Genomic DNA, 144,179 nt, shown 5'->3' with positions numbered 1-144,179 from the left:
TCCTCTGTCACTCAGACAGGAGGACACTGCGGAGCTCCCAAACACCAAACGGCTGAATACAGAGTCCCACAAGGAATAGCAAACCGCTCACCAGCCACGCAGTCTCTCCTTGAATCAATAGCTCCACTCCACAGGTGTCAGAGAGGAAGAATTTAAGTGGATGTATATAAACCTGATAGATAATTTTTCCAGAATGGCGTGCCTCCAGGTAGATAAACAGCAGGAAGGGATCCAAATTGGGAAACAAGAGCACAGCCTCACCAATGTGACATGTGACACGAGGAGTATTTTTCAAAGATTTATTAAATTAAAAGGACATGAAAACAAGGTCCTGACAAGCACTCTGACATATTTCACGCACAAGGCACTTTATCATGTCAGAGTATTGTCAGGACCTTGTTTTATGTCCTTTTAATTTAATAAATCTTTGAAAAATACTCCTTGAGTCCCATGTCACATTGGTGAGGCTGTGCTCCAGTTCCAGATTTGGATCCCTTTCTGCATATAAGATTGTGTCATCCACATACATGTGTATTGAGGCTTCCGTACAAGCTGTAGGAAAATCATTAATGAACATTAAGAAGAGTAGAAGCCCCAGAACAGAGCCTTCCGGGACACTGCAGGTGATATCCAAGGGGTTGACGTTTGTCACGATCGTGCTCGCCACAAACCGGGACCGGGCTGCGGGGCTGAGGTGGGAATATGAAAACACTGATCTTAGACCATGAAGCCGGTTCAGGGTTGCGCAGTCCATAGTCAAACATAGCCAGGTCAGGGTTGGAGAATGCAGGATAATCAGGAGACAAGCCGGGGTCAGGGCAGGCAGTATAGGAGCGATGGTCACGGTCACGAGCTGAGGTCATCATTAGGCAATCTTTGGTGAAGCTGCTTCAGTGTCGAAGGCAAGAACTTGGAGTGAAGCCACTTCAGCGGAAACGCTACAGCGTAGATGCTGCAGCACGAAAGGGAAAAGACAGGAGTCACAGGAACATGAAGCTTCAGTACAGGGACTACAGCACAGGAACAATATCCACTAGGAGGAAGCAGGAACCAGAAGCCACAGTGCTGGGAATCCAACCCTTCAGCACGGGAAGGCAGGAAAAGTTCAGTGAAGCCGCTTCAGCGTCGCAGGGTTTCTGGAAGGAGGGATCAGGAACAGAGAAGGGCGAAGGCCACAGGAACCAGGGGTGCAGACACGCCACAGGAACCACTAGGGAAACCAGCGTAGGTGCTTCAGTGCGGCGAAGGTGAAGTCTGCCAGGAACAAGGGAAGCAGCGCCGGGGCTGCTATGCAAGAAGGCCTTGGGAAGCAGGGGACTAGGAGCAGGAGACAAGGCACAAGGAGGCCTAGCAGGCTAAACAGAGAGTTTGTGACAAGCACAGTTACTTGTAACAAAGATTGCAAAGTCTATGTCCAGCAACTTCCTGAGGGCGGGGCAGTATCTAAATAGCACAGGAGGCCAATCAGACCAGAGCTGCACAGGAGGAAGCAAAAGGCAGGTGATTGCAGAAGCAGGGAAAGTTTGTCTGGAACCTGCAAAGCGCCAGATGGATGGGTTCCAGACAAACCCAGGAGCGGATTCCTCACAACGTTAGTGCTTGAGATAGACACATGTTGGGATCTACCTGATAGGTAGGAATAAACCCAATTTAAAGCATGCTTCCCTTTCAAGAGCACTGGAGTTTGTTTAGCAAAATTACATGATAACAGTATCAAAAACCTTTACAAAATCTAGGAATATTGCACAGTAAGTTGTCCAGTTCAATTTCACACTGGATCTCATTGCAAACTTTTAGGAGGGTAGTAACTGTAGAGTGTTTGGGGCAAAAGCCAGATTGGCTTTGGCTAGGGAAATTTGTCTTGTATAGTAATCGCTTAATTGGGAGTGAGCATATTTTTCATAACTTTGGATAGTATTGGGAGAAGAGAGATTGGCCTGTAGTTTGAGATAGTGTTTTTGTCCCCATTTTTGAAGATTGGGACAACTCTGGCAGTTTTCCAGGTCTTAGGGATATGGCCTGAAGACAAGATAGAGTTGATTAGTGAAGCAAGCGGTTTGGCAATGGCTGGCGCACAAAGTCATAGGGACTTAGATTGCAGTAGGTCAGGTCCACATTGGCTGCTTAGTTTTAATTTGAGGAGCGCTTGTGTAATCCCCTCTTCAGATACTGGGACAAATTGAAAACTGTGGGCAGTGTTGGGAGAGGGTGGGGCTATAGAGGTACTCCCAGAATGAGGTTCATGTATGTAGTTTGTGTTGCGTTTCGCTAATAAATTAGTAGCACACCTCACAAAGTATTCATTAAATGAATTTGCAATGTCAGTGGGATTTTCCAGGTTAATATCCTCCTTAATGATAGTACATGGTTGTTGATGGCTAGAATTCAGGTTATTGTTGATAACCTTCCAGACTTTAGCTGGATGTGATGATTCTGATGAAGATTTTCAGAGTAATATTGTGTTGTTGCGCACCTTGTTTGCCTTGTGCACATATTCCGCAGGCATCTGTAGTTATTAAGATCCTAAGTAGTGCCAGTTACTTTGTAGCTTTTCCACAAGGCATCCCTAAAATAGTAGAGCACTATAAGGTCGGTTGTAATCCATGGAAGATGGGCCCCTCATACTCTTATTCTATGTAGTCAAGCATGGGTGTCACAGAGTTTTAAGAACTCGGATTGGAAATAGTCGATTGCAGAATCGGGGTCGGGAATTAAGTCGATTATGTACCAAGGGCAGCTGGTAAGATCAGTCAGAAACTGTTGTGGGTTAAAGTTCCTAAATGCTCTAGTGAGTAGAACTTTAGGGCTTGATTGGGGTGATCTGATTTTCCTTACACAGTACACTACTGCATGGTCACTGAAAATGTCATGTAGGATGCCAGAGGATGGGATTCTGCTGGGAATAGAGGAGAGAAGTAATGACAAATGTTGCACACAATAAATACAAAAAACGATACAGTTACCGGTGCTCTTGTGTTCAGAGATACTGTAGCCTGCAAGTAATCCAATGAACATGGTAAAGAGAAGAAACACAATGCACTTCAGATTTGTTTAATCTTATTTATAAAAGACAATAGCTGTACGACGTTTCAACCTATAGGTCTTTTTCAAGTGAATGGCATATAGTGAGTGTCCCAAAATGTCTCTTTACAATATATAGTCCACACCATCCCACAATGCCCTCTTTTGATAATGAATGATCTTCCGAACCTACACTGATGTAGCTCTCTGTCCTTCAGCTTGAAATCTGTGTCCATTGCTTCCATGCTGACTGAGATCCACTGCCACCCAGGTCTTCCATTTTTTAGCTCAATTGATTGGCCCTCGCGATAACGTTATCGCGCAATCTCCGCGTTGTTGTTATCCGGTTGTCCTGGTTACCACTTTTTCTCCTTGTTGTGCATCTGACGTTCACATGTTGCTTCTGTTGGATAATATACAAAGCAAGAGCTGGGGTAGAGAAATATGTTGTATTACTACAGAGAAAGGCGTACTTGATCTACACTTTAAACACAGTACAACTGAAAGGTCTTAATAACAATCTATCCCATAACTGTTTTCTTACAGGAAGGTAAATGTAATATGCTTTTTTGTACGATTCATCCACAAAGATTCCAGTTGCTACCACTGTTTGCTGACATTTGGCTTAAAAGAATGAGGTTAGTTGCACTCTGGTATATGGCTAACAAATTAGTAGACAAATATTGTCTGACTGCTAACAAGAAAAACAACAAGACTTCTTTTTAAAGTTCAATTTTAATATTAAAAATTATTTCACTGAACACAGTTTGTAAATAGATGCCTGACAAGGACTGTTGATATACACACTGCTGATTTAGCTCTTTTTATGTTTTTATGCACCTGTAAAAGAATGATTCAATTAAACCCACGATGCAGAGAGAAACTGTGGCTGCCAACGTAAAGTAGAAGTGAGGAATGCGCTGCCCACGAGCAAGACAGGACCCTGGTACTGAGGTGGGGAAGTAGTAAACCACGCACCCACAGCAGCGGAAGTATGGCTGGCAGGCAGATTGTAAAAAGTAGCCGGGTCTGGGTTGGAGCGCGTGGGTTAGTTGATACTTGCCAAGGTCTTGGAATGGAGAGTTCAGAATAGTCAAGTCAGTATAGACGTGGTCTGGGTTTGGAGAGGTTAGAATCTTAGAGGTCCGTATAGCCATGGTCTGGGTTGGAGATATCCGCAGAGTCGAGGGAAAGCCGGGGTCAGTATCCAGAGTGGTTCCAAAAGTCAAGCCGAGTCAGTACACGAAGAGTTAACTGCAAGAGAACACAGGACAGGGAGCAAGGCACAACAGACGCAAAAGCTCAAGGCTACAACAAGTTATGCTCAGCAATGTGGGAAAGGAACTGCAGGGTATTTAACAGCAACAGGAACCAGTGCAAAGGAGGCAGAGTGGAGGCACGGCCTCCGCGGAGGCAAGGGTTGGCTGCAGGAAAAAGTGGGCTAAACGAGTACTTGCCACACCGCTGGGAAGCGGTGCACATCGTCACGTGTGCGCACCGCGTGTGAGAGAAGCGCGGCGCATCCGAGGGTGCAGAGCTAATCTCCAAGGCACACTAGAAGAGCTGCACATGTGTGCGCGCTCTGTTAGCAGAGCGGGGGTGCGCGCATGCGCTGGTGCCAGAGCGGAAGTCTGAGATATGAAAGGTAAGGAGAGAACACGTCACAAAGGACGTGTTCCCCGATTCCTTATGGTACCCCGCCTTTAGGATCGGCCTCAGGACGATTCCCATAAGGCTTGTGCGGGAACCTGGCATGGAATCGCTTTAACAAGCCGGGAGCATGGATCTGACGAAGAGGTATCCATGATCGTTCTTCTGATCCATAGCCTTTCCAGTGTACAAGGAATTGAACACCTCCTCTGGAGTATCTGGAATCGATTATGGATTGAATTTCAAATTCTTCTTGACCCTTTACAGTACAATGTAGAGGTTTAGGTGAGATGTCAGGAAACTGCGAACTTCGAACAACAGGTTTTAACAATGAGACGTGAAAGACTGTCGGGATTCTCATAGATTGAGGCAGTTGTAAGCGCTACGCCACAGGATTGACCTGTTTGAGAATGGTGAATGGGCCCAGGAATCTTGGAGCCAGTTTGAGTGTAGGTGTCTTCAATCTTATGTTCTTAGAAGAAAGCCACACTTTGTCTCCTGGCCTAAATTTGGGGGCCTCACGGCTATGGCGATCCGCTTGTATCTTTGTCTGAGTACTGCCTCCTGCAAAGTCCTTTGAATCCTCTTCCAAGAGTTCACCCTGGAATCTGCTGCTGGAACTCCGGAAGGATTGGAAGGGATGGGAAGGCGCGCTGGATGAAACACATAATTTATAAAAAAACGGTGACTCGAGTAGACTCATTTCTTATGAGTTATGAGCGAATTCGGCCCATGGGAGTAATTCCACCCAGTTATCCTGTGCATCAGAAATAAAGCATTGCAGGTATTACTCTAGTGATCCTCCAAAAAATCAGGGGAGCTCGTCTCGTAGTTATGAAATAAAGAAACATTACATACAATAATGTTATAAAATAATTGGTGTGAAAAAAGGTCAAAAGTGACTACTCACAATAAAGCAGTCAAATTCGTGCAATCATCCAACTTAAGGGGTGGATGTTCCCTGTGTATACAGCAGCCACCAGCCCCCAACCTCCAAGGAAAAAACAAGAAAAGAGACCATACACTGGCGACACACTTTATTCGAGCTCGGCTAGTCCCACGAATTCGGGTATACCCGGGTGTATTGAGGTTTGTGACTGTTTTCTGCCCGGGTGCATTGGGTTATTTTCCAGGCAGGGATTGAAGCATTTTATTCCCTCTGGCTGCAATACTGCACAGTACATATATATATACTGCATTACAATTCATGAATTTATGCCATCTGGTAGACACGCGAAGCATTGCAGCCTATTAAATCCTAATCATTATCATTTAACAGATCAGCCGCCCGTCAGCCAGGCATGAACCCAGGCTGGGAAGGCAAACGCAACGGGGCTTGTCAGAGGTGAGGAGCGGCACATTCCAGGTATCTGCCAGGTACAAACTGGGTATTTACTCGAATAAAGTGTGTCGGTGCAGTATAGTGCAGATGGTATTTGTATTAAAGGGGGATTCAAAAAATGCAGGCTTACACTTCATATGATCGAGGTAGGCAGAATGACATTATAGGTAGTGGGTGCTCATCTGGTCGCGATCCTTCTGAGTTCCTCACTGTCCTCTGCTCCACCGCAATAAACTCGCGTCCACGCCGGGTACTCCCGTTACGTCACTTCCTGTTGTTTGGGAACTTCCGGGTCTGATGGTAAGGGTGGACCTCCGTTGTTCTTCCTCTTTGGTATGGGCTGAAATGGACGAATGGTAGCAACGGCGAAACGCGTAAAGTGTTTCAGCCCATACCAAAGAGGAAGAACAACGGAGGTCCACCCTTACCATCAGACTCGGAAGTTCCCGATCCTTTTTTCACACCAATTATTTTATAACATTATTGCATTATTGCACTATGTAATGTTTCTTTATTTCATAACTACGAGACGAGCTCCCCTGATTTTTTGGAGGATCACCTGATGCAAGACGAGTGGAACAGTCTTTGTCAAGGGTTGTAGTTTGTTTCAAAGGTTCTTATTTATATATTCTTTTCACTTAATTGTTATTTTATCACTATATTTTCATTTATACACAACTATCACATTTATTTACACATGTGTGGTTATATTGTTTATTGTCACATTTAGGGTGTGTTAGAGCGCTATTGTTAGCTTTTTTTCACTAGGTATTACTCTAGTGACTGGTTTGTTCTTTCGGTTTGTCCGTTGGTTTGGGAATGATACCCAGAAGAAAAAAGAAGAGAGATCTCCAACTTTTGAGCGAAGGCACGTCAAAATTTCGAGATGAACTATGACCCCCGATCAGACACTATAGGGAATGGGGCTCCATGAATATAAAATATTCCTTGATATAAATATCTGCCAAGGTGGCAGAGTTAGGAATACCCTTGAGAGGAATTAAATGGGCCTGTTTGGAAAACGTATCCACAATAACGAGAATAGTATTCATCCCACAAGAAACAGGGAGCTCAACTATAAAGTCCATTGAGAGGTGGGTCCACGGTCGGTCCGGAATAGGTAAGGGACGAAGCAGACCAGACAACTTGTTGCGTGCGGACTTATTTCGAGCACAGATAAACAGGAGTTGATTAATTCCTTGATATCCTTAGACATATTAGGCCACCAAAAGGTGCGTCTGATCAAATCGGAAGTCCTCTTTGTACCCGGGTGACCGGCCGACTTAGAGGAATGACCCCACTCAAGGATTTTCTGGTGAAATTGAGGTGCAGCATACAAACAACCCTCCGGCACTTCCATACCCTCGGGATTGAGTGTCTGAGTTTCCAATATCTTGTCCAGTATATCAAAAGAGTTAGCCTAAATAACATATTTGGCAGAAATGATGGTCTCAGGAATGTCTTCGGACTTGTCTTCACTGACGAATTGACGGGATAAGGCATTAGCTTTAGATTCTTAGTACCAGGAATGTAGGAAATTATATTATTGAATCTGGAAAAGAACAATGCCCAGCAGTCCTGACGGGAGCCATGGCTATGGGCACCCTCAATATATAATACATTTTATGGTCCGTAAAAATTGATATAGGATTTTCAGTACCCTCCAGGAGGTGTCTCCACTCTTGCAGTGCAAGTTTGATAGCCAAGAGTTACCTGTTGCCAACATTGTAGTTTTGTTCTGCGGGGGAAATTTTTTTTGGGAAGAACTCGAAAGGGTGTAGCTTATCCTGAGGGGACTGTCCCTGTGAGAGTACGGCTCTTGCTCCAATATCCAAAGCATCTACTTCCAACATGAAGGGAAGTTTAGGGTCCGGATGGCATAAGATAGGAGCAGAGACGAACGCTTTCTTATGGGTTTCAAAGGCCTGGCATGCCTCAGGAGACCAGGAGGAAGTGTCTGAATCTTTCTTTGTCAGGGCGGTGATAGGAGCCACTGTGGAGGAAAAATTACAGATACATTTACGATAATAATTGGCGAAGCCAAGAAACCGCTGAATCGCCTTAAGAGAAGTGGGTTGGGGCCAATCTACCACTGCCTTAAGTTTATCAGGATCCATAGAGAAACCGTTATCAGAGATTATGCATCCCAAGAAACAAGTGGATGTTTGGTGAAAAAGACATTTCTCCATCTTGGCATAGAGATGATTCTCACGTAGACGGGTGAGAAGTAGCTTAGTGTGCTGGATATGCTCGGATATAGATTTAGAAAAATAAGAATATCGTCTTTATAGACAATTACAAAAATGTTGAGGACTTCTCGAAAAATATCATTCACGAATTCTTGAAAGACAGCTGGGGCATTACAGAGCCCAAAAGGCATGACCAAATATTCGTAATGGCCATCTCTCATAGTGAAGGCCGTTTTCCATTTGTCCCCTTGTCTAATGCGTATGAGATTGTAGGCCCCACTGTCGATGAGATTGTAGGCCCAACTGTCACGATGGACACAAACTTATCAACACTTTTTATATTTCTGGGTATTGGATTGAACACAACAAGGAGCAAAATAAATTGTGATTTATTTTCTGGATTGACAAACACACGACAACGTCAGAATACACTTAAAACAACACTTACTGGGATAGGGAAACAAAATAGATTATCCTTTTCATGCAAGCGCAAGAAATGCAGTATTGGTTTAAAGGTCCCGTGGCTAGATCACAACTTGCCGATCTGATATCTTGGCCAAATCAAAGTATTTCGTTGTAGTTTGTAGGAATTCGTTCGGGAGTCCCCAGGGCTAATGAATTCCGTAGTTTGTGGTAAATTCTTAGTTTCAATGTATTAACCACTTGCGCACAGAAACCGCTACCGCTGTGTTGCTTGAACGAAGTCCGGCGTGAACGTAGTTACATCATATGCGGTCTCTTGATTTCTCTTGACAACCCTGGGGATAGTCCGGTGGGCACAGTTATAGGCTGTTTGAGGGTACCTTTAACATGTGCACCCAATCCCCGCTGTGGGAACATTTTCCCCACCAATGGCCGCTTTGTCCGCAGTTTGAAAAACCGGGCAAAAAGGCTTTCCGGTTTGCAAAGCGCATGTGTCAGCTTGACACCCATGCAACTTAGCATACCTTGGATACACCCTCTTGTTGGCGCCCCTGAATCTGGGGTTTGGCCCAAAGGTGTCAATGGTCCGGGATCTGCCACTTATCAGGAGTCCGGCCATGTATATATTATGGTGCTCTGAGGTCTTTCATCCCTGTCACTTCATTAGGCTGAGGGTCGCCGGCTCAGCGGGACCCCTTTGAAGTGCCAGGAAGAAAATAAATACCCTCAGCTCATTCACCCCTGGTCCATTTACATGCCAGATGATTTTTTCCCGGGCTTACAGAAAAAACAGTTCCTGCCTGTATATTTTAAAATCACAGATTTATACACTTTATCCAAACTTCGTGTTCTGGGTGTACTATCACTTTAATTCTTATATGTATCTTCGTGGTTTATTTATTTACACTTGCACACCAAAAACCAGGGTTCTGGGTGCCTCCATTCTTGAGTTAGTCCCCCTAATTAAAATGCCAGCTTGTGGAAGCCAAGTTCACCTAATTCTCAGGTCAATTGACAGTTCCCACGGCAATTGACTTTCCGCCTTTCAAGTTACGGGGCTAACAAGGCACGGATACATTATATCGGTAAAACCCTTCAGAATTTAACCGCAAGCCAAATATTCAATTGACTTGTGATTACAGGGTCAAACTGATAGCAATGGATACCCATTCTACAAACGGCTCTTTAAACTTTTGCCATGCTTCTTCAATCAGCGCTGGCTTTGGTGCTCACTACTCCATCTTGTGTCTCAGAAGGATGTAGCAGGCAATGCATTTGCTTTCAATACAGCAGGCAGGCAATAGCCTGCCAATGGGGGTTAAAAAGGCTGGGACAGGATAAATACAGTAGTGTAGTACAAAGACTTTTAACCCCTTCATTCCCAATGCGAGTTAGGATTAATTAGCCGGGTATAACCTTTATTTTAGGCCTGATTAATCCTTTGCTCGTCACACCCACGAAGATCGAGATTGGAAAAAATGGAAGAATCTTGTAGCTGATGAAATAATTCTGAAATGAGTGGCAAGGGGTAACGATTCTTCAGGGTTATTTTGTTACGACCCCTATAGTCTATGCATGGATGGAGTGAACCATCTTTCTTCTTAACAAAAAAGAACCCAGCCCTGGCTGGGGAGGAAGAAGCTCTAATGAACCCTCTCTTTAAGTTCTCCTAAATATATTCAGACATAGCCTTAGTCTCAGGAAGGGAAAAAGGATAGGATCTGTCTTTAGGAAGGATGGCACCGGGCAGAAGCTCTATAGGGCAAACATAAGGGCGGTGCAGAGGTAGAGTTTCAGAGCGAACTTTATCAAAAACATCAATGAACTCTGCATATACTTCAGGAAGTGCAGGTTTGGCAGGAGTACTGGTCTCTACGCCAGCGATAAGTTGTACCGAGGATACAGGAGCAATCTCCAAGGCAACACCCCATTGAATAGGTCTCTTGTCTGTCCAGTCTATAAGTGGATTGTGCTGTTGGAGCCAAGGAAGGCCTAGAATTACCTGTACAGGGGTGAATGAATAACATCCAGTGATATTTTTTCCTTGTGACCGTCACTAGTGGAGAGAGTAAGAGTAGGACTCTCCAATGGCTGGCTGGAGAGGACGTCTGTCGATAGCCTCTAGACCCACCGGTATTTATTTCTTGATCAGAGGAATCTTATGTTTGGTATCGAAATCTTGATCCACAAATTTCCCCCAGACCCGGAGTCGATGAAGGCAGAGGCAGGAACTAGGAAGCCAGGACCCTCAAGGAAGATAGCCAGCATGACACTGGTAGGTAGACCTCTCTTACCAAGAGGGGAAGAACAAATGGCACCCAATGAGATACCCTTATAGCTCATTGGGTGTTGGCATTTCCCGGCTTCATGGGACAGTGAAGCACCAGGTGACCCGGCAGTCCGTAGTAAAGGCATAATCCTCCAGTTCTCTGACGTTGTTTCTCTAAGGGGAGAGTTGGTGACTTCCTAACTGCATTGGTTCTGGAGCCTCAAGAGCTGGGAAAGTAGCAGGAGAAACTGGGAACAAGAGCGGTTGGTGTGAGAGAACGTGAGTGATGGCGTTCAAGCCTCCTTTCTTGAAGGCGTTGATCCACCCTAATACAAATGGCAATAAGATCCTTGAGCACTGTAGGTCTTTCTTGAGCAGCTAATTCATTCTTTAATGTCTCGGAGAGATCTTGCCAGAAAGCTGCAGATAACGCCTCATCATTCCAGCCCGTCTCTGCCGCGATGGTCCGAAATTCCAGAGCGTATTTTGCAACCGATCTGTGGCCCTGAGAAATGTGAAATAAAAATGAAGCAGCAGTAATCTTATGGCCAGGGGTATCAAAGACTTGCTTAAATTCTTTCTTGAAGCTTGGGAACTGGGTAGGTAAGAAAAATTAGGGTGCTCAAACCCCAGACAACTTCATCCAGTATATAACACAATATAGCACTATGCATGGAGACACCAGTGGGAGTGGGGATAAGCAATAGACCTGTGAGTTACTAAAATACATTTGTAGCAGTACTCAACTATAGCAGTCTTAAAACATGAAACCCACTCACGTCATCTCCAGGAGTGATTGCTGGCGTGCCAGCCACAGTGGAGTCCAAAGGCAGCAAGAAGAAAAAATGAATGGCGCACAGCCAGGGAGCCAGGTGGTTACAAAAAGTTACCTTTATTCAGTGCACGTTTGAAGACATATTCACCCCTTGGGGGACAAAAACAAGCACCTCCTACGTGTTTCGGACCGGTAGGTCCTTTATCAAGGAGTCCATGATAAAGGACCTACCGGTCCGAAACGCGTAGGAGGTGCTTTTTTGTAACGACCTGGCTCCCTGGCTGTGCGCCATTTGTTTTTTCTTCTTGAAGCTTGGGAAGTCTTGGATAAGCTCCGGTCTATGCTCCACGATGGTGGATGCCCATGCTAATACGTCTCCAGTTAATAAAGCGATAATATACGCCACCTTAGATCTATCAGAAAAGAAGCGGGAAGGGGTTAACTCTAACTTTATGTCACATTGGTTGAGGAAACCTCGTCATCCATGGGGATCTCCCGCATATCGATTGGGAATGGGGAGACGTGGCTCGAGGGAGAGAGAAGCTTCAGGGAAAGAAACAGACAAAGTAGCAGGTCTAATAATTCTTGATTGTGATTGGTTAAGAGAAACCGTGGCCAGGTTTTGAGTAAGGGAAGCAATCGGATTATCCAGGTATTGGAAATGCTCAGAAATCGAGGGGCGGAGCTATGTTCTGTGGCACTCTAAAAGAGCTGCGCGTGCGCGCTCTATAAACAGAGCGGGGGTGCGAACACGCCCTGGTGCCAGAGCGGAGGTCTGAGATATGACAGGTAAGGAGGGAACACGTCGCAAAGGACGTGTTCCCCGATTCCATACAATGCCATTCACTTGAGAAAGACCTATAGGTCGAAGCGTTTTACAGCTATTGGCTTTAATACATTTGATCAAACAAATCCAAAGTTCCTTGTGTTGCTTCTCTTTACTAGAGGAGAGAATCCAGTCTAGTAAGGAATGGTTGTGAGATTTCAGGATTGTCCGCATAGGTTGGGAAATTAGTTTCTTTAATTGAAGCAAATTGTAAGCCAAAAGAATTGACTTCTGATCTTTTTTTTGTACACAAACAGATACAGCCACCAGTATCCGATCACTCCCAGGGGTAAAAAGGAAGGCATCTCACAGTAAATGCCTCAACATTTCTGTGAGATTCCTAATGGCCCATCGGATTAACACAGCAGGGGTCCCTGCAGTCCCATTCAGTTTGAATGGAACTGCAGGGACCCCTCGCTGTGTTAATCTGATAGGCCATTATGAATCTCACAGAAATGTTGAGGCATTTACAGTGAGATTGCCCCAGATTTTCCATGGCAAGTGATCCAATACTGGTGGCTGCGTCTGTAAACAATCTAAAAAATTGAGGCCCAGAGATGCAGTTTAATATATTTCATTCTAATGTGGGAGACATGGAACTCTTCCCTAATAGAGATGTGTGAAACTTTCACAGAAATTGGATAATGCAAAATGTGCCTTTTTTTTTACATGGCAAGAAATTCAACAACCATTAAATCAACGTGCATAGCAATTTCTCTTAATAGGCAAATGTGTTCAATTCTCTAAACCCACTAGATTTGCTTACTGCTGGTACTATAACAATGGCACATAAACCATGTTTCGTTAACTGTTTGGTGATATTTCACTGAAAGTTTACGAAATTATAAAATCTAAGACTGATTTTGCTACATTATTTGCCCTTAATAAAGAAACACTAACTAATACATATACTAAGCGCTCAACCTATTTCAGAAATGGTGATTGTTCTACCAATGAAAACCTAAGTGATAATTGAGTGCAATCAAAGGAATAACAAACATGCATGTGAAACAATAAAATAACCCCCACATTTAATGTGATATAAGTTAAGGGATGGCTGCCTTAGGACAAGGAAACAACCAGTCTATCCATGGAGGCTTGTATCAAAAACGTGAAATGTATGAGGACAGTCCTTGGCGCACTACCAGGTATACGGAATCCTGGATATTAAACAATACAATCCTGAATCCTGAGTCCCAGAGATGGAAACAGTCCGTTTGCTGCACAGATGGACTTTCTGAGATGTCTTGGAGATAGATCGAATTCTAAAACCAAACAGAAAAGACCACTGCGCAGTAATCTCTTAATTTAGAGAACTCATACACTTAGCAACTAACTACTTACATTTATGCAAATAGTATAGGACCTTGAAAGGTATCTTTGTTTTGAAATTCAGTGTATGGGACTGGATAGCAGTTGGTCTCAGATTCTTCTGAACTTCTGCCTTCTCCAGAACTTCATAAGTTTTCAGTCACAGTGTTGATGTGTAATCATGTAATGATAATACACATAGTGTGGTACCGTAACAAATGTATTAAAAACAATTAAGATCTCGTCGGAGGCACGCGCAGACTCAGGGCGTATGCCGCCACTGCTCCTGGACCGGCGGGGGCGTGCACATGCATGCGCCACCGCGGCGAACCTTCGCAAGTGCCAGCAAGTCAGCTGGTCAGCGCAGGTGCAGCTGTGTGTCCCCGTCGAGGTCGCGCATCGCGGGCGCGCGCATCAACACACCAGACCCCATGCAATTACAATGATGCCTGCATACCAGCCCTGTATCCTGCATCCTCCTACCGGGGCCGACTTACCTCTGACCTCACTCCTGGGTAAGGTCTCCCATTGGCTCCCTCTAGTATATAGCTTCAGTCAGCCCTGGGCTGATTGCTGAGCATATTTTGTGTTGGCCGTGCTTGCTACAAGCTGCCTTGTTCTTTGAATCTTGACCCCCAGCCTTGTACCGGACTTCTGATCTCTGGCATCCTTGGACCTCGGCTTCGGAATTCGACTACTCTGCCCTCTCCTATCCTCGACCTCGGCTCTGGAATTCGACTACTCTCCACTCTCCAATCCTTACTAAGGCAAGTACCTTCTACGATCCTACACTCTCCTGCCCTGACCCTGCTAACCCACGACTACGAGCTACCCGGCTTCGCGGCCTAAGTTGGTGTTTTCACATCCCCACCTCAGCCCCGCATTCCGGCCCTGGTTTGTGGTGAGCACCCGTGACACCTCCTCAGCCTACTGGTCCACGCTGTTCTCGCTCAGTCCTAGATCCACCTTACGTGCGTTTCATGACTCGTGACGTCACTTCGTCAGGGGTATGGAGCACCAATAGATGTGTGTGCTATTTATAGCACATTCAGTTCAGTCCTGCAGCACCCACTGGATAATTATATCCTAAGGGAGCCTGTGAATATATTATCATTAAAAAACAACTCTGACATGCGGAATACAGCCTAATCATTCTAAGGTCAACATCACATATACAGACTTAACACTAAACATATTGAATACATAAAATATACATTCAATATCAAAAATACAAGTACTAATAATATCAAAAACCATAACTAGAAATCTTACCAATGAACCAATCTTGCACATATAAATTTGTTTAGATATGCAGACAAGCTAATATATTCATATAATAATAATGTGAAAAGAATCGAGGATATAAAGGATGTTATATGCAAAAAGACACCAAAGATATACAGAACCAGAGACCAAGAGTCATGAATGGATCTAGCTGTCTTTCAAAAAAGAGGCCAGACCAAAATCTATATTAAGACTTCCTGGGGTTAATGTTCTAAGGGTGTAGATCCAATAACTTTCTCGCCTGGATATTAAATTTATCTTATCTCCCCCTTTCCAATTTTGTTTGGGGCAATCAATACCCTTACATATCAACCCCTCTGGATTTTGATTGTGCTTTATTTTTAAATGATTGGAGACACTATGGGCCTCATTCAGAAAGCCTCGATAAGGCCCTTATCGAGCACTTATCGACCAAAATGGCTACTCGTATTCAGTAAGCCTCGATAAGTGCTCGATAACGGCCTGTATCGACGCAAAATTTTATGATCCAAAGAAATCGCCAATTGAGCGGCGATCAGCCGCTTATCGACCATTTTCGGAAGGATCATAAACTCGCGCGATTCAGATACCCGCGAGTCGGCTGTCGCGGCCTATCGCAGCCCTAAAAGGCGTTCTTCTCCCCAAATCCAATACACCACAAAATGTTGGTAGATTGGTGGGGAGATGCCTCGATGAGCTGCTATATGTCTGTACTTAGAAAAAATCATGCCCTTTTCCTGCCTCGGATTGATGCTGGGGGTCTCCGGAGCTGATAGCTATTAATAGCAGCACCAGAGCCCCCCGGCGTGCATCTGATGCAGGAAAAATGCATTTAACCCGTCGAGGTCGCGCATCGCGGGCGCGCGCATCAACACACCAGACCCCATGCAATTAAAATGATGCCTGCATACCAGCCCTGTATCCTGAATCCTCCTACCGGGGCCGACTTACCTCTGACCTCACTCCTGGGTAAGGTCTCCCATTGGCTCCCTCTAGTATATAGCTTCAGTCAGCCCTGGGCTGATTGCTGAGCATATTTTGTGTTGGCTGTGCTTGCTACAAGCTGCCTTGTTCTTTGAATCTTGACCCCCAGCCTTGTACCGGACTTCTGATCTCTGGCATGCTTGGACCTCGGCTTCGGAATTCGACTACTTTCCACTCTCCAATCCTTACTACGGCAAGTACCTTCTACGATCCTACACTCTCCTGCCCTGACCCTGCTAACCCACGACTATGAGCTACCCAACCCGGAACCGGCTTCGCGGCCTAAGTTGGTGTTTTCACATCCCCACCTCAGCCCCGCATTCCGGCCCTGGTTTGTGGTGAGCACCCTTGACACCTCCTCAGCCCACTGGTCCACGCTGTTCTCGCTCAGTCCTAGATCCACCTTACGTGCGTTTCGTGACTCGTGACGTCACTTCGTCAGGGTTATGGAGCACCAATAGATGTGTGTGCTATTTATAGCACATTCAGTTCAGTCCTGCAGCACCCATTGGATAATTATATCCTAAGGGAGCCTGTGAATATATTATCATTAAAAAACAACTCTGACATGCGGAATACAGCCTAATCATTCTAAGGTCAACATCACATATACAGACTTAACTCTAAACATATTGAATACATAAAATATACATTCAATATAAAAAATACAAGTACTAATAATATCAAAAACCATATCTAGAAATCTTACCAATTAACCAATCTTGCACATATAAATTTGTTTAGATATGCAGACACAAGCTAATATATGCATATAATAATAATGTGAAAAGAATCGAGGATATAAAGGAGGTTATATGCAAAAAGACACCAAAGATATACAGAACCAGAGACCAAGGGTCATGAATGGATCTAGCTGTCTTTAAAAAAAGAGGCCAGATCAAAATTTATATTAAGACTTCCTGGGGGTTAATGTTCTAAGGGTGTAGATCCAATAACTTTCTCGCCTGGATATTACATTTATCTTATCTCCCCCTCTTCAATTTTGTTTGGGGCAATCAATACCCTTACATACACTGGCGACACACTTTATTCAAGCTCGGCTAGTCCCACGAATTCGGGTATACCCGGGTGTATTGAGGTTTGTGACTGTTTTCTGCCCGAGTGCATTGAGTTATTTTCCGGCAGGGATTGAAGCATTTTATTCCCGTTGGCTGCAATACTGCACACTACATATATATATACTGCATTACAATTCATGAATTTATGCCATCTGGTAGACACGCGAAGCATTGCAGCCTATTAAATCCTAATCATTATCATTTAACAGATCAGCCGCCCATCAGCCAGGCATGAACCCAGGCTGGGAAGGCAAATGCAACGGGGCTTGTCAGAGGTGAGGAGCGGCGCATTCCAGGTATCTGCCAGGTACATACCGGGTATTTGCTCGAATAAAGTGTGTCGGTGCAGTATCAACCCCTCTGGATTTTGATTGTGCTTTATTTTTAAATGATTGGAGACACTATGGGCCTCATTCAGAAAGCCTCGATAAGGCCCATATCGACCAAAATGGCTACTCGTATTCAGTAAGCCTCGATAAGTGCTCGATAATGGCCTGTATCGACGCAAAATGTTATGATCCAAAGAAAATCGCCAATTGAGCGGCGATCAGCCGCTTATCGACCATTTTCGGAAGGATCATAAAGTCGCGCGATTCAGATACCCGCGAGTCGGCTGTTGCAGCCTATCGCAGCCCTAAAAGGCGTTCTTCTCCCCAAATCCAATACACCACAAAATGTTGGTAGATTGGTGGGGAGATGCCTCGATGAGCTGCGATATGTCTGTACTTAGAAAAAATCATGCCCTTTTCCTGCCTCGGATTGATGCTGGGGGTCTCCGGAGCTGATAGCTATTAATAGCAGCACCGGAGCCCCCCGGCGTGCATCTGATGCAGGAAAAATGCATTTACAGCAACTTCATTAACTTAGCGGCTAACCGCTAAGGCAATGAAGGGGTTAAACATTCTGATTAGCTGGCATCATTCCCTTTAAGATGACGTAACTAAATCCAAGATGGCTGGCGTCACATGGTATTTCAGCCAATCAGAGTGTGGAATTGGTTCCCACGATCTGATTGGCTGAAATACCATGTGACGCCGGCTTAGTGACATCATCTTAAAGGCAAATGAAGCACAGCCATTCTGATTGGCTGGCATCATTCCCTTTAAGTGACGTCATGTCAGAAAAAAAAAATTAAAGTCGGAACATGGTTTTAACAGCCAATCAGGTGGCTGTTAACCATTTTGAGGCTAAATGTGATGTCACAAGCCCTATTTAAGGCCGTGACGCCTCATTTGAGCCCAAGAAGACGACGAGACAACATCGGTTGGGATTTACCATGGGGTTTTTTTGGATTGACAGATGAAGATAGAAAATAAGAAGATCAAGAAATGGTGACAGATGAAGATAGAAAAAGGTGATTAAAGAAAGAAAAAAGAAGATTGGGGTTCCTGATCCGGATCTTCATGGCGGATGGCATCGGATGCTGTTGGAGGGCTTCAAGGTATGTGAGCTTCCTGTTACCCCGGGAGTCGGAGGGCCATCGCTTCTAATGGTAAGTAATATATTGAATGTTTGTAAATGTCTCTTTTTACAGGTTTATTCGTTCAATGTGTTTTTTGATTTTTTGGGGGAGGCACATTGACTGATAATATATTAATCTGTACCACTTTAGGGTACAGATTAATACATTATTATGACAATATTTGGGGGGCATTTCTGGCTTGGTATTGCTGTTGGTTGTTTTAATTTCTGTTTATTATGTGGATGTGATTGTTTGTTTTTTCATGCTTAATGGTAATTAAATGTTTGCGATTGGTGTTCGTTTTTAGTTAATGTTGTATTATGTTAGCTACTGCGTTTTATGGCTATTTCATATATTGTTAGAATTTCTTTCTTTCTATTTTAATTGTTTTGATTGGTTAGTGTTACTATTCATTTTGAGTTGCTTTAGGAATTAATTGGTTTGATTGGTTAATGGTTTAATTAATTCGTTGTTGATGTTGTTATTGCTTGTATTGATTGGATTAGCTGGCTTCTGTTTTTATTTAGTGAAGTGTGGTTTTTTGGAGTTTAGTTATGTATTATTATTGTGTGTCTTGTGTATTAATGGATTGTAATTAGGGTGCCCATTGAGTGCTATAGAGGCTTATCATGCCCATATTATTATTATATGGGTATGATGTACCACTATTCTACTCAATGGGTACAGGGTGGGTATAGTCAGTCAGGGGTGGGTACTTAGGCCTCCCGGGTTTGTATCGGGTCAGGGTGGGTTAACCCCTTAATGACTATAGCGGTTAGTAACCACTAATGTGATTAAGGGGTTAGGGCCATTAGAATGTCTTTATTATGTACTTTATACTGTATATGCTTTCTTGCTACGGAGGACAGAGGGACCTGCTGTTGTGGTAAGTATAACTGTATTTATTTACTTTATTTTTGTATGCTAATGCAGTGTTTAATAATGGGCAAATAATCTATTATCCATATCTGGATAATTTTGCCCATTACTGTACTGTATGGGTTTGGGCGGAGGGGGGTGGGGGGGAGAGGCGTGTATTGATGTTTTTTGAAATATTTATTAATATACATTTATTTCATAGTGTAGATGTGCAGGGGGTCTCCGGAGCTGAACCGCATTGGTTTCAGGTCCAGGGACCCCCTCCTTCCCAAGATACAGGCACCTTAATAAAAGACTTGATTGGAAATATTGCCCAATAATGTTAGATTTAAAATCTCTACATTTGGAGCTATATTTACAACCAATGCACTTGGTGCATGTAAAGAAACTATTCAGTTCCTTCAACCAAGTGGTATTAAGCTCTTTTCCTGCATTTAGAGGACAGCTAGGAGCTAACTTAAGTTTAAGATTATCAGCCTTTTTAAAGATTATTTGAGGATGCTTGGGGAGTATCATGCCAAGTGCTTTGTCACCTTGTAGAATTCTCCAAAGTTTGTTGATAATTTTAGTTATTTTAGGAGCCATATCATTGCATTTAGTAATAAATTGAATGAATTCAGAACCTGTAGATGATGCCCTGTTTTTCTTTTTATCACCATTCACAGAAACAAGGTCCTCTCTTTTTATTTTCCTTACTGTTTCTAATGCCTTAGTTACATTTGTTTGACTGTAGTCTCTATCTACAAATTTATTTCTTAAGTCATCAGTCTGTATTAAACACTTCAACTTGAGAGCAGTTACGTTTCTTTCTTAGAAACTGGCCCTGAGGTATATTATTGATCCATCTTGGATTATGATGACTAGACGACAAAAGGTATGTGTTTGCTTCTACCTTCTTATAGAAGGTTTTAGTTTCAATTACTCCCTTCTCTATGAAGATAGTGAGATCTAGGAGGTCGATAGATGTTGACTAGTATTGAATGTAAATGTGAGATTCCAGTCATTGGCGTTAAGATATTGCTGGAATTTTCCTAGATCCTCCTCACTCCCCCCCCCCAGATACACAGCACCTCATAAATATAACATTTCCATAGCACCAGGTCCACACCATATGAGTTGTGGGATAGAATATTATCTTCCTTTCACATACCCAAAAAGATATTCTCATAACTAGGGGCGAACCTGGACCCATGGCTGTGCCGCATATCTGGAGGAAATAGCTGTTGTCGTAGCTAAAGAAATTGTGAGTGAGGATATATCTTATTCCTTCCAATATAAAATTCTTAAAGTCTGATTTAAGGCTCTCATCTTTATTGAGTATCCTCTCGATAGCTCTGATACCCAACGCATGGTCTTTAATAGTATACAATGAGGTCATGTCACACGTGACCCATGTGTAGTGATCTTCCCATTTGATATATTTTATGATATTCAGAACATGCATTGTGTCGCGGAGATAGGAGGGTATTTGAGCAACATAATTCTGTAGAGTGAAATCTATAAATTGTGAAAGATTGGATGTCAGTGATTTAATCCCCGATATAATGGGGCGATCAGGTGGATTCCAAAGATCCTTGTGTATCTTTGGAATAAAATAGAAGATTGGGACCCTTGATTGTTGAACATCCAAGAATTCCAATTCTCCCTTGGAAATGACTCCATCTACAAAACCTTGTTGTAGATATTCATTCAATTTATTTTTGAAATCTACAAATGGATTGTGTTCTAATTTCCAATTTGTGTCTGTATCACCAAGGATCCTCATGGACTCGCTCCTATAATAGGACGTATCCATAATAATAATTCCACCACCTTTGTCTGCAGATTTTATTACGATCTTATTATTACTTTCCAATACTTTTATAGCTTCCTTCTCTAGTTTGCTCAAGTTGGGATTCTTGAATTTAAACTCGTTTGTTGCTTTCTCCATATACCTAATCACTAATTCTGTGAATGTATCTATGAAATTACTCCTAAAATGTTTGGGTAAAAAAGAGAAGGCACAAAAGGTAGAGGATCAAAAAAGGCAGCCGTTCCTTAAGGGCACAGTACTCACCAGTAGGTAAAAGAAAAAAACTTTATTAAACTACATAAAAACAGTTACGGTCCACAGACAGAACAAAAATAACTTCCTCCCACGCGTTTCGAACAGCTAGTGTTCTTTCTCAAGGAGTATTGTGTAGGGACAGAGGCAGGGTACTATTTAAACCTTCCCTGCCCATAATCTAATTGGTGCTTGTGACAGGGTGAAGTCAACCCCTATCAGTTATACCTGGGAAACATATGTCTGAGTGCTTCATCTAGCACTCATAAGGGTTAACTCAGGTGGAAGCTAGCTAATCATGATGTATGCTGACATCTGAGAGCCAGCAAGGTAGATAAGGATCTTGTTACCAGCAGTAGCTGCCTGTCTCAGATGAGAGCACATGGATAGATGTGCTGCTAGCCAGAAGGATACAGTACACTACTTACTGCAGCCAAAGTAAGATTTCTTTCATTTGTTTGCATGACTGCTTAAAAAGACTCTTACGGTTTGGGTATGGTTTAGCCAGCCAGCCTGCTAGCTAGGACTGCTGTGTTAGTCAGTTTTCTCCCAACGTGGAGCAGGATTTATTTGCTTAAAGGGACAGTGTACCCGCATGTTATGTTGCTGTGGAGAAATAAAGCCACTGAACGTTTTCATTTATCCTGAAACTACACGTGTGGACTGTTCCCTGACCTCGGCTACAGGCCGTCCTGCCACAGTGCTAAACACCTAAAGGTAATCAAAATAACAAAAAACAGAGTAATTGGGAACTGGGACCAGTACTATCACTCCCTATCTATCATTAGACATAACTCATTAACACAATGCAACATGGTAATTGAATCCTTGTTAGAAGAAATATGTTAATTACATATGATAACAATATTCCAATATATCTTATAAAACATAAGAAAGAGATATAGATACTTTAATTATTCTCTCTTTTGTATAGATGTCTGTTGTCCAAAAGGAATATATCAGCATAACAAATCAGACACCATGATTGATATAATCAATCAATGTAGACCATATATATCATAACCATTTATGGGAACCAATATCAAGTTGTATCTAAAAAATAATGTAATAGAGCCCAACCTGGCTTCTGTGTGTATTATCAAAGGTAGATGTAGAAACAATCTAGAATAGCCATATAGACATTACCTAACACGGAAACATGTCTATGGGCTATGTTAGAAAACTCAAATTGACTCTCATTGGAGAGAATAGCTGCTAATCCAAATGTTGTCTAATATGGTCCTGAAAAGAACATTTAGTATGCATATATGATAAAATTCACAGAAAATATTTTAAATCCCATTCAGTGTTGAGACCTTTTGGAATTAATGAATCTAAAGCAAAAATCCAAAAGGCCTCACGTTGATAAAGGATTTTGACTCTATCACCTCCCCGAATGTGTGGTTTAACATTTTCAATAATCATACATGTTAAATTCGTCAAACTTCCCTGCTGACACAACTTAAAATGATAGGAGACCGGACGGGTGATATCCATGCTGGAGATGTTTCTCATGTGCTCAATAATTCTGATTTTAAATTGTCTGGTTGTCAATCCTATATATCTCTTGTCACAACCGCAGGTGACCATGTATACCACATAGTCTGTTCAGCAGGTGACAAAGGACAAAATACGATATAGTTTAGGATTATCTTTATTGGAAGAGAAAGTTTCAGTTTTTTGAACATGTTTACAAACAGTTCTGGATACGGATCGTCTGTGCAACCAAGAGTGGAGGAATTTTGGCTGCACAGACGATCCGTATCCAGAACTGCCTGCTGTGTGACGTTACCATTGCACCCAAGCTGGCTGTGACTGTGCCAAGACTGTGAGACAGAGGGGAATTACGCTCTGCATAGAGAACTCCCCAGCTAATCCAAAAGTTCCGGCTGAGAACACAAAAGACGGGGGACATTCACAGTTGATGTGGGGAACCCCACACATTGCAAAAGGTGGTGAGAGATATCAGGATCGATCCTGCAGTTCACTATTATGTGATACATGCCTATTTTATTGGCACTATTGTAAGTGCGTTTTTTATTTTTTACTATAAAGTGTTCATTTATTTTATTGATCTGTGCTATGTAGTTCTTATCGCTCCTTATACTGTTGGAGCACTCAACTATCTCTGTGACATCGGAAGGAAGTAGTTTATCTGTATTTCGTGGGAATTAATCCCCTAACGCCTATTGAATTCCTTTATCCTGTGAGTAGGCTGGACATAGAGCCAAGATCACTATCTATTTACTCCCAGTGTGTTCCTACGTCTACACTTATATTTCCTGTGTTGCTGTTTTTCTTCTCTCCCTTATGCTCCCCCTGGATATCTTGAGAATTATCCTCGATTCTTTTTACATTATTATATGCATATATTAGCTTGTGTCTGCATATCTAAACAAATTTATATGTGCAAGATTGGTTCATTGGTAACATTTCTAGTTATAGTTTTTTTATATTATTAGTATTTTTATTTTTGATATTGAATGTATATTTTATGTATTCAATATGTTTGGTGTTAAGTCTGTACAGTATATGTGGTGTTGACCTTAGAATGATTAGGCTGTATTCCGCATGTCAGAGTTGTTTTTTAATGATAATATAGTCACAGGCTCCCTTAGGCTATAAGTATCCAATGGGGGCTGCAGGACTGAACTGAATGTGCAATAATTAGCATACACATCTATTGGTGCTCCATACCCCTGACGAAGTGATGTCACGAGTCACAAAACACACGTAGGGTGGAGCTAGGACTGAGCGAGAACAGCGTGGACCAGCGGGCTGAGGAGGGGAGTGGTGGCGCACTAGTGACGTCAACAGAGGTGGACTTGGGCTCCAAGTCGCGGCCGCGAGGAGGAGATAGACGCAGGATCCAGCCTCATCACATGCACCCTGCACCATATGCTCAAGCCTGCGGACGGCACGTTTGTAATCCGACTGCAAGATCCCTTAGCATGTGAGTGCATTCTTTTGTGATCTTAATTGTTTTTAATACTTTTGTTACGGTACCACACTATGAGTATTATCATTACATTTTATGAACACCGTGACTTATGAAGTTGTGGAGAAGGCAGAAGTTCAGAAGAATCTGAGACCAACTGCTATCTAGTCCCATACACTGAATTTCAAGACAAAGATACATTTCAAGGTCCCATACTATTTGCATAAAAGTAAGTAGTTAGTTGCTAAGTGTATGAGAACTCCAAATTAAGAGATTACTGCGCAATGATTTTTTCTGTCTGTTTGGTTTTAGAATTCGATCTACATCCAAGACATCTCAGAAAGTCCATCTGTGCGGCAAATGGACTGTTTCCATCTCCGGGATTCAGGATTGTATTGTTTAATATCCAGGAATAAGTATACCTGGTAGTGCGCCAAGGACTGTCTTCATTATTTGCCCTTAGCAAATTTTTTTGCATAAAGGCGACTATATTTTGGATATTTTTGCACATCTGTTGACTCTTCTCAAATGGTGCTATACTTAAAGCAAAGCCTTTCATGCATTGACGCAAAAAGATGCAAGATGAAAATGATGCAATTTGCATACATGTTGCTACAATTTTACTTGGATATATCTCCCCCAATATGTTTCCTTTGTTGTACATTATTATTCATGTTGGCCAATATCCCAAAAATATTATCAATTGGAATTGGTTGAAAAAGGTGGGAGATAACTTCATCTTTCATTGACACATGCTGCATTTTTTTGTGATTTAGTGTAGGAGGAGTCTCCTTATATAGGGAGCATTGGTCAGTATAAAATTATTACTTCAAGGATATGTAAACCTCCCTGACTGTCTCCTAGGGATTCTACATAATCGTGGCTACTCCAGTTGTAATTGCATCTCATACCCTGTGTTGAATACCTATTGCAAAGTAAATAAAGTGGTAGAGTCTGCTCAGCTAAATGGTTGTAAGTAATTGTTTGTGGGAGGGGTGCCTACTGGGATCGTAGATAATGATAGAAAAAAGGAAAGAATAATCCGTATAATGCATGCACTCAACCTCTTATTTTTACTTAAAGAGGTGAAAAAATTCACCTCCACTGATGTATCTTTTATTTTGCACAATTTGTCTTAAAACCTATATTCAAATAAGCGTATCAAATCAGTTCTATACTGTATGTAAATGGGACTGATTTGACAATAATGCCTAGGATAATTCATAAAATATATATCTTGGTTGCCACACACATAAGTGAAAGTAATAAACGTTAGTGTTAAAGAAATTGTGTAGTGTCTACCGTGAATCCCCAAATTTAATAAAGTGCACAATTAATGTGCAAACATATATATCATGATGTGCAAATAGTGATTAACAGTGAAAGATATTAAATAAAATAATAAAGATAGGGGTGTGTGTGGTTAATTATTCCTTTCTTTGCTTCCTAATAAAGTTTGTACAAAAGCAAACAGGATGTATTCTCTTGTTTTCAATCAAGTACCTATAGTAGCAAGCTGTACTTTTAGTAGTACTCAATATATTATTCAACTTCTAGTCGTCTAATATGTGCATACATAGTGATTGCATGCACATATATTGCTCCTAACTGAATGTTTACTATTAGCAAGTGCTTTCTCGTCTCCTCAAATTACATTACTCTATATTTTGTATTTAAGAGCACACAAATGTCCTATATATATTTAGCCTCTGTGGTATCCTATTTAGTCATAATTTATGACTTGGTTCCCACTTCCTGTTCATATACATATATTGTGCTACATATATTAAACATAGGATAGGAGCTGTTAATTGTGGGGGTAGTTGGAGCTCACAAAGTGCTGCATCAATCACTGTGTCCCTGCTGATCCTAGTGCCCTCCGTTTGATACCTTAATTGTAAGAGGAGTCTGTGCAGGAAACTAACTGCTAGTGGATTCCTTCACGGTCCACATCTTAGTTACACTTGCTATAAAGATACAATGATATTCCTAGGCAAATCTTTGCTCGCAACTTTTGTTGCGGTCTGGCTAAGAAAAGGGATGACTATGACGTCATCTTCACCCGACACGTGTTTCATTCACTACCGGAACTTCATCGGGGGTGGGAGTGACTCACTAGGCATCCCGGTTTTATGTCCTTGGGTTTCCATGTGACCCTGATTGAGGAGGACGAAAACGGGGATAGTGTGTCTGAGCAGTCAAAGTGGTAAGAATATGTTCTCCGTTTGACTACACTGACACCTAGTGGATGAATAATATAAAACTGAGAATTCTCATGGTTAAAAGATAGAGATGATTTACAGCAGGTTATATATGTAGCCCCGGTGCCCACCATGTCCCAGAGACCCCCCTCCCGAAGTGCTGAGCGGTCGCGGGTGCCGCCGGAGGCAGCGACGGACCCGCCGGCACAACACGAGGGTGGGGGCCAGTGCAGGGAGCGCTTCGAGCGCTCAGAGGCTCAGCGGCGTACCCGCCTAGTGGGGGGCGCCATGACGGGTTGCACGAGCGTGCGCGGGATCGCGCATGTGCAGATAGAGTCAGGTAGTTGTGGTGGCCAGTGGAGACTCGCGCATGTGCAGGGCAAGTGTGCACGCGGCCCCACTGCAGAGACATCCTCCCCGGGACTACAACTCCCATAGGCCATAGCGAGGCAGGCACCAGGTGCCTCATAGTGGCCAATGAGGGCCAACGATTCCCAGACAGGCAGATAGATACTTTTCGTGGGCTTAGAGCAATGGCAGTTGGAGCTGGGAGCAAGAAGGGGAAGGAAGGGTGTAGTGAGCAAGTGGCTCCTACACCAGGTAAGGTTCCCCAGGTCCCAGACAGGCCCCAACTCCCCACCAGGTTAGTGAATAATTAATAAGGGATGGCCCCTAGGTTAGGGACTCTGCCCTTAAGTGCGTGTGGGGTGCAATCTTGTCAGGTCATGGCTGTCAGTGCTGTGAGGGCTGACAAGAGAGCATCGTATATAGATTGCAGTGCATTGCTGCAGGGGCTGGGAGTGTCAGTGAGTGCCAGGAGAGCTAGGGGGACCGATTAGGCCAGTAAACCCCTAGGCCCCAGGTAGGTCTTCACTCCCCAGCTTGTGGTGCTACAGGGACAGGCCCTAGGTTAGGGACACTGTCATCGTAGCACTAGTGATAGATAGGGACACAGAAGACGCTGCGCTTCCTGAGAAGAGACTTGGGCTCAAGTCTGTGATAAAGATACAGAGACTATCTCCAGGGTTGGGCGCAGATCATCGGTGTTGCTGCAGAGGCCAACCGGGTGGGATCGCCCCGGACGGTAGTTCCTGTGTTAATCCGTCATCGGATCCTTTGCGAACCTCCGTTGCAGGCCCGAGCACTGGAATGCTCGGCAGGTAACCCTTATCAACAAGTGCACCAACGATCCTACCTATATTATTCACACGGGACCAGTGACTGCGCAGTCACACATATCTTCTCCCTTAAGGGTGCAGACATATTGTGTATGTGGTTACTGGACACAGGGTGGGATCACCTGGTGAAGGGGGTAGCGTCCTGCGAGACGCCTTAGTTAGTGTCTCCTCTAGAGAGGGACACCTGTTGATCTATTGATTGTTATGCATGCGTATGGTTACACTAGTAAAGGTATTGGTTGTTATACCTCCTGTGTGCTGAGTGATATATATTGTCCTGCGAGGAACCACTCCCCCTCTGGTGGGAGCCATCGCAGGTGGAGGTGCTGCACCGAGTACAGGGTTACTCATAATATACTTGCCCCAGGTTCCCCGTGGCGGAAGCTCAGCCCTCCTGTGAGCCTAACAGGTAAAGCACCACACCCGGTAACAGCAGGTTCTCCGCACTCACACTATATCTGCGATTGGGTGGGGGAATACCCGTTACATATACATGCTCCATAGTTTTTTAAAATGGATATATGTATAAGTGCCTATTATCCAGAATGTTGAGTGATGTATTCACATTGATACATCTATTTGTAAGGGATTTATTATTGGAGAACCAATAATGGTCAGATTATAAGTATAAATATGCAGATATGAGACAATGGAAGGGGAATTGGGGGAAATACATGTGTCCCATAGGTCTTGTTTTATTTAGATACTATACTAGGTCACCCTTCCTGATCCCCAAGGTGATATGATTAATTCCCTGAAAGGATAAACATGTTAGACTGTCTCCATGCATATTATTAATATGTCTGGCTACTCTCTAGAAGTTTTACCAACGTATTTAACCCTACAGGTACATGTTGCTAAATAGACAATTCTACTGTTTTGCAATGTATACATTTTTGAAACCTAAACTTTTTTGAATTGTTCCAATTTGAAAATTCTTTGGATGTCTTACTCAAGGAACAAGCCTTACAGGTACCAGAATGATAAGTACCTACTGTTTTTGGCTTCAGCCAGGTATTCTTGTGTGATTCCTGAAAGTGACTGTGTACTAACGTGTCATTCAAATTTTGAGACCGTCTATATGTTATTGAGGAGGTAGGTGAGATAGTTTTCCTCAAATCTGCATCATTTAATAAGATATGCCAATGAGTGTTAAACACGGTTCTTATTTCCCGCCATTTTCTGCTGGGGTTAATTAATTCCACATAGTCGTGCAATTCTGGATTTTTACCCTCCAATCCAAGTACCCGGGGGGCTTGAACGACTATGTGGAATTAACCCCTTTTTTGAGGTGAAACCATGCATACTGCGATTTAATACAAACATTGGTCTTATACTTTTTTATCTGTTTTTTATCTGTTTTTTTAGCTATTTCATCATTACAGTGGTTTTTATTCATTTTATAAACCTTTTTTCTACCTTTCTTCAATTCTTTCCCTCCCTCCACCCACCTTTCCATTTGTTTTATTTCCCATATTTTAAAAGTTATTTATATGTCATTTAATGTTATTAATGTTGATATCTAGTATGCACATATACTTTGTTTTTTATGCTATTATTATGCATATTTTATTGCACTTGACTATCTGGGACACATGACTTTGGCTCTCCTTTGGGGTCTGTTTGCCTTTTTATTTGCACTTATATATGTGCTTAATTGGTGTAGTTCATTGCTGAATCAAATACACTAACAGGGAGGTCTTCCTTGTGTGGCCCGCCCCCATCAGCATATGAGCCTGATTGGCCGTGCAGCCATTGGTATTAACCATTGACGCACAGAACTAGACCTATAAAGGACCCTAAACAGGTGTCCCAGATACTGCCTGAAGAAGTTTACTTAGGTAAACGAAACGCGTCGCGACTGTTGTGGCTGGCGGTTTTATTACCCACCATCAGTACACACTCAAGTGTACCGTTCCTGCTTTTTTCCGATCGTTTTTATGCTATCAAAAACGGACAGGCATCCTAAGGACACCTATTGAAGGCCCCGGTTCCTGCACATGTGTGCTACACTCTGCACCACGCTACCACACGTGGAGGACAGGAGAGGAAACAGAGACAGCCCCAGCGCGCGGGTCTGATCTCTTAGAACTGAGATTACCCTTCATATTTCCTATGTGATAGACACCAGATCGGGGATTATTAAAGAAATTTTATATGTAAGTTACTAATTTTATTATTTGTTGCTAATACAATATCTATCTCTCATCTTGGTGCGCTTTTGTGTTTTTTCTTGTTTTTCTTGTTCCTTGATTAACATATCCAAAGAATTTTCAAATTGGAACAATTCAAAAAAGTTTAGGTTTCAAAAATGTATACATTGCAAAACAGTAGGAATTATTTAGCAACATTTACCTGTGGGGTTAAATACGTTGGTAAAACTTCTAGAGAATTTAGAAGAAGAATATTGGAATATGTAAGTACTATTAGGAACCACAATGACACCCCAATAGCCAGACATATTAATAATATGCATGGAGACAGTCTAATATGGTTATCCTTTCAGGGAATTAATCATATCACCTTGGGGATCAGTAAAGTGACCTAGATAAGGTTCTTCTTAAATCAGAAGCTAAGTGGATATATACTTTGGGTACCATGGCCCCACAGGGTCTCAATGAAGGCTATACATATACTGCATTCCTATAATGAAATAATGGGAAGGCATATATATAGCTATCTACAGTACATATACCCTAGTATAGTATCTAAATAAAACAAGACCTATGGGACACATGTATTTCCCCCAATTCCCCTTCCATTGTCTCATATCTGCATATTTATACTTATAATCTGACCATTATTGGTTCTCCAATAATAAATCCCTTACAAATAGATAATTAACAATTGAATGATCACGTGATGAAGTCACAAGAGCATTCACAGAAGTATATTTGGGGTGCACATCACAATAAACATTTTTACATTTTCTAACAATGCTATAGTGAAAAAACCAAAGTGAAAAGTGAAAAAGTGAAACTTATATATACAATTAAAACACGTTGCGCTGATGATATAAACCCTTAGCAAGAGTGTTAAATGATAACATATATTTGCTGAGTACCTGGACCTATAAGCGTTAATCGCTGATTAGTCCTCCTGCCTATTAGTAACAGAGTAAAGTCCTAGGTATTGAACAGATTATTGCCCAGTGAAAGCCAGCTGGAGGAGCGTCATCAACCATATAATATGTACAGTGCTATGTATGACTGCAACCATAGACCATAAAGCAGAGGCAGCGTCCACAATGAGATAATATACAACGAATGGGAATTCCCTCACTCATAGACTATCATATGAACGCTACTTGCTTGCAAGTAGCAGAGCTCCAACATCGCTCTCAACAAGTACTGGGTGTCCCTATGTCTAGTGGCAATGATGGATAGGTAACAGTAGAACATAGGACCATATTATTACAATCTATGATAGGTTGCACAGGTGAATCAGGGGGAATCCCTATATAAAAACTGTCATATGAACGTTGCTTGCTTGCAAGCAACACAGCTCCAACATCGCTGTCAAGATTTACTGGGGGTCCCTGCACTGGTGTCAGACAATGGTAAGTACTCGTATACCACAATAGTAGTGTGATACTTAGCTGTATGAACTCTCTTCATCTGCTACTGCTACTGCTGGTGCATAGAGCCGTCACTGCTGCCGGAGCGCTCCTCCTAGCTGCTGCTTGCTCGGGATCAGCTAACCAACGTGAAGTGACGTCACTACGTCACGGTGCCCACGCCCTACGCGTTTCTCTCCAGGCGGAGCTTCGTCAGGGGCAGGTGGATGCCGGGACTCAGGACCTGCCACATTAAATAGCCCTAAAGCAGGTGTATTAAATCATGTATTAACCTCTTGCCACCTGTGAAGGCAGACAACAGAGCACATACTTCGCGGCGCAAATCCTCAGTACCTGACCATGGTTACACTATAACTGCTAGATATATCATGAAAAATAAAATAAGTTAAAAGAGATCACATTTATGGTAGTATAACATAATTGTATACAACTACAACGCAATAGTTTAATTGACAGTATAATACTGTGACTGAAGGCACACTGGCCAGCAATATGGTCAAATAGATGTATCAATGTGAATACATCACTCAATATTCTGGATAATAGGCACTTATCCATATATCCATTTAAAAAAACTATGGAGCATGTACACTGGCGACACACTTTATTCGAGCTCGGCTAGTCCCACGAATTCGGGTATACCCGGGTGTATTGAGGTTTGTGACTGTTTTCTGCCCGAGTGCATTGAGGTATTTTCCAGGCAGGGATTGAAGCATTTTATTCCTGCTGGCTGCAATACTGCACAGTATATATATATACTGCATTACAATTCATGAATTTATGCCATCTGGTAGACACGCGAAGCATTGCAGCCTATTAAATCCTAATCATTATCATTTAACAGATCAGCCGCCCATCAGCCAGGCATGAACCCAGGCTGGGAAGGCAAATGCAACGGGGCTTGTCAGAGGTGAGGAGCGGCGCATTCCAGGTATCTGCCAGGTACATACCGGGTATTTGCTCGAATAAAGTGTGTCGGTGCAGTATATAACCTGCTGTAATTCATCTCTATCTTTTAACCATGAGAATTCTCAGTTTTATATTATTCATCCACTAGGTGTCAGTGTAATCAAACGGAGAACATATTCTGACCACTTTGACTGCTCAGACACACTATCCCCTTTTGCGTCCTCCTCAATCAGGGTCACATGGAAACACATTGAAACACAAGGACATAAAACCGGGACACCTAGTGAATCACTCCCACCCCTGATGAAGTTCCGGTAGTGAATGAAACACTTGTCAGGTGAAGATGACGTCATAGTCATCCTTTTTCTAAGCCAGACAGCAACAAAAGTTGCGAGCAAAGATTTGCCTAGGAATATCATTGTATCTATATAGCAAGTGTAACTAAGATGTGGACCGTGAAGGAATCCACTAGCAGTTAGTTTCCTGCACAGACTCCTCTTACAATAAACGAAACAAACGAAGGGCACTAGGATCAGCAGGGATACAGCACTTTGTGAGCTCCAACTACCCCCACAATTAACAGTTCCTATATACCTATGTTTAATATATGTAGCACAATATATGTATATGAACAGGAAGTGGGAAACAAGTCATAAATTATGACTAAATAGGATACCACAGATGCTAAATATATATAGGACATTTGTGTGCTCTTAAATACAAAATATAGAGCAATGTAATTTGAGGAGAAGAGAAAGCACTTGCTAATAGTAAACATTCAGTTAGGTGCCTTATATGTGCATGTAATCACTATGTATGCACATATTAGACTACTAGAAGTTGAATAATATACTGTATTGAGTACTACTGAAAGAACAGCTTGCCACTATAGGTACTTGATTGAAAACAAGAGAATACATCCTGTTTGCGTTTTGTACAAACTTTATTAGGAAACAAAGAAAGGAATAATTAACAACACACACCACTATCTTTATTATTTTATTTAATATCTTTCACCGTTCATCACTATTTGCACATCATGATATATATGGTTGCACATTAATAGTGCACTTTATTACATTTGGGGATTCACGGTAGACACTACACAATTTCTTTAACACTAACGTTTATTACTTTCACTTATGTGTGTGGCAACCAAGATATATATTTTATGAATTATCCAAGGCATTATTGTCAAATCAGTCCCATTTACATATAGAACTGATTTGATACGCTTATTTGAATATAGGTTTCAAGACAAATTGTGCAAAATAAAAGATACATCAGTGGAGGTGATTTTTTTCACTTCATTTATTAAAAATAAGAGGTTGAGTGCAAGAATTATAGGGATTACTCTTTCCTTTTTTCTATGAATACCTATTGCAGACACACTACCCTATGTTTTTTCTTTCCCCCTCCTGGTCATCTGTGTGTGTGTGTGTATATATATATATATATATATATATATATATATATATATATATATATATATTGTGACAAACAGCTTACTCCGGGGCTCCGCTGCTTGTCCGGGACGGTTAGAACACGGTCTTTTGGGGTAGGTTAAATGAGGAGGCGTCACGTACTGTTCCTTTAAACAGGCTGTGCCTGGTTTATTCAGTCCCAGGCACTGAGACTACCACAGTGCATACAACAAAACACATCAAAACAAAAGCTGCTCACCTGAGCGATAACTTAACTTAGATTTCCCTAACTCAGGGTGGAAGTGGCTTTTCCACTTTCCAACAACAAAACAAGGTACTTTTGCAGAGTTAGCCAAATGAACAGAACAATTGAACCTGTGTGGGGAAGGGGCTTCTCCCCACTGTGTTCAGCAGCCTTCCAGGCTCTGGAGAAGAGACAAGAGCAAACAGGAAATCAGTCTTACATACCTGATTTCTAATTAGCATGACAGGTGACAGAAATCCCTCAGTTCCAGCGCTTGCCCAAAACTGTGGGATGGAGTGCATGTATTATAAGGCTGCACTCCCAGGCCAGACAGGATAGAAACTGTTCAGTATCCTGGGAGCCCTATATATGGAATTTATTACCATCCCCTGGTTTCTGTCACATATCCTCCCCCCCAGCTCAGACCCTGAGGGATGAGCGACCATGGATATTAGGGAGTGCATCCTTGACAACCCGTCAGCATTGCCATGTTTGTGCCCTGACCTGTGTTCCACAGAAAATTTAAAGGGTTGTAGGCTTAGGAACCACCTGGTCACTCTAGCATTCTTTTCCCTGTTTTGACACATCCAGGTAAGGGGTGCATGATCTGTGACCAACCGGAATTTTCTCCCCAACAGGTAGTATTTGAGCGTCTCTACAGCCCACTTTATTGCGAGACACTCTTTCTCTACTATGGAGTAATTTTTCTCCTGGGGATTTAGTTTCCTACTTAAATAAAGGATGGGGTGTTCCTCACCTTGAGACTCCTGGGAGAGTACCGCCCCCAGCCCTACCTCAGATTCGTCGGTTTGGACTACGAACTCTTTGGAGAAGTCAGGTGTGACCAACACTGGTTGGGCACAGAGAGCTTCTTTCAGGCTTCTAAAGGCCTGTTCGGTTTCGGGGGACCACTTTACCATAAGTGGTCCTCTTGCTTTTGTGAGGTCGGTTAGTGGGGTTGCCTTAGTCGCAAAATTGGGAATAAACCTTCTATAGTACCCAATTAACCCCAAAAAGGTCCTTACTTGTTTTTTTGTAACTGGCCTTGGCCAACCTTGTATCACCTCCACTTTGAGTGTTTGGGGTTTGAGTAAACCTCTGCCAATAGAATACCCCAGATACTTGGCCTCCTCCAGACCAATGGTGCATTTAGCGGGGTTAGCAGTTAGTCCAGCAGACCGAACTGCGTCGAGCACAGCTTGGACCTTTGGAAGGTGGGATTGCCAATCTTCACTATGGATTACCACATCATCCAGGTAGGCAGCAGCATACCGAGCATGTGGTTTTAAAATTTTATCCATCATTCTTTGGAATGTGGCGGGAGCTTCATGTAAGCCAAAAGGCAGCACCCTATACTGAAAGAGGCCGTCTGGGGTTGAGAAGGCTGTCTTTTCTTTTGCCCTTTCTGTGAGGGGAACCTGCCAGTACCCTTTTGTTAGGTCTAGGGTTGTGAGATATCGGGCTTTGCCCAGTCTCTCTACAAGTTCATCTACCCTGGGCATAGGGTAAGTATCAAATTTTGACACCGCGTTTAGTTTCCGGTAGTCATTACAAAACCTTGTTGTACCATCTGGCTTTGGGACTAAGACTATAGGGCTGTTCCACCCACTTTGGGATTCCTCAATTACGCCTAGTTTTAGCATTTTTTTAACCTCTAAACTTATAGCCTCTCTTTTGGCCTCTGGGATTCGGTACGGTTTAAGGTTAACTCGGACCCCCGGTTCAGAGACTAGGTCATGTTCAATTACGCTAGTTCTACCTGGCTGTGTAGAGAAGATTTCTTTGTTTCTGCTCACTAAATTCTGAACCTCTTGTTTCTGATGAACAGACAGGGTTTCAGCTATGCTAACCTCTGGGTCAGTTTCTTGACTCTCTGACGGACCTGGGGTTACTAGGGTTGACAAGACTTCTCTATCTTTCCAGGGCTTGAGTAGGTTTATATGGTAAATTTGCTCAGGTTTCCTCCTACCTGGCTGTCTTACCTTATAATTTACTTCTCCCACTCTTTCCAAGACCTCATATGGCCCATGCCATTTAGCAAGGAATTTACTTTCCACGGTGGGAACCAGAACTAGTACCCTATCACCTGGAAAAAAAATTCTGACCCTAGCACCCTTATTATACGTATTCCTCTGTGCTTCTTGAGCTTTCTCCATGTGTTCCCTCACTATGGGTAGGACTGCAGCAATGCGGTCCTGCATCTGGGCAACATGCTCTATTACACTTCTGTAAGGGGTAACCTCGTGTTCCCAAGTCTCTTTGGCTATATCCAGTAAGCCCCTTGGGTGTCGGCCATACAATAGTTCAAACGGGGAGAAGCCTGTGGATGATTGGGGAACTTCCCTAATGGCAAATAACAGGTACGGTAACAAACAATCCCAGTTTTTCCCATCTTTATCGACCGCCCGCCGTAACATGCTCTTTAAGGTTTTATTGAACCTTTCCACTAAACCATCTGTTTGTGGATGATAGACTGAGGTTCTGAGATGCTTGATTTTTAGGAGTTTACATAACTCTTTTGTTACTTGGGACATAAACGGTGTTCCCTTGTCAGATAGAATCTCTTTAGGAATTCCAACCCGGGAAAACAGAACTACTAACTCTTTTGCTATGTTTTTGGCCGAGGTGCTACGTAGGGGAACTGCCTCCGGATATCGGGTGGCATAATCTAATATTACCAATATATGCTGATGTCCCCTAGCAGACTTTATTAGGGGTCCTACTAGATCCATAGCAATCCGGTCAAATGGTACCTCTATTATGGGAAGGGGTACCAATGGGCTGCGGTACGCCTTGAACGGGGCGGTGATCTGACATGCTGGGCATGAGGAACAATAATTCGTAATTTCTGCCAGAACCCCAGGCCAATAGAAGCTTCGGAGAACCTTTTCTTTTGTCTTTTCCACCCCTAGGTGTCCCCCCAATGGATGACTATGTGCGAGGTGTAACACTACATTACGGAATGTCCGTGGTACCAACAATTGTTTAGTTGTAACTGATTTTCTTTTATCAACCCGATATACTAGGTCGTTCTCTACCTCGAAGTAGGGGTAAGCAAGCGACCTATCTGGTTGGCCAAGAGTACTATTCAGGTCCCGTATATTTCCCCTTGCTACCTCTAATGTGGGGTCCTCCCACTGGGCCTTCTTAAAACTCCCAGGACTGACCTCTAGGTCAGCGAGGGTCTTATCCGGTTCTGGGGTGGTAAGTGTCTGATCAACATCCTGATTTGGGGTATTCCCTACCAAAGTAGTGATGGGGAAGGGAATTTTACAGCACTCCTCCTTTTCCCCCTTCTTATTTGGGCCCTCGTCAACCTCCATTTCTGAAAACGGGAAAGGATTTATTTCTTCTAATACTTCGTTATGGTCCGCTATTGAACTCTGGGCGCTATTCTGAGCGGGGGACCACATTTTTAGAAAATGGGGAAAGTCGGTCCCTATTGACACATCATGTGCCAGTTTGGGTACAACACCCACCTTGAAATCTAAAGAACCAAACTCTGTTTCAAAAAAAACATCAACAGTGGAATATTCATGATTATCCCCATGTATACAACAAATTGCCATTCTTTGTGAACTGTTTCCCTGTTTCTTCTTAATGGGCAAGAGGTATTCGGACACTAGTGTGACCATGCTCCCAGAGTCCAGAAGTGCCCGAACCCTCCTACCATTAACCTTTACAAATGCCCACAGATGGTTATTTAAGGGGTCCTCTGGGCTAGGGCGCATACATTGGGACAACAGCGAATAAGGTTCCACGCTGTTGCATTGCATGGGCTCATCATTTAGTGGGCAGATTTTTGCTGTGTGGCCCCTCTCATGACAATTTACACATTTAGGTACATAGTCTGTGTCCCACTTAGAGCCTTTTCCCGGCTCCCCATGTTGGCTATTGCCCTTAGTGTGCGAACCACTGTTGCTGGTGCTGCGTGAAGGTGGTCGCCGCTCTTCAGCTCCCCTTAACCCCGGTACCCTTTTACCGTCTCTGGAAGAGTCCTGGAACCTCGGGTAGTGGGGTTGCTCCACGACTGGGGGTTGCGGGTGCTCTCCTGCTGCATTGTACCTTTCTACGAGGGCCACAAGCTCATCCGCATTGTGGGGGTCACTCCGACTGACCCAATGGCGTAAGGCAGAGGGAAGTTTCCTCAAGAACTGGTCCATGACCAACCGTTCCACGATGTGGCTTGCTGAGTTGATCTCGGGTTGTAGCCACTTCCGGGCGAGGTGGATGAGGTCATACATCTGGCTTCGGGTGGCTTTATCCATCGTGAAGGACCATGCGTGAAACCTTTGGGCGCGAACAGCCGTGGTTACGCCGAGGCGGGCGAGGATCTCGAACTTCAATTTTGCATAGACGTTAGCTTCGGCTGGCTCTAGATCAAAGTAAGCCTTCTGGGGTTCGCCGCTTAGGAAGGGTGCGATTAGACCAGCCCACTCAGCTTCTGGCCATCCCTCTCTCTGTGCCGTGCGTTCAAACGTGAGAAGATAGGCTTCCACATCATCCGAGGGTCCCATCTTCTGAAGGTAGTGGCTTGCCCTGGTCATTTTCGGAACTGGGGCTGCCGCTGCCAGTGGAAGGTTACTGATAGTCCCCCTCAGGATCTCGAGTTCCTGCTGTAAGCCCTGAGCGAACCGCTGTTGCTCCTCTCTCAGCAAGCGGTTTGTCTCTTGCTGGTTTGCATTCGCCTGTTGCAGGGCTTCATTCGCGTCTTTCTGGACAGCGACATTGCGTACCAGCGCACTCACCACGTCTTCCATCTTGTTTGGAGAGAGAGAAAAAAAACTTTTTTTTTTTTTTTTTTTAAAGTTCTTTAACCCCCAGACCTTTTAGTGTTCTGCCCGCATTCTCCACCATATGTGACAAACAGCTTACTCCGGGGCTCCGCTGCTTGTCCGGGACGGTTAGAACACGGTCTTTTGGGGTAGGTTAAATGAGGAGGCGTCACGTACTGTTCCTTTAAACAGGCTGTGCCTGGTTTATTCAGTCCCAGGCACTGAGACTACCACAGTGCATACAACAAAACACATCAAAACAAAAGCTGCTCACCTGAGCGATAACTTAACTTAGATTTCCCTAACTCAGGGTGGAAGTGGCTTTTCCACTTTCCAACAACAAAACAAGGTACTTTTGCAGAGTTAGCCAAATGAACAGAACAATTGAACCTGTGTGGGGAAGGGGCTTCTCCCCACTGTGTTCAGCAGCCTTCCAGGCTCTGGAGAAGAGACAAGAGCAAACAGGAAATCAGTCTTACATACCTGATTTCTAATTAGCATGACAGGTGACAGAAATCCCTCAGTTCCAGCGCTTGCCCAAAACTGTGGGATGGAGTGCATGTATTATAAGGCTGCACTCCCAGGCCAGACAGGATAGAAACTGTTCAGTATCCTGGGAGCCCTATATATGGAATTTATTACCATCCCCTGGTTTCTGTCACAATATATATATATATATATATATATATATACATACAGTCATGTGAAAAAAATGTACACCCTCTTTGAATTCCAAATTCCATGGTTTTACATATCAGGACATAATAACAATCATCTGTTCCTTGTTATTATGTTCTGATAAGTAAAACTATGGAATTCAAAGAGGGTGTACTTTCTTTTTCACATGACTCTGTGTGTGTGTGTGTGTGTGTATGTGTATGTGTATGTGTATGTGTATGTGTATGTGTATGTGTATGTGTATATATATATATATATATATAGTAACCAGGGAAATACAGGTAACAAATAGACAGCACACTACAACGTAATGAAGTAAATAAAGTGTATTAACAACACAGGGCAGCCAACGTTTCGGTCCTCAGAGTGGGACCTTCCTGAGGACCGAAACGTTGGCTGCCCTGTGTTGTTAATACACTTTATTTACTTCATTACATTGCGGTGTGCTGTCTCTTTGTTACCTGGATTTCCCTGGTTACCCTGTACATGTTTCTATATGGGACAAGCATCTGCCTTCATTTGAGAAACCGTGAGTGCAAACTATTTTTTCATTGACTAATATATATATATATATATATATATATATGTGTGTATATATATGTATGTATGTAGAGGTATGGGTAACCGTTTTAGCCGAGCTTCAATAATTTGCCAAATTTGCAGGAACTGCATTTGGCAATAGATAGTGAGGCATTTAAAGTGAGATTTTTAAGTGAGAATATATAGTTAGACTATAGTTAATACTTACTTTCTTCATGCAAGACCAATAACCTCAGCTGATATGACATGGAATCTAATTGCATTCTCTTCACAGGTATGTCCCTTGATGTGCAAGTTCTGTTTAAAAGATTTACTCAGCAGCCTTAAGCATTGATATAAGTATGTCCCTTGATGTGCAAGTCCTGTTTAAAAGATTTACTCAGCGGCCTTAAGCATTGATATAAGTATGTATGTTTGTATATCAAAAGGGGAATGTTTTTGTTTTTTTTCCCCCTCTTATCTCTGTGCTGTTAATTGACCAACTGGAACAAGCTGATTTATTGTGGAGGGGGAGGGTCATGTGACTGCTTTAGCTGTATAAAACTAATACCTCTCCTGCAATTTGCAGAAACTGCATTTGGCAATAGATAGTGAGGCATTTAAAGTGAGCTTTTTAAGTGAGAATATATAGTTAGACTATAGTTTGACTAAAGGTGACTGGGGACTGGATCTACTGCAAACTCTTCTACACATGGCAACAAACGGTGAGCTATTCTGACCAAACTATTATCCCTGCTGTTTAGTCTACGCATACACACTTGGCTCACAACAGCTCCATGCAGCATTACCTACCTCTGGCATAATGAACCTGCTTTTTACCTCCACTTTGTTCTTTCTCGTGGCCTCATTGAAATGTTATTCTCTCTATCCACTACACAATCCCCCTCCTGGCCCACGCCCAACATCACCATACACCCTGGACTACTCAAAAGCCTTGCACTATCTACTGAATGTTGGTGGAGAACCCTGAAAACCAGCACTCCAACCACCGCCCGCTCAATTGGCAAAAATCATAAAGTTACAACTTGCAAACAACTACTCAAATTTCTACTCATTCTATTACTCTCTTTAGCAGGTGATATTGAACCAAACCCAGGCCCTCCAATTTCAACTCTGTCCCATACCCCTGAGAATACCCCCTTCAAATTCCAAAAAGGCCTATCTCTCGCCCATATAAATATCCGGAGTCTGCTGCCCTAACTGGATGAACTAAGGGCATGGTGCCTTATGCATAAACCAAAAGCCATCGTTCTCACAGAAACATGGCTAACCCCTAAAACCCCTGATGCACATATTACCATTCAGGGATACTCCATTTTTAGGAGAGATAGGTCAAAGAGAGGAGGAGGGGTGTTATTTTATATTGAAAACACCTTACAATTTACACTGGTAAACTGCCCCCCAAGACCAACCTCTTTTGAAATCCTAGTTGACAGAATCTGCCTCCCCTTCTCTAAGCCCGTCCTGATTGCTGGCATCTACCGCCCCCCTAAAGACCCTCTACAATCTCTGACTGATAACACACAGTTTCTTGGCTCCATTTCCTCTCAGAATGAGAAGAGTGAGCTGCTAGTTCTTGGGGATTTCAACTTCAATTGGCTTGACCCTAAAAACCACAAAATCCACACACAAATCAAGTCGCTTAACCTATCGCAACTCATTTCCCAACCCACGCGAACAAACCTGAAATCGCACAACCATTCCCTGCTTGACTGGATTCTCTCCTCAAATCCCAGCAGAATCCAGTCCTCTGGCATCCTTCCTGACATTTTCATTGACCATGCAATAGTGTACTGTTTAAGGAAAATTAAACCGCCCCAATCAAGCCCTAAAGTTCTCATCGCTAGAACATTTAGAAACTTTAACCCACAACAATTTCTGTCTGACCTTGCCAACTGCCCTTGGCACAGAATCGATTTAATTCCTGACCCTGGTTCTGCGCTCGACTATTTCCAATCCGAGTTCTTAAAACTCTGTGATATCCATGCTCCACTACGCAGAATAAGGGTACGGGGTGCCCACCTTCCATGGGTTACACCTGACCTTATAACACTCTACCAGTTCAGGGATGCCTTGTGGAAAAGCCACAAAATAACTGGCACTACCAAGTATCTCAACCACTACAGATATCTGAGGAACGTGTGCACAAGGCAAACAAGGCACGCAAAAGCACAATATTACTCTGACAATCTCCTCCAGAACACATCAAACCCAGCTAACTTCTGGAAGGTTATAAACAACATATTCCAGCCTTCTAACCACCAACAGCCAAGTAATATCACTAAGGGCGATATTACTCTGACAAACTCCACCGACACTGCAAATGCATTCAATGTTTACTTTGTGGGGTGTGCTACTAACTTATTAGCAATACGCAACCCAAACCACAAACCTGAATCTCATCCTGGGAGTACCCCTATAGCCCCACCCCCTCCCAACATTGCCCACAATTTTCAATTTGGCCCAGTATCCGAAGAGGAGATTACACAAGCGCTTCTCAAATTAAAACTAAGCAGCCAATGTGGACCTGACTTACTACAATCTAGGTTCCTAAACTTGGTGCCCCAGCAATTGCCAAACCAATTGCTTCCATAGTCAATTCTATCCTGTCTGCTGGCCATATCCCTAAGACCTGGAAAACTGCCAGAGTTGTCCCAATCTTCAAAAGTGGGGACAAAAACACTGCCTCAAACTACAGACCAATCTCCCTTCTCCCAATCCTATCCAAAGTCATGGAAAAATGTGTCCACTCCCAATTAAGCGATTACTTTAACAAGACAAATTTCCCTAGCCAATTCCAATCTGGCTTTCGCCCCAAACACTCCACCGTAACTACCCTGCTAAAAGTTTGCAATGAAATCCAGTGTGGAATGGAACGGGGTCAACTCACTGGTGCAGTATTCCTAGATTTTGCAAAAGGCTTTTGATACTGTTGATCATGCTATCCTGCTCAACAATCTCCAGAGCTCTGGAATAGGCAAGCATGCTTTAAACTGGTTTCAGTCCTACCTATCAGGTAGATCCCAACATGTGTCCCTCTCTGGCACTAACTCTAACCCACTGGCTATCACCTGTGGCGTCCCGCAAGGCTCTGTTCTGGGGCCCCTACTCTTCTCAGTGTTCATCATTGATCTTCCCACAGCTTGTCAGGAAGCCTCAATACACATGTATGCAGATGACACAATCCTATATGCACATAGCCATAGCCTCTCTTACCTTCAACACCTACTTCAGTCTAACTTTTTGAGACTCGAAAACTGGATTTCCCAAAACAAACTGTTTTTAAACACTGACAAGACTGTAACAATGGTGTTTGGGACCAAGACTAAATTTTTAAAGCTTCCAGCGACTGAGCTCTAGATTACAACCAACACTAACACCACTCTAACTCCTGTTACTAGTTTTAAATACCTGGGCATATGGTTTGACTCCCACTTAACATTTGGGATGCACATTAATACCCTGACAACCAAGACCTATGCCAAACTAGGGGTACTTTACAGGAACAAATCCTCCCTAAGTCTCCTGGTCAGAAAACGTATCGCACAGTAGATGCTAATGCCAATTATTGACTATGGAGACATAGTATATGGCTCGGCACCTCAAACCCACCTTAGCAAACTTGACACCCTCTACAATTCAATTTGTCATTTTGTTCTCAAATGCAACTATAACACACATCACTGCGAAATGCTCAAAGAACTACATTGGTCATCACTCGAGTCTAGGTGCAAAGTTCACCTTTCCTGTCTTGCCTTCAAATTTTTTATGGGCAAGCTACCCAGCTACCTGAACAAGCTCCTCACCCCTACCACATGTAGCACCTATCACCTGAGATCAGACTCCAAAAAACTGTTCATGGTCCCAAGGCTCAACAAAGTATCCGGCCGCTCCTCCTTCTCTTACCGTGCACCCCAAAACTGGAACAACCTACCGGAGACTCTCACATCCACCACCAGTCTAAGTTCTTTCAAATCTAAGGCTGTCACACATTTTAATGTGGTCTGTAATTGTTTCATACGCCCATAATACAAATTATCTTTAACTGTGCATGCAATGTCTTGTATATAATGTATACCCTGCTCATTATGTAACTGTACTGCTGCGGCCAAGTTTATTCGAGCATTTGCCCATTCTTGGCCGCAGCAGTAGCCTGGCGCGCGCCCGAGGGTGACGGGCGCGCGCCGAAGCAGCGGAAGAGCGCCCTCCGATCGGGGCGCTCTCCCTACCGCTGCCGGGTCCGCCGGGTCCCCCGGAACCCCCTGCCGCCGTCCCCCACATCGCGGGACACCAGGGCTCCCTCGGGGAGCCCTGGACGCGCGTGCAGGGGGCGCAGGCTCCCGAAGATGCGTGACCGCGCGTCTATGACGCGCGGCACGCCGAGGGGCGGCCACTAGCAAGCCGGGAAATCTCCCGGCTTGTGGATCTGGCCGCACTGCAATTAAGTGTGTCGGCAGTGTATTTGTAAACATGTATTATGTGTCTTAACTCTGTGCCCAGGACATACTTGAAAACGAGAGGTAACTCTCAATGTATTACTTCCTGGTAAAATATTTTATAAATAAATAAATAAATAATCAAAAAATAAATAGACGATACCGTTCTGTGGCTAACGACATGCTTTTATTTGTGTGAGCTTTCGAGATACACTGATCTCTTCTTCCGACGATGTTACAATGAATGAAGCAAGCAAAGGTTATACTTAAAAACAGTGTCTCTTGGAATGTTATCTGTGCACGGGGGAGGGACAAGCACATATATACAAGTATATATATACACACACATATATATACATACACACGCTCACATATATATGTACACATATACATACTGTATATACATACATACACACACACACACACTTCCTCACATGCAGTAGGGGGAAAAGATGCTGGCAAAGTAGATTATTCACTCATCTGTAGGAGGTGAAAAAAAAACACCCTTCTCATTCTGGAACCAAGTACATATTTGTAAAGAAAGGAACACACAGAAGCATTGACCAGAGTCTATAAAATATCATGAATTGAGAGAAAAGGAGAACCTTGCAGAAAACCTGTGAAAGAACATTGATAACCCATGAATCTCATTGTTCTGCAATATGTCCTCTTTAAAGACCAACCAGTTTACCTTTCCTTTCCAATGTCAGATATGAGAGACATGTATCTGTTGCAGAAAATTAAAATAACTTTAATGGTCAAATTCAAAGTCCAATCATTAATAATCTAGTTTCAGGTGTTATGGTAAGCTGAGACAGTACATGTAATCTTTGCACTGTTTAATACATTTTTTTTTACTTGATTACTGTTGAAGAGTGAGCAAAACAGTACCAAAAATATAGTTAAGAATATGTGTATGTAAGCTTACATTAACACATGGGACTCCATTTTTTTGGTGGAAGGATGGTGACCAACTTATATTGATTTATCCTTTCAACTCGCCTACTCCCAGGTGATCTACTAATGGCAAAGTATAAAAGATATTTAAGGTTACAAGTCAGAATCCTCCTCCATTAAAACTAAAGAGAGAAGAAGGAGGAATTCAGCTCAGAGGACATGGTAAAAAAATAAATAAAACAAATACAGCAATTAAACTGGAAGTTAGGATTTGACTGACCTTTGCTTGGTGGGTAAGCTTATCATACATTTGACAAATGATGTAACGAAAACCCCAATCTAAAGGAAATACAGTATTAGAGAGAGAGAGCGTTAAAAATGTGCAGGCTTGTATGCAGTATGATAAAAGTAGTATGAACAGGTTAATTATAAACTGTTGTGTTTTTGTGAATTTGGAAAATGTAGTCACTATGATTTCACAGACAATTTGGAAACACTGGGAGTGATCCATACTGCCTTCTAATGAGCTAGGCATTCTCCAAATGACTGACAGTTGACAGACTTACATGCTTTTTTTAAGTTGTGTTACTCATACAGTAGTTACATTGACATTTTAAAGTTTCAATTTATATGCAGTTCAGCGTGTTAAATTTGCTGCTACGCTACTGAGTGGTTAATGATAATATAAATTAGATATAGAGCCCACAGCAAAAAAACTAAGGTGGTTAGCATGTCTGACCAGCCATTAATGTGTCACTTGCCAGAAATAAATGCCTCCATTAAAATGAAACTACGCTTTTACATATACAGTATATGTAACCTCAATCAGAAGGTCTTCTTCAATTCTCACCCTTAAGGTAATGTCACAGAAGTAATGGTATGGAGATGATATTGTTCCAGTACTGAAAAGCTTTATAAATTATTTACAACAGTCACAAGTAAAGTCATAAAGCAAGCTCCTAAAGTTAACTCTTATAAGCCTTAGGCCAAGTCTAGCTGTCAAGCCTCTAAATTCTCTAAATGTATTTATCTTGATGTTATGGGAACTTTTTGTAATTATATATAATACGCCTTGAAATGGACTTAGAAGATATAAAAGATAATAGACGATACATGCACTCAGCCCATACTGCATTTACACACTGCAGGTCATCAAGATGAAAGTGCAGTGTGTTTTGACCCTATTTCCAAGGTTGTTGTTTTTTTAATGAATCCTAATCCGGAAATCCTACAATAATATCATTGCCTGTATGCTAACCAGAATGTACTTCATGCAAATAATATGGTTACTTACAGTAGCATAATATTGTTTAATATTACATAGAAAGAAGCATTGTTCACTTTAGTGGCTTTTGATGGATTGGATAAAATGTCTATTTCTTCATCTGTGATGTGTACCTCGCTATGCCTATGATCCTTACTCAAAATGGCTACCACAGCTCCCACTCCCATCGAGTATGGAAGAAGGCACCCAACCCGGAACTACACCAAAAGCTGATGTGTCCACTAAACTACAATAACAAGACCATACAAGGACATGACCTAACAAAAACCAATGAGACACTGACGTGTATTTGCACACAACCCTTAGATAAGATAGCCCCTTTTTGCATACGATCTCTCCCCTGAGCCCCTATATAAGAGAATGCGGGCTGTAACAATAAAGGAAGCATTATCATTCTGAACTTAGTGTCAGTGTGATTCTTCTCGTGCATGCACTACCTACATAGGAAACAATTTGGACGGGGACAGATACTCTGCAGACGTTTGGTCTGATCCAACACAGCTGGCGCCCAACGTGGGACACCGGGCTGTGAACCAACAGACAGCCGTGGACAGAGGGACCAAGGTGGACCAAATACGGACGCGGCAGGAGATTGATCACCTCTGGAGTACGGTAAGATAACATTTATTATCTACCGATACGCACTGTCTCCGCTGTTGGTCTATTTCTGTGTCTCATATGGCTCTCCGAAGGTCACCTAAAGACAGGTAGATATCTTGCCCGGAGCCCGTTTTAACTCGAACCTGTTACCTAGACTATCTGTCACCCGGTATATGTTTATACGTGTTAGTCGGTGCCGCAAGTGGGAGCCTGAAGTGGAGTGGGATTTTTTCTGGCCGACTAGGGGTCTTGTCATTGTACGTTATAAACTTGGTGGAAGGAGGGGAATGGGGAAGTAAGGGAAAGTCGGACATAGAGGAACACGATTTTCCCGGTAGTGACAGCGCGGTGTGTGCGTTGCGGAGGGAGGAGTGTTGAGGTGCACGTTATGGTTGGTAACAGCGCGTTACTCTGCCGACTAATTCCTGAACAACCTATTCCTCTCTCTCGTAATCAAGTGGTATGTTATGTCCAAAATGTGTTTGTGGATTAATGTTGGGAATTCATGAGGACGGGGGGATTGTTGAGAGGAAAAGAGGAAGGATATAGCCCACAGGTACTTGGGCGACAACCCCTAGACGTTAAGCTGCCCGAACTCCTGGTTTTCCGCGTTAGCATACACTTTCCAGTAAAGAAGAAAGTGAGGGAAAGAGAGTGAAGAAGCTCGAATTCAAGTTGGGTGGCCCATAAAGTATAAAACATGGGAGCACAGGCGAGTAAGACAGAGAAAGGAGTTTTAGCCTGCCACCTAGTGGCAGAGAGAGAGGGAAAGGAGCATGTCAAGAAAGCAAGTAGGCTGTTTAAAGTATGTGGAATTAGCACAGGGAAAGGCAGATTGCAGCCAGAAGAGTGGCGAAAAATATTGAAAAAAAAGAGAGGAATTTTGAGTCATAACAACCTGCTGAAGACAGCGGAAGCCTGGTTTAATGTCGCCAAGGCTGTCCACAGAGAAAAATGGACCGAGCAGGAGATAGAAAAGGGAGGGAAGGTTGTGTTTCTCTATCACCCTTGCGGCGACTGTACAAGTAACCCCCCTGAAAAAGACCAACCCCCACCCTATGCTGGTGCTGACCCACCCCCCAGGAAATGTTTGAGGTGTGGCACCCAAAATCCCCAATGGCGAGAAGATTGTTATAATTGTGGTGCACAGCGCCCCCGTGTGACTGATTCACCCGTACTCACTCCTTTGTTACCTTCGCTCCCGGACCCGACAGCACCCCCGCCAATACAACCCACTACCCCGGCCACGGATGACAAACCAACCTCGACTGCCCATGTAGCACAACTATATCCTGTGCTGCAGGCGGATGGTTCCTATTACACCCCAACTGCGCCCCTAATGCCCCTGATGCCAGCCCTTTCACCCCAAACAACCACTGCCCCAGCGGGAGGGATTCAAGTCTACCCCGACACAACAATAGCACACAGACCCAGCAGCAGTGTCCACTACAGTGCGCCCGATAGTTTTGACTCAGATGTTGAGTCACAGGCTGCTGCGCAGGAGGCGAACATGACATGGAACACCAACCCCAGACCCCCCCCCCAGTACCCGACCGCGGCCCAAGTTTATATGGGCAGATGCCCAAGCATGTAGAAGGCGCCCAAATAATTTCACCTTCACCCCCCCCCCCCCCCCCAAGCCTCCTCCCTGGTAACCACCCTACCAGACCCGGAGAAACAACCTATGCCCTTTTATCGTAGAGTGGCCCAGATCCAAAAAACGTACTCGGCAGCTCGACGGGATTTGGTTAGCTTATGCGAAATTAAGGCGGGGGAAGCATACTGGCCCATAATGGAAAAAAGCCTGACGGACGCTATGGTGACAGGCGATGATACATATGCCTCCGGGGTGGACTTTTGTGACCAATTACGTGACTGGGCCAGGGAAAAGCTGGCTGACCAAGCCATCAATATACAGGATGTGACTCAGGAAAAAGGGGAATCAGTGGAGAAATTCCATATCAGACTATCCCAGGTTTTATCCGATTTAGGCTTTACCCCCTACAACAAAGCCCATAGTCATATGTTATCTGCTGCATTTGTAGCCGAACTCGAGGCACCCATTCGGAAAGGTTTAATTATGGCATGACCAGAATTCCGGGTACTCCCTCTAGATACCCGTTTGTTGGTAGCGAAGGGTCTTGAATCAAGTCAGTCCCTGAAGAAAACCACCCCTATTATGTTGGCGGAGAATGTCTCTTCCCCCACTTATGGCCAAGGTTACAATCATGTGCAGTATTAGCCACGACCACCTCCCACTTGTTTTAATTGCGGCCAGCCCGGCCATTTTAAAAGGAACTGCACGGCACCTAGACGCCCCCGCAGGAATCAATATATCCACGGAAACAGTATTTCCCAGTGGAATTAGGGCAGGGACAATCACTACCCCGATGACCAGCTACCTCCCCGTCAAATGCCCTTTCAGCCTACCAATCATGGTGGGGACCAGCCCCGCTAGGAATCCAGCAAGCCTGTGTCAACCCCCCTTCTAGCCGTAGCCGCCCGGGAAGAAGAAGGTCCCCTAGCCCAGGTTATAATACCCATAGAAGGTCACCTCACCCCCTTCCTGGTAGACACAGGTGCAGCCAGGAGCGTAATTAGAGCTGCAGACATACCCGACCCTTCCTATTTGTCTGATATTGATGTTTCATGTGTGGGGGTAGATGGCACTCCGCGTTCTCGCCCATTAACACGACCCCTGCAGATAGGTCCCTACCCTGAACTATTTGCACGATTTGTTGTTTCCTCTACCTGCCCACTTAATCTGCTTGGCGCTGATGTTTTGTTCAGGTTACAGGCCTCCATAATATTCTCAGAGGACGGCACCATTGATGTAACCTCCCCGCTTTGGGAGTCAGATGTCTCTGCCCTTTGTTCCCTTCCGATACTTTTGGCATTAGCGGACAAACCCTCAGCCGCCAGTATACCGGCCACTGTCATGGATAGGATCCCATCCAAATTATGGTCCACAGGCCCTGAGGATATTGGGCACCTAACGGTACCGCCCATTGTTGTACAGCTCAAACAAGGGGCTCCGCTTCCCCGTAAACCGCAATACCCACTAAAGATAGCACAAGCTGATGCTATCACGAAACATGTTAAGACTCTCCTTGCAAATGGTGCATTAATACCTTGCACCTCACCCTGCAATACCCCTCTTTTCCCTGTAAAGAAACGCACCGCGAAGGGTGAACCTGATATGTATAGAATGGTTCAAGATCTTCGAGCAGTAAATGATGCAACTGTTTTAGACACTCCCATTGTCCCCAACCCACACACACTCCTTGCAGGGGTTCCGCCCACAGCACGATACTTTACAGTGGTGGATTTGGCGAACGCATTTTTCAGCGTCCCGTTGCACCCTTCATGTATGTATCTTTTTGCATTCACTCATGAGGGCCAACAGTATACATGGACCGTAATGCCACAAGGGGCACAGAACTCTCCCAGCCAGTTTGCCAAGGCAATGACCACCATTTTAGACACATGGCAGAAAGAGAACGTTTCTGTAATCCTGTTACAATATGTTGATGATTTACTTCTATGTGCAGATGATCACAAGTCTGCCGAACAAGCCTCCGAAAGTCTACTATGTTATCTGGCGGATCAGGGATGCAAGGCGACACACCCCAAACTCCAGTGGTGCTCCACCTCTGTTGTATTCCTCGGTCATTGTCTCTCACACGGAACAAGATATCTCACTCGCGATTGATTCACAGCCATACTGGACATACCTTTGCCACAAGGCCAGAAACCGCTACACTCGTTCTTTGGACTAATTTCATACTGTCGCTCCTGGGTTCCAGAAGCCTCGCTGTTGATGCAACCATTGTACGATGTCTTAACAACAAATCCCTTCCAGATGACCCCAGAGGCTTCCAAGAATTTCACTGTTCTCAAACAGGCAATATCCTCGGCCCCTGCCTTGGGCCTCCCAGACTATGATTTACCCTTCAAGCTTTTCGTATCAGAACAAAATGGACATGCAACTGGAGTGTTAACACAGCCACACGCTGGCCGATGTCGACCTATTGGTTATTACTCCAGCCGTCTCGACGCTATGGCTCATGGTGGACCGTCCTGTCTTCGTGCTGTCTTTGCTGCTCAAGCACTGCTGGATAAAAATTTGGACATCGTTCTAGGGCATGACCTCATTGTCCTGGCACCACATGACATTGCTGCTATTCTCAATCAGACACAGCCAAAACATCTGTCCGCTGCCAGACACCTCAGGTTACAATGCTCGCTTCTCATTCCAGACAATGTCACACTTCTCCGGTGCCAAGTGCTTAACCCCTCCACTCTTCTTCCACTTCCCGAGGGGGGAGATGTGCAGGGACACGAACAAGAACAAAGCACAACTGGAGCCGACCCACCCCATGATTGCTTTGAACTCATGAAGCTAGAAACGGCTCATCTGCCCATGGTGAGTGGAACGCCGATACAGAACCCAGATCTAATCCTGTTTGTGGATGGATCTCGATATGCTGATCAACAAGGCACCTACCCTACGGGTTATGCTGTCACCACAGACTCTGTGGTCCTACTGGCAAGCACACTACCGTCAACAGCATCTGCACAAGAGGCCGAACTACAAGCTCTCACTGCAGCGTGTAAACTGGCAGTAGGACACTCAGCGAATATCTACACTGACTCTAGATATGCCTTTGGTGTAGTACACGATTTTGGTGTCATTTGGCAAACCAGGGGATTTCTGACAGCAGCAGGAACACCAGTGAAACACAGCTCAGCCATACAAGCTCTGATGGACGCCCTACTCCTTCCAAGCCATGTGGCCATCCTAAAGGTAAAAGCCCATGGGAAACTGAACACAGAAGAAGCCAGAGGAAACCATCTGGTGGATGCCGCGGCAAAACAAGCTGCCAGCGGGATACGAGAAGTGGAAGATCGAGTGGACACGACAAGGATGGTTCCGTTAATGCAGAACCTCCCAGTGAATCGAGAATATCTGAAGAAGTTGCAAGAATCTGCAACAAAGGAAGAAAAGGAAAGCTGAAAGAAAAGAGGTGCATCACCCCAAGAAGGAATTTACGAGTACAAAAAGAAACTTTGTCTGCCACGGGCACTGTATCCTGCTGTGGTACAATGGGCACATGGAGCAGCAAATCTCTCGAAGACTCTTATGAATGCACTGATCGACAAATACTATGTGGCACCTGGAATTACCCCAATGACTAGTAATTTCTGCAAATTATGTACAATTTGTGCAAAGTGTAACACAGGACATGTGGAAAAACCACCGCAGAAACACCTTGCAAGGCCCTTATACCCTTTCCAGCGTATCCAGATTGACCATATTCAGATGCCAAAGTCGGGCCGTTTTGAATATGCTTTAGTAATTGTAGATATGTTTTCAGGATGGCCAAAAGCCTATCCTGTCACCAATCTCACTGCAAAAACAACAGCAAAAAAACTCCTGACAGAGGTGGTTTGTAGATATGGGGTACCTGATGTAATAGAAAGCGACCAAGGCCCCGCTTTCACTGCTACGTTAGCTAAAGAAATTTGGTCCGCGCTAAGGACCACCCTTGCTTTCCACACCCCATACCATCCCCAGAGTAGCGGAAAGGTAGAAAGAATGAATGGCACACTGAAAACTAAAATGTTAAAAATGGCTCAGGAAACAAATATGCCCTGGCCAGATAGTCTACCCATTGCTTTGTTCAGTGTTCGATACACCCCACGAGGGGAACATGCTCTATCCCCATTTGAGATACTGTTTGGTACTGCCCCCAAACTTGGTTGTTACTACCCACAGCAGTTACAAATGCAGTCTGATGTTTTGACCAAATATGTAACTGCCCTAGCGCAAGAACTAATCAATATACATGGTCGAGTGTTTTCTTCTATTCCAGATCCAGATCTAGATACCGGGACTCATAGACTCGTGCCCGGAGACTGGGTACTTGTGAAGAAATTTGTAAGGAAACACTCCCTAGAGCCCAGATATAATGGTCCTTTCCAAGTTCTGTTGACCACAGCCACATCAGTCAAACTAGCTTGCAAGAACACCTGGATACACGCCTCTCATTGCAAGAAGGTTCCAGCTCCCAACGAGGACACCTCAGGAGGAAAATGATTCTATATACCCTTTGCTTGTTGGGTCTGGGGGGGGGCACAAGAGGTTGCTATCACCCAACATGAAGGGGCAGTCACGTTTTGGTATAATTCATCCAATACTCATGTAGCTACCTTCTCCTTTGATTATTGTAATATAGTCAGCTGCCCCTCAACACATTGGCAATGTAATCTATACAGCGATTCCGGTTCCAGGTCCACCTATGTATGTGTAACGGATTCCCACTTGGGACAGGAATGTGATTACTGGGGAGCAGTAGGATGGAACACGGGAACAGATTGGGGATACCGACCACAAAATGGTCTAGCAAGGAATGACAGGAATGGCAAGTCTCTAATTAGTCGGATGACCTTGCTAAAAAACGGTACATGTCTAGTTAGTGGTGAGACGGGTAAAATAATGAAACTCACACTAACTATAGAAAACCCTAGCCCCGGGGATGCTGGTGTATATGTTCTAGGGACTTGGACGAAAGGATGTACAAGGGGGGCCTACGGGAAATTCAAAATACAGGATATGTATAATTCCAAAGATTTGCAGATGTCAAACCCGAAAACCCCCGAGCCAGAGAAAAAACCCCTTAAACTACATTTCCATACATTGGAAAACATAGTGGCAATAGGTAAATCCACATTTGAGGATACTATGGCCACAGAAACTGGATTCTCTGACACCAATTTTTGGCTTCAATGGATGCGATATAGTGAAAACAGTCATAATAGATCCAATTGTTATGTCTGTGGTAGTGCTAGACCCCATTTGGGCACAGTGCCCCTCAATATCCCAGAGGACAGTGAAGACTGTTTCCTCAGTTTATTCACCAACACCTCCACTAACCACACCTCCTGTGAAGTCTGGAAAAAAGAATACCCTATAATCACAGAGGCACCCCGGCCTGGGGAAGGGATTACAATATACCAGGGGAACTAAACCTGTTATGCTAACCACGACCATAAAGGTAGATTTTTGGGTAATTTCACCTTTGGATATTGTTCTAAATATAGTAATCTCTCCGGAACACTGGTCCAGAACCAGGTCCAATCATTAGGCAATATCTATTGGATATGTGGGGATCTAAAGATTCGGACTAGAAGGGAACTGGACTGGAGAGTGCGCCCTAGCAAAAGTCCTGATGCCCTTACATATTCTCGCAGACCATTCCCCAGATAATAACGCCCCTACAACACACCACCGCACCAAACGCTCGACCCTCCCCGGTAGTTTTGACCCTCATGTTTATATCGATGCTATAGGGGTCCCAAGGGGGGTGCCCGACCAGTTTAAAGCCAGAGACCAGGTTAAAGCGGGATTTGAATCTCTGATTCCCATAGTTACCATCAATAAAAACGTTGATTGGATTAATTATGTGTATTACAACCAACAACGGTTTGTCAATTACACCAGAGATGCATTACAAGGTATTGCGGACCAATTAGCTCCAACATCTTATATGATCTTCAAGAATAGAATGGCTTTAGATATGATTCTTGCCGAGAAGGGAGGTGTTTGCAAGATGATTGAGGGTACTGGAACCTGTTGTACCTACATTCCCGATAACACCGGCCCCAATGGTAAAGTCACATTAGCCATTAAGAAATGAGAAGAACTGTCAGTTGAACTCAAGAGGAATTCCGGGATTACTGACCCATGGGACCAATATTTTGGTTGGCTAACAGGATGGCAAAAGATTCTCGCCCAAATAGGCATCGCAATAGTTATTATTTTTGTCTTGCTTGGGATTATTGTCTGCTGTGTTCTCCCATGTTTTAAAAAGTTCATCTCCAAAGCTGTTGATAGTAGCACTCCTACCTTTTTTCTGCAGTCAGACAATAATACTCCACTCTCGGAAGATGGTTCATTTACCCCGTTACAGTCCCTACCAGTTAAGTACAATAGTATAAACCTATAGAGACAGCATCTGACTTCCTTATGTGCAAAGTCTGTGGCAAGGGGGGTCATGGACAAGCCATTACTCGTCTAACGTACAGTACAAAAGAGTTCCCAGGCACATCCGGACAGATGAGTTAGTATACCTATAGGGACAGACTCAGAAATAGACATTTCAAGGGGGGACTGTGATGGATTGGATAAAATGCCTATTTCTTCATCTGTAATGTGTACCTCGCTATGCCTATGATCCTTACTCAAAATGGCTACCACAGCTCCCCCTCCCATCGAGTATGAAAGATGGCGCCCAACCCGGAACTACACCCAGAGCTGATGTGTCCACTAAACTACAATAACAAAACCATACAAGGACATGACCTAACAAAAATCAATGAGACACTGACATGTGTATTTGCACACAACCCTTAGATAAGATAGCCCCTTTTTGCATACAATCTCTCCCCTGAGCCCCTATATAAGAGAATGCGGGCTGTAACAATAAAGGATGCATTATCATTCTGAACTTAGTGTCAGTGTGATTCTTCTCGTGCATGCACTACCTACATAGGAAACAATTTGGACAGGGACAGACGTTTGGTCTGATCTAACACAGGCTTACCGATACATTTAACCCATTAATATGTTTTTGAATTGATTTGCATTTGAGATTTGTCTCCATTTTCAATACCAGGTCTGACAACTAGGGAAAAATATCTGCGCCAGCACAGTCTCTTCACACTCACTCCACCCATTGACATGCCTTGACTTGAAAATAGTGCTCAAGATGTCAAGCCCAAAACCTTATCAATAGCTAAATAAATTAAGCATTTCTAGCTGAGGAGGCAGAGATTATAGTACAACTTTATGTGTACTGTATATATATATATATATATAAAAAAAAAATGATTATAGCTAATGATGACCAATAGCAAACAAGATGTCTTTTAAAGCACAAAACAGCAATTTATTTATTTTTGTGAAAAACATACTAATGATTTGAGGATCATTGAAGACCTGTTGTTTGTTGCTTGCCGTCAGAAAGGATAATCAAATTAGAGCAAGAGCTAACTTGGCAACATTAGGTTAAATATGTTAAAAGTGGGAAACTGGGCGGAGCCTGGGAGCGGTGGTGCATGGATGCTTGATAACTGAGCTCCAGCCGGTCGGTGCAAACATTTAACTAAATACTGGCATTTGTTGCACAAAACTTTACAAGAAAGACAACCTCAGGTATCCGAACAGCGGGGGATGCCGCTGACCACAAGAATGGGCAAAAGGGTCACCTCGGTAGCAAGCTACTTTCACAAAACCCCTCGCAAGTCCCCTGCAGCAATGGCAACGGGCGGGAAAGGCAAGGAGAATAGGAACAGAGACAGACTTCCCCCCCAATCTCCCAACAGTGACGTTGGAGAGCCTGACACAGACACAGAATTGGGGACTAGCAGACCCCCCTCCGGAGCTGGGGACCAGGAATGGGCCAGAGTTAAGGACATCAAATAACTTTGTGGGGAGATGAGAAAAATTTTCAAGTCAGAACTCTGGCCCTGCGCAAAGACCTGGACGCCCTGGGATAGCGGACAAACACCCTGGCGATAAAATCTGATGAAACTGTAACAGCCCTGCAGCAAACCAACGTGGAGGTAGCCACTCTGTCAGCCCAGGTGAGAGAAATGGGGGACAGATTAGAAGATTCAGACAACATTGACAGGAGAAATAACCTCCGCTTCAGAGGGGTACCAGAGACTGTAACAGACCCTGAAGACTTCATCGTGCACTGGGTAGAACACCTACTACCAGACAGGTCTGACACAGACAGACATCTGGATAGATGTCATAGAGCTCTCCGCTCCCGCCCACAACCCGGGGACCCCACCAGGGATATAATTGTTAGATTCCATTACTTCAGGACAAAGGAATCCATATCCCAAAAGACCAGAAACCAAAAACACACTGAATTCGATGAGGTCTGGTTCTAAGTCTTCCAGGACTTGGCCCCAGCTACGCTGGCAAGGAGGAGGAATCTATGGCCAGTCACTAAAACACTACGTGATAACAATCTCAAATATCGCTGGTTGTTCCCCTTTGCGCTGCTAGTTATAAAAAATGGCGCTCCACATACCCTGCGCAGACAAGAAGATGGGGAGGCATTCCTTCGTAGGCTGTGCTTGGGTCACACATTGGGGCCCCCACAGACCCCCACCCGCACCTCTCCGGTGAGAGAGGAGGCTCCCTCGACCTCATGGAGAAGAGCTGGAGCTGCATCTGCCTCCTCCACCACTAAAGATTGATCCGCTCTGGATAAGCCCTCTACTACTGACCAGATGTAGCTCCTCGGAATAATGGCGCCCCTCCTGACTCACCCAGAAGCGCTGCCCCTTCGGATCCTGCTGCTGTGAAAATGATCCTTCCCAGAGGTATGATTCTGACAGCTTCGGAGCCCCCGCCGACCCGTCGCAGTTTCTGGATCAGCGGCCATCTTCCCTCCTTCCTTCCCCCAGGCTGAGCGGGAACCTCCAAGTAAAGGCGCGGATCCTATGCTCACGCCTCCGTCCGGATCGCTGGCAGCCTGCGGGATGGCGGCCTCTGCCCCTCTCCCGGGTCCCTCCCATTCCGGGTCCCTCCCCTTCTGGGTCCCTCCCCTTCCGGGTCCCTTCCAGATCCCTCCCCCTTACCTCCGGGGCTTCGCGGGGTTGCGGGCTTGGCCGGGGGATCAGGGGAGGGGGGCAAGCCTCCAAGAAAAGGTGCAGATCCTCTGGGCATGCCTCCGTTAGGCTCTATGGTAGCCCGTGGTGTGGCGGCCTCTCCCCCTCTCCCGGATCCCTCCCCTTCCAGGTCCCTCCCCTTCCGGATCCCTCCCCCTCGCCTCCGGGGCCTCGCGGAGATGCGGGCTGGGCCGGGTGCTTGATTAGGGGGGCCAGCTTCCAATAAATGTGCGGACCCTCTGGGCGCGCCTCCGTTCAGCTCTCTGGCGGCCCGCGAGGTGGCGGCCTCTCCCTCCACTTCCGGGTCCCTCCCCCTCGCCTCCAGGATATTGTGGGGTTGCGGGCTGGGCCAAGGGCTCAGGGGAGGGGGAGGATCAGTCACCAAACCTTCACCCTCCTACCAAGTGGCACCAATGCGTTAGTCACCAAGCCTTCACCCCCCTACCCAGCAGCACCATAGTGATCCATGCGATTCTAGCTCTATACATCCTCCCCCTCTCCCCCACCTCTCCCCCTCTCCCCCTCGCCCCCTCTCCCCTTCTCCCCCTCTCCTTCTCCCCCTCTCCCTCCCTCTCCCCCTCCCCCTCTCCCCCCTCTCCCTCTCCCCCCTTCTCCCCTTCCCCCTCTCCCCCTTCTCCCCTCCCTCTCCCCCTCTCCCCCCTCTCTCCCCCCCTCCCCTCTCCCCCCTCTCTCCCCCCTCCCCCCCTCTCCCCACTCTCCCCCCTCTCCCTCTCCTCCTCCCCCCCCTCCCCCTCTCCCCCTCTCCCTCTCCCTCCCCCCTCTTCCCCCCTCCTACTCTCCCCCCTCCTCCTCTCCCCTCCAACTCCCCCCCTCCTCCTCCCCCCTCCTCCTCTCTCCCCCTCCCTCCCTCCCCCCTCCCCCCCTCCCCCCCTCCCCCCCGGATCCTAGACTTATGACTACATTTAATTCATCATTACCAAAGACACCTCGAATGTTTCACTAAACACTTCCATAAGTACAAGTGTTAAATGCCTATGAACGGAACTGTGGAAACGTCATGCTATTTCTAAATAAAAAAAGTTACTGGTGGGAGTGGGCGGCAGGGGGGGCTTGGCCCAGGACGACCCACATCCAGAAGAAAAGGTGGACACTGCAAGGCCATGGAAACACAACAGAACTGTGTCCAAACATCACAATAGTTCTGAATAAAGATGGTTGCGGGTGGGCGGGGGGAGGGGGGATACGAGAGAAGCGTATATCCTAAAACTGAAACTTAAATTATCTTTAGGGGGTGGAGTGGGGTGGTGCGGACAGGATAGCAAATACAGATGTAATTTCTGAGGCCCTCCCCACGGGATACCTATGCTGTACGAAAGGCCCGCCCCATCCCCCCTCCCCTGAACGTGCCCCCTCCCTTATGTGTACCTTATATAGACATAGATACGTAGCCAGGAGGATTAATAGGGAATTGGCGATAAACGGGTTCTGAAGGGAGTTTCCCATGCCGAGGCCTCTTAAAAACCAGGGGCAGGGATGATGACGCCAAAAGGGATTAGGTTTAGCCATAAATAGAGATCAGGTTATGAGGGGCGCTGAGGCTTAACATAGAGTTAGGGGTTTGGTCATTCCAGAGTTTAAGAGGAGGTTCCGAGCTAGGTTTATTTTTCAATCACCCCTGCACATTTAAACCTGTCTTGTTGAATTCATTCTCACTTTGCCGTTTGAGTGAGGTGTTTGTAAATATTCTACTTTTAAGTTATCTACAAAAGTTATTAATGGATGTACTGCCGGTACAAGTTAACATAAATATTGTTTAGAGATGCGCTGATGGGGACTACCCCCGCTGCAGGCGTCTCCAACCTCGACCCAATCCCCTGAGATGGGCCGTGTTCAAGTTCCTGGGAGGCTGGTCTCTCGGGACACAGATCAATCCAACGTTGCGGATGATCTGTTGAGCCATACCTATGGGCACAAGGTCCCCACTCGGGCTGCCCCAAGTGGGTTCCTGCTAAACATGTATGTATTTACCAACAGCACTACACTGTTGAAACTGACAATGCTATTCTTATTTTTTTTGTATGTTTACTTGTTTCCCACGTGTCACCCCCCCTCGCCCCCCCCCCCCTTTTCCTACCTCCGCGGAGAGAGGAGCTGCCGACATGGATCCACTTGGAGCCTCTATCACCACATCACCAGTCAATCCAACAGATGGAGATCCCGGCCCCAGGAACGGGGTAAGAACCTGGTGCACAATCTGCATCCCACACCTGTTATCATTAGATGGCCCTTAATATTATTTCACATAGACGTGAAAGGTCTCAATAGCCCCATCAAACGCAAATTGGCATTTACAGAATATAAGAGAAGAGGCGCCGCATATTGATGCTCAAAGAGACTCACTTTAGTGATAAGAGCGCCCCCCGCTATATGGATAAGCAATACTCTCAGTTCTACCTCTCCTCGGCCCCCGAAAAAAAGAAGGGAATAGCTATACTTTTCCACAATAAAATCCCCTTTACTGCTAAAACAGTAAAAAAGGACAAACAAGGTCGCTACATTATCCTGGCAGGCTTCATACATGAGCAACCTATCACCTTAGCGGCCGTGTATGCTCCTTGAGAGAAAGATGCACAATTTTTTGACACCTTCTTCCAAATCCTACACACGTGGGCACATGGTAATATAATCGTAGCAGAGGATTTCAACATAGCCCTTCAGCCACCATTAGATAGATCCAGCACCCCTAAAGACAATAACAAAAGAGAGCGGCTCGCCCTAACCTCTGGCCTCCGGAAAAACCATCTGACAGATATTTGGAGAGAGTTACACTCACTAGATAGGGATTATACATTCTACTCACACCCTCACAACTCGTACAGTAGAATCGACTACTTCTTTGTCTCTAGTAGACTGGTCCCGTTGGTCGCCGAGCGGACATCCATGATATTTCGTGGTCTGACCATGCACCTATAGAGCTAATGTGTAACCAAATTAAACATGACAGGCTCGGAGTAAACTGGAAACTAAACGAATCCCTTTTAAAAATCACAAAATACTTGCAAGGGCAAGCAAAAGAACCCCTTTTAAACAAGCACTCATAAAGTGAAAAAAGTGTATTTAAAATAACTAAACCTTTATTAAATACTAATGGGTAACGGTGAACACAAAACACTTAAAAAACAAATTAAACAGCTAATTCCCAGTCCTTAAACCAAGGCTGGTTAACATGTGAATCTAGGGTATGGTAGTTTACCTGGCAAAAGCAGAATAGATGTTTAGCTGATGCCACAGTGTGGTATGTAGCTGTAAAAATAATTATATGTCTATCACGGACAGGACGAACTGGACATATAAATTCATACCTACACTGACTAAATTGATTCAAAGAGTGTGTTTATACTAATACAATGTATATGAATCAACCAAAATATATATATAAAAACGGACCCTAGAGACGGCGCCTAAGTGTAACATTAATTAAAAAGGCTACTATGTAGCTAGATTGAAGCTGAGAATGAAAATGTGTAGTGTATAGAAAATATCAACATATCACTTTACACATTATCTGTTTTTAGTCAAATACCTCAGCGTATATAGGGGTTCTCACAGAGATAAATCTTAAACTAGTGAGAAACTTCCCACGGACTTCCGTGGAAGCAGCACAATATATAATAGGACAGAGTTGTATAAGTAATAATTGATACAAAGTGCATTAATTCATGTGTCCACAGTGTGCAAGAATATAGGTTGCAAATCAGATCTAAATATTCAAATATATATATATTTTGTAACACTATAAAATCTAGGTACCTCTCACCCGGTGTGGTGTATTCATGAACACCACCGGTCTTTAAGTTATCCGGGTGAGGAAAATAATATAATTTGCAAATCAGATCTAAATATTAAGATATATATATATTTTGTAGCAGTAGAAAAAATCTAGGCACCTCCCACCCGGTGTGGTGTATTCATGAACACCACCGGACTTTAAGTAATCCGGGTGAGGAAGAAGTTAAACTAAGTATCTCACTGGAGTACTCTATATACCTTCCACCCGGTGTGGTGTATTTGTGAACACCACCGGACCTTTAAATATCCGGGTAGGGAAGGGGTTAATATAGGGTTATAAGCTAAACCCCATATGTATATACTAGATCCTCGTAATGTGATATACTATATACAATTCTAGTCAGTTGTGGTGTATTAGTAGACACCACCAAACATATTAGTGGCAGGTCTAATGGTGTTTGTTAGCGCAAACCCCCTATGCAAATAGGTGTAGTCAGATATACATGCGGTCGTAGTTACTCTGAGTTGGAGCACAAAGTACACAGTGTATTCTCAATGTGTGCCAAGCATGAATTGCAGGGACTCCACCCGGCGTGGTGTATTAGTGAACACCACCGAACATTAGTTAGCCGGGTGGGGGGGAAGTCCCTATGGGGGTAGAAAAACCACCTTGAGGAAGCGTCAGAGCGACGCGAAACAGCTGTCGGTGGAGGACGCACTTCCGTGACGTCAGCGCATACCAGTGCGGTGTCGGATGCAGCTCTAAAACTACTCCAGCAAGGGTGAGCTGTATCGGCGCTTTTCTACCCCCATAGGGACTTCCCCCCACCCGGCTAACTAATGTTCGGTGGTGTTCACTAATACACCACGCCGGGTGGAGTCCCTGCAATTCATGCTTGGCACACATTGAGAATACACTGTGTACTTTGTGCTCCAACTCAGAGTAACTACGACCGCATGTATATCTGACTACACCTATTTGCATAGGGGGTTTGCGCTAACAAACACCATTAGACCTGCCACTAATATGTTTGGTGGTGTCTACTAATACACCACAACTGACTAGAATTGTATATAGTATATCACATTACGAGGATCTAGTATATACATATGGGGTTTAGCTTATAACCCTATATTAACCCCTTCCCTACCCGGATATTTAAAGGTCCGGTGGTGTTCACAAATACACCACACCGGGTGGAAGGTATATAGAGTACTCCAGTGAGATACTTAGTTTAACCTCTTCCTCACCCGGATTACTTAAAGTCCGGTGGTGTTCATGAATACACCACACCGGGTGGGAGGTGCCTAGATTTTTTCTAGTGCTACAAAATATATATATATCTTAATATTTAGATCTGATTTGCAAATTATATTCTTTTCCTCACCCGGATAACTTAAAGACCGGTGGTGTTCATGAATACACCACACCGGGTGAGAGGTACCTAGATTTTATAGTGTTACAAAATATATATATATTTGAATATTTAGATCTGATTTGCAACCTATATTCTTGCACACTGTGGACACATGAATTAATGCACTTTGTATCAATTATTACTTATACAACTCTGTCCTATTATATATTGTGCTGCTTCCACGGAAGTCCGTGGGAAGTTTCTCACTAGTTTAAGATTTATCTCTGTGAGAACCCCTATATACACTGAGGTATTTGACTAAAAACAGATAATGTGTAAAGTGATATGTTGATATTTTCTATACACTACACATTTTCATTCTCAGCTTCAATCTAGCTACATAGTAGCCTTTTTAATTAATGTTACACTTAGGCGCCGTCTCTAGGGTCCGTTTTTATATATATATTTTGGTTGATTCATATACATTGTATTAGTATAAACACACTCTTTGAATCAATTTAGTCAGTGTAGGTATGAATTTATATGTCCAGTTCGTCCTGTCCGTGATAGACATATAATTATTTTTACAGCTACATACCACACTGTGGCATCAGCTAAACATCTATTCTGCTTTTGCCAGGTAAACTACCATACCCTAGATTCACATGTTAACCAGCCTTGGTTTAAGGACTGGGAATTAGCTGTTTAATTTGTTTTTTAAGTGTTTTGTGTTCACCGTTACCCATTAGTATTTAATAAAGGTTTAGTTATTTTAAATACACTTTTTTCACTTTATGAGTGCTTGTTTAAAAGGGGTTCTTTTGCTTGCCCTTGCAAGTATTTTGTGCTTTGTAGTTCTGTTAACCCCTGGCACCATTTTCAGGACAGTAGCAAGAGCTTTCTCCCCCACTCCCTTACCCACCCTTTGTAACTCCCTTTTAAAAATACCTGACATATGCAAACACATTGGTAAGGAAATTAACCAATTCTGTGGAATCTCAGATGGTTCTCTGGGAGGCTCACAAGGCGACCCTTAGAGGTACATTGATAAGTGTCGCAGCGAGACGCAAGCGGGAAAGGGATGCTAAAATTATCACCCTTCAGTCTAAATTAAGCTCCCTGTCTGTGAGACATAAAAAAAATTCAGACCCGCAGGCTCTCAAAGATCTGAAAGATACTAAGATTGAATTAAATATGCTTTTGACATCCAGGGCAGACAATTCTCTATGCTGGTCCAAGAGGAAATTTTACGAGAGGGCTAACAGGCCAGATACGATGCTGGCCCGACTGATATGTAACAGACAGTCCAACTATAATATTCAAGCAATTAGACTGAAATCAGGCCCCACCTCGGCCAACCCTAAAATTATAGTTGACGAATTTGGTAAATTCTAAGAGTCTATTTACAACGGGGAGAAAGTGGCACACTCACCAAAAACGAGTAAGACCCTTGGAGATTTCCTGACGAACTCGAATCTAGCAAAGCTCACGGAGGCGGACAAAGATAGTCTGGGTGCCGATTTCACTATTGAGGAAATAACCACGGTGATAAAATAATTAAAACCGTCAAAGGCCCCTGGCCCAGACGGCTTTTCGGGGCTTTACTATAAAAAGTTTTGCAAAGTACTTGCCCCAAGACTGCTCTACATGTTTAACGCGATCTTAGCAGGAGCCGCAATCCCCGGAGAGATGCTTCGAGCGTCTATTTCACTAATTCATAAATCAGGCAAAGATCCGCTGGAATGCAAAAGCTATAGACCAATTTCCCTGATCAATACTGATATCAAAATATACGCCAAGCTTTTGGCCAAGTCAGATCCTGCCCAGACTGATACATCCAGATCAAGTTGGATTTATTAAAGGTAGACAAGCAGCGGATAACACCCGACGAATCATTGATCTGATAGAATTGGCTAACAAAGGAAAATCACAAAACATGATGTTAAGTCTGGATGCAGAAAAAGCATTTGACAGGATCGACTGGCCGTATTTAAAGGAGACGCTCGGGGCATTTGTATTCGGGGATAGGGTGAGTGAAGCAATTATGGCACTTTACTCAGGTCCTACTGCTAGGGTTATACACCAGGGCTTTCCATCTGCCCAATTCCAAATTAAAAGCGGCACGAGACATGGGTGCCCGCTATCCCCCCTCCTGTTTGCCCTCTGTATGGAACCCCCAGCAGCGCAGATACGTGGTTGTACAGACATAGTAGGGGTAAATATTTGCTCACAATCCCACAAAGCAGCTTTATATGCTGACGACATTCTATTATTATTATCACGGCCCCTCACCTCCCTGCCAAATCTCTTCAACTTGCTCGACAAATTTGCTAAAATATCTGGATTCAAAATCAACCAATCTTAATCGGAAGCTCTTAACATCAGCCTCCCTGGGGAGGTTGAAAAGCTACTAAAGCTTAATTTTGATTTTAATTGGAAACAGAACCATATTAAATACTTGGGAGTCCATATTACCAGAGACGTCAGAAACATTTATAAGGCAAATTATCCCCCCCTAATTCGATCTCTAAAAGCGGACATCTTAAAGTGGTCCTCCCAAAGAATGGGGGCTTAGCGGTGCCTTGCCTGTTGTCCTACTACAAAGCGGCGCAATTGAGCCAAATTGTTCAATGGCATTCCACCCTGCATTGAAAAGATGGGTGGATCTAGAAAGGGCAATTTGCGCCCCAATAGAGCTGAAATCCTTGATTTGGCTCCCCAAAACAGCACGCATAGGTGCTGACATTCCGCTTTCCTCTGTGACCAACTCGCTGACAATATGGAACACGTCAAAGCACAGTCACTTCCTTACTACTAAAAATTCCCTGATGTCCCCCCTTTGGGGGAACTCCGACTTTGCTCCGGGCCTGCAGTACGGTAGTACCTCTAGTTGGATAAAGGCCGGTTATATGCGCCTCAGGGATCTGGAGGGAATTGGTAAAAAAATTAAATCATTCGAACATATTAGATCTGAAAAGAATATTCCCCACTCTGAATTTTTCAAATACCTCCAGATCCGAGCATTCTACAAAAAATTAGCCCCTTACCCAGCACTGACTAATTTTGAAAAGCTCTGTCTGGTAGAATCAGACACTTCGGGACTCACATCGCAGTTATATGGGGAGGTGGTCGGTTCTGAGGTCCCCGAGCAGAGACACCCGAGATACAGATCACAGTGGGAGTCCGACCTAGGAGAATCCCTGGAAGACGAGGATTGGAACAAAATCTATCTAGCAGCTGCCAAAAGCTCAATTTGCGCCACACTTAAGGAGAAGGCATATAAGGTCCTAATGAGATGGTATCACACCCCGCTAAAATTAGCAAGGTATGTGCTGGGACTCTCCCCGCTGTGCCCTCGACAGCGTGGAGAGTCGGCTGACCTGTTACATATGCTGTGGTCTTGCCCACGGATCGCCCCTCTCTGGGAAGAAATTCGAGATTGGACTCAGAGGATCTTGGGCCTATCGATTCCTCTAGACCCATGGCTGTTCTTGTTGAACAGACCACCAGAAGGGCTCTCAAGAGCAAGCAATAAACTAATTGGGCATATTGCCCTAGCGACCCAGTGCGAGATCGCAGCAGTATGGAAACTTAATGAAACCCCATCCATTCCCAAGATTCGAAACAGAATTTGGTTTGTCTGCCAGATGGAAAAGTTAATGAGTCTGGTTAATGACACTGGCATCACCTATCTAAAAATCTGGATACTGTGGCTAGCCCAAACAGACATCCCCGGGGTGGAGCGCGACACAATATGGCATTGATAGTTCGAGGTGCATTCTCCTTTGGTGGGTAAAGGCCTTATTCCACTTCCACACAAAGGCCTCAGGTGCCACGTTCAACTAGACAAAAGGATTCCTCAATAACAATGATGTGAAGATGGGCTCCAATAAACAGTCTTCAGAAACTCCATCCGCAATCCTATCATCCCACCCCCCTCCCCCTTTCAGTAGTCCCACCACTACCATCCTTCTCCCTCCTGTGTTACCCCCCCCCCATCACCCGGTAAATTGTTATGTATGATATTCAAATACGCAAACGATTTACCTACCGAGAATTTGGTGATGTCTGAGTCAGTCTTGTCTTTTGTTTTCTTGTCGTCACCCCTAGTGCAATATATCACTACTTCATGTTAGCTGAATTTTATTCTAATTGCTTATATTAGTGTCATGTTATACTTTGTTCCTGTACCTTACCTCAATAAAAATACAAGTTATAAAAAAACAAAAAAAAGTGGGAAACTGATGTATTGAAAAGAACTAGGGTTCAGAAATAGAGATGGACGAAAATGTATAAAAATTGAAGCCGCAAATTTGCATGTTTTTGAACAAAATTTGATTCTCTGGGGCTTATTCACTAACATTGATAAGTACATTAATGCACTATAAGTGCCCTTTTAAAGTGGTATTGCATGTGTAGCTATTCACAACGCTTTGATAACATGGCAATATCGCACGGAAACGGCTTTTTACAGAGCTATAACACTCTGGCTATAAACAGTAGTGCGGTAGCTAACAAAATGTCTAAAACACATTTTTTGCCAGCAACTGCTATTCACTAAACTCCGATATGTATATCTGTTATGGTGAGGGGGTAACCAGGCTCACAATAAAGGTTACGCCCACTTGGTTACCCCTGATCTATGTTTTGGGGTTCAGAAGTGTCAGCTCTTGAGCCCAGTGTTTTGTACATGCATTGTGTAAAAATATGCGACAATAAAGAATTTTCTGTGTTTTACCTTTCCATGTGTGCCAGCAAGCAGAGATTGCTAGGCTGTGAGTTTCAGGGTGGGTTTTGCAGGGAAAGTCTTATCAGATTGTGCCTACTGTAGGTAGTCGGGGTGCAGAGTTGCTGGATACCCCAAAAATGTACTCGGGAATCAGGTCGAAATCCCGGATACATATAGGCACAATGCTCCGGTCAAAATCCTGCCTTGAAAACGCTTGCGCGACTCACCACCAGAATTCCAAGCTTCAGGACAGACCAGAAAGGTACTGATGCAGAGGCCGTTATTCGAACACATCTCGAATCAGTTTTCGTGTTGACTGCTGTATTCCATTCGGTATTTCTGCATTTGACCACTATTCATGCCGTATTCGCGCAATCTGGCACTCGGCAGCCACATGCGGTTGATCTGTTTAATTTAATGGTTTCTTGTTTCTTTGGATGCAATTCCTTCGCGTATCCACCATGTGGCAGAAATGAATGAATTATAATTTGGGTGCTATTCTTTGCGTATCTGCCAGGTGGCACAAATTAATGAAATTAACGAATTGTATTGAATTGTAATGTGTATGGTACTTTGCTACTTTATAAGGGTGCAGGTGGTTAAAACAGATAGCAACAACGTCTATACTGGTACATACTTACAGAAGCATATTGTGAATTGACCTTGATTTTTCGAAGACATTATCAAATTAGGCGTTCTTAATAAAAGCATTAAATACTCAATATGTGCCTTTTTTTAATTGCTGAGTGGAAATTATGGCTACACCACAGACGTATAAAAAACCTGGCTGTAGTTATGCATTTTCAATATATTCTGCAATTAATGCTGCAGCAGATAAGATGGCGACTGTATCTGAAATATATGAATATTTAATTTCAAACTACGATTTTCCCAAGTTTTCACCTGACGTTCATGGGTGGAAGCGTGCGATAAGAAAAACCTTAAGTAACGATCACTGTTTTTTTCGCTTTGCCCCTCCTGCCGGAGAGATTTGCGGGTATTGGGGTGTCATTACAGAATTTCACAGTATGTTTGATCATGGCAATTTCAAAAGAAGAAAGGTCGGTTTTAACCCATATAATTTTCGTCAATCCAAATCCAGCAATGTGCCGGCAACAGCACCAGCACCGACCGGTTCGACCGTCAGTGATAGCCTGGTGAACGGCAATCCTTTGTACCTGTCCCCACCAGAAAACCTGGAAAATTTCCAGCCTGTGCATGATTTCACGTACAGGTAACAGCATGCTTGCATTTACCAGTACCAAAACGATTTCCAGCTTCATCAGCTGTCAACTACAAGTGTAGCAGGCCAGCTGTCACCTGTCAACTATAATACAGACTTGGAGTCACAGTGAGTCATCACCACCCATTTGGCAAAGTTTATAATGAAGGTAAATATACAGTAATGTACTACACTGTATTACACTATACTGTTCTGTATATGACAGTATTACTGTAAGTTTGGAGCTGCAGTTCAAGCTGCCGTGTGTCAAAACAAAATTATTTTTTAAACAATACTGTACGTACTTTACAGTACTGTATGTGCATCAATACAATACTGTATGCGAGTTGAGGGGTTGTTTCTCTGTTGAGTGTATTTTGAAGAATGATTTGATTGGCCGTCAAAGTACGTAACGCTGCTGCAGCTTAAAAATGTAGGGAGAGGGGAGACTTTCGGTGACGTCAACCCTGATGGCTGCCTGAAGGACGAGCTCCGGAGCCCTCACAGATGTAAAGAATTAGAAGAGCACACAAACCGAATAAAAAACATATCCAGAGGATACAATCTGCTGTGGAGAGACTCCACAATGTCCAATAAACCCCAAAAATAAGTGTGCAAAGCGTGACCATCTACTTTCCCCCGAGCCCACGGCTGGCCCCGCAGAGGGATCCAACACAAGTTGGCGCCGTCACCGCGTTTGCTCCCGAGGAAGCAACAAGGGATTCAATAGATGCACAAGAAACACTCCATTAAATAAAGAATACATGGAGGAATTATTTTTAAGAATGAGGCGGGGGTTCCAGGAAGATCTCACCTCCGCAATTAAGGGACTCAATGCAGTTAAAATGTGGAATTCATTACCCATGTAGACTGTGCTGGCAGATACAATAGATTTGTTCAAAAAAAGGTTGGAAATCTTTTTAGATGGGAAAGGTATACAGGGATATACCAAATAAGTATACATGGGAAGGATGTTGATCCAGGGATTAATCCGATTGCCAATTCTTGGAGTCAGGGAGGAATTCATTTTTCCCCTTAATTGGGTTTTGTGAAAACCAGGGAGTTATGCCGCCCTCGGCGTGCTCCCCACTCACCTGCAGCTCCGCCGAGTCCTCCCACGGCACGCAGGCAGCCTCCTTCCAGGACGCCGATTACACCTCAACGTGGGCGCGCGCGCGCACGCCGGTGTCCCTCTTCTAGTGCCGGTCCTGCGGGATTTCCTGGTCAAGCGCAGCAACGCGGAGGCGCGGCCACACGGAGGCGCACCAGCCTCTTAAAGGCACAAGACCCCAAACTGTTGCTGCAATCAAATGCAGCCTTACTACTGGGCTCTATAGCTCCTCCCCCGGGAGCCCTTCTGGACCTATCCCTGTCGCAGCCTGGCCTACCCACACACCCCCACCTTGCTACCCTGCCATTGGACCCTCTCACCTATATATACCCTGCGGTGTCACTAACTTGTTGGCTGAGCATAGAACCAGTTGTTCTCATTACTCTCTGCCTCCCTAGTCCTGTCTTGTCTTGTTTTGCAGTCTTCCTCGTGTACCAAACCGGCTTCCTCTTCGACTCTCCGTACCTCTGGCATCCCGAACTTGGCATACGGCAATACGACTCTCCGCACCTCTGGCACCCTGAACTCGTCAAACGGTAAAACGATTATGTCTCTCTCTCTAACCCCGGACTTGGCTAACAGCACCTCTACCATCCATACCTCTCCTGCCCCGACTCAGACACCTAGACCATTCTACTCTCAAGTCGTGCCCTCGTGGCTGTGGGTGGCGTTATATCCTTTCCCACCTCAGCACCGTGGTCCCGCCTCATTTGTGGTGAGCTCGACCTGACATTATGATCAGCCCAACAAACATGGACCCCGCTGAGGTGGAGCGTACTTTAACTTCCCACACTAATCTCTTCGCCAGGCTAGAGACTTATCTGGAACAAAATGACAGGCGGATGGATTTGCTTCAGCAGAGCCTTAATTCCCTTACCGTTCAAGCCCGAGCTTCCAGTCTGGGACTTTTACCAACGGCCTCAATGTCCTCCGCAACTGTCTTTACATCTCCTCTGTCTTCTATGGAATCCAGAATTCCGACCCCCAACCGCTACGCTGGAGACCCCAAGGATGTAGGGGCTTCCTTAATCAATGTTTTAATCAATTCCAACTCTCACCCTCTCGTTTTGTCTCCTCAAGCTCTAAGGTTGCCTATATCGTGGCTCTTCTCTCCGACGAGGCGCTGGCCCAGGCCTCCCCCATTTGGGAACAACAGTCTCCCATCACACAGGACATCGACCTCTTCGCCCGTGAGTTCCAAAGGGTCTAAGACACACCTGGACGGCAGTTAGTGGCAGCTTCCTCTCTTTTCCACATAACCCAGGCAGATCGTCCCGTCTACACACGTTTACACACTTAAAACACTGTACCCAGATGGTCTCAATGAGGGCTTCATCTACACTCCGTTCTTATGAACCCCTCTTGTAACTTAGCCTGTCATGGGATCCAGGGATTTAGTTTTAATCGAGTCATATACTCTTTGGAACCATATTGACTTCTAGAGGTGGCTCCATGTAGGGGTTTACACTCCTACACTATAACACCTAATGTATCTATGAGACCTATTAGATCCACCTAGATATGTCATGCTATACTGTTTACAATGAGGCTCAATACACATTTTAGTACGTGGGAATAATGGATACGGTTTACATCTTGTATATGTATGAGTCATATACTCTTTCGGAACCATATTGACTTTAGAGGTGGTTCCTTATAGGGGCTCACACTCCTACATCCCATATATATACACACCCTTTCCTTATGCCATATACCATTATTGAGCTCATATCAATACTAACACACAACAATCAGCCACGGTTTTCAGTATGTTCTCTGTATACCATCATGTTTTTGGCTATTTTTGGTCCGTGCCACACACCAGGACAGGGCTCACATCAACACTGACACAACAACAATCAGCAATGGTGTTTTAATATGTTTAATTAATGCAATTATGTAATGGATAACTGGGGGTCCGAGGTAAATATAGGTCCTCCCCACAACATTCTTTATCAATAACTCTTGCAGCAACCTGCAGGACTCTGAAAGCGCAGCATTACATTGAAGCCGGTTTAAAACCTCTATGTGAGGAATATGTTACTAAGCATCCATAAGAGGATGCCAACAAGGAGTTAACTATCAGGGGACTACCCACTTCCTGTTACAAAACGGGTATTTAAGGCACTAATGAAGTGAGTCTCCTTACCAGCCCTGACGAAGCATAGGTTCCTATGCGAAACGGCCCGTCGGTTTTAGATGACGTCATTCCTTTGACGTAGGTGGGGGCGACCTGGATGTGGCCAGGAGAGTTTGCTGTACCGAGTATATCATCAGCCACGCGGCGGAACGGGTTGTATTAGCCTTGTCTTTTGACCTACACACCTTTCATGCCTGTTATATAGCCTTGTGTGACGTGATACAGAAATATATAGCTTTTTTGCGGGAGGCTGTTCATGCGCACGGCCTCTCACCACAGGGGAGTGTGTATTTATATGTGCCTGATTCACAACAGTATTTAGCCTGGAGTACACAGTACTCTTGCGGGAGGCTATTTATACCTATGGTTCCCTATTGTAGGGGTTCAACTGTGAATTTATATGCGCCCGATTTATTACAGTGGCAATTTTGGAGTACAGATGTGTGGACACCCACCAGGTGTCTCTCTGATATCAGCCTGGGACACTAACAGCTAAGATATATATATTATGAGTGTTAGATTTACCCACATGTACCTTACCTGATTGCTAGCTGCTATAAGTGTACATACTCTGCTCCTCTGGCCATTCAAGTCCCATATCAGTTAATACCCCCAGCGTCATATATACTGGGAATACATATATACCTTCAGTATACCTGATATATGGGACTTTGCTCTGCCCTGGTCACCTACCCACCTCATGTTTTAACGTACTTCTCTTTACCCATTTACCCCACACTCCCTGATGCTCCTTTCCCTTGTATATATACAGTATATATATAATAAACCTTTTTTGTTTTGCGTTACGTAGCTCAGGGCTATTGGCCCGGGACATATTGTGTGGTCCCTCCTACCCTCTCTCGTGAGTGCAGCCCTGGGTTTCTTGCTCCACTGGGGGCTTAAACCCCCCCTTTGGATTTATGTATCCATTAGATTTTACCCTATGCACCATGAGTCATAATATACCATACATTGAATAGTCGGAGAGCGATAAGCATTTGTGTGTTTGTTAGGATCTTAACCTATCCCTATAGGTCATGCCAGAAGATGGAGGCGCTGCACCGTTGCTAGAGAAGATGGAGGCATATACCCTAGAAGCCTGGCCCTGTTATCCCCAATACCACCACCATAGTACATGTAGCCAGGCCTCAGTACACCTTAGAGGTCCAATCTGTGACCGGGGAGATCCAGAACAGGAAGGCTTTCAGCAAGGCAGAGCGGGAAGAGTGAAGTGCACCTTCTGTGCAAGTACTGGAGAGAGTAGGGCATGTAATACCAGGGGTAGTCAGGGGAGTGTGGATTCCCGCACAGTACGCCCTGGGTGCCCTCAGAGGGTGATGTAAGATGGGTGTGGAGCTATAGCTGTCCTAGTCCCTTGAGGCAGATAGTGTGAGGCAATGGGGGGATTAGCCTGTTAACTTGTCCAGGGACCATGGCCCAGGGCCCGCACTATGAGTGGCCAAAAGTAGGAGACGCCCGTACTTAGGGAGATGCCTGGTTCACTAGCCAGCACCCACATAAAACACACCACAGAGGAACCGTCAGCGAGTGCGGTGCACAGAGAAGGAGTTTTGCTTAGCCTGGGGTATGCCACATCATACTAGTGGGTAAAGCATTCAGAGAGAGCATCCAGAGAGCATCAGAGAGTGTCAATGGGTACAGTCAGTGTCTAGGAACGAGTTTTGCACTAAACACTGAGAATAGCGGTGATATACATTTGGTGGGCTCAAAGATGGCGGCCATCACTACATGTGCTCCGCGGAGCAAGAAAGAGTCCAAAATGGCAACAGCAGCGCCATCCACGGCCCAGCAGTTAGCAGCCGAACTAAAATGGTGACTCCCGCCATTCCTGGAGCGCGCACGTGAATCGTGCAAAGAGACTATGAGAGAAATGTGGAGGGAGATATGCAGGGGTTTGGCGCCAAACCCAGATCCCCTGGAAAAGGAGCGGAGTGGCGCGAAAGCCGAAATCCCACCCTCCTGTGCTGTGACTGGCCAACAGCCCATGCCACGTTACACTGAAAGAAGGAGTGCCCCTTCTCTTGTTTCCACCAGAGGGAGGGGGCACAAGGAGAGCCAATCAGGAGCGCCCTCCCCAGCGAAGGGAGGGACAGGAATTGAGAGCGAGGAACTTCACTTCAGCCTGCATTCGAGGAGCAAGGAGATTATACATTGAACTGTTCCACCCCTGAGCCAATAATGTCCGAGCTAAGCATGACCACGTTCCAGTTCCCAGGAGGCTTCCTGGTAGTGGAACTCGACGGCCGAAAGTACCTCCGGTGCCTGTGCAAACACTGCAGGACACCCGGGCCGGCCCCAAGCACGAAGGCACGATGCCCTCAATGTGGCATGTTCTACCTGTGGCCTACCGAGCCATGGCCAATGATCAAGACCCCTCGGAGTGCCTCTCAGAGAACATTAATGGAGGTGGCGGAGACGACCGACGAGGCTGCCCTAGTTCCCTGCACCCCTGCCGAGGTGGGAACAAAGGCCCAGCCAACTACAGAGCCGAGCGGAGATCCGGCGGAGAAGAGCGCGACCGCAGTGGAGGTACCGGAGCGGACCCGTTTCGTACCACTACCCACTGGCGGTGCCGCAAAAGACCCAGGTGACTCCCTAGCAGAGGATCCGACAAAGTCGTCTACGGAAGAAGAAGATGGCGTCTCATCGGTGGCGATGCACCTACCGGCGAACCACTCCAGCTGTAACAAAGATGGCAGTCCACTTACCGGAGAGAGGGAGCAGATAAGTCCGGACACCTCCCGACGGCGAGCGCTGGTGCGGCCTGAGGCCCGTAGAAGTCCCACGGCCGTGGTGACTCCCAATGCGGCGGAGACGGCGTCGGAGGCGGATCCAGAGGGACCCGAGTACATCAGCCTGCAGCGGAGTGGTAAGGAGACTCCACCACCCCCTTACTCCTGCCAGGCGAAGACGGCCCCTGCAGAGGACGAGAAGGAGAGGCGTTCAGCCTACTTACCCATCCGCGGACCCGATGATCCACCACCGCCCCTTCTGGTCCTCGACGCACTTCCGGTGCATGACCACGGAGCGGATGGGGATTCTGCGGGCGGCCATGATATCATCACTTCCGGGTCCGACTGGAAAAGAGGCCCGGGAGCGCTGTTCTCCCCGTGGAGAGCAGCTATGGCCACTGCCATGACCACCCTGCGTAGCCAAGGTCCTTCCAGAGGATCACAGAGCTCAGCAGAGAGGGCAACCAAGAAACTGCCCACTGGTCGTGGGATTACCCGCTTACTGGACATAGAAACGGACATTGCCCAAGCCCCAGTCCCTAGCGCCCTTGCCCCGGCCACTGCCCCTGTCCTGTCACGAGTCATGACACCGGGACCTAGTGGGGATAAATTGAGTTAGAATCCCAAGTACTCCAAGGATTTGCGGGATTGGGAATTAAGTGACGAGGGATCTGATGGGGAGGTACCATATGATGCTTTGATACGTTTGCCTAAACATGTACCTTTTTCTCCTGTGTCTAGAGGGAGGGCCCGAGGGTCCCATACTACTGTGGTGGCAGGGCCGGTAAGCCAGGTGGGTTCCAAAATGAATCCTACCAACTACATAAATGCTAAGGGTAGACGCAGCTGCTCGCACACTACGGGGGCGGGTACTTCCGGTGTCTCATCACAGACCGAGTCAGAGACAGGTACTTCTAGTCCCATGTCAGCATACGAGCACCGTGACAAGTGGTGGGCACCCCTGTACACTGGGTACCACAAAGGTATGGACCGCACCAGGTTCCTGTTGATCAAGAACAACATAGTTGATCATTGGTGGGCGGTAGGTGTCTATACTCCCGAGGAGGTGATGGATGAGTTAGAACACAGATTTCAGGAGATAGAGCAAGGGATCATCATGCCTAAGGGGCCTAGTATATTGTACGATGACATTGCTCCTGTAGAACCGGACTTTTGGGTACTGCCAAGCAGGGCGGGTCCTAGGAAACTGCCCAAATTAAGCAAAGCAGACAGAGCCATAGTGTCTAGGTTTAGGCAGTCACATGGGTACGAATACCCTTATGTGCCTGAACCCATAATGAGGGAAATAGAGGAGAACAGAGATAGTTGGCTCAGAGCGGCCATACAAGAATATTTGCGGATAAGGTTTGGTAAGGCGGGTTACCACAATGAAGACCGTATCAGTGAGGTGGTTCAGGCCTGGAGTGTGGGGCGGTACATATACATGCACAGTGTGATATACCGGCCAGAGTCTGGGTCGGTACAGCCCTATTACATTACAATAACTGACCATAATGGGAGGAAGTTACGAAAGCCTGACCCAAAGCATTACCATTAGTGGTTCTCCCCGTTGGGAGTGACTGTTACTGTTACGCCACCTGGTGGTTGGCTCAAGAAATAACCTGTCTTTCAATTTGTTTGTTTCCCAGGTTTGTTCTCCGCAGGATGTTTCTGCTAAAGCTAGGTCCAAGTGGGGAGCATTGGATTCCACCAGAGAGAGAGTGTAGCCCCTGTAAGAAATAGTGGGCTACCTATCCTTCTCCTACTGGAGTAAGCCCTGGTAAGGGCAGGTGCCAGTAGCAATCATGGGTTTTCCCCCCACCAAGCCCTGCCTTGTTGTGATAGAGGTAGGCCCCTGACTCTGTGACAGGCCTGAGACAGAGGGGAGGTCCTGCTGACATCATAAGGGGCAGGGCTGTATCTATTTAGTGGGCTGCTCCTGTGTGTGTCTGGGTCAGTCTGTTGCAGGGGAGAGAAAGGAGTGTCAGTCTGGAGAGTGGAGTCTGTTGGAGTTGTGAGAGTGGAGAGTGCTGGACCAGAGAGAGCATGATCTGGAAGCGGCAAGGAGACAGGAGAGAAGAAACTCAGAGCCCAGTCTGAGTAGAGCTGATACAGCTATAGTGGACCAATGCCCCTCACCCTGCTGAGGGGGTGAGGGGGGAAGAGATCTAGCCTCACCCAGAGGGCCTACCCTTGGGGGGGAGGCAGGGGTATTGATGCCCCATCCAGACCATCCTGCTAGGGCACAGCCTGGAGGAGAGGAGAGGAGTGGAGGAAAGACCTGTACACATTTGGAGTGCACTGCTGTATATGAACTGTTGTGTGCCGCTGTGCATGAAGTGTTGCTGATCTGTTGTGTCAAGGATAATAAAGAGTGCTGCTATTTTATACAAAAGACTGTGTGTGAGTTTAAGATCACTCGCCCTGGGACCAGAGCTTCTTCTGGGAGGATCTTAACCTATCCCTATAGGTCTCGCCAGAAGATGGAGGCGCTGCACCGTTGCTAGAGAAGATGGAGGCATATACCCCAGAAGCCTGGCCCTGTTATCCCCAATACCAACGCGGGAGACTCAGGCCCTCCTGTTCCAAGCAGGTATGCACCTCCATAGTACATGTAGCCAGGCCTCAGTACACCTTAGAGGTCCAATCTGCGACCGGGGGGGGGGGGATGGGGAACATGGGCTACATATGTAAGATATACTGTAAACTCTCTCACAGAGAGAACAGATAACCTAGACCAATAAGTGGAAGAAATATCAGGCACACAATCGGCTATGGAGGATGATATGTGCCGGATGGGCCATGAGATACAGGCCCTTAAAGACCAAATAGAAGACCATGAGAATAGGGACCGGAGGCAAAACCTCCGGTTCCGAAATGTGCCGGAATCAGTCACAACGGACGCTATAAGTCCCTACATAGCAGAACTCTTTACGTTTCTGGTGCCGGAATTTGCACAAGAAGTAGTAGAAATAGATAGGGCCCACAGGTCACGGGGCCAAAGTCAGCGGACCCCAAAAGGGCTAGAGTTATAATAGTGAGACTCCACTCCTTTACCGCCAAAGAAAAGGTCTTAGAAGCGAGTAGAAGAAAAGGGGAACTCACCATCAAAAATGTCCAAATCCAGGTCTTCAGTGTTTTGTCGCGGGCCACGATCGAACGCAGAAGGGAGATGAGACCCCTAACCGAGATGCTCAGAGGCTGGAACATAAGATACCGCTGGGGCTTCCCCTTCAAGTTGGTGGTGTTAGCAAATGGAAGACTCCACTCCATCTCACACACTGAAGACATCCCTCGCTTTGCCAAGGAGCTGGGCCTCCCTATGATGGATGAGGAGGGGAGGGAGGATGGAGAACCACCTGCACCCCCGAGGCAGAGATGGGCATCGGAGCGGATCACAGGGAGGAGGATCCCCAGACCTGGAGATAAACAAGTGGACGCGTAAGAGTGGGACATCCCGCAAGAGACATGGATCTGCTCCCCCAGCAGAATAAAAACAAATGAGTCCCTGGTCAGAATCGCCAGGGCGGGAGGATCACCGGGGGGGAGGCTTCCCGGCTCCCCTCTGTTCGCTTGTTCTGGCGTCCTTGGTGACCGGCTGTGCCCCCCTCTCCCTGTTGCTGTGTGCCCCCCTCTCACTGCTGCTTTGTCCCCCCCCCTGCTGCTGTGTCCCCCCACTCTCCCGGCTGCTGTGTCCCCCCTCTCCCGGCTGCTGTGTCCCCCCCCTCTCCCTGCTGCTGTGTCTCCCCCCTCTCCCTGCTGCTGTGTCCCCCCTCTCCCTGCTGCTGTGTCCTCCCTCTCCCTGCTGCTGTGTCCTGCTCGAGCCCGACTCTCCTCATGCCTGACGCCCGCCTACCCAGTATTGGTGGTTTCTCAATGGTTGGTGGTGCCTCCCCTCTCCCTGCTGCCATGTTCTGCTTGCGTCCGACATCCCTCATACCTGGCGCCTGCCTCCCCAGTAGAGATGGCTCTGTGGGGGTTGTCCTCGCCGCCCTCTCCGGTTCTCCTTGTGGCATAAGCACCCTGCGGGCTGGGTCTCGTGCTCTGCGGGGGAAGAGATGAGGGATCCGGTTCTACGCCTTTGGGGCGGCGGGATGTGCAGGAGCTTCGGCTGCATGCGGTTATCGGGGGGAGTGGGGGTCCTTTGGGGGGGTTTCTACCCTCCTGGTCTCCATCGGAGGAGGGGGGTCCCCTGAGGGGATTCCTGCCCCCCTGGTCTTCGTCGGAGGGTGGTGTCCCCCTAAACAATATCGCTAGCCAGTATAGCAGGTTCACACAGTTTAGAGGTTGACAAGTAGGCGCATCTCTACAAGCATGTTTGCTAATAGGTAATAAATATAAGTAGGAAGTAAGTAATAGATAAGTTAGAAAGAAATAAGTAAATATGTAAATAATAGAGGAATAAGTAAGCAATAAGTATGTTATACTACAGGGCTTACCCACTTCCTGATTGGAGGTTGGAGTCTCCTCAAAGATTATTGTTACCCAGTAAAGTAAAGGCTTTAATGTTTAGTAGGTTCATAAGTAGGCATGTTTCTATTTATACGCATGTTCTTAGGCAATAAATATATGTATGTAAGATGAAAGAAATATATAATTCAGTAAATAATAAGTATGCTAGGAAACAAGCAATGAATTAATATGTAACTAGGAGGTTTATAAGATTACAGATGTGTTTATAAGCATATATACATTTTCCCCTCCCCCTCCCTTCCCCCATCCCTCCCTTCCCCCTCCCTCCCTCAACCCGTTGCCCTCCCTCTCTCCCTCTCTCTCCCCCCTCCCCCCTCCCTCCCCCATCCCACCCTCCCTCCTCCCTCCCCCCTCCCCCTTCCCTCCCCCCTCTCCCCTATCCCTCTCCCCCTCCCTCCCTCTCCCTACCCCTCTCCTTCCCTCTCTCCCCTCCCTCCCTCTCCCCCCCTCCATCCCTCCCTCTCCCCCTCTCCCTCCCTAGGGGTAGCAACTCTTTTTCCGAAACAATATCCCATTTGCAGTAGATAACAAAATAGCCGACCCAGAAGGGAGATTCTTAATTCTTGCGGGTTCTCTTTCAGGAACACAGATCACACTGGTGAATATTTATGCACCGAACGAGGGCCAAATCCCTTTTATCAAGACAGTTCTGGAAACCGTGAGTAAATTACAACCCAAGTCGATCATTATAGCAGGAGACTTTAACTTGATAAGTTCCCCATATCAAGACAGAACTAATGCCCTAGGCACCAACCCGCCCAAAACGACTCTCCTTAATGCTAGGAACTTCAGAGATATTACGAAGGACTTCTCCCTATTTGATATTTGGAGATCTCAGCATCAAGGACAGAGAGACTACTCATTCTTCTCCACCCTTCATCAGTCCTTCACGAGGATTGACTTTTTTTGGGTACCAGAGATGTTCTGCTGGTGTCCACCCAGTCAAATATTGACTCAATCTCTTGGTCTGACCACACTCCCATCGACATGGTGCTCTCTCTGCCATTTGTCAAAAACACCCGCTACCAATGGAAATTAAACGACACTTTGATTTTATTGCCTCAGGGGAATTTAACAATCTCCCAAAAGATTTCAGAAAACTTTACTATAAACAAAGGAACAGTGAAGTCTCCAGCTACGCTATGGGAAGCCCATTAGGCAACAATCAGAGGTTCCCTCATTTCCATAGCGTAGTTTCAAAAGAAACAAAAACAAAAACTCAAAAAGAATTGATGGAGAGAGTCCGTCAGCTGGAGACCGAACACAAAATTAGACCAACAAAAAAACTATTCAAACTCCTCGACAAAACAAGGGCGGAATTAAAGAGTGTCCAAATTGAAGAGGTAGAGAGGTATAAGGAATCCGCTCCTGGCTTTGATTATAGCTTTTGCAAACTTCTGCAGTTGCAAAAGCTTCCTCTAGCAATCAATGGCACATGTGCTGCCTCTCATTGCAGCTTCTGCCCTGTGCTCCATCATTGGAGGAATACTCACACACCCTCCTCCTGTGATTGGATCTCCGCCCTTTATATCCTGGGCATTGGCACTGAACCAGTGTTGAGCATAACTCCTACCTTGGACGTTACCGTCTCTGCCACAAACCGCCCAGGCCTCTCTCCTAGTGTTCTAACCTTCCTAGTTCCTGAGTATCCAGAGGCCTGTTCCTGTCTCCTGTGCTGAAGCGTGTTTAGATAGCACTGGTACCTGCTGCATTCTGTCCTAGCAGTGGTTACCCTTCTTTTCCTGAGGTCTGCTGCTAATCTCCATGCAGTGACCCGCCTTGGACTTCTGTGCTGAAGCGTTGGTTTCCCCGACGCTGCCCCGCGGTGTACTTCGGCCAGCCTGCTGTCTCCCCCTGCTGAGACCGGCGTCATGGGTCGAGCCCGCTCCTCGTGCAGAGGCCACTCCCGTGCTCACGCTCCTAAGATGAAGCGGGGAACTCCTGTCTGCCTGTTGCCGATTCCTTGCTACGACTACGACCACCCGGATGTCTTCTATCCCGACCCTGCTTCGGCCATCGATTGTCCTATCTTCTCCTACCCCGACTTTGGCTTCAATAACGACGATGCTGCCTTCTCCAATCCTGACCCTGCGATGTACGACTACGAACTGCGCTCTCCGGATCCGTCTGCGCGGACTAAGGTCGGTGATTATATAACCCCACCTCAGCCCCGCGGTCCAGTCCCGGTTTGTGGCGAGCATCGGCGTAACAAGAGGGCACTGAGATGAACGAAACAACACTATTATGATAAAGGAAACAAGGCAGACCAGATATTGGCCAATAAACTTAGAGGTCTCAGGGTTAAATCCCAAATCACAGCAATTCAAACCAAATCTGGCCTCAAAACATTCAATGAAAATGAAATTGCCCATGAATTCTCAGACTACTATACCAAATTATACAACTTGAACCACCCCCAAAAAAAACAGTCCGGGTTGATGGCTAACTCAAAATATTTAGACGAGTTTAGCCTACCGGCCCTCTGCGAAGAAACCGCTCCCGAACTAAACGAGAAAATAAGAAGTGAGGAACTTTTTGATGTAATAAAACAACTAAAAACAAACAAGACCCTAGGACCAGACGGTTTCTATAATCATTATTATAAAAAGTTTAAGACGGTGCTAGCCCCTTATCTGTTGGAAGTTTTCAACTCGTTTATGGAAGGGGAGGACGTTCCTCCATCAATGTCTTCAGCTAACCTGGCAATAATCCATAAAGAGGGAAGAGACCCACTAAATTGTGCCCGATTTCTCTCCTGAATTCAGATTTGAAAATCTATAGTAAAATACTTGCAAATAGGTTAAACCCAATAATACCAAGCTTGATCCATAAAGACCAGGTGGGATTTATTTCGGGCAGACAAGCTTCGGATAATACCCGTAAAATAATAAACATTGTCGACATCTAACAAAAACCAAAGCTTCCTTACTGAGCCTAGATGCTGAGAAAGCATTTGATAGAATTAGATGGCACTTCCTTGACCAAACTTTGATCAAGTTCAGCTTCAGAGGCCCCTTCTTAGAAGGGATTAGAGCCCTGTACCAAAACCCAACAGCAATTGTAAAACTTCCAGGTGGAGGCTCAAGCCCTATAAAAAAAAGAAATGGTACGAGACAGGGTTGCCCCTTGTCCCCGCTCCTTTTTGCCTTATCAATCGAGCCCCTCGCTGCAACAATACATAGGGATGTGAATATTAAACGAATTCCCATAGGAGAAAGGGAGTACAAAATATCCCTATTTGCAGATGATGTGATCCTGTACCTGTCATTCCCCCTAACAACTTAACCAAACCTCCAATCACAGCTGGAAAAATGTGGCCAGGTGTCAGGGTACAAAATTAACACCGATAAATCAGAAGCCCTAAACCTATCACTATCTCCCCCTGAAGTAAAATTAATGCAAGCATATTTCAGTTACAAATGGAGTTCCTCCAATATCAAATACCTTCGGGTCAAAATAGCAAATTCCTATGGAGCTCTATATAAAGCCAGTTTTCCCCCACTATTCAAAGAAATCCAAAAGGATCTCATGAGATGGAATAAATACCAGATCTCATGGCTGGGAAGGGTTGTGTCTATTAAAATGAACATCCTTCCCAGATTATTGTATTTTTTTCCAGACGTTACCGGTCTGTATTCCAGTGGCAGACCTCAAAAACATCCAAAACAGAATATTACAATTCATTTGGAAAGACAAAAAGCCCAGAGTGGGTCGGTCGGTTATGATGGCACCAAGGGAGGGGGGAGACCTGGGAGTACCAGACATTGTTAAATATTATCTAGCTTCCCACTTGATGCAAACAGCTGTGTGGAATAATGACTCAGCGTCCTGTTGCTGGTTGGAGATTGAGTCCTCCTGCGTCTCTCCCCCGCCCTCCTGGCAATTCTCTGGTCGGGGGGGGGGGGGATATTCTATCGGGCCTGGGAGCAATGATTTGCACATGGAGGACATGGTCCAAAACAAAAAACTTACATTTGGTTTAACCTCTTCCTCTTCAAGGCTCACCCCAATATTTGGGAACCCAGATTTCCCTTCGGGTTGCGACTCTAAAGACTTCAAACATTTTAAGACGGCCAATGTCAAAACTGCAGATGATTTATTAAATAAGGGTAAGCTCCTAACATACCCTGAGTTACAAAATAAATATCATCCCCTAGATCTTCCCCTTTTTGGATTCCTTCAAATCAGGCTCTTCCTAACTGCAATCTCTCGCAACGCCAAGTTTAAAAACCCAACAAATTTTGAGAAAATATGTGCAGTGGGAGAATATCGGAAGGGTCTGATCTCTGGAATCTATTCGGGGCTAGCACGGTCCTCGATTCCCGTCAACCACTGTTACATGTTAAAATGAACTGAAGACCTCAACCTGGATATAGACAGGAATGATTGGGAGGACATTTGGGAAGCAGCAAACAAAACTTAAATTTGCACCACTATCAAAGAAAACATTTACAACATTTTATTCCAATGGTACCTAACCTAGAGTAGGCTGAGCCAGGTTTTCCCTGGTCTGTCTGACCTCTGCTGGAGGTGGTGCGGCCAGAAGGGAGACATGATACATATATGGTGGACGTGTCCTGGGATTCGTTTGTTCTGGGACATGATCCGTTATATGGTGGAGGAGATTGCGGGGTCTGAGGTCCAACTAGACCCCTTGACATTTCTACTTGCAAAACCAATAGAAGGCCACAATGCACAGATTAAGAAGCTGATATCTCTCCTCTTGACTGCAGAGCGTTGCTCAGTTGCAGCCAATTGGAAAAAGATTAGACCCCCAGCAGACAGATGGTACTGCGCAGGATGAAAGAAGTCAGGTTGATGGAGCTCCTGACTGCACGTTTAAATCAAAAAGTTGAGAATTTCAATAAAGTATGGTGAATGTGGCCATACAATTAAACATATCAGGGGACAACCAGATCTGGTCTGAGATCTCCCCACCACCATGCCCCTCTACGCGGAGCAAGGATTCAGGTGTCGGGTAGCCGGTGGGGGATGGAATGGGGTCCCCGACACCTCCTATATCCCCCGCTCCCAACCCTCATCTTCCCCCCGCTCCCCCTCCCCTATCCCCACTTTTTTCTCTCTCTATCCACTTTTAGGACATCAACGGGGTTTGGTTGTTGACTCTCTTGGTAGGTCCACCCTCCCCGACGGGACAGTCAGTAGCTCCTTCACAAAAAACAAGATCAAAAGAGTAGTCTCAGAAGTTTTTATGCCATCCCACTACCTAAGATTAAGTGTGCGTCGTAATCCGACTTAGTACTGTTAAATTACAGTGGAAGGCTTTGATGTATATTTTCAACCTTGTGAAAAAAATCAATAAAAAATTTGAAACAAAAAATGTAGAGAGAGGGTGGGGCTCAAGAGTCAGAGCCAATCAGAAGTTTTTTCTCATCGTACAGACACACATGTACTGTAGGATATTGCTTGAACTGCTGCTTTAATTCCCAATGACGCGACTTGACGCGACTTGACGCATGCGCAAAATTGGTAATAATAGCGTATTTGTTTGTTTTTCCCCAGAAAAGAAACTTTGACATCAAGCGGAAAAAGACAAAGAAGTTATTTGGATGGATAACTAATATTGCATACGCATATCCATATTCAACATGGTCTCCAAAAGAAGATCAACCTTTTGCTCCGTAGAGTTGTCAGGGATGGGTGGAGGAGGTGACCAGGGGGTTGCCAGGAAGCAGCGTCAAGGATGGTTGGTGGAGCAGGTGAGCCGGGGGTTGCCAGGAAAGCAGCGCCGAGGATGGTTGGTGGAGGAGCAGGTGACCAGGGGGTTGCCAGGAGAGCAGCATTGAGGATGGTTGGTGGAGCAGGTGAGCCGGAAGTTGCCAGGACAGCAGCATCTAGGATGGTTGGTGGAGGAGTAGGTGACCAGGGTGTTGCCAAGACAGCAGCATCGAGGATGGTTGGTGGAGGAGCAGGTGAGCCGGGGGTTGCCAGGACAGCAGCCTCAAGGATGGTTGGTGGAGCTGGAGGGCGGGGGGTGCAAGGAGAGGATCGGGATTCCACTTGACCTGCACTGTGCTAAGGGCACCGAATTTCTTCTTTACATAATAAAGCCCAGGGTTCTTAACCTTTGGAGCCTTCAGAACATTTTCTTTATTCTGCTTTGGTTGTCGCTTAGGTTTTGACTGAGAAACAGCTTCCGCCTTTCGCTTGACCGGCACGGCAGAAGCAAGCTGGTTCCCGCGTCGGTAGAATCGGGGGCGATCCATGGAAACAGATGGACGAATGCACAATGCAGTATCTGGACAAGAGCAAGTTCAGATAGAGATCAGTGTGTGAGAGTCTATGCAATTTGTCTCACCTTTTATTTGTAATTTTTCGCGGACATGGACATAAGGTGCAGGTGTTAAAAGTGGGCGTACTGTGTACTAAACCTGTCGAGTGACGTTGAGGCACATTAAATTAAAGTATAAATACACCATCCATTTTGTGTATTCAATGCACATTCAATACACATCGAATTCACATTGAATTGCTCTGTGTGCTTGCATTTTTGTTCTAACAGCAGCGATGCCAAAGAAAAGGATTTCAAATGATCTCAGCTTGAAAATACAGGCATGTACAAGAAAGGTTTCCGAATTTTACAGATCCAACGATGGTTAGTTGCTTCAGGCTCCGGTTTAGCAATAAGCACTGTTAGTCATCATGCGCATGGAAAGGCCAAAAACGTCAAAAGAAAGCCGACAGTCACAACTGAGAAGTACCGTACTTACAGTATTGTCCTCTATACTGTAACTCTAACAACGTCTTGTACTATACTGTATGCCTGTGTTTAATATTTAATGAATATTTATATTTTGACTGTACAGTATAACATTTTTGCCATTCTTTCAATCAGTCACTAGCTTTTTAATTCTACACTACAGTAATGTACTGTATTCTGTACTTTAGGAGGTGGTGGGATAGTGTAATGTTTTCAAAAGATTCTGATTTCTTTGTACTAATAATCCTGCATTTACTGTACACACACACATACACACACCCACAAAGCATCAACAGTACAGTATGTCACCAGCTTTTATGCCAGTGATTGGTCACAATGGGTGGTAGGAGTGACTGAGTGTGTGACAGTGCAGTCTATTGGGATGCTTTATTTGAGGGGCAAATTATTTAATATATTCATATAGCGCTAAAAGTTTACACTAGCGCCCAAAGTGTACTCACATTACAATACAGTAACTCCCGCAGCAAAATCAGACAATAGGAAATCAGTGTGCTATTGGGATGCTTAATTTGCCTACTGTAACAAATTGTTAAGTTTATCTTTACACTGTAGGGCGACAACTCTTCTGGTGGACCAAATAAGTGAAGAGAATGATGAGATGTGTGCCACAAGGGTAAAGAATGCACTAGAGGCAACTCACAAAATAAAAGCATCTGAGACCAGCATCAGGCAGATGAGACGGAAATTGGGATGGAAATATGGGCGTTTTAAGTAAGTATACGTCACCCATGTTTTTCTCTTTTTTGTCTGCTGCTTTTTCTTTTTCCACATTGGTTGTTATTCCCCACGTTTTTTCCCCCACCTCCCTCCCTCTCCAGACTTGTGATTTCTTGTTTAGCCCTCTATTTTCATTTTAGGCTCACTCATACCCTACTGTACAATAGGGTTGGCCTACTGTATGTACAGTAATACATATACTGTATTGTTTCAATACATTACTGTTGGTTTTCTATAGATGTCTTTGACTTATTTTTTTATTTTATGAGTGCTGGGAACCATCATATCTCCAGTATTTAGTACCTGTAACATTATTCCTTGTCATTACAGAGCGTATCCTATGATAACGGAAGCCAACAAAATAAAATGAGTGGACCAGGCACGGGCATGGATCGAAAGTGGCGAGACTTTCCAGGATGTCATCTTTACTGACGAGACAACTGTAGCGCTTGAGAGATTTGCCCGTTTCGGATTCTCCAAAAAAGGATGCCTACAGTATCTCTGAAGCCGCGTCCCAAGCACCCAGTGAAGATGCATGTGTGGGGTGCCATCTCTAGACAAGGACCAGGATGTATCATCATCTTTGAGGGTTAAATAATGCACACATACACATGCTGTGCCTGTGGCCTTGTCTAATGCACTGGACAGCTGTACTGTACAAAACACACCGCATCTACATTCTTTCCAGCAGTATTAACTGGGTTAAGACGCCAGCAGAGTAAGTTGGGTAACAATTTCTCATTGTTTTACACAGTTTATATCTCCTTAAGTAGAAAAAACAGGATCTCGGCACCGCGGAGATGGATAAAACCGCTGCTGTCTCCTGCAAGCTCCGTCTTAGCTTACCAGCATACACGGGCAGGATGACCTGTCGTGACCTCAGGATGAAGTACTTGGTACGAAACGCGTAGAGGTCACGACAGGTCATCCTGCGCGTGTATGCTGGTAAGCTGAGACGGAGCCTGCAGGAGACAGCAGCGGTTTTATCCATCTCCGCGGTGCCGAGATCCGGATCCTGTGCAGACAGCGCGAGTCTGCTGACTGTCTCAGTGTGAGTGTCCGTTTCCCCTTGCCAGTGCCCAACCCTATGGCGGTTTCTATACAAATCTGTTGATAGGTTGTTTTCATGTTTGTTTTTTTCTTTCATGTTTTTTATATAAATTTTACTGTATTTATATACTGTGCACAAAAAATATTAAAGTCCCCAGCGTTAAAGTCCAAGATACCGTGATCTTCAGATAGTCTCTGATCTTAAAGATGATAGCTGGGCTCCGTTGAAAATGTTCCAGATGGGATGTGTCTTTGGAATAGACAGATGCACGTCTGAAATACAGATGAGAGGCACACCTGATTGCGCAGCGTTTTCTAGCAATCAGATCCCTATCTAAGACAGTGAAGATTCCTACTCACATGATGAACGCCAATATATTCAGTGGAGAGAATCTGTGCTTGTTCCCCTTCTTTCAGCTCCTCTCACAACCCCACGTGCAGGCAGCTTACTGGAGGTGGCCTCAATCCACAATGGCGTCGGGGGTGGCTCCGTTATGAACCCCCACCGAAGAGGGAAGAAATGGGCACAATATGGTGTAGTTTGACACTTTTAATTGGTTAAAACACTAAAAAAACAATGTAAAATACACTCACATGGTGCAATAACGATTGGTATTGCTAAAATTGCCGTCCGCAGTTTACAAATCCTGCCCTTAGAATGCACAGAGTCCCTGCATGCAGACACGCTGGTAGACTGAGCGTGTGACGTCACCGCTGCTGGGAACTCCCTTGCAAAAGCTACGGTTGCTGGGATGGCTCAAATAACTAGGCTCCTCCCTACGCGTTTCGTGACACGTGGTCACTTCGTCAGGGGATAGTGGAGCCCAGTCTGTGATGCATTTTGTACTGTCTCAAATGGAGAGAACCTCCTACTTGGGGTGGGACCTGGCTAATGAAGGAGGAATGTCAGCTCTGAAACTTTACACCCAGCTGCACGGGCGCAGCACACTGACAAGGTAACGCACTGTACAGGCCCAATCTGGAGACTATCCGATGTAAACTCGCTAGCAGCCGGGAGGGCACAGATTCTCTCCACTGAATATATTGGCGTTCATCATGTGAGTAGGAATCTTCACTGTCTTAGATAGGGATCTGATTGCTAGAAAACGCTGCGCAATCAGGTGTGCCTCTCATCTGTATTTCAGACGTGCATCTGTCTATTCCAAAGACACATCCCATCTGGAACATTTTCAACGTAGCCCAGCTATCATCTTTAAGATCAGAGACTATCTGAAGATCACGGTATCTTGGACTTTAGCGCTGGGGACTTTAATATTGTTTGTGCACTATTTGTTTTCAGGTTTGGAATAACCTGACATTATTGTCACCTAGCTGCTTGCTCTTACAGCAATTGTCAGACTGTTTGTTGTTTTAGCACTTATTATCTAATAGCACATTAATTATCACATCTTAATTTAGTGTAGGTAAGCGCTTTTGGAGGGGTTATTTTCTTTGTTCTGTATTTCTATACTGTGCAGCTTAGGGTTTAGTCACCATTAGGTGTTCTCCTTGGTAGTACTTAGCCGTCCAGCTGCACAGCTGTTCTGAGGTGGGGTTGGATCCCCTCAGTTTTTGTGTATTTTTAATAAATTACCTTCCACTAATCCCTGGTGCGCATTTGTGCATTTTTTATTATCTCCTTAAGTAATTCACCTTTATTCTCCCCTCCAGATTCCAGATCACCAGATTTTAATCCCATCGAAAGGGTATGGCATGAGTTGAAGGATTATATCAGAAAAGTGTGGAAACCGTCAAAAAAGGATGAATTGGAAAAAGGGATACTGAATTTCTGGAACAACATACTCACCGTAGCCAGATGTAATAAATATATCGATCATATTGCGACTGTGTTGCCTATTGTTTTACAACGTAACGGCCAGGCCTTGGGAAAGTAATAAGGCACAGGTAAGTATGATACAGGTAAGTATGGCAGTAAAAATAACCATGTCTGCAGTAATTGTTTTTTTAATTTTCATAGCTGCAGCAGTGACTAAAGGAAGGGGGGGATGTGTAAGATGTACAAAACAGCGTGTAAGATGTACTGTGTTATGTACAAAACAGCCTGTATCTCACACAAACCTCCCTCTCTCCCACCTCTCCTCTCAGTAGTTACTGTATAGAAATTAGTTTGGGAAAAAAAATATAAAAACAAAAAATATGTTTTAGAAAAAAAAATATTATTATATTTTTATTGTTTGATCAATTATTTCTGTTAATAATGCACACATCAGTATGATACAGGTACAGTAAAAATAACCATGTCTGCAGTAATTGTTTTTTTTTATTTTCAGTACTGTACAGTAAAACAATACAGAATCAAATGCAGCCATAACGAAGAAAAAGACAAGCTTGAACAGGAATTTACTGTACAGTAGGAAAAAGAGCTACTGTATTTTTGTATTATTCATTAACCAATAAAATTCTAAAGAAAAATACTCTTTTCCTGCGTGAAGGATTATCAAACATGTCTTCTGCCCAGCTCATGATAATCACGCTACAGTACATTTACGTGAATGGCTCTGTTGGAGGGGTGTGTGTTGTGTTGTTGATAAGCAGTGAACTTCAAGTTGATTTTTTTTGTTACAGTACATTAGCAGTTTAGAAGGGATTATCGCACATGTGCAGTTTAGCCAATTTCAGGCAACATGATAATCTTATTACTAGTGGGTGGGGGGAGGTGTGTTGTGTTGTTGCTACTGCTTACAAATCCACTTGAAGTCCACCGCTTAAGAAAAGACAAGTTTAGAAGGGCTTATCGCAATTACGCATGCGTGGCAGGCAGCTCAACCGATTTCAGGCTACAGTAGTTGAAGAAAAGCACGCTACATTTTCTTGAATAGCTCTTTGTTGGGGAAGGGGTGGTGTGTTGTTGATACTGCTTACTGCTAACAAGAACAAGAACAGAAAGTAGCTGCTCTGTGTATAATACACAAGCTGCTCTGTGTATAATACACGTGCTGCTCTGTGTATAATACACACACTGCTCCGTGTATAATATACACACTGCTCCGTGTATAATACACACGCTGCTCCCTGTATAATACACACGCTGCTCCCTGTATAATACACACGCTGCTCCCTGTATAATACACACGCTGCTCCCTGTATAATACACACGCTGCTCCCTGTATAATACACACGCTGCTCCCTGTATAATACACACACTGCTCCGTGTATAATACAGATACAGTACACACACTGCTCCATGTATAATACAGATACTGTACACACGCTGCTCTGTGTATAATACACAAGCTGCTCTGTGTATAATACACACGCTGCTCTGTGTATAATACACACGCTGCTCTATGTATAATACACACGCTGCTCAGTGTATAATACTCATGCTGCTTTGTGTATAACACACGCTGCTCCGTGTATAATACATATACTGTACACACGCTGCTCTGTATATAATACACACGCTGCTCTGTGTATAATACACATGCTGCTCCGTGTATAATACACACACTGCTCTGTGTATAATACACACGCTGCTCCATGTATAATACACATGCTGCTCTGTGTATAATACACACGCTGCTCCATGTATAATACACACGCTGCTCCGCGTATAAAACAGATACTGTACACACGCTGCTCTGTGCATAATACACACGCTGCTCTGTGTATAATACACACGCTGCTCCGTGTATAATACACACTGCTCTGTGTATAATACACACGCTGTCCCTGTATATTACACACGCTGCCTTGTGTATAATACACACGCTGCTCCGTGAACAATACACACGCTGCTAGATGTATAATACACACGCTGCTCCATGTATAATACACACGCTGCTCTGTGTATAATACACACACTGCTCCATGTATAATACACACGCTGCTCCGTGTATAATACACACGCTGCTCCATGTATAATACACACGCTGTTCCATGTATAATATAGATACAGTACACACGCTGCTCTGTATATAATACAAGTAAACTTAATGTGATTTGTAACCGGCGCTAACCACACCCAATCTGTGTTAAAATAGTGCACAAAATTAAAAATAAAAATAAAAAACTCTGTGTAAAGGTGATCTCTAGTAAATTTCTCAACCTTCCAGGAATGTGTACAGATTCCTTTCAATGATAGCTTGTCCAGGGTGGGAAGGTAGCGAAGATACAGTAGCAGGGATACACCATAAAAAATAAAGAACATATAATAGTGCAGCAAAATGTACACAATCTGGATAGAACATATGAATCTTGGCTCTATAGCAGTGCCTACTTACAGCAGGTCAGATAATAAATCGCATTGATCTACACAACTGGTAGAAAAGGGTCAGGATCTTCAATAACAGCCGTGGTTTACAGAATGGGATGTAGGCAAATCAGCTCAAACGTCAGGAGCTGTAGTAGGATCAAAGGCATGCAAAACAAAGGCAGACCATGGTGCAGATCACACATACAATTTATATATAAAACAACAATATAACTTTAGGAATCGTACTCACAATAGGTACATATTCAATGTTCACGTAAGATTTTACTTGAGGCAAAGGGAGTGCCGGCCCAGTGTGCAACAGCTCACAGTTGATCTTTTCCTTGGCTCACAGCAGACCGGGTGGAAGATGGCGTCTGACGTCACATCCGCTGTGTGAGTGACGGCGTCCGGTCTTGGAGCTTTGGAGAGGAGTGGTGGGCGAACTCGGCAGCTCAGGAGCCTTCAGTTGAAAGAGCAGCTGCAGCAACTGTAAAAGGCTCTACGCGTTTCGTTGTGATTAACAACTTCCTCAGGAGCACGAATAGTCCTCTAATGGGGTCTTAAGGGTATATATAGGGTAAATAATTAACTAATCACTCAATTTAATAGATAGTTTAATTTAAAAGGCACGCTGGTTCTCCGATTATAGCCGGTACATAACTCAGTGGTCAAAAAACGGCGCAACATTATACAATTATACACTGAAAGACTATATAAAAATTAGATATAAAAATTACAATATAAAACTAATTAGTTAAAAGGAGCTATAAAAAAACTTGATCATATATATATCATGGTATAGCAGGGGAGAGAGAGAGGAAAATATGGTATATTATAGCAGGGGAGAGAGAGAGGAAAATAGAAAGGATAAGTTAGTATCAACATTTTGAATTTGGTTAAAATGCACACTAGATATTATACGTCGAAGAGTTAAAATTTAAAATAAAATTAATAATTAATAAAATAAAATACCCAATGTATAATTCAATAGTAACCAAAAAAGACACACTGAACATATACTAATAAAAGAACAGTGTCAATGTGTAAGGAATCGGGGGCCACGTCCCTTGTGGTGTGACCCCTCCTTACCCACTACCAGTACTGCAGCGGCTGCTGCCCCTGCCCCCCGTCGCCACCCATGCCGCCGCCCAGTGCATACCTTGAACTCTGCCGTCGCCATCTTGGATTCTGGCACTGGTGTTACAGACTCTCAGCTGTGCTCCACTACTTCCTGGTCTCTCAGCCACTCACGAGCAGCTCCTCGACACGCCTCCACCATGCCCCTCGTCCGGATTGGTCACTGTCGCTTTAAATATTCTGCTTTGGCTTCACTTCCTTGCCGAGCATAGATCCTTATGGGATGTTACCTGTATTTCTGCCACAAGCCTTGTTCTTTCGTTACGTATCTCTGTTTTTGTTCCAGTTCGTTGTACTCGTCCAGTTTCCTCCAGGCCTGCTGCTGCTACGCTGAGTTCCTGAGTTCCTGGTTCTTACAGACCTGTTTCGTTTGCGCTGTAACACGGGGTTACTAGTGCTGCCTGGTGGTGTGCCTATTGCGGTCAGTCTTCCCTCTCCTAGACCGGAGCCATGGGTCGTGGACGCCACTCGCGTAAATCTCGTTCCCGACCTGCAGCGATTGCGCTGACGCAAAAGGACCAGCTTGATTTCCTGTTGCCGACTCCCTGCTTGAACTACGACTACCCGGATATCTCCTACCCCGACTCTGGCTTGCCCAACAACTATGCTGTTATCTCCAGTCCTGAACCCGGCCTGTTTGACTATGAACTGCGCACTCCGGACCAGTCTGCGCGGTATAAGGTCGGTGATTTCATAACCCAGCCTCAGCCCCGCGGTCCGGTCCCGGTTTGTGGCGAGCACAATCGTGACACAATGGGAGAGGTCGCAGCAAGGGAAAACGATCTGAGTAGTGAGTACATTAAGTGAGAAAAGGAATAATTTCGAAATCAGCATTAAGTCCATTGGGTATTAGAGTTTTTAGTTTGTGTATCCAATACATCTCTCGCTTACTCAGATCCGTATCTCTGCTGCGACCCCTCCAATGTTTCTGCACATTTTCAATGGCAGTGAATTTTAGACCTTTTGTATTTGAATTATGGTACTTAGCAAAATGTTTAGACACACTATGTGTCAGTATGCCTCTCCTAATATTGCTAAGGTGTTCTACAATACATGTTCTGATGGCTCTTTTAGTTTTTCCCACGTATTGTAGTCCGCAAGGGCATTCTAATAGGTAAATGACATAGTCTGTGTGGCAATTCATATATTGTTTTATTTTAAAATTTTCTTTATTTATATTGCACATAGACAAAAAGAATTTTGTTTGCTTATATTCACATGCCTTGCACATTGTACAACCAAAGAAACCTTCCATCTTTTGAAGCCATCCTTTATTTTTTGTATCTATCTTTTTTAAGGCACTTGGAGCAACGATATTTTATAAGTTTTGCGCCTTTTTAAAGATTATTTTTGGGTTCTCTGGAAGTGTGCTGTTTAAAATTGGGTCACTCTTTAAAACATGCCAATGTTTTCGAATAATTTTACTGATGTTATTCGCTTCTTTGTTATATGTCGTCAGAAAAGCTGTGTCAAATACATTATTTTTTGCTGGTATTGTTGTTTCTTTTCTAGGTTCCAACAGATCCTTTCTGTTCAATTTTTTAGCTTTGTTAAGTGCAGTGTCTAAAATTTCTTTCCTATAATTCTTTTGAATAAAGCGTGACTCCAGTGTTTTACACTGTTCCTCAAAAACAGTTTCTTCTGTGCAATTCCAACGCATTCTTCTATATTGACTATAAGGTACATTGTCCATCCACTGATGATGATGACAACTAGAACGTAAAATATAATTATTACTATCCACATTTTTAAAATATGATTTGGTTTTAAGAAACCCCTCTTCAATATATATCACTAGATCTAGATAATTGATTGAAAATTTGCTTGAATTAAAAGTAAATTGTAAATTCATCGTGTTATCGTTCAGACCTGCGATATATTGATCCAAATCTATTTGTTCGCCCTGCCAAATTAGGATAATGTCATCAATACCGGAAGCTTCAAATGTCTCAAATGTATATCATGTAGATACATGTCCCCCAACTCAATCTTTAAATCATTTGTCACTAACCGGGAATTCCATGTGGGGTCCTTCATCAACTGCAATACCACATTCGTAGTTTATATATTGAACTGCGGATGTGGTAAGCAATATGTGGGCCGCACCACACGCGCCCTCAAAGTACGTATTAGGGAACATATGGGACTCATCAAAAAAGGTGATTTTAATCACCCGGTATCATCCCACTTTACCAACTGCCCCAAGGGTAGTATTGATTCCCTTACATATATGGGAATAGAACATGTACCCATGCCAGTCAGGGGAGGCAATAGGGTTGAGCTCTTGGATAAGAGAGAGCTTTATTGGATTTTTACGCTAAATACCAGAGTTCCCTACGGCCTGAACTCAGACTGGGACCTAACACCTTTTTTACATTAAATCAAAATAAAATGATATACTGTGGTCTATCCACATATTGAGTTTGGGATTAAACTATACATACATACTATACAGGGGCAATAAGGAAATTGTTTCCCCTATTCAAGTGTCCACATTTACATCTAAATATGTCAAATATACATGTTAGATTTGTCATATATCAGTGCATATTATACTCTGCAGGTACTTACCATGTCTTAAAGTTAATTGACATTTAAATTTAATATTTGCAGCATTGTGATTGCAAAAAATATATCATTTAAGGTAAGATATAAAGTAATATATGTCAATCAAAAACGCTTCCAAATGCAACAATATTGTACTCTTTCATAAATAAACGGTTTGGAATCTGAAATATACAATAAATATAGTGTATAGTCAAAATCAATCCATGACTTAGAATATATACACTTTACAATCTGGATCCATCCGCTTTATAGGTATGTCTTCTGAAAAAGTTTTTAATATAAATGTACACATGTATGTCTCTTCTAACTATTTTTCCTTATATTTCTGTCATAGCACTGGGTTTGTTAGTGTTTTTTACTATCAGAAGACATGCCTGGTACTCGCGTCGATTTTTAATGTTAAAATGTTTGTTTAATAAAGTTTTCAATAATTGAAGTTTTTTTCTGTATTCTCTTGGTCGCGCGCTGACATCATCACGCCGACGTCTCTCCTGAGAGTTTCAGGAAGTGTTTGGCAGTGAATTTTGGCGCGCTTCTGGGGACTACAAAAACGGCAGGGTGAGTACTGTAAAGTCACCTTGATAAAGAGCTAGCGCTCGAAACGCGTTGGTGGGGGGGCTCAGCACCCCACAATGTTGTTGTAATCTTTTTGTAGTATCCATTAAACTTTTGTATGGGAACTAGCTCTCTTTACTAATCTTTATTTGCTGATCCTGTGTGGCTGCCAGTGCCTGCTTTTTCCCATCTGCAAACTTTCAGGACCATAGGAAAAACGGATGCACACCCCCCTCAAGTGGATGAAGATACATCTACAGGGATGAGAAGGAGGACAAGCTGACTCTGAGTGAGTAATTATTTCAATCTACCATCTAACTATTTGGATATTATCTGGTTAATCTCCATTCGGACATTTATATGCTGGTTCACACATATGTGAGGTCCCTTACTGCAGTGATTGTGGGGACCCTAGTCCGCTAGTCGGTTCATTATTGGAGCCATATCAGCAGCTTTCACCTATTCTACTTGGGCTTATTCAGCCATTCAACCACAGGGGGGTTGCACCTCAGGATTCTCCTATCAAGATATATTTTTTTGTCTTAAAAGGCTTTTTTTTGTAGCACCACACATTTGCTATTTTACCTTATTTTATTTTTATATAGTCTTTCAGTGTATAATTGTATAATGTTGCGCCGTTTTTTGACCGCTGAGTTATGTACCGGCTATAATCGGAGAACCAGCGTGCCTTTTAAATTAAACTATCTATTAAATTGAGTGATTAGTTAATTATTTACCCTATATATACCCTTAAGAACCCATTAGAGGACTATTCGTGCTCCTGAGGAAGTTGTTAATCACAACGAAACGCGTAGAGCCTTTTACAGTTGCTGCAGCTGCTCTTTCAACTGAAGGCTCCTGAGCTGCCGAGTTCGCCCACCACTCCTCTCCAAAGCTCCAAGACCGGACGCCGTCACTCACACAGCGGATGTGACGTCAGACGCCATCTTCCACCCGGTCTGCTGTGAGCCAAGGAGAAGATCAACTGTGAGCTGTTCCACACTGGGCCGGCACTCCCTTTGCCTCAAGTAAAATCTTACGTGAACATTGAATATGTACCTATTGTGAGTACGATTCCTAAAGTTATATTGTTGTTTTATATATAAATTGTATTTGTGATCTGCACCATGGTCTGCCTTTGTTTTGCATGCCTTAGATCCTACTACATCTCCTGACGTTTGAGCTGATTTGCCTACATTCCATGCTGTAAATCACGGCTGTTATTGAAGATCCTGACCCTTTTCTACCAGTTGTGTAGATCAATGAGATTTATTATCTGACCTGCTGTAAGTAGGCACTGCTATAGAGCCAAGATTCATATGTTCTATCCAGATTGTGTAAATTTTGCTGCAATATGTTCTTTATTTTTTATGGTGTATCCCTGCTATCTTTGCTCCCTTCCCACCCTGGACAAGCTGTGTATAATACACACGCTGCTCCATGTATAATACACATGCTGCTCTACTGTATGTATAATACACATGCTGCTCAGTGTATAATACACACGCCGCTCCATGTATAAGACACATGCTGCTCTGTGTATAATTCACATGCTGCTCCGTGTATAATACACACGCTGCTACATGTATAATACACACGTTGCTCCGTGTATAATACACACGCTGCCCCGTGTATAATATAGATACAGTACACACGCTGCTCCATGTATAATACACATGCTGCTCTGTGTATAATACACATGCTGCTCTGTGTATAATACACATGCTGCTCTGTGTATAATACACATGCTGCTCTGTGTATAATACACATGCTGCTCCGTGTATAATACACACGCTGCTCCGTATATAATACACACGCTACTCTGTGTATAATACAGATGCACACTCTGCTCCGTGTATAATACAGATACTGTACACACGCTGCTTCGTGTATACTGTAATACACAAGCTGCTCTACAGTATGTATAATACAGATAGAGTACACATGCTTCTCTGTGTATAATAGAGATGCACACGATGCTCCGTGTATAATAGGGCTTATCGCAGTTGCGCATGCGTGGCAGGCAGCTCAGCCGATTTCAGGCAACGTGTTAATCGTGACATTGAATTGCTATTGGATTTTTATGACAACAACTCGCAATTGCCCACTTGAGTTTCTCGACGGTATTGCAGACAACGCTAAAATGCCATTTTCTGATCCGGACAAAACGATAATCAACTCGCGTATTTAAGTCGGCACAATTCAACAAAATTGCGTGCCGTCGCATAAGTATTCTGATCTACACACCACGCGAAGTGTTTGAATAACGGCCGCTGCATCAGTAAATGGGGCATAGGGGTGCAAGGTATCCCAAAACTGAAAAGTGGTCCCTAGTATAAGGGGAGATGCCCAGTTAATGCCCTGATCACCCAGAACCTGGTAGAGCGTTTGGTGGTGCTCCAGCTATACATAAGGCTGTGAGGATTTTAAAAGGCTAAGTCAGTTTTGCAGTGTGTGAAGGATAGGGCTACTGGGAATATAAGTACAGATTCTCATTCTATCCCTCGTAACCAAAAGACTTAGAAATTATAACAGTTGAATGCATATTTTATTAAACAGGTATGTTTAAAATGTATAATGCTTGTGCACGGTATATGAGCTGGGGACTTCCAGGTCCACGGTTCCGAAAGACCATGTGGCTACCAAGCTTGATGCCATCAAGTATTATCGGGTCCCAGACATGAAAGCCTCAGAGGTTACCAAGGTGTGAAATCCATTTGACTACCGGAGTCAGGCTCAAGTCCTGGGATGAATGTAAGGCCTGGGACACAGTAAGCACTTTTGTGCTGCTGCTCGCTCTTTCTTGCTGCTGCTCACTCTACCAGGAGCTTTTTGCTGTCCTGGCAGAGGAGACAGCAAGCGCGCTTGGGAGGCGGGTATCACTGTGTGTGTGTCACTTGGTAGCTGTCAGTGTGTGTGTGTGTGTGTGTGTCACTTTGAAGTGGTCTGTGTGTTTGTGTGTCACTGGGAAACCTGTGTGTGTGTGTATATGTGTGTGTGTGTGTGTATAATATATAATATTTTAAAAAAATTTAAAAAGACATGTTGTGAGAATAAATTATTTATTAACATTGTGGAACTTTGATAAAATTATTCACGCATGTGCACGCATGCGCACACACACACACACATACATACATACATACATATATATACACACAGTGGTTGACAAATCACCAAAAAATCTACTCGCCACACAAAAAAATCTACTCGCCACCTAGTACCAAACGTGTGCTGCTTGGGCCAATATTTACTCGCCCGGGGGTTAAATCCACTCGGCCGGGGCGAGCAAATGTATAGGTTTGTCGAACACTGTATATTTATATATATATATATATATATATATATATATATATATATATATATATATATATATATATATATATATATATATATATATATATATAAAATCACACACACACCACCTTGATGACACCACTGCTCCGGAAACAACCCCTTCCTCTCCTCCCCCCCGGCGGCCGCGCAACCCCCCTCCATCTCCCGCGTGGCAGGGATGCAGCTATGGTGATCGGGGCAGAAGGGGGACACATCACCCGCTCCCCCTCCCCCCCTCATGGGGCAGCGCAACCCCCCTGCATCTCCCGTGCATCCAGGGAGGCAGCCACGGGGATCGGGGCAGAAGGGGGACACATCACTCACTACCCCCTCCCTGCCCACCCCACGGGGGCAGCGCAACCCCCTTGCATCTCCCATGCAGCCAGGGAGGCAGCCACGGTGATCGGGGCAGAAGGGGGACACATCACCCGCTCCCCCCTTCCCCTCCACGGGGGCAGCGCAACACCCCTGCATCAACCGCGCTGGCAGGGAGACAGGCACAAGGATCAGGCAGAAGGGGGACACATCACCCGCTCCTCCGCTTCCCCGAGCGGCAAATTTCAAACCTGCCTGTCTCTGGGAAGTTTCTCAGCCTCCGCACGCATCAGCAAGCATGCGGAGGGAGAAACTATAGCCGCGCTGATAACAGATGCAGGGGCTTTGTGCATCTGTTCAGCGCGGCTCAGCCCGGCTCAGCGACGCTGAGTGCACTATGTCCTGGGCCTAAGTCATCGGACCACCATTTGCACCAGCCCAGACTATGACGCACCTAACTCAGCGGTTGGCTTCTGCCTGACAAGTGGCAGAGGTGCCAGGTTGGCGCATGCCCTTGTCAGAATCTGAATCCATGCTTGCCCAGCTTAGAGAGACTGGCAACGCTCTCATAGGCTGGTAGGATTCTTCCCACGCTCAGAATGGCTGTAGTATTTCATGAATGAACTCTGAAATACTATAAGAAACCCTCAGCCAATCCGGATGAGAAATTCTAAGTGCGAGAACAGCAGCGGTAAATTTGAAACAACCAAAAGATGTTCTTTGGAGAAATAGCAGTGAGCCGGCTTCAGAAATTTCAAGTCTAAATATAAATCCCACTTTTCAGGGCCAAGTTCTGAGAATAGAATGTACCGGTTGTGGCTGGGATTGTGTAAGGAATCGGGGAACACGTCCTTTACGACGTGTTCTGTCCTTACCTGTCTTATCTCAGACCTTCACTCTGGCACCAGCGCGTGCGCGCACCCCCGCTCTGCTTACAGAGCGCGCACACGCAGCTCTTCTAGTGTGTCACAGAGCTTAGTTCTGCCACCTCGGACAAGGCGCGCTTCCCTCGTGCGCGGCGCGCAGACATGACGATGTTCACCGCTACCCAGCTGCATGGCAAGTATTCATTTAGCCCACTTGTCTCCTGCAGCCAATCCGTGCCTCCGCTTCGCCTCCCTTGCTACTGGTTCCTGTGTGCTAATTAAATATTGCAGTTCCACTCATACGTTCTTAAGCATAACTTCTTGTAGAAGGTGGGTGAACAAAGGCAGTAGAGGAGGCAAAAAATATATAATTTATTGAATAAGGGGATCAAACATTACCCCTGGACAACACAGAAAACGCACACCTACGCATTTCGAGCCGTGCACCCTTAATCAAGGTGTATTCTAAGCTAAACAGACAGATATAAATACAAGCGCCGTTCGCGCCAAAGCCATAATGTCACTGCTCATTAACCAAACGGAGCGCTCCCTCTTCGTAACCCAGTCCTGATAGGGCCAAAAGATTGAACATCAACTAAACTTTATTAGTTCCCCAAGAACAAATCAGGGGACAAACATGCGTATAGAAGTGGAGCATCCGATTGGTCACTGGTTAAAAAAAAGCTTTGTAAAGAAAAACTTTATGTAACAAAAGGACAAAAATAAAAACAATGTGCAAATCAAGAGCAATGATGTCACCATATCGGCTAAACAAGCCCCCAGAATGTTCAAAAAATAATATATACTTCACATAAAGCAATATACATATATATATATATATATATATATATATATATATATATATATATATATATATATATATATAGAGAGAGGAGTATACAAGTTAAATTAATCAAAGAGCATGTGAAAACTACCCTAGTCACTTCCACACCCCACATAGTGTTAAGGTATACAAAGAGGCACAACGTGAATAAATGACCCCTTATCCTTAAGTTTCATCTAATTTAATATTACTGTGACCAATAATCCCAATAGAGTGATAAAACAACACCATGTCCCCCTCAATCTCAAACAATATAAAAATATATAGAACATTGTCCTTAGGAGAGGGGTGAAGTGAACAAGACATTAGTATGACACAAAAGAAACAGGAAATTTTTATATTGAAAAGAAAATGATAAAAAAAATATATAAAAAAATATATATAGGTAAAGTGGAAGAAGAACCACCCAACATGTAATAATAGATACAAGTATAAGAATTTATATATATATATATATATATATATATATATATATATATATATATATATATATATATATATATATATATATATATATATATATATATATATATATATATATATATATATATAGAGCAAGGTGTAAGATTATTATACATATGAGCATACACATACATAAATATATAAGCATATAAGCATAAACTCATATATGCACAATATACATAAAGGAATAATAAGTATTATGAAAAGCATATAAATCTATGTGTTAGGTATTCAAAACCACTTCAACATACAATTTAGAAACACAAGCGATACCATTAATAACACCATAAAACATAATGCCATAAATAAGGCATACTAGTATGATCATAAAGGTCATCAAAAAGGTGATTTATCCTAAAATTCTTTACGAAAATAAAAAAATTTAAAGACAAAAAGAAAAGAAAAAGAACAAATTGAGTCATAATAGACTAAATTGATTTAAATGAACGTGAACCAGGTATGAATAAAAAAAGATTTTCAAAAACAGTATCTAAACCAGACAAAATCCCTATATATGATAACATTATTCATAAAAATATATTTAATCTTAGAGATATGGAATATGATATGCATAACAATAAAGGATATACACTGGCATATTCTGAAGGTATAGAGGGTGTGGGGGGTATATAACAGAGGAGAGCAAGAGACCAGAGGGAGGCCAAATAATCACAAAAAGTGGGTCAGGTCCCAATCGGTATTAAAACCGGATGGGGCCCTGGTCCTAAGAGTAAATATCCAATAGGCCTCCCTCTGGTCAAGTCTCCTGATCCGATCGGCCCCTCTCACATGGGGTGACACAAATTCAATACCAGATGCCCTAATATATCTAATGTCCCCCCTGTGGCAGTGGGTACATTGTAGTGGGACTGGATGAAAGAGAGCGGTGGCGCCTGGAACTTCATGCCAATTTGATTTCAAGGACATTTCGGGCCAAGACCCGGTCAACCTAAAGACTTTGTTTTCTATTCTATTTTACCCAGGAAAGTCTAGTTTTGTAGCCCAGACCCCCAGTAAGTGTGTTTTCTTCTGTATTTTGTAATCCACTGTGTGTACGTCTGTTTCAATGGAATAAATGACAATTTGGTTTACTATCTTGTTTTGCTCAGTGAATGATGTCGGTAAAAAAGGTGTAAATACCTAGTCTCCCATGAGAATATCGTACTATAAAAATGTGCATTCTTTTCACGCCAGCTAAAGGGTGGTGATATCTGAATTGTAATTTGCATATCAAGGAGTTTCTTTTATTTTTACTGCATAGGAATGATACCGGAGGTCTCCGGAGCTGACCCACCTATTTATTTCAGCTCCGGAGACCCTGGATTAAATCCTATGTTATAAAAATTAAATTACAACCAGTTTCATTACCTTTGTGGCTAACCGCAAAGGTAATGAAAGGGTTAAATAGCAGGCACTGCTTTGTTGTTGGTACAGGGGGTTGGTGAAGATTGTAGTAGCCCCAGGGTGGGTGTTTAGGCCTTATAGCAGTAGAAGTAAGAAAGATGGAAAGAACTTACCGGGATGTCTCTTCAATCAACAGATGATTGTGGACTTCTGCCGATCGGCTGTTGGGGAGCATTGTGTCGTGGGTCAGGGTGTAGGACAGGGGTAAAGAAGGTAAGAAACACATTGATTGTATTTGATGTACTGCTGTGGCCGAGTTTATTCGAGCATTTGCCCGTTCTCGGCCGCAGCAGTTACCTGGCGCGCGCCGGAGGGTGCCGGGCGCGCGCCGAAGCAGCGGAGGAGAGGCCCGCCGATCGTGGCTTCCCCCTCTCCTCTCCAGGTCCGCCGGGTCCCCCGGAACCCCCTGCCGCCGTCCCCCACATCGCGGGACACGATGTCCCGTGCATCGGTGACGCGCGGCACGCCGAGGGGATGCCACTTGCAAGCCGGGAAATCTCCCGGCTTGCGGAACTGGCCACACTTCAATAAAGTGTGTCGCCAGTGTAATTGTGTATTTTTTTTAGGTTGCCCATTGATTGGCAAATGTGTTTATCTATGCCCCTTTCTGGATATAGATAAGCACAGTGACAAGCAATGCCTTTTTTTGGCAAATGCTTATTTTTATTTAATTGTTATGATTTGCTTTTTTTGCTACATGGTTTATTTTTTAGCTTGCACATTCATTGTCATTGTGGCAATTCATGCCTAAACTGGGGGCATGGTTTAAAACTGTGCTAATCAATGGGTGGAGGGGGTGGTGGGTGGGGGCGGTTGCCCCAGGGAGGATGGTTAGGCCTTCCAGGTGGGTTGTGGGGGAGGAGGGTTAACCCCTTAATTACTATAGCAGTTACTAACCGCTAAGTTGCTTAAGGGGTTGGTGGCCAGTAGTTTGTTTTTTTATTGTAATGTTGCTGACCATGGAGGACAAGGAGGACGTGGAGGAAGATGAAGGTGGCCTTCATCCTGGTAAGGGTAAGTCCAACATTAATTTAATTTATGCTTGTTGTGTAAAGTTTTATTTGTATTGTGTGGAAACAGTAAGCTGAAAAGAATATAGGCGCTCCCTTTACAGCCAAAGTGATAGGTGTGGTAATTCAAGTGACAAAAAATATTTTCGTAACTTTATATAATACACAGTGCAATAAGTGAGCATAAAATGTGATAAAATTGAAATGTGAGGTTTTAACTGCCTGCTCTGACCCTCTGGAAGGGACTGTCTATGTAACACATTTTCATGTCCCACAAAAATCAAATGACTCAATTGTCCACTTTTTTCTCTTTTAATCAGAATTCAGGATAATAATGCATGATGTCAATATGCAACAAGTGTCTCATCCAGGTGGTTCAGTTCAAGTTAAAGCACAATTGTTGTCTGTGTGTTATGAATATATTTTTTGTATTGCACAGATTAATATTATTTTATGGTATAATTGGTGCGATTATAAATATTAGCATAGGCAGGGGGGGAGGTACACTCCTGACGAAGCTCATTGGAAGCGAAACACGTAGAGTGTTAGCCTCCTTAGACTCTGCACCCCTAAGACGCGTAATCCAACCGAAAACCCGAAACCAGAAGTGATGCCGGAGGTACCGGAAGTGACGTCGCAGAGCCTAGGGAGAGGCCAGCAGGGCTGAGACACCGCTCCGGACAGCTGTTATCAGCAGATGGGGCGCTCGCTGGACATCACGGAGCCCGAGGAAGACACCGGCATGGAAAGACGTCACTCCAGGACCGCCAGTGACACAAGAAGGGACGGTGGCAGTGAGCTAGTTCACGTCTTCAAGCACCATACACTATGTGTTAAATGTTTTTTAACATTGTACAATAGTGAGTGTGATTCTTATATTGGCCCAGGGGGTAGTGTGGGGGTGCGGGGTATAAGCCCCTCACTACCATAGTGGTTATGGTAATAAAGGGGATAACTCATCCCGCAACCTTCCTGGTAGGCCTAACCACCCACCCTGGGCCAAATACTCCCATTCACCCACCCCCTCTAACCCCAAAAAAATATTTAATGTGGCTAGCCGCTAAGGTAATCAAGCTATTTTAATGTAAATTTTATTAACAAAGTATTGAAGTAGGGGGTCTTCTGGGCCGAACCGCTGTAATTTCAGCCTCAGGAACCCCCTGATTCCTGAATTACAGGCCCCAGTATGGGATGCCGGTATCTCACTACATTGTTTAAAGCTCCCGATCATGTGACCAGGACATTTAAATGCACTGGAGACCCCGGCACCCCATACAGGGCCTGTAACTTGGGAGACTGGCTGTTCCGATTGGCCAAAACAAATGTTTAGGTTTCTCTATGAAACACGGTATTTAAATGTGCCTACACGTAGATAAATCTTCACACTTAAACTGGATAACACAGCTCTATCACAGTTTGTGTCTTAAGCCTCCCTGGGCTCATCTTGATTGACCACTGGATGTATTTGCTGCCTATCCTCTTTCAAGCCCAGGATGCTGCCACTTCATGAACTAGCCCTCATCAAGTTATCCTATACTAAATGCTAGGTTCTTTGTTTGCTTCCCTTTGATTGTTTTAACTCATTGTTGTCTGTATTGTATTCCATTTCTGTACTGTATCCAACCTATTAAACATTTAGTTTAATAGCTTGCTTGCCTGACTTTAGTTCATGTGCTCCATGGCTACCCAGCAAGATCATTAAGTTTAGACTACTTTCTTTTTTTATTAGTAATCCTTTATCTACCAGTGGGAATTTCTGGTAGCCATGTGTCCTCAGGATATGCAGGGGTCTCTTTGCCCCCAGACACAACATGCTGGTGTTTGAAGTTGGTCTGATACCTTCTGTGAGTCTGTGGTTACCGGGAAGGGTTGGCAGGTTTCCCGTTTACAGCTGATTTGTGGCAATGTTACAGATGCAGCGGCCATTATTTTAACAAATCATGCTGTGTATACCTCAGAATACCCATGTCATGGCACAGGATTTTTTCCAACCGTACCGCCTTAAGACGCGAGTGCAGGCGAGTGCATAAAATGGCATTTTAGTGTTCTGGCTTTTAAACACCTGAAATTGACACAGTAGCACAGTAGCCCAGTACTTGAACACATTCAATTCATTCATTGCATTGCATTTAATTGCACATAACCCTAGGAATTTCAAAAAACAACCGCAATAAATACGTGTGCCTGGGGCGATTGGCGGTGTTCATGCCACGTGGAGTACAGCATCGCACACGAAAATGGCGCTGTGATTTGTTTCAATAATGGCCGCTGCATCTGTACCTCCAGTCAACTTATAATAAGGTTGTTATTTTTTTGCGCACAGTGCTTGGTGACAAGTGCAGAATTCCATTGAAGTCTGTGAGCCCAAGGCGATATTCTGGCTTTTAAATACTCTATATAACAGTCAAGATTTTAGAGCTACCTCTTATTCTGTGATATCTCTTTTATTTTTTTTCCTCTGTCTGTATACTGTAAGTTCCTTTTGGCTCCTCAGAGAATTGAATCAATGGAGACTACTGTACAATTATCCAGTTAAGAAAGTTCATCAAAAGACTAATATGGTGTCGCTTTATGCTGTTGCTATTAGTATATGTTTTACAACAGATATTCACTGCATTGGGAACTGTTCCAATCCCCTGTAGCCCAATTACTATAGTGATGGACAGCAAATACTCTGAGATTCCTGAGATGATTCTCCAGATCCTGAATGGCTACAATTTACTGAAGGACATGCTATCAACGCACAGGTGGTCATTGCTATCCTTCATTTCACTTTACAACAGACAGTGTGATGGATTGGATAAAATGCCTATTTCTTCATCTGTAATACTTTGCTATGATTCCTTACTCAAAATGGCTACAGCAGCTTCCCCTTCCTTCAAGTAAGGAAGATGGCACGCGAGGAATTCCACTCAAATGCTGATGTGTCCAGGAAACCTACAATAACAAGACCATATAAGGAAAAGACCTAACAAAGAACCAATTAGACACTGACCTGTGCTTTAGACCTGAGACAGTTCCTTTGCATACAAACCCTCCCCTACAGCCCCCATATATGAACGCAGGCTGTGTAGTAATAAAGTCAGACATTATCATTCTGAACTCCTGTGTCAGTGTGATTTTTCTCAGTGCACGTATTACCTACGTAGGAAACTAATCTGGACGGGGACAGATACTCTGCAGATGATTGGTCTGATCCAAATCATTTGGCGCCCAACGTGGGGCCCTGGGTTGTGAACCAACAGACAGCCGTGAACAGAGGGACCGAGGTGGACCAAGTGCGGACGCGGCAGGAGACTGATCACCTCTGGAGTACGGTAGGATAACATTTATTATCTACCGATACACACTGTCTCCGCTGTTGGTCTATTTCTGTGTCTCATACGGCTCGCAGAAGGTCACCAAAAGACAGGTTGATATCTTGCCCAGAGCCTGTTTTAAACTCGAACCTGTTTCCTAGACTATCTGTCACCCGGTATATGTTTATATGTTATATGTGTTAGTCAGTGCCGCAAGTGGGAGCCCGAAGTGGAGTGGTATTTTTGCTGGCTGACTAGGGGTCTTGTCATTGTACGTTGTAAACTTGGTGGAAGGAGGGGAAATTGGGGAGTAAGGGAAAGTCGGTTCAGAGAGGAACACAGTGATCCCTGGAGTGACTGTGTGGTTGGCGCGTTGCAGAGGGAGGGGTGTTAAAGGTGCGCGTTACGGTTGGTAACAGCGCGGAATCCTGCCGACTGATTCCTGAACAACCTTTTCCTCTCTCTCGTAATCAAGTTGTATGTTATGTCCAAAATGTGTTTGTGTATTAGTGTTGAGAATTCATGAGGACGGGTTGGGATTGTTGAGAGTAAAACAAGAGATAGCCCACAGTTACTTGGGCGATAACCCCTAGACGTTAAACTGCCCGAACTCCTGTTTTTTTTTCCGCATTAACGTACGCTTTGCAGTAAAGAAAGAAAGAAAGTGAATAGGAAAGAAATAGCAAGTGAATTTGCTGATAGATAATCAAGGCATATGATTGTGTTGTGGAAGTAGGTATTGAGGGTTATTTTTATGAAAGGTTTATATGCAGAAATTGGAATACAATTAGAGACTACGTATATTATTTGGAAGGGACAGAAAGTGTTATAAGTGAAAGGAAAAAAAAAGGCAGGGCATTTTTGCTAGTAATTGCAGTGTAGCTTTAAAAAAAAAAAAAAAAAAAAACCATGGGAACACAGGCAATTAAGACAGAGAAAGGAGTCTTAGCCTGCCACCTAGTGGCGGAAAGAGAGAGAAGAGAACGGAAGGAATGGGAGTAGACCACTGGTAAAAATTTATTTGAAGGGTTTGTTCGTACTGGCCACACGAATGGGTCTTTTAAAACCAGAAATAGTCTTTTTTCTTCTGTTCTAATGGCAACTAGAAAGAGGGATCTTTTTCTGTGGGAGTGAGAAGCTCAGTGAGCGCCATCTTGTGTGTTTTTGAATCCCACGGGGAAACATACCTTACGTTAATATGGGTCAAAAGAATTCTGTTGAGGGACAGAAGGGTCCCGCTGCATTTATTTTATCATTGCCAGGACAGAAGTTAATATAATAACAAGTGAAAAAGAAAGCAAGTAGGCTGTTTAAAGTATGTGGCATTACTACAGCAAAAGGCAGGTTACAACCAGAAGAGTGGCGAAAAATATTGGGGGAAAAGAGAAGAATTTTGAAGGATAACAACCTGCTGAAGACAGCAGAAGCCTGGTTTAATGTTGCCAAGGCTGTCCAGAGAAAAATGGACCGAGCAGGAGATAGAAAAGGGAGGGCAGGTTGTATTTCTTTATCACCCTTGTGGAGACTGTACAAGTAGCCCCCCTGAAAATGACCAACCCCCACCCTATGCTGGTGCTGACTCCCCCCCCTGGACATGTTTAAGGTGTGGCACCCAAAACCCCCAATGCAGGGAAGATTGTTTTAATTGTGGTGTGCAGCGCCCCGGTGTGACTAATATATCTATACTCACTCCTTTGTTACCTTCGCTCCCAGCCCCAGCAGCACCCCCACCTATACAACCCACTACCCCGCCCACGAATGACAAACTAACCTTGACTGCCCATGCAGCACAACTATATCCTGTGCTGCAGGTGGATGGTTCCTATTACACCCCGACTGCGCCCCTAATGCCCCTGATGCCAGCCCTTTCACCCCAAACAACCACTGCCCCAGCGGTAGGGATTCAAGTCTACCCTGATACAACAATAGCACACAGACCCAGCAGCAGTGTCCACTACAGTGCGCCCTATAGTTTTGACTCAGATATTGAGTCACAGGCCGTTGCACAGGAGGCGAACATGACCTGGAACACTAACCCCAGACACCCTCCAGGACCCGACCGCGGCCCAAGGTTATATGGGCAGACGCCCAAGCAGGTAGAAGGCGCCCCAATTATGTATGTCACCTCACCCCCTTCCTGGTAGACACAGGTGCAGCCAGGAGCGTAATTAGAGCTGCAGACATACCCGACCCTTCCTATTTGTCTGATATTGATGTTTTATGTGTGGGGGTAGATGGCACTCCGCGCTCTAGCCCATTAACACGACCCCTGCAGATAGGTCCCTACCCTGAACTATTTGCACGATTTGTAGTTTCCTCTACCTGCCCACTTAATCTGCTTGGCGCTGATGTTTTATCCAGGTTACAGGCCTCCATAATATTCTCCGAGGACGGCACCATTGATGTAACCTCCCCGCTGTCGGAGTCAGATGTCTCTGCCCTTTGTTCCCTTCCGATACTTTTGGCATTAGCGGACAAACCCTCAGCCGCTAGTATACCACCCGCTGTCATGGATAGGATCCCGTCCAAATTATGGTCCACAGGCCCTGAGGATATTGGGCACCTAACGGTACCGCCCATTGTTGTACAGCTCAAACAAGGGGCCCCGCTTCTCCGTAAACTGCAATACCCCTCTTTTCCCTGTGAAGAAAAGCACCGCGAAGGGTGAGCCTGATAAGTATAGAATGGTTCAAGATCTTCAAGCAGTAAATGATGCAACCATTGTACGATGTCTTAACAACAAATCCCTTTCAGATGACCCCAGAGGCTTCCATGAATTTTACTGTTCTCAAACAGGTAATATCCTCTGTCCCTGCCTTTTGCCTCCCAGACTATGATTTACCCTTCAAGCTTTTCGTATCAGAACGAAATGGACATGCAACTGGAGTGTTAACGCAGCCACACGCTGGCCGATGTCGACCTATTGGTTATTACTCCAGCCGTCTCGATGCTATGGCTCGTGGTGGATCGTCCTGTCTTTGTGCTGTCTTTGCTGCTCAAGCACTGCTGGATAAAACTTCGGATATCGTTCTAGGGCATGACCTCATTCTCCTGGCACCACATGACATTGCTGCTATTCTCAATCAGACACAGCCAAAACATCTGTCCACTGCCAGACACCTCAGGTTGCAATGCTCGCTTCTTATTCCAGACAATGTCACACTTCTTTGGTGCCAAATGCTTAACCCCTCCACTCTTCTTCCACTTCCCGAGGGGGGAGACGTGCAGGGACACGAACAAGAACAAAGCACAGCTGGAGTCGACCTACCCCATGATTGCTTTGAACTCAAGAAGCTAGAAACAGCTCATTTGCCCACGGTGAGTGAAACGCCGATACAGAACCCAGATCTAATCCTGTTTGTGGATGGTTCTCGATATGCTGATCAACAAGGCACCTACCATATGGGTTATGCTGTCACCACAGACTCTGTGGTCCTACTGGCAAGCACACTACCGTCAACAGCATCCGCACAAGAGGCCGAACTACAAGCCCTCACTGCAGCGTGTATACTGGCAGAAGAACAAACGGCAAATATCTACACTGACTCTAGATATGCCTTTGGTGTAGCACACGATTTTGGCATCATTTGGCAAACCAGGGGATTTCTGACAGCAGCAGGAACACCAGTGAAACACAGCTCAGCCATACAAGCTCTGATGGACGCCCTACTCCTTCCAAGCCATGTGGCCATCCTGAAGGTAAAAGCCCATGGGAAACTGAACACAGAAGAAGCCAGAGGAAACATCTGGCGGATGCTGCAGCAAAACAAGTTGCCAGCGGGATACGAGAAGTGGAAGATCGAGTGGACACGACAAGGATGGTTCCATTAATGCAGAACCTCCCAGTGAATCGAGAATATCTGAAGAAGTTGCAAGAATCTGCAACAAAGGAAGAAAAGGAAAGCTGGAAGAAAAGAGGTGCATCACCCCAAGAAGGAATTTACGAGTACAAAAAGAAACTTTGTCTGCCACGGGCACTGTATCCTGCTGTGGTACAATGGGCACATGGAGCAACACATCTCTCGAAGACTCTTATGAATGCACTGATCGACAAATACTATGTGGCGCCTGGAATTACCCCAATGACTAGTAATTTCTGCAAATCATATACAATTTGTGCAAAGTGTAACCTAGGACGTGTGGAAAAACCAACGCAGAAACACCTTGCAAGGCCCTTATACCCTTTCCAGCGTATCCAGATTGACCATATTCAGATGCCAAAGTCGGGCCATTTTGAATATGTGTTAGTAATTGTAGATATGTTTTCAGGATGGCCAGAAGCCTATCCTGTCACCAATCTCACTGCGAAAACAACAGCAAAAAAACTCCTGACAGAGGTGGTTTGTAGATATGGGGCACCTGAAGTAATAGAAAGCGACCAAGGCCCCGCTTTCACTGCTACGCTAGCTAAAGAAATTTGGTCCGCGCTAGGGACCACCCTTGCTTTCCACACCCCATACCATCCCCAGAGTAGCGGAAAGGTAGAAAGAATGAATGGCACACTGTAAACTAGAATGTTGAAAATGGCCCAGGAAACAAATATGCCCTGGCCAGATAGTCTACCCATTGCTTTGTTCAGTGTTCGATACACCCCACGAGGGGAACATGCTCTATCCCCATTTGAGATACTGTTTGGTACTGCCCCCAAACTTGGTTGTTACTAACAACAGCAGTTACAGATGCTGTCTGATGTTTTGACCAAATATGTAACTGCCCTAGCGCAAGAACTAACCAATATGCATGGTCGAGTGTTTTCTTCTATTCCAGATCCAGATCTAGATACCGGGACTCGTAGACTCGTGCCCGGAGACTGGGTACTCATGATTTTTGTAAGGAAGCACTCCCTAGAGACCAGATATGATGGTCCTTTCCAAGTTCTGTTGACCACAGCCACATCAGTCAAACTAGCTGGCAAGAACACCTGGATACACGCCTCTCATTGCAAGAAGGTTCCAGCTCCCAACGAGGACACCTCAGAAGGAAAATGATTCTATAAATCTTTTGCTTGTTGGGTCAAGGGGGGGGGCACAAAAGGTTGCTATCACCCAACATGAAGGGGTAGTCACGTTTTGGTATAATTCATCCAATACTGATGTAGCTACCTTCTCCTTTGATTATTGTAATATTGTCAGCTGCCCCTCAACGCATTGGCAGTGTAATATATACTGAGACACTCCAAACTCTAGGGCTATATACATATGTATCACAGACAGTTATTGGGGACAGGAATGTGATTACTGGGGAGCAGTAGGATGGAACACGGGAACAGATTGGGGATACCGACCACAAAATGGTCTAGCAAGGAAAGACAGGATGGCAAAAGATTCTTGCACAAATAGGCATCGCAATAGTTATTAATTTTGTCTTGCTTGGGATTATTGTCTGCTGTGTTCTCCCATGTTTTAAAAAGTTCATGACCAAAGCTGTTGACAATAGCACTCCTACCTTTTTCCTGCAGTCAGATAATAATACTCCACTCTCGGAAGATGGTCCATTTACTCCGTTACAGTCCCTCCCCGTTAAGTACAATAGTATAAACCCATAGGGACAGCATCTGACTTCCTTATGTGCAAAGTCTGTGGCAAGGAGGGTCATGGACAAGCTATGACTCGTCTAACGTACAGCACAAAAGAGTTCCCAGGCACATCTGGACAGATGAGTTAGTATACATCTAGGGACAGACTCAGAAATAGACATTTCAAGGGGGGACTGTGATGGATTGGATAAAATGCCTATTTCTTCATCTGTAATACTTTGCTATGATTCCTTACTCAAAATGGCTACAGCAGCTACCCCTCCCTTCAAGTAAGGAAGATGGCACGCGAGGAATTCCACTCAAATGCTTATGTGTCCAGGAAACCTACGATAACAAGACCATATAAGGAAAAGACCTAACAAAGAACCAATTAGACACTGACCTGTGCTTTAGACCTGAGACAGCTCCTTTGCATACAAACCCTCCCCTACAGCCCCCATAAATAAACGCAGGCTGTGTAGTAATAAAGTCAGACATTATCATTCTGAACTCCTGTGTCAGTGTGATTTTTCTCAGTGCACGTATTACCTACGTAGGAAACTAATCTGGACGGGGATAGATACTCTGCAGACGATTGGTCTGATCCAAATCAACAGCGTACCCGACACGTCAGAATGCAATGCTATTGGGCTGTTTTTGGATACCGGAATGCCTTATCCGACGCTCACCATCGCTGATTAACAACAATGTCACTATCCAATGCTAATTTCCAGAACGTATTTCAATCTCATTGGATAATCGAGGACCGCCTGTATATGGTCTAGAGATACGTTGTTTCACTTACTTTTTGGTTTGCACAGTTCAAGTGCTTGCCTTTCTGTTTTCCTGACTAAAAATCGGGAGGTCTGTGGTTTCTAAATAGACCTATCAATGCCTTGGAACGTAGGGAGGTACAGTACAGGCCTTCCTTGAAATAAGACACAGTTGTCTTCACTGTAGTTCATGTCACTTCCCAATGTTTGCTATGTGAGTAGGATATGTCATGCATGTTAATGATCCTAACACTGGAGGATGTCGGCCTCCCACAGAGGAGGATTAGTATGAATGTAGGCCATAATAATAAACGAGAAAAAAGACATGATCCAAAGACATTCAATTTCGGAATGAACTCTTTCAGGCAGATGCACTGATTCTAGTGTTAAGATACACTATTACACTCAGGGGGTATCCCCTCCTGAAGTTTCATAATGGAATCCTGAGCTGATTAAATGTAAGTGTCGGAAGTTGTACTGCATATCTCTTTCACAGTGGATTTCATACTGAAATAGCTTAATTTCCCCTGCAGAGAAACAGCTAATTCCTAAATAGGAATTTGCATTTGAAATACAGAGGTGCAATACAAAAAAAGCTTGTAGTAGATAAGGTTGCCAGCAGTGTAACTTTTGGTCAGATGTTGGAAGCTTGAATATGTCTGACAAGGCATGTGAAAAATGGGCCTGAGTAAAGCACTCTCATAGAAAGAGGCTGTAACCTTTCCACTTAGGTAAGCAAACAGGCCTGAGTAGTTAGAGGCAGAATCACAGTTGTAATGAATTACCTTAAGATGAATTAAACAGCTGACTTGCATGCAAAGGGTTAAAGGCTCAGGAAGGACACAGACTGCTGGATATTGTCATCCTCGCAGCTAGCAGGTTTATTACTCTGTGTATGTCACAGCAGAATCCAAACAGAGCTGAATTACCTTCCATCTCTCTTTTAACATCCTGACTCACACAGTCCCTGCAAGCTCTAACCCCAGAACACATATATATATATATATATATATATATATATATATATATATATATATATATATATATATATATATATATATATATATATATATATATATATATATATATACTGTGTGCTGGGTGATAATGGGGAAAGGCGGGGTTGCAGACCTGCCTAAGACATGCAGGTCAGCATACAGTTGTATTTACATTTGCATATTTGCTTTGCTGTGGAGGGTTTTTGTCACTTTTTTTACTCACCATAACTTAACTCAGTATTATTGTTGGCCCATTGTAGACGGACGTTCACAGAGGTACACAATTTGGAGATGTTTATAATGTGAAATTATAATAAGGCTTTATTGTGCCTTTTCCTTTTCATCAGGAAATCCATCCAAACACAGGGGGGGGGGGGGACAAAGCTTCTATTCACTTGGGAGTATTTCTAGTGAAACACTATGCAATAATTCACATCTCCCTTAGTCAAGCATTTCTCGCAGCCCAAAAACATATAGCATGAAATAAGCAGATATAATCAGTCTCTTAAGAATAAAAGTCTTATCTGTTTCTTGGAGGGAAAATCTTCTCACTTCCTGGTTCAGCTCCCTTCACTCAGGGTTTGTTAGCTTCAGGTTTAGTAGTTTTCCCTGTGTCTTGAAATCAGCTCTGCTGTGTTTTCTGACAGAGCTCAAGACATGTGATGCCTCCAAAGGTCAGCTCAAAAATGAGCTAAGGAGTCAGTCACGTCCTGTCTCAAAGGCAGGCTTTTTGTAACAATCTAATCAGGCAGGTGGTGTTTAGTAATTAACGAGTTCAGGCACCCCCACCATTCTTGGGGTGTTTTATGGGTGTGACTCGGTTCGGGTTCCCCGTAAGAGATGTCTTCCTCTTTATTGGACTAGAAGGGCCACTCTTCCATGGGGTAGGGTTCATTACAGGAACGCTGCATCTTGTCCTCCATTTTTAGGCTATCAGGTGTAATTTTCTTCCTGACCTCAGGAGGCGCTATTGCAGCTGTTGCCACTGTATTTGCTAGAACCTTGTGGTAGTCATACAGGTGGGCATATATTGCTTGTAGAGGTCGTAGCTCTCAGAGGCATCTCTGTAGACTTTTCTTTCTTGGATAATTTTTTCCAATATCAGCAGTACTGTGCATGCATTTTCTTTTATCAGGTATACAAGTTGTGCAGTTGCTAGGTAAAAAAGTCTATTTGCTTTACACCATTTTCTTGCAGGGTGCAATCTCCCCGCTTCAGCAACAGAATTTGGTTTTCTGCCTGAGTTCAGTATTTTCAGTCTCATCTTTGGGTATTATGGCATTCACACTTCACACTTTGGGTGTCTGTTTTGCTCCCAAGATATATATAGGCAGACTTTTTTACTTGCAGAAAAAAAACATTCTTTGCAGTGGACTATTTCTTTCATTCCCGGCAGGGTGACTCAACATTCAGCAATTGGTTTTGAAAAAACCTTTTACACAGTTCAGAAATCCCTTTTTCCCCTATAGGGCAATTTTACACTCAGCATTAGTTTGCTAAAAATTCCCCTGCTTCAGCACAGTCTTGTATCAATTTTCACACTTTTCTGCATATACTCAATTCACAGCTGGTAGTCCTATGCGGTGTGGCAACCTTTATCTGCAAAATCAGTACCACTCGTGGGTCACCATGTGTATTCACTGCTTCAGTGAAACTTTTGAATACAATAAACACCTATCCCTTTTTAAGGGCTGACTCACTTCTTGAACCCTGACTATGGCTGAAAGGCAAAGACCCCTATTTCAATGACCATATTACACTTTGTGATAGGCAAAATAAGGTTTAGCTACTTCAGCAGTCTCTTCTGGGTTTTTGTAAGTTTCAGTGGTGTGTATCCCTTAATTCCAATCTCTGCTGCATGAGGTTTTTTTTTTTTTTTTTTTTTCTCAGACTGTTTGTAGGCAAAAAGCATAAAAAAAAATTCACACAAAAATCTCCGGTCCTTTTTAACTACAAAGACACCTCTTGTCCCACCTCGGACACCATATGTAGACGGACGTTCACAGAGGTACACAATTTGGATACGTTTATAATGTGAAATTATAATAAGGCTTTATTGTGCCTTTTCCTTTTCATCAGGAAATCCATCCAAACACAGGGGGGGGGGGGGACAAAGCTTCTATTCACTTGGGAGTTTTTCTAGTGAAACACTATGCAATAATTCACATCTCCCTTAGTCAAGCATTTCTCGCAGCCCAAAAACATATAGCATGAAATAAGCAGATATAAGCAGTCTCTTAAGAATGAAAGTCTTATCTGTTTCTTGGAGGGAAAATCTTCTCACTTCCTGGTTCAGCTCCCTTCACTCAGGGTGTGTCAGCTTCAGGTTTAGTAGTTTTCCCTGTGTCTTGAAATCAGCTCTGACAGAGCTCAAGACATGTGATGCCTCCAAAGGTCAGCTCAAAAATGAGCTAAGGAGCCAGTCACTTCCTGTCTCAAAGGCAGGCTTTTTGTAACAATCTAATCAGGCAGGTGGTGTTTAGTAATTAACTACCACACTGCTAGATTAAAGGAACATTACTGAACAGGGATAAGTCCCCTGTTACACCCATCCTTTAGCTTCTTTGCATACCCAGTTAATCAACCCCACACTGATGAGACCCATTAAGGTCGAAACAGCTGTCTGTGGGTGGTTTTCTGGGTATGCACCTTAACCCTGGCTGTGCTCAAAGCTGTGACCATGCAGCAAGCTTAAGCCTATAGGGAACCATGTTAAAAATGGTTTTTGAAGCAAAAAGTGGCACTGTGTGCTCATTTGCATGTCATTTCCTAGAATCCGTTGCTGCAGTGGAAGTGCTGTATGCTGGGTGATAATGGGGAAAGGTGGGGTTGCAGACCTGCCTAAGACATGCAGATGAGCATACAGTTGTATTTACATTTGCATATATATATATATATATATATATATATATATATATATATATATATATATATATATATATATATACAGTAAAGGCAACTCTTATTCTAACAAAAACCAGTGGCAATTCCCCAAAAGACCCAGGAAACACCCAGGTACATTCTGAATACATGCCTTAAACTTTCCTTAAACTAGCCCCAGCATTTCTGCATTGATTAATGGCCTATCAGATTAACAGCGGGGGTCCCTGGCAGTCCCATTCAAACTGAATTGGACTGCCAGGGATCCCTGCTGTGTTAATCCTATGGGTCGTTAGTCAATGCAGAAATGCCTTAAACGTGCCTCAAACTAGCCCAGAACATACCCAGCACAAACCCAGCACATACCCAGAATTTAACACGGCTAGTTTACAGCAAATGTTAGAATAAACGTTGCCTCTACTGTATATATATATATATATATATATATATATATATATATATATATATATATATATATATATATATATATATATGTATATATATATATGTATATATATATATATATATATGTATATATATATATATGTATATGTATATATATATATATATATATATATATATATATATATATATGTATATATATATATATATATATATAAATATATATACAGTAGAGGCAACGTTTATTCTAACATTTATATTTATATACATTATATATATATATATATATAAAAGCAAAATGTAAATATTCCTGTATATTCATTTGCATGTCTTAGACTGGTCTGCAACCCTGTCTTTCACCATTATCACCCAGCACACAGCACATGAGCAACCCTTAGCCAATGCATGCTGCTTTAAACACAGCTTTTAAGCAAGGGCTTGGGAGATGTAAAGCCAGTAAACCCACTCACAGACATGTTTCAACAATGATGGGTATCATCAGTGTGAAGTTGGGTGCTGACATTTGTTCAAATGAGATAAGAGTTGGTAATCACCACACTTATTAAGGTTATGGTGGGTAAAAAAAGTACATGCTCATGTAATGTGAGCATGAGATAAAAGGTGACACTGTGTGCTCATTTGCATGTCATTTCCCAGAACCCCTTGCTGCAGTGGAAGTGCTGTGTGCTGGGTGATAATGGTGAATGACAGGGTTGCAGACCTGTCTAAGACATGCAAATGAATATACAGGAATATTTACAGTTGCTTTATGCTTTACTGTGGAGGGTTTTAGTCACTTTTTTTACCCACCATAACCTTAATAATATATATATATATATATATATATATATATATATATATATATATATATATATATATATATATATATATATATATATGTGTGTGTGTGTGTGTGTGTGTCAAAAGTAGTGCTACTGAGCGTGACCAAATGTATACAACAAAAGACAAAAATACCCAATTCTACTGTACATCCAATATAACAAAATACATAGTTAAATACTTAATTTTTTTACTATTCTCATGAGTAACGGTCATTTACGTTTTAAGCCTGCAGCCACTCCAGCCTCTCTCTCTTTTAACACCCTTATTCTGTCAAAGGCTAAGGTCCCGCTGCATGCACCTGCACGCGCGCTTGGCATCCTGGTGGCGCGTGCACAGCACTAAACCGCAATCTGCAGATTTCTGAAGCGATCGGATGCGCAGCCTAATTGGGGCGGGTTGGGGCGGCCATGAACTTGATAGGCTGCCATTGGTTCGAGGAGATGCTGAGTGTGTTTCTGTGTGTTTCCCATCTGGATTGTGGTATGTCCCTTTGTTACTGCCTAGAAGCAGAAACAACAAAAACTGATGTTTGCAGCCACTTTGTGAGATCGCTCTGCACTTCCTCAAACTTTGTGCAACCTGTTCGGGGTATCGTGTTACTTGTACAGAATGGGGGTGTGAGGGGGGGGGTTGTGGGGTCTAGACCCAACCACATGATAGCAAAAAAAAAGGATATTTTCAATTATAACTTTCTACATGAGCATGTTTTGATATATCCACCCCCCTCACCTGTTCATGCCAGTCTGCCAGCGATCTCCCCTCTTCATTGGCTCCACACCAAATCCATAGGTTTGCAGAAAAAGTACTTTGTAACTTTTGCACAGCTGCCATGGGGTCTCCCGTTTCGGCGGGAACCACTATTTTACATAGAAAAGTACACGCTTTGCAGCTACCTTTGTGGGGGCCTGCTTTAGGCCGAGTCCATAGAAGGACTGGCCATGCTGAGGCGTGCGGACGCTCTGCGCTGAGCCCCTGCATCCTCAATGAGGATGCCTTGAGAGGGGGCTCACGCGAGCGTCCGAAGGCGTGCTGACGAGATGGAGGTTTCAGCCGAGCGCCAAGCTGTTTTTCAGTGCGCTGTCGGCTGAAAACCTCCAATCCCAGCACAGCAGTGTCGACATCACGGCGCCGTGACGTCGGCGCCATGATGTCGACATCAGTGCGTCGCGGGCAATTGGCCCAGCGACGTCACTGCCCCGCCTCCAACCACCTCCCCCCGGCTCCAATCGTGCCCGCTGGCTCGCCTGTATGGGCATGAAATAGCCCAGATTTCAGCAGGCGAGCCTCAGCATCAGCACGGTTCGGATCGCCTCACCCCTCTATGGCCCGGGCCTTAGGTATGAGGGAAGCTCCTCTAGCAGAGATTCTGGCACCCGTGGACCAGATGCCCCTCCTCAGATGCCTGCCTCAACATACTTATAGGTAAAGTTGGAAGGGCAACAGGCTCCCTGGTGTTGCCTCAAGGGCCTATCCCCAGCTTTCTACTTGTAGCAATGGTTGGCCAGCAGTATCCCTGGTGTCGCCTCAGGGGACTACCCCCACCGTTCTTCATCGATTTGTGGATGGGGAGCAACAGGTTCCCTGGTGTCCCCTAAAGGACTTGTCCCTCCCGACTTCTTAGATAAGCATGGTTAGGCAACAACCTCCCCAGCAACGCATCGGGGGCTGTCCCCACATTTCTTCATCAGGTATATCACTTTGTGGTAGTCCCACACCAAGGAGACTGCCTATAACTGTGCAGCTCATCAAGCAGAAGGACTCGATCACCCCTCCTCAGATGCCTGCCATCAGATACTCAGAGAGAGTTGTGCCGAGATGCAAAGCCTAGACCCCAGTCCTCGCACTCCCTAGAGTCCTAAACGCACATGAATAAAATAATAAACAAAGTCCATCCTGCTGCAAAAGCCTGTCCTGAAGCCTATCTCAGCAGCGCCTCCATTTGTAGCACCTTTTCCCCTTTCCTACATGAGATTGGGTCACTACCTGTGTATTCTGTGCATACCTGGCTGGTAAACAGTAGGCAGGAGATCTCCGCGGTGGCGTGGAGGAAAACAGGACAGGCTCACGGTAGTTCTTTCAGTGACGGTGCCTCCAGTCCAAGAGGATCCTGAGGCTTCCAGGATGAACCTCAGGGATATTTCTTCTTAGTGAACAATTCAATCATAACACCAGATTGGGTATAACTGGGTTTATTGGTACATGCATGGCATACACAGGTCACAGTCCCTGAATGCAGTATACAGACTGTAGGCCTCGACTATCTCTCTTCATAGATACCTTACCACCTGCTGGGGCAAGGCCTCAGCATGCTCCCTCTGGGGAGAGGCTATCTGCTGCGTCCTCATACTCTGAAGTACAACCCAGGACTCCTACACCCACTAACCCTTAATCTGTTCTATAGAAGAGAAACCCCCCCTCCTTTCCTGGGGAGTGGCTAGTAAGCCAGCCTACATACTGTCATAGACCCCCCTTACAATAGCAGGCTAATCCTGAACTTATTGAACATACACACTGAACAATGTAACAGAACCAGCATAGTCTACTCCTACTGATGCAGCGGCCGTTATTCGAACACTTCACGTGGTGTGTAGATCGGAATACCCATGCGATGGCGCGCAATTTAATCGTGCCGACTTAAACACGCGGGTTGATTATCGTTTTGTCCGGATCAGAAAATAGCATTTTAGCGTTGTCTGCAATATCGTCAAGAAACTCAAGTGGGCAATCGCGAGTTGTTGTCATAAAAATCCAATAGCAATTCAATGTCACGATTAACATGTTACCTGAAATCGGCTGAGCTGCCTGCCACGCATGCGCAAGTGCAATAAGCCCTTCTAAACTTGACCCCCCACACACACAGACACACATTTCAGTGTCTGATATTTATGTCTGTATTATACACAGAGCAGTGTGTGTATCTGTATTATACACAGAGCAGTGTGTGCATCTGTATTATACACAGGGCAGCGTGTGTATCTGTATTATACACAGAGCAGCGTGTACATGTATATTATACACAGAGCAGCATGTGCATCTGTATTATACACAGAGCGGTGTGTTTGTATCTGTATTATACATAGAGCAGCGTGTGTATTATATACAGAGCAGTGTGTGTATTATACACGGAGCAGAGTGTGTACAGTATCTGTATTATACACGGAGAAGCGTGTGTATTATACACGGAGCAGCGTGTATCTGTATTATACACAGTGCAGCGTGTGCATCTGTATTATACACAGAGCAGCATGTGCATGTGTATTATACACAGAGCAGTGTGTGCATCTGTATTATACACAGAGCAGTGTGTGTATCTGTATTATACACAGAGCAGCGTGTGTATTATACACAGAGCAGCGTGTGTACAGTATCTGTGTTATACACGGAGCAGCATGTGAATTATACACGGAGCAGCATGTATCTGTATTATACACAGAGCAGCGTGTGTATCTGTATTATACACAGAGCAGCATGTGTATCTGTATTATACTGTACATAGGGCAGCGTGTGTATTATACACAGAGCAGCGTGTGTATCTGTATTATACACAGAGCAGCGTGTGCATCTTTATTATACACAGAGCAGCATGTGTATATGTATAATATATAGAGCAGCGTGTGTATTATACGCAGAGCAGCGTGTGTATCTGTATTATACACAGAGCAGTATGTGCATCTGTATTATACACAGAGCAGCATGTGTATTATACACAGAGCAGCGTGTGTATTATACACAGAGCAGCGTGTGTATTATACACAGAGCAGCGTGTATATTATACACAGAGCAGCGTGTGTACAGTATCTGTATTATATACGGAGCAGCATGTGTATTATACACGGAGCAGCATGTGTATTATACACACCTTGATAAAGAGCTAGCGCTCGAAACACGTTGGTGGGGGGGCTTAGTACCCCACAATGTTGTTGTATTTTTTTTTGTAGTATCCATTAAATTTTGGCATGGGAACTAGCTCTCTTTATTAATCCTTATTTGCTGATCCTGTGTGGCTGCCGGTGCCTGCTTTTTCCTATCTGCATATTTTCAGGACTGATGAAAAAACGGATGCACACCCCCCTCAAGTGGATGAAGATACATCTACAGGGATGAGAAGGAGGACAAGCTGACTCTGAGTGAGTAATTACTTCAATTCAATATTTGGATATTATCTGGTTATTCTCCATTCCGACACTCATATGCTGGTTCACATGTATGTGAGGTCCCTTACTGCAGTGATTGTGGGGACCCTAGTCCGCTAGTCGGTTCATTATTGGAGCCATATCAGCAGCTTTCACCTATTCTGTTTGGGCTTATTCAGCCATTCAACCACAGGGGGGTTGCACCTCAGGATTCTCCTATCAAGTTATCCTTTGTTTCAAAAGGCTTTTTTTTTTTTTTTTTTTTTTGCAGCACCACACATTTGCTTTTTTACACTATTATACACAGAGCAGCGTGTGTATCTGTATTATACACAGAGCAACATGTGCATCTGTATTATACACAGAGCAGCGTGTGTATCTGTATTATACACAGACCAGCGTGTGTATTATGCACGGAGCAGCGTGTGTATTATACACGGAGCAGCGTGTGTTCAATATCTGTATTATACAAGGAGCAGCGTGTGTATTACACATAGAGCAGGGTGTGTATTATACACAGAGCAGCATGTGTATCTGTATTATACACAGAGCAGTGTGTGCATTATACACGGAGCAGCGTGTATCTGTATTATACAGTACGCATGCTGCCACGCATGCGCAAATGCGATAAGCACTTCTAAACTTGCCCCCCCCCCCCCACACACACACATTTCAGTGTCTGATATTCATGTCTGCAATACTGTAGTAGAATCAAATAATCAATAATAGACTTCCCACTTTATTATTCTTTTTCCACATGCCTTTATGACCAACGATTACTATATTTGTTTTGATACTTTACTGTATGAGGTGGTACAGTATACTGTGATTTTTATTTTAGGGGTGGGGGGCACGGGTCAGCACATTTTTTGATGAGCTGGCCAGAAGATATGATTTCAGAAAACAAAAATGTACGGTATTAACATTTTCGCTAATCCGGTCATTCTGTAATCGTTCACACATTTCAAGAAGCTTTCCCCCAGCTACTTTCTGTTCTTGTTCTTTCTTATGCGGTGGACTTCAAGTGGATTTGTAAGCAGTATCAACAACACAACACCCCTCCCCCCCCACTAGTAATAAGATTAACATGTTGCCTGAAATCGGATGAGCTGCGCAAGTGCGGTAAGCCCTTCTAAACTGCTATTGTATTGTAACAAAACAAGTCAACTTGAAGTTCACTGCTTATCAACAACACAACACACCCTCCAACAGAGCCATTCACGTAAATGTAGCGTGATTATCATGAGCTGGGCAGAAGACATGTTTGATAATCCTTCACGCTGAAAAATAGTATTTTTCTTTTGAATTTTATTGGTTAATGAATAATATAAAAATACAGTAGCTCTTTTTCCTACAGTAAATTCCTGTACAAGTTTGTCTTTTTCTTCGTTATGGCTGCATTTGATTCTGTATTGCTTTTCTGTACAGTACTGAAAATAAAAAGAAACAATTACTGGCACTGTACTGCATGTAAGACATTGCGTTTTAACCAATATTAGACTATTGGGGGGGTGGGGGGGGGGGGGGGTTGGCGTGAAATTTCTTCACTTTATCTTCACCTTAATCTTACACAGCTCTGAAAATTAAAAGAAACAAGTCCTGCAGACATAGTTATTTTTACTGCCATACTTACTGTTCCTGTATCATACTGACCTGTGCATTATTAACAGAAATAATTGATTAAACAATAAAAATATTATAATTTTTTTTTATAAAACAAATGTTTTTTTTTATATATTTTCTCCCAAACTAATTTCTATACAGTAACTACTGAGAGGAGAGGGGGGAGGGGGTTGTGTGAGATACAGGGTGTTTTGTACATAAACACAGTACTGTAATCTTACACATCCCCCTTCCTTTTGTCACTGCTGCATCTCTGAAAATTAAAAAAAAACAATTACTGCAGATATGGTTATTTTGAGTGCCATACAGTACTTACTGTACAGTATATCAAAAAACTTTAAAGTGTTAAAAGGGGTAATAAATGTGCGTACATCAAAGGATTAGAACATAAGCATTTCGTGTATCAAATACACAAGTTACCACACGGCCGTCGGCAGGATTACCGCTTTTATTTGTCCAATCTTATATGCCAATTGTGTGCATTTGCACAAGAGACTTTCTGCTCGGAATTCTCCTGTTGGGATCTGCCCATTGTGTGACGTCACACGCTTGCGCGAGGTGCTACGTCACTGCCGATCGACTTGCTGCTAGGCGTGGAGACGAGGTACTGGTGACTCCTGCTCGTGCAGGCATAACTCCCGTGTGGACTGAGAGACTCTGTTTAAACCAGCACATAGTGGGGTTGTATAATGCTAAGAACTCTCTGCCGCCTACGGAGGTGCAATAACAACGGCCGTGAGATGATCTGCATGCCGGTGACCGATTACAGCAACGGAGCCAACTAACACCTGGAGTGTGCAGACGTATACCCACCTGAGGATTTCTCCACCATCGCCTATCCTGCCGACGACCGTGTGGTAACTTGTGTATTTGATACACGAAATGCTTATGTTCTAATCCTTTGATGTACGCACATTTATTACCCCTTTTAACACTTTAAAGTTTTTTGACATACTTCACTATTGCGTTTTGCGCTTGTTTTTTGTCTTTTGTTTCTAGCTCGTGGGAGTGTTTGAGCCACTCTGTTTACACAGCAGCATACGCTAATTTCACCAACAGATATGTATGGTAATGTAATTCTATCACTTCCACATTAGGGTTGTGCTTGATTTTATTGTTTTTTACAAACTATCTAGGAGGGTATAGTTAACCACTTTTAATCACCAATAGACACTGTTCTAGTATCACAATCTGTTTTATTTTGGTTGCGCACTGTTATTCTCTTTTGCTTACTGTACAGTACCTGTATCATACTTACCTGTGCCTGATTAACAGAAATAAATGATTAAACAATAACAATATTTCAAAAGATTTTTTTTAAAACAATTTTTTTTTTTTTTTGCACAAACGAATTTCTATACAGTAACTACTGAGAGAGGATGGGAGAGGTTTTTTTTGTAAGAAACAGGCTGGTTTGTACATTAACACAGTACTATAATCTTACAGCTCTGAAAATTAAAAGAAAATTACTGCAGACATGGTTATTCTTACTGCCATACTTACCTGTATCATACTTACCTGTGCCTTATTACTTTCCCGAGGCCTGGCCATTACATTGTAAAACAATAGGCAACACAGTCGCAATATGATCGATATATTTATTACATCTTTCTACGATGAGTATGTTGTTCCAGAAATTCAGTATCCCCTTTTCCAATTCATCCTTTTTTGATGGTTTCCACACTTTTTTGATATAATCCTTCAACCGGTGCCATACCATTTCGATAGGATTAAAATCTGGTGATCTTGAATACAGTAGGAGGGGGGGAAAAAGGTGAATTACTTAAAGAGATATAAACTGTGTAAAACAATGAAAACTTACTCCGCTGGCGTCTTAACCCAGTTAATACCGCTGGCAAGAATGTGAGCTGTTGACGCATGTGTTTAGGATCATTGTCCTTGAAGCACCGGTGACCAGATGGGAAATCATTCCTAATGTATTCAACAACATGTGTAATTATGTGGTCTTGGAAGAACGCTTTATTCATGATTCCAAGAAACAAAAAAAGAAAAATGTAACATTAGGGTACAAAATACTGTACAGTACAGCTGTCCAGTGCATAAGGCCACAGCATGAGTATTTGTGCATTATTTTACCCTCAAAGATGATGATGCATCCTGGTCCTTGTCTGGAGATGGCACCCCACACATGCATCTTCACTGGGTGCTTGGGACGCGGCTTCAGAGATAGGCGTCCTTTTTATAGAATGCAAAATGGCAAATCTCTGAAGCGCTACGTTTGTCTCATCAGTAAAAATGACATCCTGGAAAGTCTCGCCACTTTCGATCCATGCCCATGCCTGGTCCACTCTTTTTATTTTGTTGGCTTCCCTTATCATAGGATACGCACTGTAATGACAAGGAATAATGTTAGAGGTACTAAATACTGGAGATATGATGGTTCCCAGCACTCATAAAATGAAAAAATAAGTCAAAGACATCTATAGAAAACTAACAGTAATGTATTGAAACAATACAGTATATGTATTACTGTACATACAGTACGCCAATCCTATTGTACAGTAGGCTAGGAGGGAGCCTAACATGAAAATAGAGAGCTAAACAAGAAATCACAAGTCTGGAGAGGGAGGGAGGTGGTGGAAAAATGTGGGGAATAACAACCATAGGGAAAAAGAAAAACAGTAGACAAACAAGAGAAAAACATGGGTGACGTATACTAACTTAAAACACCCATAATTCCATCCCAATTTCCGTCTCATCTGCCTGATGCTGGTCTCAGATGCTTTTATTTTGTGAGTTGCCTCTAGTGCATTCTTTACCCTTGTGGCACACGTCTCATCATTCTCTTCACTTATTTGGTCCACCAGAAGTGTTGTCGCCCTATAGTGTAAAGAAAAACAGACACAATTTGTTACAATAGGCATACTGTATTAAGCATCCCAATAGCGCACTGATTTCCTATTGTCTGATTTTGCTGCAGCACTTATTGTACTGTGAGTACACTTTGGGCGCTAGTGTAGTTTATTAAAAAAAAAACATACCAGTACACTTTGTTAAGCGCTATGTACACGTTTAGCACTATATGAATAAATTAAATAATTTGCCCCTCAAATAAAGCATCCAAATAGACTTCACTGTCACACACTCAGTCACTCCTACCATCCATTGTGACAATCACTGGCATAAAATCTGGTGACACGGAGGCGCATGCGCGATGATGTGGTGGTTAGCTGCTTAAGCCCTGAGCTCCTACCCCCGCCAACAGAATAAAGCATTAATATCCACTCAAAAGCGTGGGTTTTGACCCGGCATTCTCCTACACAAGTCAGGGAACGATCAGAGATGGCCCCGCAGTCCTCAAAAAAGAAAAATACAGGCGACCTGCACAAATATCTGAGTCGTTCTGCAGCAAAGGGCGCCGGAGCTGAAATGGCGTTGGGCTCCGCCGCGGGCTTGGATTCCAACCGCGAAGAGGACCTGGAGAAGGCACAGGAGCAGCAACCAGTACGGCGATGCGACTTTGATCGCCTGTGCAATGGAATGAAAACACTCTTCCATGCAGAGATTCAGGAGCTCCGTAAAGAGGTCCAGGGATTGGGGGAGCGCACGGGAGCCCTGGAGGATAAGATGGCGGCTGCCTCCACAAGCATTAAGAAAACAGAGAAGCGGACCTCCCACCTGCAGGCCCAGATCTCGGAACTAGCGGACCGACAGGAGGACACTGAGAACAGGGATCGCCGCAGTAACATCCGGATACGCGGCATCCCTGAGGAGGTCACCGAGATCGAGGACTTCGTTACCAAGTGGATGGAGACCCTGCTACCAGACATTCCCGCAGCAGAATTATTGATGGACCACTGCCACGTGCCCTCAGGAGTTGGCCATTGGCAAACGAGCAACCGCGGGATGTCATCACCCGCATGCACTACTTCCGCACTCGGGAAGCGGTCTTCCAGAAGTCAAGGACTGAGGGAGCCTGCAGATTTGAGGAGGACGCCCAACTGTTCCAGGATCTCTCCCCTACAGTTCTGGCTCGGCGCAAGAAACTCCAACCAGTCACGGAGGTACTCCGTGACATGGACATCCATTATAGATGGACCTTCCCGTTCGGCCTAATAGTTATCAGAAATGGGAGGGCCATCTCCATAAAGGAACCCGAAGAGGGTAATGACTTTCTCCAAAAGTTGGGGGTGAAGGAAAGCCTGGCACCGGGACCCCGGCGGGAACCAGAGCCAGACATGGACTGGCAGCAAGTCGCCAACCCCCCAAAAAAACAGGAAAGGGCGGATGCAGAGAAAGAGTGAAAGGCTCCGAGAAAAAGACACTTTCCCCAGTTCAGTTGCCGAAGTTGAGGCGAAAGTTTTAACTAAGATGGCGCTGATACCCTACAGTAAAACATTCAGAGGCGTGCAAGGTCTCCTACTGCCCACCCCAGCAACGACGCCCCAATAAGTCCCCATATTGACTATATGGTGCTACACGCGATGACAAAGGGAGCAGCAACCTGCAACGAAAAGATGTCCAAACACTTACCTGAGAATACGGCCGATTGTGGAAAACTGCACCACGGAAGAGGGCCATGGAACGCATGCCAGAGAAGATGGAGACGCTCCTGGTCATGGCGGACTGAAGGGACAAAACCGGAAGAAGAAGCACTCAGCGCGGGAAGACAACGCGGGAAGACGTCCGCCTCCGAGGACGTCCGGCGGCAGAATGGCGGAAACCGGATGGACGTCACCGGATGTGGACGGGCGGCCATCTTGGTTGAGGCACAACACAGCCAGCACCGGAAGAGGACAGCCGATACACCACAACACAGAAGTGACGCCAGCAGCAGGGGGGGGTTTCCATAGGGGCACGAACAGGTTGGGTCTGAGCCGTACGCAGGCAAACAGGGCAGCAAGGGGCCCGAGGGGGGCAGGGAGCCAAGGCCGGCAGCCACTTCGGGCCCAAGATATTGAAGGATCATAGGGCACCACAGAAGACGGCTCCAGACATGCCCCAGACAGGCCCCAGATAGGACCCAGGCAGCATAAGGCAGCAATATAAGCGCAAAGGCCAGGCTAAGAGGCCCTCACGGGCACAGGAATAGGAGGCAGAGCCCACCCACAGTGGTAAGCAACTGACCCGCAACCCCGAGCAGGAGAGGATAGGGAACCCTTATAGAGTCAAATAACCAGCAGGTTTAGAAAGGGACAAGAAGGATAAGATGGTTATTTACAAGCTCTCACTAATAAAAACAAGAGAATACACTTTCATTAGCCATGTCCTACATGCGATTCAGCTGAGGCAGGGCTGGAGAAAGGGGAGAATGGCGGTGCAAGCATACAAGGGGGGCAAGCAGACACAGGGGCTGGAGGAGATCAGAGTAGGTCAAGGGGCCAAAACAGGTTATAGGGAGTGCTGAGTTCATGCATCATTGATAATGTGGATATTGTTGTTAATGTTGTTCATATAGTTGGGGGCGGGGGGGGTAGCTCCACGCCCGCCATCGTCATGGGACTCCACATGAGTACCTGGGGAGCAGTCCTCAGGGGGCTCATGCAAGACCCCACTGGGCTGGCAATCTTGGGCCAGGAACAAGTCAGCAAGACCAGATGCAAAAATGCCCAGACCAGAACCCCAGGAGGGGCAATTCAGGTGGCTGCGGGGACTCAACCCCGGTGGCACACCGAATGTTTTATTTGTCTTTGTGTTGTTCTTTCTATGTTCCCCTTGTGTGTATCCCTTTGTCTCCCCCCGCACAGGCCAGGAGAGCACGATGGAGACCCTGGAAACAGAGGTGCCAGCTGAGAGATAGAGATGCCTCGGTTTACACACAAGCCTACTTCACAGAGCGATACCCAGAAAACCCCGATGGGTAGGGACTTTACAGTGATTTCACACAATGTAAAGGGTTTCAACAGCCCCCACAAAAGACGTATGGCCATGACTGATTATAAAAAAAGGGACCCCCATATCATTCTACTACAGGAGACACATTTTTCTAAAGATAGTTCCCCGAAACACATAGATAGCAGATAACAAACATGGGTCTCAGCGGCAGCTAACAAAAAAAAGAGAGGAGTCGCAATTTTGGTACACAACCGCCTAGCGCTGGATATTAAACTCACCAACGGGATAGCAATGGCCGGTTCATAATCGTGGTGGGTGCTATCCGAGGGCAAACTCTCACACTGGCAAACGTATATGCTCCCAGTGACCGAGCTGACACCTTTATGGATAGATTATTTATGATTCTGAACAAGGTAGCGCAGGGCGGTATAATACTAGGAGGGGACTTTAATCTCACGCTGGACCCGCACGTGGACAGATCTACTCCAGGTGGGCTCAAACACCAGAAAAGCAGAGCCGCTTGGTCCGAGGCCTAAAAACCAATAGACTGGTGGACATATGGCGCGAACAGCACCCAGGTGAAAATTAATACACGTTTTACTCACACCCACACGACCGCTACAGCAGGATAGATTAACTCTTTGTGTCCAACAGAATGGTTTCGCAGATCTCCCACACGGGAATCCATGATATTTCATGGTCCGATCATGCACCTGTAGAGCTGCGGTGCACTGATTTCAGACTAGACAGACCAGGAGCGACATGGAAACTCAATGAGTTACTAATAAAAATCCCCGAGATCCAACAAAAAGTAGGGGATAAAATCAGGGAATATTTCAACGAGAATGTCGGTAGCGTGACGTCTCAATCTACTCTATGGGAGGCCCGTAAGGCGACACTACAAGGTGAGCTCATAGGGATAGCGAGTAGGCGGAAAAAAGAAAGGGAACATAGGATTAAAATCCTACAATCGGAATTGACAGCCATATCTGCCCTCCATAAAAATAATAAACAAGCACAGACCCTAAAGGCCTGGCTTGATACTTAAAACGAAACTAAATTTACTGATGTCCTCCCGAGCTGAAAAGGAGATGACCTGGTCCAAGCGGAAATTCTATGAAAAAGCGACCAAGCCAGATACCCTACTTGCCAAAAAACTTAGGAACGCAAACCGTAACTTTCACATCCAGGCAATTCGGACAAAAAAAGGTGACCTCACTTCTGATCCCAAACAAATCGTGGAAGAGTTTAAAACCTATTACGAGACCCTCTATGATGGGGCAAAGGTCTCCCATTGTGAGACCACTCATATGCAGTGTGACAGGGTCATTGACTCCGTGTATATGAATAGGAGATGGCAGTATGCATGCTATCCAGTAAACGAGGGGTTAACTCAGCTTGTCAAGCAGACCACAGGTGATTTGAATTAAGCTCCTTCACCTGCTTTAAAAACAGGAAGAGGAAATACCTCTGGGGCGGCAGTCTCTCTCTGAGGCATAGAGGGAAGACAGAGGAGTGTTAAGACAGACACAAGCTGGCCAAAGCGATCCTGTCCCAAGAGGGAAGAATAAAGCTCCCAGGTAAGGAGCCAACTGCGTTTGCTGTACTTTATTGGGCTGGAATAGGTTAGCTAGCCAGCCAGATAGTTAGCCTGCACTTTTTGTTTAGCTAGTACCCCGACCGGGGTTAGGATTTTGTTTCGTTTCAATTTTAAAGGGACAGTGTACCCATTGTTTAATTACCGTTTTTGGACAAATAAACCCATCAGCATTATTTCACCGGAAAAGTCGTGTTGTCTCTTCACTTACCACGACCATCCTGTCACACGTGGTGTCAGAAGTGGGATGTCGAACACCCTGTAAAAGGGGCGGAGCTACAGATTGCATCTGGTGGAAACTGTCCACACGGTAGCTGCCACTATGGAGGACGTTGTGAAGGCCTTAGTACACAGCACCGCTGTCCAGCAAGAAGCTAACAAACAGGGACAGGACAGCACGGCTGAACAACGCGAGACAAACCGGTTATTTGCAGCCCAGCTTGATGTTGTTGCAGACACACAGAAGCAGCTGATTGAGCAGCTGACCCAGATTAAAATGGGCTTGTCAAGTACGGCCCCGCCGCGGCCCGTCCAGGCGAACGAGTACCTACAGAAAATGACGCCGCACGATGACGTCGAGGGATACCTCAGGTCCTTTGAGCGAGTCGCTTCCCGGGAAAGGTGGGCCCGCTCCAAATGGGCTGGGATTATCGCAGCCTTTCTACTGGGGGAAGCCCAAAAAGCATATTGTGACCTTGACGAAGAAGCCGCAGCAGACTATGACTGTCTGAAAAGCGAAATCCTTGCAAGGATTGGTGTGACTCCCGCAGTTTGTGCACAGAGGTTCCATAAGTGGAAATTCCAGGAACAGAAGCCGCCCAGATCCCAGTTATGGGATTTGATTCACATAGCGACCAAGTGGCTAAAACCAGAGGAACATAGCCCGGCACGGATCCTGGAGATGGTGGTGTTGGACCTCTTCATTTGAGCGTTACCCCAGGACCTTCAACAGTGGGTGGGACAGGGAGATCCCCTCTCTTGTGATGCCATGGTAGGCGCAGTGGAGCAGTTTCTGGCTACCCGTGAACTGTCACGCCCCACTCGCACCAACTACAACCCACGTCCCAACACGACCAGTAGAGGCCAGCGCTGGCGCCAGGACACACGACGGTTCACACGATTTGAACGGGTGGAAGAAAACCCGGATAGGGACAGAAACTCTAAATTTCAGAAAGGGTTTCAAGAACGAACTGGACCAATTGTTTGTTTTGAGTGTGGGGAGACGGGGCATATTAAGGCTCACTGCCCACAGTTGTCTGAGCCAATGGAGTGTGCATATGGTTCTGTGAAATCTGAATTTTGTGGAGTGGTGGGTATGATCCACGAGGGAAAACGTACCCACAACTTCCTCACCAGGGTGATGTTAAATGGAAAACCAGTCTCCACACTGGTAGACTCAGGGAGCAATATTAACTTGGTATCCGGGAAGTTGGCTAAGCCTCTCCGGTTACCCCAGGGTGAGAAGTTGTGGGTATTATGTGTACATGGGTGTATGCTTCCGTACAACACGACTCTGATAAAAGTAAAGGTCGAGGGGCAAGTCATCGAAACTATGGCAGCCATTGTACCAAAGTTACCCCATTCCCTAGTGTTAGGCTGTAATTTCCCTGGTTTTGACACCCTGATCAGAGGACAGCTCACTTTGAACAATCCTACTCCAGATGAGCTTTTTCCGTTTACAGACTCCGAATTAGTCACCGAGGTGTCTAAAACCCCTAAGTCAAAACGAGAACGTAGGACCGAAAAAAAAAGAGGTACACCCCACCCCAGTTAGCACTGGTCACTACTCCTAACGGAGAGAGACCAGAGGGAGAAGAGTTGTCCGAGACAGGGCCTGTTGAGGCTCAGGTATATGAGGTACCCGTGGAGGTACCCGATGAGGAAGGTTTTGGAAATCTAGAACTGTCCCTAACTAACTTTGGTAGAGAACAGGCTAATGATCCCCAGTTGAAAAATGGGTTTAGCCAGGCGGTAGAAGTTAATGGGGTCCCGGTAGAAGGAACCACAAAGGAATCCTATCCATATTTCTATATTAAGAATGATTTGTTATACCATGTGAGCCAAGAGGAGGGCCAAGAAATAGAAAAATTGTTGGTACCCAGTTCCTTAGTGAGGAAGGTCCTAGAGCTAGCACACTCTCATTTGTTGGGAGGTCATCTGGGCGTAGAGAAGACACAGCAAAGAATCCTAAAAAGGTTTTACTGGCCAGGGATATATAATGCAGTAAAGAGATTCTGTGCCTCTTGTCCCGAGTGTCAGTTGACAGCCCCCCGACCAAGTTTTAGGGCATCATTAATCCCTATGCCTATTATTGAGGTCCCATTTGAGAGGATTGCCATGGATATAGTGGGTCCCTTGGAAAAATCTGCTAAGGGTCATCAGTACATTCTGGTGATCCTAGACTATGCCACTCGATATCCAGAGGCACTACCTTTATGTAACAGTTCCTCCAAAGCTATAGCTAAGGAATTGTTACAGGTATTTCCCGACTCGGGATACCGAAAGAAATTTTGACAGATCAGGGTACCCCGTTTACATCTAAGCTTATGCGAGACTTATGTGTAGAGCTAAAAATACAGTCCCTAAGAACCTCTGTGTACCATCCACAAACGGACGGACTGGTAGAATGATTTAATAAGACGTTGAAGATGATGTTGAGAAAGGTGGTCGCTAGTGATGGGAAGAACTGGGACACCTTGTTGCCTTATCTCTTGTTTGCTATCCGAGACGTACAACAGGCCTCTACGGGGTTTTCCCCATTTGAACTCCTGTATGGGAGACGCCCAAGAGGGATTCTGGATAGCCTCAAAGAAGAGTGGGAGCAACAAGCTGTGCCAGGGAAAAATGTCGTCCAATTTGTGGAAGATTTGAAAGACCGTATTGCGCATATTAACCCCATAGTCAGACAGCATCTAGAAGAGGCACAGAGGGCCCAACGGAACCTTTACAACAGACAGGCTACGGTTCATAACTTCCGACCAGGGGATCGAGTAATGGTCCTTGTTCCAACGGCCGAAAGCAAGCTGTTATCACATTGGCAGGGGCCATATGAGGTTCTAGAACAGGTCGGCCCGGTGAATTATAAAATTTACAGTCAGACCGGAGGAAGGTAGAGCAGATCTATAACATAAATCTATTAAAAGCCTGGAAGGATAGAGAGGTATGTCTGTCCGTAGTAGCTAACGAATCCACTTGTTCAAATATCGGCAGAACTTACGCCTGAACAACACAGAGAAGCTGTAGATTTGGTAAAGAGGAACAGAGATGTCTTTTCCAGCGTACCAGGGAAAACTAGGATGGTTTCTCATGATATCGTCACCAAGCCTGGGGTAGTCATTAAGATAAGACCTTATAGAATCACAGAAGCTAGAAGAGGGGCTATTCAGTCAGAGGTAAAAAAATGCTAGATCTAGGCATAATTGAGGAGTCCCATAGTCAATGGTCCAGCCCTATTGTCTTGGTACCTAAGCCAGATGGGACAATACGGTTCTGTAACGACTTCAGAAAAGTAAACGAAATCTCGAAGTTTGATGCCTATCCTATGCCACGGGTAGACGAGTTAATTGAGAAGTTGGCGAGGGCACGTTTTCTAACCACTTTAGATCTTACAAAGGGTTATTTGCAAATCCCCTTAACGAGGTCAGCAAAAGAGAAAACGGCCTTCTCCACACCTGATGGTCTATTTCAATATACTGTTTTACCCTTTGGTCTTCATGGGGCGCCTGCAACCTTCCAAGGTTGATGAATAAGTTGCTACACCTACACTCGAACTACGCCTCAGCGTACTTAGACGATGTAGTAATTCATAGTCCAGATTGGGACTCACATCTAGTAAAGGTTGAAGCAGTGTTAAGAACCTTTCGGGAGGCGGGTCTTACAGCCAATCCAGCGAAATGTTCAGTCGGCCTAGCAGAGGCAAAATATCTTGGCTATGTTGTGGGAAGGGGGACAGTAAAACCCCAGCTCAATAAAGTTGAGGCCATTGAGAGTTGGCCCCGTCCCATTAAAAAGAAACAGGTTAGGACGTTTTTGGGCATTGTAGGTTACTACAGGCGATTTATACCCCATTTTGCAACCCGGGCTGCACAGCTTTCAGATCTAGTAAAGGCAAAGGCACCTGATGTTGTAAAATGGAACAATAATGCGGAGACCGCATTTGTAGACCTACGCACAACGCTCTGTATTCACCCAGTCTTGGTAGCCCCGGATTTTAAAAAGGAGTTTTTTTTGCAAACGGACGCCTCCGAAGTAGGTCTTGGAGCTGTACTGTCCCAGTTTGTAGGAGAAGAGGAACACCCGGTCCTCTATTTAAGTCGCAAATTGTGTCCCCGCGAACAAAGATATGCCACAGTGGAAAAAGAGTGTCTGGCTGTAAAGTGGGCAACAGACACATTGAAATATTACCTTTTAGGCAGGTCATTTACACTCATAACAGATCACGCACCACTACAGTGGATGCACAGAAATAAAGAAAAGAACTCGAGAGTTACCCGTTGGTTCCTGTTGTTACAACCTTTTAACTTTAAGATCCAACATCGGCCAGGCATACTGCACGGTAATGCTGATGCACTCTCTAGGGTGCACAGTCTCGGTGCACGGGCCGCTCCACTCAGTAACGTTACGCTGGGAAGGGGGATATGTGACAGGGTCATTGACTCCGTGTATGTGAATAGGAGATGGCAGTATGCATGCTATCCAGTAAACGAGGGGTTAACTCAGCTTGTCAAGCAGACCACAGGTGATTTGAATTAAGCTCCTTCACCTGCTTTAAAAACAGGAAGAGGAAATACCTCTGGGGCGGCAGTCTCTCTCTGAGGCATAGAGGGAAGACAGAGGAGTGTTAAGACAGACACAAGCTGCCCAAAGCGATCCTGTCCCAAGAGGGAAGAATAAAGCTCCCAGGTAAGGAGCCAACTGCATTTGCTGTACTTTATTGGGCTGGAATAGGTTAGCTAGCCAGCCAGATAGTTAGCCTGCACTTTTGTTTAGCTAGTACCCCGACCGGGGTTAGGATTTTGTTTCGTTTCAATTTTAAAGGGACAGTGTACCCATTGTTTAGTTACCGTTTTTGGACAAATAAACCCATCAGCATTATTTCACCGGAAAAGACGTGTTGTCTCCTCACTTACCACAACCATCCTGTCACAGCAGCTAAAAACATTCTTAAGGGGAGCGAACCTACCCAGATTGGGCAGAGAGGAAAGGGACGGGCTACAGGAAGATTTTTCGGGTGAGGAGATAACAGCGGTAATTAAATCACTGAAGCCATCAAAAGCCCCTGGCCCAGATGGCTTCTCTAATCTTTACTACAAAAAATTCCGGAAAATTCTAGTGCCTCACCTGGTGAAACTGTTTAACTCATTCCTAGAGGGTGCCCCAATACCTGGCCAAATGCTACAAGCGTCTATATCAGTGATCCCCAAACCAGGGAAGGACCCAGCAGATTGCAAAAGCTATCGTCCTATATCACTTATAAATTCGGACACTAAAATCTTCTCCAAATTGTTGGCTAACCGTCTAAACAAAGTTATGCCAAAGCTGGTCCACCCAGATCAAGTAGGGTTCATATGCGGGAGGCAGGCTGCAGACAATACTAGACGGATCATAGACCTAATTGATTTGGCACAATGGAAACACATCCCGTCTATGGCACTTAGTCTGGACACCGAGAAAGCCTTTGACCGTATTGATTGGCCCTACCTCGGGAGACGCTTGGGGAGTTTGGCATAGGGGGGAGAATGTTGGGCGCCATTCTAGCTCTTTATCGGGAACCGAAGGCGAGGGTCAGGCACCAGGGCTTCCCTTCAGAAGAATTCCCGATAAGGAGTGGCACCAGGCAGGGATGTCCCCTGTCCCCACTTATCTATGCATTATGCATAGAGCCCTAGGCGGCGCACATCCATAACAGCCCAGACATAACAGGAATACAAATACAAGAGCAGTCACACAAGGTGGCCCTGTATGCCGATGATATTATCCTAATGTTATCAAAGCCCCTTACCTCCCTGCCGAATGTTTTTATCTTGCTGGGCAAATTTAACAAGATCTCGGGTTTCAAAATGAACCAAACCAAATCAGAAGCCCTAAATATAAACCTGCCAAAGGTCACTAAAAAACTAATTGACCTAAATTTTAACTTCAAATGGCAAGCCTCCTCCATTAAATACTTAGGGGTTAATATCACCCAAGACTATAGTGCCCTATATAAAGCCAATTACCCCAGACTGATAAGGACTCTGAAGGAGGATCTCAGAACTTGGTCAGGCTACGCAATTTCATGGATCGGCAGGATCCAGAGCCTCAAGATGAATTTTCTTCCCAGAATCTTGTACCTTTTTCAGACCCTCCCGATACAAGTGGCCAAGGATGACATCCTCCGTTTACAGTCCTCCATGGTGAAAATCGTTTGGGGTAACAAAAAAAACACGCATTAAATCTAGCACTCTAATCAGACCAACAATAAGAGGAGGACTGGCGGTACCTTGCTTGATATCGTATTTCAGAGCGGCCCAATTAACCCAAATTATTCAGTGGCACATGCATCCAAGCCTGCGTAGATGGGTTGAGCTAGAAAAAGCATGCTGCGCCCCTATAGACCTACAAGATTTAATTTGGCTGCCAAAACAGGTACATAAGACCATGGGAGAGCAGTTGGCCGCACTGAGTAGCTCGTTGGTAACTTGGGAGGGTACTAGATATAGATGTGCTCTTACTACTCAGCACACCTTAATGACCCCGTTTGTGGGGAACCCTGATTTCACTCCGGGTCTGCCGAGCAAGAACCTTGTCGCTTGGAAAACAAAGGGCCTCACGAGGCTACTACATCTGGAGGGAAGACAATCAATAAAACCCTTTGACCAAATTAAATCAGAAAAAGAGATGCCAAACACTGAATTTTTTAGATACCAAGGATTTTGCTGGCGACGGGGGATTCTTGTTGATGAGGTCAGTAGTACTTTATTTATTTTAATATGCTAGTTAATGTGTTTAATAATGGGCAAATAATCTATTATCCCTATCTGGATAATAGTTTTTTGGCACATTATTGTACTGTATGTGTTGGGGGGGGTGGATGTATGTATTGAATGTATAGGTCAGGTTTATTTATTTTACATTCAGAGTTTGTTCCTTTTGGTTCTGCGTGAGACCTCTGGAGACCACCTGCGGTATCCTCGGGTATCTCACGGGTATCAGGCTGGTGGGTCCACGGGGGACACCTGCGGGTAAGAACCGGTGGCCCCATATCTGTGGGGGCACCGCGGACCCATAGTGTGCGGGGAAGAATCGGTGGCCCCACATCTGTGGGGGCACTGCAGACCCGTAGTGCCCACCCATGGGTCCCCAGACCCCTGTGGGAACCACCCGAGGCCCCGCAGACACATGTGGGTCTGACCCGGGGCTCCCAGACATCCGCGGGCCTACCGTGGGGACCCAATTGTGGCCCACGGTGACCCGCAGAGACCACCTGGTTGGCCATGGTGCCTGGCGGGACCCACAAACAGGCCTCCAGGACCTGTATGAAACAAGTTGCTGGTAACCTGTAGGTCTGTGAGGTGACCCGTCAGGGGCACTGGGGACTCGCGTGGGCCTGGGGTGTATTTATTGTAAAAGTTTTTGTGTTGTTGTATTTTTTTTTTGGGGGGGGGCAAAGAATTGGTACTGCAGGCCTGCGGGGAACACCCGAGGGCCCCCGCCGGCCTCTAGTATCATTGCTGTGCATCCAATAAATGAGATATATGTAATGGGGGTATAGGGGTTGTTGGGGGCACAGGGGGTGTATGTTGTGTATTGCAATGTTTATTGGGGGCAATTGTCCCCAATAAACATGCTATTATGCCTTAACCCCTTCATTGCCTTAGCAGCTATCCGCTATGGTAATGAAGCAGCATTAATGTATTTTAATAATAGTGTGCGGAAGCACGGGGTCCCCTGAGCTGATTGGAGCCATTGATTTGTGGCTCAGGGACCCCCTGCTTCTCGAGATAACTAGCCAAACCGCATATCAGTGCTCTGCAACCAGCGATAGTTGAGTTACACACTCCACAATAGGAACCTCCTCATCTTCACCTCCAGCTACTGTGCAGCACTAACACCATACTATATGGGCACAGATTAACTGGATTGCATAGGTATGCATGAACTCATATATATCACCAAATATGTTGCTAAGTAGCACTTTTTGTAGGAGATTATCTGACTGGATCCTACTCTATCACAGAGTATCATTTAACCTCAGTGGTTTAACCAATGTATACAGGTTGTTACATGATATACTTAGTGTATGTACACTTCTTACTGTTGAAGCAACACCTTCATATCTTAGGTTGACTGAATACCAGCACCTTAATTCGAAACATTGATCTAATTCAACTCAATTGCTTCGTTCATGATCAATCCAGAGTGCATAGAGTACTCAACATAGGATTGCTATGTGTGTGTCCTTAAATGGATTTTAACCCCCATTCTTTTAATTATGGTGAACAATAAAAATTATTTTTAACTCTTATCACAATACATTCAGCTTTGGGAATTGAGTGCCACATTGGGTTTCTACCTCTCCTCTGTTTTCTCATTTTACAAATTTTCACCAGATGCTCATGTGTGGAAGCGTGCAATAAGGAAAAAGTTATGTATCGATCCGTGTTTTTTTTTGTATTGATCCCGCACACGGTGTGAAGGAAAATCCGTTATTTCCTCCCCGGGCTTCAGAACCGAGAGGAACTTTTCCTCTGCCAGGTATACTGAAGCCTTGTGACTGGATACACTATCTGCACCTGTTTGCAGCAGACTTAACAGGAAGCTTTCACGCCCTGCAACTGTTATCTTCGATATTTGATGAACCTTATCAGGCCTGGAAGACGAACAAAATGAAACGTAACGCACGCCAGGTTTCAAATCCTTTGTCTCAATTTATTACTCATAGGGTAATGATTTTTATACAGAAAAAAAAAAGATATTGGTTAGAGGCGTAAAATAGGCGTATCATAGGCGTGACATAGGCGTATACTAGGTGTGTCTTGGGCGTAGCTTTGATTAGAGGCATGATTTAGGGGCAGGACATATTAGTGGCGTGACTTTTGAGACGTGTCCTTTTCAATACAAGCAATGTTCTGAATACATAGCTTATTCATTGTCTGTTATCAAAAGAGACCTTGAGTCTTAGCAACTTTATTACATTATCTTGCTTCTTGCAGAGAACCATTCTATTATATTCTACTAAAACACCAGGAAATTGACATCACAAAAGTATCTAGTAATATCCTGACCAGGAAGAAAGGAAATGCAATTTAGCAGAGAAACTGAGTGCATTTAGGAATTATATTTCAGCAAAAAGGCTGACTACAGAATCTTAACTAGTTATGACCATACAAAATGGAAGCTTAACATGAGTGCAGACTCTGGCCTGACATACTGGTCCTAACAATCCCTCCTTTTTGTTTTCTAAAAGAACAAATACCCTTACTAGGTACGCTTCTCTATGACTATGGCCTTATGGGGACCAATAGTATCATAGACTCTGTTCATGGCCACATATGAATTATTAGTTGCATACATGGCGTGAGATGAAACTGAAGGTTTCCTTGATACAAATGAAAGCATTGCACACTTAGCACAGTGAAAAATAACAAAAATTGCTGCGATTATACTAATCACTACAATTAAACCATAGAGAATTTGTCATACCTAATTCTCTGATCCAACTAGTGAGTCCTGACATCCAATTTAAGTTAAGGCCTGAGGATTCTTTACGCATCCTTGCCTGAATTTCCTGTAACTTATCCATATCTTTGATAAGAAAGTCAAACCGCGCTCTTGCTTCCTAACAGGATCTCGTAGTGGATCAACTCTTCCCTCTTGCAGCTGATGTGATGTGAAGGCACCCCTCCTCCACAGGTCCCGTCGCAGGATGGCTCCAAACGCGGGCAACAACAGGGAATAAAACACAAAAGCGCACCGAGGGTCAAGATTTAATTAAAACATGTTAGTAGTAGTAACAATAAAAACTTACATATAAGGGTAAGTACATCCAGTATTAAGGTGCAGAGGAAAGAGTCCTGGTGGTGTCCTGGGCATAAAGAGATGGTGCAGAGGCTTACAAGGTAGACCCACGTGCTGGGGCTGCCTGGCTCAGCACCATATAGTTCTTACTTCCGGGTTGCAGCTTCTCGCAGGACCCGTGAATAGTAGCCCGCCTCAAATGCCGGTTTCCCAGAGAAACTCACTCCGGCGTGCCGAAGAGTCTCTGGTTGTTGATGGGACAGCTGGGGGTAGGTACACCTGTGGGCTGACTTCTAGCTGCACCGTAGGGCTTTCGCAACGCGTTTCACACAGTGTTGTGCTTCATCAGGCAATATTTTGGACACCTACGTGGGGGCCTTTTAAACAGTAATACTGGGTTCCCAATAGGGTAGAGAATTAGCCAATAGGAGTACATGCATAATAAATGCAATGCACTAACGAGGCTTAAAAGGTATTGTGAATGCAAACGGTATGCATTGAACCTTATATTAATAAAAACAAATAAATTTCATCAGCAATATATTAATAATTAAATAAAAGACACTGCAAAAAGCCACCCATGTAGGTAATAACCCATAATTGATCATGTAAAGGTATTACAGGATCACACTTGAATCACAAAGATACATGCAATAAATACATAAAAACACATTGTAAATGGGGGATAGAAAGGAAGGGAAAGAGGTGAAGGGTTTAAATAGATAGAGTGAAACAGATAAATGAGAGGAGAGAAAGAAGGATAATATAAAAAGAAAAAAGAGAGGGGGCGGGAAAGGGAGAGAAGGATGAGATAAACTAGCAGGGGAAAAAAAAAAGGGTGAAGAAGAGGTAGAAAGAAAACAAAAGAAAAAGAAAGAGAGGAAAAAAGAAATGAAAAAGGGAGAAAGAAAAGGGGGGGAGGGAAGGGGAGGGGGGGAAAAGGGGAGGAAGGAGTGAGAGGGGGGGGGGGGAAGTCCCAGGGGTATAGGGATTAAGAACTAAAAATGGATCTCAATAATTTTAATAATGGATAAAAAATCTCATTAGTCTTAATGCAACAACTAATATCTGTTTATCTCAAAAAGGGTGTCAGTTCGATATAATCATTGAGACCTCCTGGGTATTTGGACTGTAGGGTAAAGATCCAAAATTGCTCACGTTTGGCAAGTTGTAGATCTCTATCTCCTGCCCTCACATTGCTTTTTATTATCTCAATACCCATATATTGTACACCCACTGTACTACAATTGTGTACTTCTTTAAAGTGAGTCAAAAGATGAGTTAGAGGTTTGGAGGTCCCTTCTAGTTTAGGGATATTAGTTATGTTACGTAAATGCTCCATAATGCGTAGTTTCAAATTTCGCTTTGTCCTGCCCACGTACTGCAGTCCGCAGCTACACTGCAGAATGTACACCACATACTTTGACAGACAATCAATAAAACTCGAAATTTTGAAAATAGTCCCTGTAACGTGGGATTTAAAGGTCTTACAGGTTAGCATTTTTGGGCAAATCTTGCACCTAGCGCATTTATGATTTCCCACGACTCCCAGTTGGTCCCTTAGATCTTTCTTGGGTTCTTTGTCTGTTCCCTTTAATAGACTAGGGGCAAGGATGGTTTTTAAAGTTTGTGCTTTTTTAAAAACAACGGGTGGTTTCGGGGCAAGGAATTTATT

The sequence above is a fragment of the Ascaphus truei genome, chromosome 4 (genome assembly GCF_040206685.1).
Source record: "Ascaphus truei isolate aAscTru1 chromosome 4, aAscTru1.hap1, whole genome shotgun sequence".
Classification (NCBI taxonomy): domain Eukaryota; kingdom Metazoa; phylum Chordata; class Amphibia; order Anura; family Ascaphidae; genus Ascaphus; species Ascaphus truei.
Note: the sequence above shows the minus strand (reverse complement) of the source record.